The 144,179-nt window shown below is 42.9% G+C and overlaps 1 protein-coding gene and 1 pseudogene across 1 annotated transcript; both read right to left on the reverse strand.

The window, feature by feature from the left end:
* Window positions 1-10,970: 10,970 nt before the first annotated feature.
* LOC126260173 (dipeptidyl peptidase 1-like) lies at window positions 10,971-96,835 on the reverse strand. Its single transcript, XM_049957439.1, has 10 exons — window positions 96,781-96,835; window positions 85,116-85,295; window positions 78,542-78,693; window positions 78,308-78,460; window positions 55,988-56,130; window positions 52,391-52,516; window positions 44,590-44,776; window positions 35,151-35,262; window positions 27,773-27,927; window positions 10,971-11,331 (listed from the first exon to the last, which is right to left on the reverse strand). Exons 2-10 carry the CDS (start codon window positions 85,279-85,281, stop codon window positions 11,149-11,151), a joined length of 1,377 nt encoding a protein of 458 aa, XP_049813396.1. The 5' UTR covers window positions 85,282-85,295; window positions 96,781-96,835; the 3' UTR covers window positions 10,971-11,148.
* Window positions 77,407-77,524, reverse strand: LOC126210062 (5S ribosomal RNA; annotated as a pseudogene).
* Window positions 96,836-144,179: the final 47,344 nt, after the last annotated feature.

Below are 144,179 nucleotides of genomic sequence, written 5' to 3' on the forward strand. Positions count from 1 at the left end.
TACGTCGAATTATTCTGCCAGTGTCACAGGTCTGGGGCAACGGGGAGATTGTCGTTTCGTCAAAGGTAAAGGCTGCCTGCGGGATTCTGCAGCAGTACAAGATGTGACACTATGCTCCTGGAACTTTCACCACTGAGAGGTGATGCAGGAAATATCAATGACTCTATTTTATGCTAAGTGAACATCCCCTACGCATAGAATTCCACCAAATGGTTCAAATGGCTCTAAGTATTATGGTACTTAACATCTGAGGTCATCAGTCCCCTAAACTTAGAACTACTTAAATCTAACTAACCTAATGACAGCACACACATCCCTGCCCGAGGCAGGATTCGGACCTGCGACCGTAGCAGCAGCTCGGTTCCGGACTGAAGCTCCTAGAACCGCACGGTCGCAACGGCCGGTTGAATTCCACCATCTGCCTAAAACGTGTCCTGTAGGCAAATAGAGTACACTATCTCAAGCGCATTTCGGTATTTTTATCCCTCCCATCGACATGTGCCGACATGTGCTGTGACTACCAGGCAGTCGTTATCCGTAATTTGAGCGTACAGTGACGACGTTCAGAGGTTATGTTAATTTCTGAGCTCTGTGACATGCTATGAGCAGATGTAGAGTTACAGAAATTAAGTAGGTCCATGTAGAAATGCATTGTCATCCTGAATGCAGGGTGAGTTCATCCCTTTGTGCCAAAAGGGTGGCACTCTCTTTTAGCTGTCACTTGCTGAGTTGTGCGCTTAGTCGTTTAGAAATATATGATTATAAGTTTATGAGAAACTGCAGCTGTTGAACAATCCGCCCCTACTGATCGTAGCCGGTTGCATAAGAAACCCTACCTCAATCGCTTGTCCCCTTTCCTATCAAGTCATGTACCGTTTGGATGGGCCACCTTATTTCACGCGCACTCTACACCTGGTTTTTCTTTTCACGTATCGTGGTCGTATCTGTGAGTCGTATGTTTACTCACTAGAATCGAGCAGAGGAAGATTATAAGGGGTGATCAAAAAGTTTCCGTTTGACGGCGTTGGTGCAGCGTATACGCAACGTAGCGCGAGTCCGATACAGTTATATAAGCACTGACATGTAGGCAGACGTGTCTTCCCGACGGGCATGCGGTAAATGCGGAAACGTGAATTCTGGCGACGTTACAGCCAAATGTATCACAACATTGAACTGGCGATCGGTTTGTTGCAATGTATACTGTCTGCTCGCTGTTATTACTCGCGATACTACACAATCTACATCTACATCTACATCGATACTCTGCAATCACATTTAAGTGCCTGGCAGAGGGTTCATCAAACCGCCTTCAGAATTTATTGTTCCAATCTCGTATAGCGCGCGGAAAGAACGAACACCTATATCTTTTCGTGCGAGGTCTGATTTCGCTTATTTTATCGTGGTGACCGTTTCCCTATGTATGTCGGTGTCAACAAAATATTTTCGCATTCGGAGGAGATAGTTGGAGATTGGAATTTCGTGAGAAGATTCCGACCCAATGAAAAACGCCTTTCTTTTAATGATGTCCAGCCCAAATCCTGTATCATTTCAGTGACACTCTCTCCCATATTTCGCGATGATACAAAACGTGCTGTCTTTCTTTGAACTTTTTCGGTGTAGTCCGTCAGTCCTATCTGGTAAGGATCCCACATAGCGCAGCAGCATTCTGAAAAAGGACGGACAAGCGTAGTGTAGGCAGTCTCCTTAGTAGGTATGTTTCATTTTGTAAGTATCCTGCCAATAAAACACAGTCTTTGGTTAGCCTTGCCCATAACATTTTCTGTGTGTTCCTTCGAATTTAAGTTATTCGTATTTGTAATTCCTATGTATTTAGTTGAATTTACAGCCTTTAGATTTGACTCATTTATCATGTGACCAAAGTTTAAAGAATTCCTTTTAGCACTCATGTGGATGAACTCACACTTTTCGTTATTTGGGGTCAATTGCCAATTTTCGCACCATTCAGATATCTTTTCATAATCTTTTCCAATTTGTTTTGATCTTCTGATGACTTTAGTGGTCGATAAATGACAGCGTCATCTACAAAAAACCTAAGATGGCTGATCAGATTGTCTCCCAAATCGTTTTTACTCGATGACTTTCCGTCAACTACTACGAGCTGTGACTTCTGACAAGAAATCACAAATCCAGTCACATAACTGACACGATATTCCATAAGCACGCAGTTTCATTACAAACTGCTTGTGTGGTACAGTGTCAAAAGCCTTGCGGAAATCGATAAATATGGAATCGATCTGAAATCCCTTGTCAATAGTACTCAACACTTCATGCGAATAAAGAGCTAGTTATGTTTCACAAGAATGATATTTTCTAAACCCACGTTGACTGTGTGTCAATAGACTGTTTTCTTCGAGGTAATTCATAATGTTCGAACACAATGTATGTTCCAAAATCCTGCTGCATATCGACGTTAATGATATGGGCTTATAATTAAATGAATTACTCCTACTACATTTCTTGAATATTGGTGTGACCTGTGCAACTTTCCGGTCTTTGGGTACGGGTCTTTAGTCGAGCGAACGGTTGTATATGATTGTTAAGTATGGGGCTAATGCATCAGCATACTCTGGAAGGAATCCCCGTAATCACCCCGTTGTTACTAGAGCCAGTTAGCTACGGCAGTGGCAGTTTTCCTCAAATCGTGATATGCATGCCACACTCTTGATACAGTGGCATGTGATAACGTCAGTGCGTTATGACCTCAGAGATGTAGTATACCATGCATTAAGCATCCACAATGTGGCTACCATAAACTATTCGGTTATTATCCTCGTTACGCTTCCCCAGATCTACAAGAACGCCAATAGCCAACCCCGTGAAGAGGCACATTATCATACGCTGAGATGACGGCCTTCACTTAACGACCGCAGCGGCGTTTGCGTAGAGTTCTCAGTGCCAACCTTCTAGCAACACTGGGTTGAATAACCGCATAAATCAATGTGGGACGTACAGCGAACATATCTGTTAGAACAGTGCGGCAAAATTTGGCGTTAATTGGCTATGGCAGCAGAAGACCAACGCGAGTGCTTTTGCTTACAGCACGACATTGCCTGCATCTCCTCTCCTGGACTCGTGACCATATCAGTTGGACCCTAGGTGACCGGATAACCGTGGCCTGGTCGGAAGAGTCCACGTTTCGGTTGATAAGAGCTGATGGTATGGTTAGATTGTAGCGCTGACCCCACAAGTCCAAGGACTAAGGTTGTCAACAAGGCACTGTGCATTCTGGTGGTATCTCCATAATGACGTGGGCGGTGTTTACATAGAATGTACTGGGTCCTCTGGCCCAACTGAACCGATCGTTGACTAGAAATGGTTATGTTCAGCTACCTGAAGATCATTTACAGCCATTGATAGACTTCAAGTTCCCAAACAATGATGGAATTTTTATGGACGACAATGCGCCATGTCACTGGGCCATAGTTGTTCACAATTAGTTTGAAGAAAAAAAAAAAAGGTCCAAATGGCTCTGAGCACTATGGGACTTAACATCTGTGGTCATCAGTCCCCTAGAACTTAGAACTACTTAAACCTAACTAACCTAAGGACGCCACACACATCCATGCCCCAGGCAGGATTCGAACCTGCGACCGTAGCGGTCACGCGCTTCCAGACTGAAGCGCCTAGAACCGCACGGCCATTCCGGCCGGCAGTTTGAAGAACATTCTGGGCAGTTCGAGCGAATGGTATGGCCACTCTGTAACAAATGTTACTTGACTGTATCAAGACAATCGTAATACTGTCAAGTAATATTTTTACATTGACTTGATGTAAAAACGAATGTTTTATGTACAGTGAAATATTAGAAATGCAGGTATGTCATAAAAGATTCATTCCACTGTTGTAATCTGTACACACAAAATGTTTGAAAATGTTGCCTTTCGCGTTTTGTTAATAACATTGTTTCTTCTAATGTAGGTAATGGTTTGAGAGTGTACGTAAATATTCGAAACTAGTCGATAATAAAAGTACACCCAACAGCCAAAAAACTGATACACTTGTCTAATATTGTTCAAGGCCCCCGTGAGAACGCACAAGTGCCGCAACATGACGTGGCATACTCAACTAATGTCCAAAGAAGTGCTAGAGGCAACTGACACTATGAATCCCGCAGGGTTGTCCATGAATGCGTAAGAGTATGAAAGAGTGGAGATCTCTTCTGAACAGCACGTTGCAAGGCATCCCAGTTATGCTGAATAATGTTCAAGTCTGTGGAGTTTGGTGGCCAGCGGGAGGGTTTAAACTCAGAAGAGCGCTCCTAGAGCCACTCTGTAACAATTCTGGAAGTGTGGGGTATCGTATTGTCCTGCTGGAATTGCCCAAGTTCGTCAGAATGCACAGTGGACATGAATGGAAGCAGGTGGCAGTACAGAATACTTACGTGTGTGTCACCTGTCAGAGTCGTGTACAGATGTGTCAGGGGTCCCACATGACTCCATCTGCACACGCCCCACTCCATTACAGAGCCTCAACCAGCTTGAACAGTCCACTGCTGACATACAACGTCCATGAGTTCATGAAGTTGTCTCCATATCAATCCGCTCGATACAATTTGAAACGAGACTCGTCCGACCAGGCAACATGTTTCCAGTCATCAACAGCCTAATGTCGGTATTGATGGTCCCCGGCCAGGCATAAAGCTTTGTGTCGTGCAGTCATCAAGGGTACATGAGTGGGCCTTCGGCTCCGAAAGCATATATCAATGATGTTTCGTTGAACAGTTCGAACGCTGAAACTTGTTGATGGCATAGCATTGAAATTTGCAGAAATTTGCGGTAGGCTTGCACTTTTGTCACGTTAAGTTGTAGTTGTTCCCGTTCTTGCAGGATCCTTCCTGGCTGCAGCGAAGTCGAAGATTTGATGTCTTGTCGTATTTGTGGTATTCACAGTACACTCGTGAAATCGCCGTACGGGAAAATCGCCACTTCATCGCTACCTCGGAGATGCAGTGTCCCATCACTCGTGGGCCGAACATAACACCACGTTCAAACTCACTTAAATCTGGTTTGATTAGATTAGATTTCCTTTCATTCCAATTGATCTGTAGTGAGGAGGTCTTCCAGGATGTAGAACATGTCAAAAAAACAATAATACATGACAAATATTTACAACTTAAACAAATAAGCTAATGTACCTTCCACCGGACCCAAGTGGATTGGTCGTCATTTTTTAGATGAACACTATATGAAAGGATCATTTTACAACACTCATTTACTAAGATCGCATTAATGCACTGAATTAAAAAAAAATGTTATTTTTAATTTGTAAGGCAATGAACATATAAAACAACTACTACAATACTTACTTACAATGAACACATTACTGCACTGAAATGGTGCAGAAGTTAGATTGTACTTTATATACACACATACAAAAAAGTTTGGCATCACCTCAGTTCCGAGAGTTCCGGTCCCTGTACAGAAAATTGGAATAGGGGTCAACAAAAACATCATTTCCGCCCTTTTTATTGCTCATGAAAACCACACATTCCATGTTGTACCAACACACAGCGAGACTTTCAGAGGTGGTGGTCCAGATTGCTGTACACACCCATAGCTCTAATATCCAGTAGCACACCCTCTTTCACTGATGCATGCCTGTATTCGTCGTGGCATACTATTCACATGTTAATCAAGGCACTGTTGGTCCAGATTGTCCCACTCCTCAACAGCGATTCGGCGTAGATCCCTCATAGTGGTTGGTGAGTCACGTCGTCCATAAACAGCCCTTTTCAATCTACCCCAGGCATGTTCGATAGGGTTCATGTCTGGAGAACATGCTGGCCACTCTAGTCAAGCAATGTCGTTATCCTGAAGGAAGTCATTCACAAGATGTGCACGATGGGGGCGCGAATCGTCGCCCATGAAGACGAATGCCTCGTCAATATGCTGCCAATATGGTTGCACTATCAGTCGGAGGATGGCATTGACGTATCGTACAGCCGTTACGGCGCCTTCCATGACCACCAGCGGCGTACGTCGGCCCCACATAATGCCACCCCAAAACAGCAGGGAACCCCCAACTTGTTGCAGTCGCTGGGCAGTGTGTCTAAGGCCGTGTCCTACATGAGCGACAGAAGCGAGCGACGGCTTCAGGCGACAAAACACAACCACAGGTGTAGTTACGGAGGTGTCCTACGTGAGCGACATCTGTGTCGCTGCCTGTCTCCCGCTGCAACTGGCGACGTTTGAATTCAAACGTGTTTGAATCTTGTCGCTGCAGCACGCGCGACACAGAGCGACAGCCACGTGTCTTCTTGGCAAAGCAGTGGAGCGGACGTGACGGTAGCTATGAATTACTTAACATTCGATTTTAAGAAAACTATTCGGTGAAAAAATTTGATTCTTCCGCAACCTATAGTTTTATATACTTACATGATAAAGGGCAGAATTTATTTTAGTTTTTCGTCATAGTTACTGTGCTGCACGAAATTGAGTACATGGCTGCACGAAACTTTTAAAAATTTGCACTGGGTACACTTTCCGTATAATTCTTTTAAGGCCATACATTATTGTGTATGAAATGTAACCAACATATCTAAATTGTAAAAAAATGGTTCAAATGGCTCTGAGCACTATGGGACTCAACAGCTGTGGTCATAAGTCCCCTAGAACTTAGAACTACTTAAACCTAACTAACCTAAGGACATCACACACATCCATGCCCGAGGCAGGATTCGAACCTGCGACCGTAGCAGTCGCGCGGTTCCTGATTGAGCGCCTAGAACCGCTAGACCACCGCGGCCGGCTCTAAATTGTATTTAAAGTTGAGATGGGAATGATATCTGTTTTCATTCTTGAGGTGTTGGTTGTTATATCCATGGACGGGTCGCTCGCGGCGTGTCTGAATCTTTACTGCGCTGCATGAATCAAATGGTCGTAAAAATCGTATCTCATAAAAGGTTCAAGATATCGAAACGACGAATTTTGAAAATGGCAGCATGCAGACACGCAGCAAGGACTATTTTTTCATATGATTAACAGTCGATAAGTTTTTGTAAACGCGTGAGCATAGCGAAAACAAGACTCCCTATAACTTACACCATGAGGTTTTGTCCAAATTTTCATCGCCAAACAAAGGGAGAGAAAGAGATAAACGAGGTATCAAAGTGACCAGCATGAGGTCTAGTTTGGCATGAAAATATTCAACTGTTTGAAAGTAATCAGGGTAACGAACGAAAACTTAATAAATAAGCTGAGGAAAAATTGAAATATTTCATGAAAAGCTGCTGTAAATGAAGTGTCAAAAATGTCATCTGTTCAATACCTAGCTATTTTGCACATAAAAAATACATTGGTGTGGTATTTAAATGTCAAAAAAGCTTCCTTCAAATCAAGTACGTTTGGAAGGCAAATGAGGAGTCAGTAAGATCATGCTTTCTGAATAAAACTTGAAATTCAAAAATGGAAGAAATCAGTGAAATATTTTATAAAATGATTTTTGTAAAAGAAATAAGTAGATCAGAGAAACGTTCTACTTGCCTTTGAATGATGCTCGAAATCATGAACAGGAAATGTGGTGCATCAAACGTTTCCCTAATATTTTTTATTTCATACTTTTAAACAAATCATTACACAAAACGTTTGGCTTTCTTTTCAAAAATTTTGTAATCTTTACTTTTACAGACTATTTAGAGTCATCAAAACGGTTGGCTTTAACACTGACTGCTGATGAATTACGTTCGCAACATCAAATATCTGTAAATTTCATGGTTAGTTGTAATTCATTAGGAATTAAATGTGTGTGATATACTGGGATAGGTGTGAAGATCAAGTTCTTTGGCAAGACCTTAAAAATATACTTAGCGATGCAGTGCAAACAGTATACATAAAACTTAGTATACAGAATCGTAACTGAGTCAGTAATAATATATGAACTGTCGGGAACTTTTCTTCAGGCAAAATTATAAACCGATTCGCTACCTCTGTACCACACGTAGCTCTTAATCATTCATAACAAATTGTGTACTTATATTTGTATTTAGCATAGTTAGTCGTGTAATAGTCATTCTTTCGCATTTATTGGCTGTTATAAGTTCTTGATTATGTAAAAAAAACATTCGTATTTAATTTATTGATGAGATAGTCGAATGCTCCTCCGATCATTCACGTGTATTCGAAGAATTTGTCTGGTAAGCTTCGTAGTTGACGATACTTATGAAATTCTCCATGGAGAAAAATAAATTTCATGCACAGCATTCCTTTTCGCTTTATTTTCTTAAGTAAACCTAATTCTGTTGCCTTACTCTCCAGCTACAGTATTCTACAGGTTAAAGACGCCGTTTTAGAAACAGCTGGTTGGCTCTAAGCAGCCATCTTGTAGCGCGACATGGTCGCTCGCACGCAGGACACCCAAGGTTGTCGCCCGATGCTGCTGCTTGTCCCTGGAGTGTCGCATATCCAGATGTCGCTCGCTGTTGCTCGCTTCTGTCGCTCACGTACGACACGGCCTAAGGCGTTCAGCCTGACCAGGTTTTGTATATGAATGAGTGGTGACGTGTCCAAAGGAAAAAAAACATCACGCATTCATGTATAGTTGATTCACCTCGATGGCCAATGGATCCACAACCTTGAGTGCGGGTGCACATTTACATTCGGCCTCTAAAATTAGCGAGCGTGGGGAACTAATTAGGGACTGCAGATAGATGGGCCTGAGTCAGCCGGGGAATGGGTTGAGAGAGTCTGCGCATTTGCGATAAACACTGCGTCAGGGTGGCGCAGTCATTAACGCAGCTGCCCAGTTGGCACGAGATCCCGGGTTTGAGTCCAGGTTAGCAACACACATTCACTCGTTGCCGTTGATTCCACCTGAAGTACCTTTACTTTCCTTTCTTCCCCCTGAAACTTAAATGTTTATTTTTATTGACGCCAGCGCTGCTTTTGCCCTTAGGTATTTCTCCCACCCAAATATGCATTTGTGTGGCACGTCACACACCATCAATCGTCGCTTCATAATGCCCGAACCCACTCTTCCACAAAAAAAGGACGCCGTTATTTGTGCCATTGTAAACGACGATACTCATTCGTTACTGTGGGCACTGGTCTTTCGGCGACAGCGCGGCTGTGAATGATGATGATGATGATGATGATGATGATTGGTTTGTGGTGCGCTCAACAGCGCGGTTATCAGCGCCCGTACAAATTCCGAACCTTTGCTCAGCCCCGTCTCGCGACTTTCATGATGATGATGAAATGATGAGGACAACACAAACACCCAGTCATCTCGAGGCAGGTGAAAATCCCTGACCCCGCCGGGAATTAAACCCGGGCCCCCGTGCTTGGGAAGCGAGAACGCGACCGCGAGACCACGAGCAGCGGATGGCTGTGAATGATTCTGTCGGTCGTGATGCATCGTTTCGTCACTGCGAGTTGCAGCTGACGTTCAAGAAATACAAGGACGTAAGGTGTTGGTTTTGCACATCTCTTTCAGAGTTATAGGGTTCCCGTCAGTTAATTTCTATGATCTACCAGAATGATGATTTTTGCTTAAGGCTTTCTTACCGAATCCACTTAGACTAAGTGCAGGAATAATGGAAACGGCAACATGTATACCTGTGGAATATTTCGCCAGAATGCCTAAGCTTGTGGACCCCTCAAGACACGTATTGTCCATCACTCCATTTTCACCGTCTAGTCATACCGATAGAAACATCTATCTGATGTAGAATGTGGGATGGCCCATAGCTGCATAGTGTATGGTGATTCCATTGGTCCATAGTTTCTCTGCAAATATCTTAAGAGAGAAAATAGCCTATGATTGACACAAAAAACGAACGAAGGTTACAAAATTGGAATATAATAAGAACACATATATATTTGAATAAATGATGGAAATTGTTAATATATTTTTCACAGTTCTAATTTCAGATTTCTTTGTTTTTATGATGATTATGAAATAATTATTGATGGAGCAGTCTACATGTGTAGACAATCATTCATGAACTCCTTTAAGGAACCAGTTCCGCGTCTTCTTAGATATTGTGAGAAAATCACTGAAACCGTTATTCTGAGAGCATGATTTGTTACTCCGAAAGATTGATTGTCACGTTCTGCGTTTGATTATGATGCCGCTTTGTAGACTGAGTTCAATCTGGTGTATTACACTCCTGGCCACTAAAGTTACAATACCCTGAAGGCAGCATGCAACAAGCATCAAATTGGGGTGAACTGTAGTACATTATTTAGTGTGCAAATAGTTAGTATTACAGCGCAGCCGCACGAAATATGTAGTAACAACGCCATCTGCATTCTATATTGAAGGAAAGAAAAGAAAACGCAGGGGGTTTCTCATTCAAAAATCTCATTTGAATGTTTGTTTGTGAGATTATCGTGTTTTCTCGCATGAGGGAGAACAGTATCCGGCAGCGGATGTCGGACAATAGTAGAGGAATAGCCCATCGTAACAGCGGTTTATCGTTGCACAGTATTGGTGCTCCTGTTGATCATAGTACCACGACTAAAAATATGGGATTGATGGGTTCAGGATGTTCGTGCTCAACGCCATGCAGGATTTCATCGCAGTTCCTCCATCCAAGTACCTGCGACTAGCGCCTGAGAGGACAGACACAACGTTTGCTGTGCTGTGCAGGATTGTTTAGCTCCGTCAGTGTCTTTAGTCAGGAAATGGGCCTCAGCTCACCAGTCACTGAGACTGATAGCCTGCGGTGCAATAATAAGTAGCAAGGAAGTAAATAAGCAGCAAGCTCAGTGCCCAGCCATTGTTTCTACTAGGGCTGCAGCTATTTGCACGTTTCGCACACTGTATATTCCCAAATCAGCTACAAATTTTGTCATGTGACCATCCTGCTGATATGTACACACACGATAAGTAAAATTACTACATTTTATCCTTACTGGTGCTGCTGTTTAATAGATAGAAGTACAGATTATAGGTCGGACTTGTAAATGTTTTTGACCACAGTTAGCGGTTACGAAAGTTAGACTAAGCAAGATGGTGGAACCAAATTTATTTCAGTTTTAGATTTGACAGATACACCAACACGTCATAGGAGACAGCGTTCACGGTACGGACAGTATTAGGTACGGCGCAGTCGTCACCGTACGCCCCTGGAGGTATGCTGCCCGCGCCGCACTGCTCCGCTAGCGCTAACTGATGTCCGGGGCACTTCTAGGGGATGGGCGTGGCCTCGACGGTGTTGCTCTCGATGCCACACTCGTTGACGCCGCGCAGCATCAGGAAGTAGCCGCTGTCGCCCCACTCGGCGCCCCAGCTGTTCTTCACGATCCAGTACTTCTCGCCAGAGGCGTCGTCTACTCCGTAGCCCACAATCAGAACAGCGTGGCTGGTTGGCTGGAGAACAGGAGTTAGACGTTATACACCAGCCCTCTAAGAATTATTTATATATCAAAGATATTACTACCATATTTCAATTCCTGCAATCTTTATTATTCAATACTGAGAGTTTCCGGTCCTCGAAGTAAAAAATAACTAAATTAATTAATGACTAAAGGTCACACACCTGATTAGGGGAACGTTGGATTTGAATCGGACAAGAGCTGTTTATAAACAGCGGTAGTAGATGCACCCAAAGTGTCACTGTATTGTAAACTATGGAGGAGCAAAGCTACTCAGTCGTTTTTGAATCTAAACAAGTGTGCGCTTCAGAACGTCGGCAAGTTGACTGTTTCTAGAGAGTTTTTTGGTCCACGAACTGAACATTGTAGTGTTGTGTTTTCTTTGTAAGTAAATAATAATACATTTTTATATGATACAACTGCTACTATTCTCTATATTGTAGGCTGTGTCAAAGTTTACGGAGTAATAAAATAGGGGATGTAAACTAATACAGAAGTTTCAGATTGTAGAGGAGAAAACAGGCACTATAAAACTCAAATTTCCACATTTTTTTGGTTTAACAGCCAAATATGGGGAAGTCACGACTTAACTGGAAGGAAGATGAGAATTTAACGTCCTGTCGACATCGAGATCTTTAAAGAAGGAGCACAAGGTCGGAATTTTGCAAAGAAGGAGGAAACCGGCCGTATCCTTTCAAAGGAACCATCCTAGCATTCGTCTGGAGCGATTAAGGGAAGTCACGGGAAATTGAAATCTGGATGGCTGGATGCGGGTTTGAACCGTCTTCTTCCATAATGCGAGCTCATTGTGTTTACCACTGCGTCATCCCTCTTGGTATGATAGAAATGAGATTTAAAAAAAATAAAAGAAAAAGTATGAATCCATAGAAAAAAAACTAGTGAGATAAATTCATTTGCAAGAACAACATTTGGTGATAGAATTAAAACTTTATGGGGAAAGTACGGTGTTTCCACGGAAACCGCTTTAGGAAATCACTTGCTTTTCCATAACGTTTAGTGATGAATAAGGAACGGTATTGTTCAAATGGTTAAAATAGTTCTGAACACTATTGGACTTAACTTCTGAGGTCATCAGTCTCCTAGAACTTAGAACTACTTAAACATAACTAACCTAAGGACATCACACACACCCATGCCCGAGGCAGGATTCGAACCTGCGACCGTAGCGGTCGGGCGGTTCCAGACCGTAGTGCCTAGAACCGCTCGGCCACTCCTGCCGGCAATGGTGTTGTAAGGTAAATGAATTCTTTGAAGAAGACTGGATTGAACACTACGTTTGTGAGCGTTGAACTCATATTAACTGTACCTGCATGAATCTGAACAGACATAATACGTATTATAAACGTTTCAGTAACATTAAACGCGCGGTCTTTTCACGGTCCGCGCGGTTGCTCCCGTCGCGCATGGGTGTTTGTGTCGTCCTTAGCGTAAGTTAGTTTAAGTTAGATTACATAGCGTGCAAGCTTAGGGACCGATGACCTCATCAGTTTGGTCATCCTTTTCTTCTCAAAACTTAATAACTTTATTACGTGTTTTGCTTGTTTGAATCAACTTCTGGTAACTTAGTACAAAGATGTATAACTTCTACTTATTATAGTTTAATGGTTATAATCATCTAATTAAAACTTATTTCCACCAAAATTACTTTTTGTGCATTGCAATTTCATGTCCTTTACTCAAGTTTAAACAAAGAAAATGGATAGGATGGGAAAAAATACAAAACATCGACGGACGTATGTTCTTTTGACATTCAGTTTTATAAATATATTAAGTAGCGTATTACAGTATTGTTTAGTGTAAACAATGTACAGTCTTAGACATAAAAACTGACCGCCGGCCGGCCGCCACAGAGAATAAGTCCGAGTCGTTCACTTAAGGTGGCCAATAAAACTGACCGCCCCTGAAAATTCTAAGTCCGGCCACCTGCACAATCTGGTAACACTGTAAGATGGGGAAGTGTTACGAGGAAGTGTTGTCTACTTCCGAGTTGATATGGCTCGAGTGAGCCCGTGGTCTTCCGGTAATCGTCGTGCATTCTAAACTTAGAGTCGCATGTTCGCGTCCTACTGTTCTTTTTTTTAACCACATTTCGGTCTAAAGTTATGAGTCTGATTGAACATCGAAGACAATTCGCTTAACATTCTACCCACCCGCAATAACAAGTATTCAAGAAACAATTCCGCAGGACAGCTCGTGGCTACGTCGCGATCAGAACAGCTTACGCTCGAGCGTTTCCTCGCGCTGCAGCGGCTACCGGCCACCGGCCAGATGCCACCCTCCGCCTGAAATCCGGCGCCGCCCATGTGAAGGCGGCGCCACGCTGTCAGTGTACGTATCAATGCCATTTTCGCATTTGAAGTTCTAGTTATCATCTTGCAGCTAAGCATTGGATTTTGGAAAAATACATAACAAACATTCATTCAGAAATATATTCACAATTTAAGTTATTTTGCACTGGATGCATATGAGGTCTGTAAGGAAGCCATATATTTTCCCACAAATGAAAAAAATTTCGGAGCCGGAGGGGTCTTGCCAAATTATAACAGTTCTGATTTTAGAACCAACGTAAAAGAATATTCCAGGATTAAAAAAAAAAATGTGAAAGGACAGTATTCTGCTTCTAATCAAAAAAACTGTTCACCTCTTCGTAGTCCACATAAAGCAATAGATTAAAAAAATTGAAACCATTCCTTATATTTGTTATTCTTCTTCGGCGTAAAATGTTCTTCTGCAATATAAAACATGTACTCTTCTAAGTTCTGTTTGTTACGACGTAAAACACAAATTGTCCCAAAAGCTACGAGTAACTGTTATTCTTTGCTGACGGGTAACATTTCCAGTCGGGTTGTAAAGCTTCAGTTATCGGTATATGACTTTCTGCGGTTCTGTTGATAGTGCTAATGTCTTCCTAGTCCAGTTCCAAATTCTGATTCTATTTTCACATAAGAAAATGTGCGCTACAGTTTCTACAAGCCGACATATGTCGCAGTATGGAGATGGTCTCAATTTGATTTTCCATAATCGTTCCGCTGAGGGTATGGTTTCGTTTACAACGTCGCACCATACGGCACTGACTCTAGTTGGTAGAATTTTATTGTTGATATTTTTCCAGACGTTCCTCCAGTTTTTTTGTAGGTTCGTTTACCGGAATTGGTTTGTGAAGACGACATGTGGTAATATAATCATAGACGGTTCTAGTGTTGGTTTATGCTGGTGGAAGTCTTATACAGCTCCAATCGCCATTGTGCTTTCGGACGTAATCTAGGCTGGCATGCTACATTAACTCGAGCGTTCCTATCCCCAGGATCTAACCAGAGGAACAGAAGTTTCGTGATGCCTCTCTTAGTGGCATGTATTAGTTTAAAAGCACGTCTTTAATTCCAAGTCCTCCATTTTGCCTCTGCAAAGTTGCCGTGTGGAGGGATACTTTGAAGATATTTTGTTTCCACACATACCAAGAGGCTACAGCTAATATTTTATGTGCAGTGACCTGCAGTATCGGTAAGACTGCTGCGACATGATATATTTTGCTAAGTATGTATGTATTTATAAAGTGAACTTTCTGCAGTCGGTCTAACAATCGCATGTCATGGTCCTTCAACAAGGTTCCGATGACATTAAGTTTTCGCTCCCAATTGTTCGTGGCCATGAGCTTGGGATTCGCCCTTAACCTCAAGCCGAGTTGGAGTCTCTCTTCAGTTACATCCAACCAGTGCACACCCGTTGCACTATTGTAAGAACCGAGACGCAGGTTCATTTGGCTACAAGAATGCGTATGTTCCTCCGGCATGACGGGGCTCCTGCACATTCTAGTAGTCAGGTGACACATTATCCAAACCTAACATTTCCCGGAAGGTGGATCATTAGATATGGGCACTTTTCTTGCCCTTCAAGGTCCTCGGACCTTATCTCTTTGGATTTTTGCCTGCGGGGATGGTTAAAGGCGAAGTCTACAAATAAAAAGTAAACCGAAGAGCCGATTTGATCGTTCGGGTTATGAATAGTGCAGTCCTCATAAAAGAACGCAAAGACGACCTCAGTAAGGCTACACGTGGTGTTATCAAGAGAAGTCAAATGTGCATTGAAGTTGGTTGGTGAATTTTTGAAAATCAACTTCGAATGTCCTCATTTGCCTTTGCTTTGAGTCCGTTAGCGTTACGTACTAACAGCTGTATCTCTGTACTCAATAAAAAATGGACGCATTTATATGGAATTTTTTTCGTCTGTACTACCACCTGCTAAAATATGTACTATTTCTCCTGAAACACCCTGTATATGGATATATGTGTGGTGTCTGTTCTTTCGGACATGTTCGAAAGAAAATGCTTCATGGCATTCTGCAACGGCCTTCGATCTAGTTGCAGGGGCTGATACAGATTTCAGAGCTGCTTGGCTGTCTGAATAAAAGTAGATTCTACGATTTTTGTTGGGTCTATTCTAATTTTCCTCCGTGCACATGCTGACAGAAAAAAAAGTGCATTACTGTGGCCATCTTCCCTAAAGAGATTCTAGGCAGTACCCCAGACCTGGTACTCTCATCTGTTTTCGACCTGTCAGTAAACCACTATATTATGTCTCCTGCACGGTGTTGTGGTTCGTTTTTCCACTGTTCCCTGCTTCCAACTGTTACATGGCTAAGTTTATTGAAACAGCTTGAAGTTATTGTGTAGTTAGTCGGCATTTCCCCAGCCATCGCCTTACTGATTTGGGATTCCGTATATTCTAACTATATCCAGTTATTTCCAATTTTTAGCCTTTATGTCCCTGCCGCTGCCTCCATTTTAAGTGACAGGTGTAAGGCGGGCATGTCTAGCATAATATCCATTCCAAGAGTGGATGTCCTGCTAATTCCTTCTGCTTGTGAAAGCAGGCAAGTCTCCGCACTTTGCCAGACTCCCTAGCAGCCACCTTCTGTTCGACTTTGTTCATATTATAGGTCAATAAATTATCATTGGTCTTTTTGCGGGGATGTATATCCAGTACGTACTGGGTTTAGATGCCAGTTTACCGTACAGCAGCTTCTAGTGCTTATAAGATTATCTTTCGCAATGGAACATATTCTTTATGTGAGGTGTTCATAATAGTTTTCCATCTGGGGCTACCTCTAGATACACTACAACCCTCTCTAAAGCTTCATCAAGAAACATAATTTTTCAGTATGTGTGCTGGACATGCTTCCCCATAAATAATACTACACCAATTTTCGTGGGGCTCGTCTTTAAACACTTTTTCACAATGTTCAGTGCACATAGGTTTAACAGTACTAGCAAATTTTCTAAGTCTTACTGTGAATAGATCGTCTACTTATTCTTTTCAAGAGTAGTCTCCCGCATTCAGCTCATCAATGAGTTCATTCACCACTGGGTTCTTCATCTCTAACCATTTACTCGAAGGTCGTATTACTCGACATCCAGGAAGAGACAGAGCATCCAGAAAGGGTAGTGCTTTTTCCACCTTCCCAACAAGTTGTTGAAGTGTTACTTCACATGATTTGCTTCGCAAGTATTATGAAAATGTGGCAGTTCATAGATAAAATTATGTATTCACAACAACAAAAAATATGTCGGCAGAAAACAAAAACGTGGCATTATGAATTCAGCAGTACTTCAAGGTTTTCGCTTTAACACTAAGGTTTATTAAAAGAAGCAAGACGAATTTTGCTAGAGCGTTGTCTTACGATTCCCTCATTGAATTTGTATCTGCCTGCTTGTAGCTCTGCTACAAAACAATTAAAAATCTAGCTTTCGGCGAGGCCTGAAAGGCGAACAGAGGCAGCATGCACCTGACAGGCAAGCATGTTCCCTACGAGCTAGCGAATAGCCGCGGTGTCTGCCACTTACTTATTGACCCAGTAAGCGCTATGGGAGATAAACCGCAACATAAGAGGCGACAGTAGTTGTATTTCTCATGTGGAACGACTTTCGTGGACTCAAAAGGATTAACTGATATCCTTATGTCACGTCTCAAGCGAAAATCACTCTGTATTAAATTGAAATGACACGATAATATCAAGTGAATTTAGCAGGAGAGTTCTGTGCCATCAAGGAAGTAACTCGTCGGTCACAGAGTTGCCAAACATATTCTGCGCTGTTGCCAAGTTTCAGTTATACTGCCAGGAAGGATACCAGCTGATGTGTTCTGTGAGTGACCTCGGAAGTGACTATAGCTTCGTTTCAAAGTTGCGTGTGGCAAGATCCTCATTATATGTCAATGAGTCTTATTCGCATTTCTGTAACTAGGTTTAGGGGCTAGAGTGCAATTACTTGTAATACATCGATGCACTGAATGCAAACTAAATGTCATAAATTAATAACTGCGGAAATTATTTGTGTTTTACTGACTTAATCGGACAGAAACCTTGAAAGCGTATTCACCAGACGCGATTCACAGTTTTGGAACTTCTCCAGTGGTTGAGTTGGCAATGTATATTTGCTGTACAATATTGTTATTGAGATCACTGTCATTGGCACGTCCACCAGAAGACAGGCATGGCCTGGCTTATTGTTGTCAGCTTTCCTGACGGATATTCTGTCTTTGCTCGAAACGTGAAGACTTAGGGTGAATTCGAACATTCCATATGGCAAAAATTTAATGTTTCTATTCTTCCAGCTCTAACATTCAAATAACAGTTACAATAAGCGGCAGAAAAGCGCCTGTGAATCAACAGTTAATAATGCAATCATAATTAGCGGAATCTGACAAATTCCATCTGTCATCTGATAATTGTGAAAAACTACTTTTTTCATCTTCACAGCACCACAGTATGAACTCAAGGGTTTCATAGGATACCTATACTTAATTTCGTTGTGATCGTTTTCAATGACAGTACGGCAGGAGCAAAAAAAAAAATGGTTCAAATGGCCCTGAGCACTATGGGACTCAACTGCTGAGGTCATTAGTCCCCTAGAACTTAGAACTAGTTAAACCTAACTAACCTAAGGACATCACAAACATCCATGCCCGAGGCAGGATTCGAACCTGCGACCGTAGCGGTCTTGCGGTTCCAGACTGCAGCGCCTTTAACCGCACGGCCACTTCGGCCGGCGGGGAGGAGCAAAACCATCTGACTTGAAACATACTTTTCCAGCGGGATATGAATCTTTGGCTACAGTTGCAGTAGCACGTCCAATGAGGTATCAAGAATGTGAGCAATCACTCATTGCTATAGTATAGGCTAGGGCAGAGAGAAGCAGGTTTCCTGCAAAGTAAACGATGAGAGACACTGTCGCTGTCACTTATTAAACAGGAATTGTTCAGAAAATTACAACTATATCTTGTGAAATGAGTAGGTTGATGCAGCTCCAGTCCGGCACTATCACTCAGTTGCCAAACATTTTCCGAATAGCACTTAAGATAAAAATGTGTGTGTGTGTGTGTGTGTGTGTGTGTGTGTGTGTGTGTGTGTGTGTGTTCTTTCGGACATTTCCGAAAGAACAGACACTACGAATCGAAATAGACAGCCTTGTTAATCAATTAAAGATTGAAGGACAGATGTCCAGGCTGTCATGCGCATTAAAATAGAACAACGGCGTCAGATGAAAATTTGTGCCTGACCAGGTTCGAACCCGGATTCGTAGTGTCTTTCCTTTCGGACATTCCCGAAAGAACCGCGCATGTGGTATGCGGCAAAGATGGGAATTCGCGTCTGGTGAGGAGCGTGTGTAGATGAGTGCTGAAAAGAGGTTGGCTGCTGCGTCCCGACAGTGCCCACCGTCGGAGGTTCGAGTCCTCCCTCCAGCATGGATGTGTGTGCTGTCCATAGCGTAAGTTAGTTTAAGTTAGATTAAGTAGTGTGTAAGCTTGGGGACCGATGACCTAAGCAGCTTGGTCTCATAAGTTCTGACAATGAATTTACAAAATTTTTAATCCAAAATACTGCATCTCGGTTCTTACAATAGTGCAATAGATGCGCACAGGTTAGCTGTAACTGAAGAGAGCTCCAACTCGGATTGTGGTTAAGAGCATAATAACTTAAATTGTGAATATATTTCTGAATGAATGTTTGTTATGTATTTTTCCGTCACCCTTTTCACTGTTATAAGTTATGTTCTACAAGGAACGCACGCCATTGGAGGCGGCAATCTGTAATTTATTTTACCTTAATTACTACTTCAATTTTTTTCCACAATTTAAAGGTATATATGGGTGCAAACATGGAATACATGGGAATAATGCAGCTGCTCAGTTACAGGTACGGGGGAGCCATTGAGGCCAGGCTTCGGATCTTCGACCTCTGACCTCTTTGCCTTCGCCTACCTGGTGCTGAAAGACTTCTCAAACTTTAAAAAAAAAATGGTGCTGTGATCAGCATGTCTGTCTAGTAAGCAGGAGGTCCAGGTTGGAAGCCCAGTCGGTCACAAATATTCATCTGCCGTCTTAGCTGTATTTCAACGCGCTGTGACAGTGTGGACGTCGGTCCTTTGATATTTAAGATGCAATTGTTTTTTCAGGCAATAGAGGTGATTTGCGAACATTTGTCTTACCATCAGTGTAACGGGACTTCAACGGCATCCAACCCTTAGTCATTGCTTTGAGCCGGCCATGTCATATACACTCCTGGAAATGGAAAAAAGAACACATTGACACCGGTGTGTCAGACCCACCATACTTGCTCCGGACACTGCGAGAGGGCTGTACAAGCAATGATCACACGCACGGCACAGCGGACACACCAGGAACCGCGGTGTTGGCCGTCGAATGGCACTAGCTGCGCAGCATTTGTGCACCGCCGCCGTCAGTGTCAGCCAGTTTGCCGTGGCATACGGAGCTCCATCGCAGTCTTTAACACTGGTAGCATGCCGCGACAGCGTGGACGTGAACCGTATGTGCACTTGACGGACTTTGAGCGAGGGCGTATAGTGGGCATGCAGGAGGCCGGGTGGACGTACCGCCGAATTGCTCAACACGTGGGGCATGAGGTCTCCACAGTACATCGATGTTGTCGCCAGTGGTCGGCGGAAGGTGCACGTGCCCGTCGACCTGGGACCGGACCGCAGCGACGCACGGATGCACGCCAAGACCGTAGGATCCTACGCAGTGCCGTAGGGGACCGCACCGCCACTTCCCAGCAAATTAGGGACACTGTTGCTCCTGGGGTATCGGCGAGGACCATTCGCAACCGTCTCCATGAAGCTGGGCTACGGTCCCGCACACCGTTAGGCCGTCTTCCGCTCACGCCCCAACATCGTGCAGCCCGCCTCCAGAGGTGTCGCGACAGGCGTGAATGGAGGGACGAATGGAGACGTGTCGTCTTCAGCGATGAGAGTCGCTTCTGCCTTGGTGCCAATGATGGTCGTATGCGTGTTTGGCGCCGTGCAGGTGAGCGCCACAATCAGGACTGCATACGACCGAGGCACACAGGGCCAACACCCGGCATCATGGTGTGGGGAGCGATCTCCTACACTGGCCGTACACCACTGGTGATCGTCGAGGGGACACTGAATAGTGCACGGTACATCCAAACCGTCATCGAACCCATCGTTCTACCATTCCTAGACCGGCAAGGGAACTTGCTGTTCCAACAGGACAATGCACGTCCGCATGTATCCCGTGCCACCCAACGTGCTCTAGAAGGTGTAAGTCAACTACCCTGGCCAGCAAGATCTCCGGATCTGTCCCCCATTGAGCATGTTTGGGACTGGATGAAGCGTCGTCTCACGCGGTCTGCATGTCCAGCACGAACGCTGGTCCAACTGAGGCGCCAGGTGGAAATGGCATGGCAAGCCGTTCCACAGGACTACATCCAGCATCTCTACGATCGTCTCCATGGGAGAATAGCAGCCTGCATTGCTGCAAAAGGTGGATATACACTGTACTAGTGCCGACATTGTGCATGCTCTGTTGCCTGTGTCTATGTGCCTGTGGTTCTGTCAGTGTGATCATGTGATGTATCTGACCGTAGGAATGTGTCAATAAAGTTTCCCCTTCCTGGGACAATGAATTCACGGTGTTCTTATTTCAATTTCCAGGAGTGTATATGCGAATCAGATTGTAGTTCATATTTAGTCAAATAACGAATGGTCAGTATACAAGTATGCCGGCTGGGGTGACCGAGCTGTTCTAGTATGAAGTGCACGCACAGTTGTGTTGCCTGCCGCATGGATTCTGTGAAGTGTTGTGGCAGCTGGCAGTTATTGCTGAATACAGACATTTGCAAATAACTCCACTGCTTTAGGGGAAATCGTCTTTGTTGCATTTTTTCCATACCGTAATTATCAAAATAACATAAGGCTTGTTCTGCTGAAGATCTTGATGCCCACAAGTCCTTAAATAAGAATCTCCTAGCGGGAGTAATGCATGAAAGGAGACAGACTGTTGGACTAAAGAATGGACAGTTCCCTGCTTTTTGCGTTTCCGATAGCGCCTACGATAAGAATCTGGTGTCATACATAGACCTACTAAGGTGTCATATTATGCTTCACAACTTTAAACTGTTTATTTTTTTACTTCATACTAAAACAAAAGTTATGATATGAGAAGAGGAAATGACTGATATGCTTCTCAAGAACTTTAGTTTTTCGTGTTTTTTTCTCACTTCATACTAAAACAAGGGTGTTACTATGAGAAGAGGAAATGAAATATACGCTTCCAAAAGATAATATTTCCTTGTGTGCTACTACTGCATACATGAAAGCCCTGCAGTTAATTTTTGTATGTTGGATAAATTTTGATATCACCTCACATTCCTTTGTGAGAAGGTTCCTATTTTCTTGGGATTCAAATAGAGTGAACATTTCATCACTGGTTAATATTCTGATGACTAATGACATGATACCCGTTGCAATTGCTCCATGGCACCTGTGAGTAGAGTCTCACGTTGGTTACTACAAGAACACGCAGGTAGTGATATCCGCTCACTGCAGTCAGAGCCAAGGTGATTTCTTTCTGTTTATGGCGAAGCGTCTGCTGCAGTGTCCACGGTCAGCCAACATAAACAAATCGCGGAGGCATTGGGCACTGCTAATCGCTGCACTTGTCGCAAGCCTCGACAACAAGAGCGCACTGTCTCTGCTAACGATACTATGGAGTTAATACATCTTATTTAACGTAACGTAATATGCAGGTCGTGGGTTGGGTAAAAATTCAGTTTGTAACTTCCCATCGCATTAAAATACTTTACAGTCATATTTGATGCAATATTTATTGTTGGTTGTCTCTCTAATGTTAATAGTATTGATTCAGATGGTGCGTGAACACGAAAACACACACAAAAAAAAAAAATGGTTCAAATGGCTCTGAGCACTATGGGACTCAACTGCTGAGGTCATTAGTCCCCTAGAACTTAGAACTAGTTAAACCTAACCTAAGGACATCACAAACATCCATGCCTGAGGCAGGATTCGAACCTGCGACCGTAGCGGTCTTCACACACACACACACACACACACACACACACACACAGAGTCACTGATTCCAGTGAGGGTGACAGCTACTGTGTGTTGAACAACACATGCACCAGTCAATTCCTCAGTTGGCGTCGAGTGGATGAGATTTTTCAGTTACCTTGCATTGCAAGAATTGCAAGGAGGAGACTGAAAGTAAATGGACTTGTATCTAAACAGCTGCGACAAAGCAAAGCTTGACCGACTATCAGATAATTGTCCACATGGGTTTTGTGGACGAGTATACTTTTAGTAACCAACCCACCCACGATCGTTACGTAATATTTCTCGAAGGCGGAGGGGCATTGATTTCATTCGTCGACAGTGTAGCGTGATGGTTTACTTCCCACCATACATTTTCTATATTCGTCCAAAGTTCGCTTGCATTTGTAGGTCCACATGGCAATGACCTTGTTACCTCTGCCCACATATTCTCTGTCTGGTTGATGTACGGTGATCGTGGAACAAACGGCAACAGCTTTATCCTCTCTTGGCCCTGAAACCAATCTCGCACTGCTCTGCTATGATGGATGGGGTTCTGCTCCTGTAAATAAACTGTTATCTCGTTCGTTCATAAATTTATATTTAAATAACATATTAGTAATAAGCACATTGTATTATTATTTTCCACAGTGTTTAAGAATTCAGGCCCTGTCATAAATAAGTGATCTAGATTCAACCGTCCGATTAAGAATGTGGTTTACCCAGTCTATCAAATGATTGAGAGTCGTATTCGGATATCCACATTAAGCCTGACTGGCTGAATCCGATTAGAACGATATGGTATCGAAATGAAATTACAGAAACCGGGTAATTTGATCGTCTGTATTGCAACAATGCTGCGCACATAAATTCCTATGATGGAGTAACAGGTAGCAACTGCCCAAGAAAAAGTGAGAAATATGTCTACTAGCAGCAATGTAACGTAATTATAACCCATATTTATGTGATGGAAATACTGAGTCGAACAATGCACATCTATTTAAATGGTGGGAAGATGCACCATATCGGATTTGCTGATGACATAATAACATAATCCCGTGGGGCCGATAGGGGAAACCCTCCCCCATATGGGTGGCACCGAGGAAATCAAATACTTGGGGTGAACCAAATACCAACACAATCCTCAACGACTACTCAATCCGTTGAACTCAAAATCGACGCACGCCTGAGTGAAAGCCACCGCTACTCTGGTCACCGTCTGTTAGCTCAATGAGCTTGGCTGAAAATATTTGCTTCCAAAGGCTTCAACACCCTCTGGTCCTGTCCGGTCCTGGAATCACCCAGGCCAAACCAATGAAACACAATCAAACATGAACTGTGCAAACTGTCGACAGGCGGCATTTGGAATTTCGGATTCTGGGGAGGCCAGGTTATCACGGCAGAGAATATTGAAGACCTCTTGTAAATTTCCCTACAAGCAGGAACCATGCATTTGAAAACTACGCGCCTTAGGATAATTTAGGTTAAGTAGTGTATAAGCTTAGGGACTGATGACCTTAGCAGTTAAGACCGATAAGATTTCACACACATAAGAATTTTTTTAATACCAAAACATCTATACATCGATCCAAATACGAAAACTAAATAATCTCACATAATAAATCGACCGAAAAAAAATTCTCATCATTGCTCTTCAAGAATCACGACTAACTGACAATGAAACCTCGCATTACGGAAACCATTCCATCTTCAAGAGCAAAATGCAACAAAAGGTCGCGAAAGGCATACCAATCTTGGCCATGGCATTTCTCGAACACAGATCTATCATCAATTCTGTCAAAGAACTCACACCCGTCAACAATCGACTTATGACTATGCTCATCAGAGCCCCAGTAAAAAATAAACACTCATCAATGCACATGTCCCCACCAACATCGAAAATAAGAAAAACACCAAAAATGTCGAAAAATTCTGGAACACACTCGAAAATACTATGAGCAAAATTCACCAAGATCACGGGAAAATACTAAAGGGAGACTTCAACTATCTATTTGGGACAGAAAAAACCTGTAGAAAAATCATTGCCAGAAATTCATCACATCGAAACGCTTAGACCAACGGCACACGTCTGACTGATATTTGCCAACAATTCAACCACAAAAGGATGTCTTCCCACTATAGGAAAATACCATTTCTCAGGTAACATGTTTGGCTACCAGGTGCAAGCTGCTGTCGTTCGCCTTTCTAGACTCGCTGAAAACCAGATTTTTTATTCTTTTGTAGTAGAGCAACAAGCAGGCAGATACAAACTCAATAAGGGAATCGTAAGACAGCGCTCGAGCAAAATTCGTCTTGGTACTTTCAGTAACCCTTTCTGTAAGAGCGAAAACCTTACGGTACTGCCAATTTCATAATGCCACTTTTGTTTTCTGCCGACATATTTTTTGTTGTTGTGAATACATAATTTTTGTCTATGAATGCTTCGCTACAGTCTGGAACCACGCGACCACTACGGTTGCAGGTTCGAATCCTGCCTTGGGCATGGATGTGTGTGATGTCTTTAGGTTAGTTAGGTTTAACTAGTTCTAAGTTCTAGGGGACTGATGACCTCAGAAGTTAAGTCCCATAGTGCTCAGAGACCTTTGAACCATTTTGGAACTTAATGCTTTATTAAGATAGACTGCCGTCGTGATGTTTCTGTAGTAAGCTGAATTTAATTTTTATTAGTAAAGTGAATATTTTGTTTGCATTTTCCATTAGTTTACTAAACGCAACAGTAATCATCAAAGAGAAATTAATCAGCAGCTGAATTTTCTTTCACGATATCTACAACAATCTGACAATGCAACAGTTGTTTACAAATTCAACGCCCGTAGAAACCTACTTATTTTAACGATAGTAATTTAAAGAGTATTTTCGTCTAGAAATGAATTGCATTGACGGTTGAACGATCAAGAGCGCTAAAGGTAATATTTTACGAATATATGACGAGAGGGATAAGTGCTTGAGAGAGGACTTCCCTATCAATACAAGTGTCCGAGAGACGACTTTCCTATCAATCTCCTGGATAGTTTTGTTTCTCAGATCAACAGAGTGCGTTATCATGCAGTAGCACAGATGATGGAAGTTTTGTTGCTCGACTTTCTTACTCTGCGACCGAAAGGTGTCTCAGTTGTTGACAACAAATTCCAGCTGTGTTGCACACACCCCTTGGGTCAGAATTCGTAGTCCAAAACACACTTATGGATCTATCAAATGTAAAATATGATGTTCACACTACTCTTTGCTCTAGTCTACGTCTTTTGGTGCGGCTCAGCCTATCATTTCTTCTTAGGAAGTTAACGATAAAGGCATCATAACACGTCACCAACAACAGTACTGCGAAGGAATGCTCAATGAGCGACCTGATGACGTTCAATAATAGTCACTCCGTTGATTTTTGTTGTTTCGAATTAGAGCATGCAGTACTCCTACACCAGACTTCTGAACTTTGTCTGTTGAATGCAAATGTCGCATGATGGTAAAATGTCACATATATCAGTAGTCGAGACTTCCTTAATGTGGAAAATCATTCATGCCAGAACGATCTTTGTTGAAATAAGAATATCTTTTTCTGGCGTATTTATCCCAAAAGCACTCGCTCCACGCTCAGTTCAAATCTTTCTAGCTGCCTCCTCTACATTCACCCCTCTGTTATACCAAAAGTAAACGTTGTGTTGCAGATGTTACACCTTTTTCCACTTGCGACTCAATTTTACAATGCTTATCTGTAGTTCATGATTTTCAAGTATGCAAAATCCAATGCTTAGCTGCAAGATGATAACTAGAACTTCAAATGCGAAAATGGCATTGATACGTACACTGACAGCGTGGCGCCGCCTTCACATGGGCGGCGCCGGATTTCAGGCGGAGGGTGGCATCTGGCCGGTGGCCGGTAGCCGCTGCAGCGCGAGGAAACGCTCGAGCGTAAGCTGTTCTGATCGCGACGCAGCCACGAGCTGTCCTGCGGAATTGTTTCTGGAATACTTGTTATTGCGGGTGTGTAGAATGTTAAGCGAATTGTCTTCGATGTTCAATCAGACTCATAACTTTAGACCGAAATGTGGTTAAAAAAAAGAACAGTAGGACGCGAACATGCGACTCTAAGTTTAGAATGCACGACGATTACCGCAAGACCACGGGCTCACTCGAGCCATATCAACTCGGAAGTAGACAACAATTCCTCATAACACTTCCGCATCTTACAGTGTTACCATATTGTGCAGGTGGCCGGACTTAGAATTTTCAGGGGCGGTCAGTTTTATTGGCCACCTTAAGTGAACGACTCGGACTTAGTCTCTGTGGCGGCCGGCCGGCGGTCAGTTTTTATGTCTAAGACTGTACCTATACAACCCTGAGGAAAAATTATAATTTCAACCACTCCGTACTTTTTGTCAACAAGCATGTATCTTAACCATAGTTTACAACTGATGCCCAGCCTGACCTGAGACTCATTACTTGCCTGACTGGTGTGCCGTTTTCTGGCGCTGCATTTATTTACTGTCAGCTCCAGCTGGTGGACGAGTTACATCTGATTCCAAAGTCTGTTGTGAGCTTCGTTTTTAATAACGTCATGTTTATGTGAATGGTACACCATCATCCGTTTTTGAACAGGCCTTGAGGAAAGTTAGTGGACTACTGAATAAAATCTATAGGGAAAAGACGGACTGATGTTCATACCCTTGAAACGAACAGCTACAAGATAAGGCAAGATGAGTGAGTCAATTTGTATATAATGAGGTGACGCAGCGGGTAAGACGCTGGGCTCACATGGAGAGGAATAGCGTTCGCGTCTGTCTCCATCATGCGATACTGGTTTCCCGTGGTAATGCCGGGACGGGTCCTGTGGAAAGGACATCGCCAATTTCCTTCCGTTTCCTCGTCCTATCCCAGCGTATGCTTAACGCATGATGACCTTGTAGTCGACGGTACGACGACTCTTAATCTTGCTTCGTTATTGTAACATCATGTTGTTGACGCAGTGGATCAATGTAGGAAGACGCGGCGCCTGTCAAAAGAGAGAACTCACGCAGTGTACAGCGGGCTACGTACCACGCGGGGGTTGAAGTCGACCCTGGTCTCGACGTGCTTGTACACGCCACCCGCGTACTGCCGGAAGTCGTCGTACACCATGAAGCCGGCCGCCACGGGCCCGTTCTGCACCAGCGCCTCCTGGATCAGCACCTCGTTGCCGCCGCCGTAGTAACCTGTGAAACACAATAAATCGTATACCACAACAACTCTCGAACTCTCGAACCTGTTACCGTCAGTTGGCAGTGGCTTCTGTGTGTACCAGGTTGATGCGTAAGTTCGTAACGTTTTCGTTTTGCGTGTTGGTGTTCCGGGTGCTATGGATTTAGTTGTCGAGTGCCATTTTTTATTTGTAGTTCACTGGTGCTGTTTGAGTTTACATATTGTCATTAAGTCATTTGGAGATAGAGAGTGGTGCTGAGGACGCCAGAAAATGAAGTGCCAAGTGGAAAAATCGGAACATTCCCGACATATTCTTCTGTTTGATTTCAATAGAGGGGTGACAACAAAGAATGCAGCCTTAAATATTTCCACCGTGTATGGAGGTAATGCCATTAGACAGAGCACGACAAGAAAATGGTTCTCTCGTTTTAAGGAAGATTGTTTTGACATCAGTATGAGTGAGTCTCCTCCTTCAGGGAGACCTAAGGGGTTTGATGGAGATCGGTTAAACGCATTAATCCCACATCTGCGTACTTGAGAACTGAGAAATGTGATGAACTGTGATCAGTCCACCATCGTGAATTCTTGCATGCAATGGGAAAGGTTCGAGAATCGGCAGTGTGGGCACTCCATGCTCTAAGCCAAAACCACAAAAACGCGTGGGTGGCCATAGATGCATATCTGTTTGCTGGTCATCAATTGGCTCGTGAATAACACCTACCGGACCTATCCCGCATCGTTGCTGGTGATGAGAAATGGTGTCTTTATGCTGACATAAGGAAACAAAAGGAATGCTTCAGCCCAAACAAAGCAGCAACTCCACGTACAAAGACCTGAGCGCGTCCACATAAGATAATGTTATGGATCTGGTGGAACAGCGACGGTGTGGTGTACTAAGAATTGCTTGCTCGAGGAGTAACCATCACTGCTGTCGTTTGTCGTCAACAATTGAGACGTCTTGCAGACGCAGTCCAAGAACAACGACCAGAAATACTGCATGAAGAAGTTATTCCGCACACACCGAATTCACCTGGTCTTGTGCTCTTAGATTTTCACATTTTCCTCGCTCTCTCGAACAATCTTAAAGAAACTTCCTTTCCAGATGAATACGCACTCCGAACATGGCTCGAGGAGTTCTTCGCCTCAAAGCCACTTGATTTCTAATTTCGCGGAATGGAAAAGTTGCCGCAGCATTGGCGGCAGACTGTTGTGAAGGAGAACATTTTTTTGATAACTAAGGTTCTGTTATGTATACTTGGTGTGTTTATTAAACCTATGGGAAAACGCTACGAATTTATACACCAACCCAAAATATACATAATACATTCAATCTTTTAAAAATTGGTAGACAACCTGGAAATTGCGGACAAAATCGGAAAAGTATAAGATTAGATATAATAGAAGAAATGGATATATTCGTGCATAACGCAAAAAATGAAGATAATATTCTAAATAAGATTCTTTTTTTGGGGGTGACAGTGGGAGGAGGGGGGGGACATACCATCAGTCTTCTGAGTGGTTTGATGCGGCATCCCGCGAATTTCTCTCCACTGTTAAACTCTTCATGTCATAGTGGCACTTACATCCAACGTCCTCATTTATTTGTCTGCCATATTCCAATGTCTGTCTTCGCCTACAGTTTTTACCCTCCACAAAACCCTCCGATATCACTGAATGTATTCCTTGTTATCATCACTCATTTGCATCTACAAGACTACAATTCACACTCAAGGGACCACCGACTTCAAATTAGTCCTCCAACGTACCAGTCGCGAACAGCGTGCGGCAGAAACGCACTCTTAAATCTTTCCGTGCGAACTCTGTTTTTTTTCTATTTACGATGATGTAGGTGAGAGTCAACCAAATATTTTTGTATTCAGAGAAAAAATTGCTGATTGAAATTTCCTGTTTCAATGATTGCCATCCAGATTCGCATATCATATCCGTGACACCCTCTCTCCGACCCCGCGGTAATACAAAACGAGCTGCCTTCTTTGAACTTTTTCGACGTTCCCGTCAGTCCTATCTGATAAAGATCCCATACCACGAAGCAGTACTCGAGAGGAGGACAGATATGGGTAATATAAGCAGTCTTATTATTAAACTTGTTGCATCTTCAGTCTCCTATCATCCTGTCCCTTTCTCTTTTTTCCCCATATGTTTCTCTGCTCGCCAATACTGCAGAGAACCTCCTCATTTATTACCTTATCTGTTCACCTATTTGTCAACCCCTCTTCCGTAGCACCACATCTCAAACGCTTCGATTCTCTTCTTTTCCGGTTCTCCCCTAGTGTATGCTTCACATCCATACGATTCTGTGCTCCGAAAGCATATACTCGGAAATTTCTTTCTCAAATTATGTCCTCTTTATGACAGTAGCTGACTTCTTTCGCTCAGGAAGCCCTCATTGCCTGTTCGAGTCTGCGTCTTACATCCTCGTTGCTTCATCCGCCTTGCATATTTTGCTTCCAACGTAGCAGAATCAATCCACTTAATCTGTTTCGTGGGCCCCAATTTTGATATTAAGTTTCTCGATAGTCTCTTTTCATCTACTTCTCACTAATTTCGTCCTGTTTCAGTTTAATCTCGGTCCTGAGTATGTGCTCATATGGCTGCTCATTCCGTTCCACAGCAACTCTTCCTCAGTTTCACTAAGAATAGCAATATCATCTGTGGACCTTATCATCGATACCCTTTCACCAGAAATTTTAATCCCAGTGCTGAACTCTTCTTTTGCATCCATCAGTGTTTCTTCGAAATAGACGTGGAACAAGAGGAGCGAAATATCACATGCCTGTGTCACCCTTTTTCATTGGGGTACTTCGTTCTTTATCTTCCTTTCTTACTTTTCCCTCTTTGCTCTTGCACATGTTGCATACTATGCCTCTTTCCTTATGGCTTCCACCTATTTCCCTGAAAATTCCCAACATTTTGCATCATTTTACATCGCCGAATGGTTTTTATAGGTTAACAAACCCTGTGAAAGCATTTTAATTTTTTTTTGAATCTTACTTCCGTCATCAACGTCGAAACATCCTCACTATTGTCTTAAGCTTACTTAAAGTGAAACTAATCTTCTAACGAATTCCGAATTTTGTTGATGAGATGACTGACTTTAAAAGAACCTGTGACTCTTAACTATGCTAATGCATTACTTAGAACGCGCTAGTGCGAAACTAATGACTGCCTAACTGTTAGTACCGCAAAAAAAGAACGCATTGCGCAGTGAAATGCATCCAATGCAAGTGTCAGTACCGTAGCGTAACGTTACTCAGTAGTACTGCTAATATACCAGAAGGAAATACAATCCGAATAAAGCTCTGCAACACCAAAATCATAGGTGAACAGCTGGCGTGTTAGTGCATCACACCAATCTTGCACCATAGTAAGTGAAGCAAAACTGTCTGAATGCATATCAAACAGACTGTTGTTCCTAGCTCAACAGTAGAGAGATATCTTGCTTGCTGAGCCTCACACAGCAAAATAATAAAAACAGATACCACTGAACGTCGACTTCTGCCACTCCCCCCCCCCCTCCGACCCCCCACCCACTCCCCTCTCGCAACCCCGACTCACGGGATGTCTTAAGACAATGTTTAAAATGCGAATGCATCAAAATGAGCGATAGCATTTTGATGGCAACTACGGTATGAACTATAGTTAAGTCATTTTGTTAAGAATGTATAGATCGCTGAATGAGAGCTATATATCTAATTTCCCTTAGCAGCCAGTTATAACCACATCAAGTTACATACAATCTATAAGGGTAGTCAAATGAAAACCGAACACTCTCCACGATGGGATCATGGAATGTTTTCATTCAAAAGTAATTACAATGTGCGTTAAGACATTTATCCCCCTGGGAAACAAGACAATCAGTTCCTGTTTCTTAGAACGCGGTCAGCCGCTGACGCATCCACAAGCTCACCCACTCTTGCACTCTCTCGTCCGCCTGAAACCAACGTCCACGCAGGTCTCCAAAGATGTGAAAACACACAGTGGAAGATCCGGGCTGTACGGAGGGTGCTGCATGTTACCCAACCAAATCGCCGAAGCGTAGCGTCTGTACTATTGGCAATGTGGTGGCGGGCGTCATCGTGCAATAGAATCATTCCGTCCCACAGCATTAATGGGCGCTTTAACTTAATGGCCCGTAGCAGTTTCTATAAAGTGTCTTCATAATGCTGTCCACTGATGGTAGTTCCACGCTCGGGTACCTCAACGAGCAGAGGGCCCCTGCAGTCGAAGAAGGAGGCTATCCTGAAGTTATCGGAACTTGTGTGAACAGCTTTCGATTTCTCTGGCAGGGGGGGAACTGGAATGTTTTCTGTTGGCTTTTTCTTTTGCCCTCGGATGGAATCATCCTGTAAATCGATAACGCACCCCCCCCCCCCCCCCCCCCACACACACACACACACTGCCAATCGAACGAAGGCTACGCTGCAGTTATTTCGTTGGGAAACACCATAGCACATGCGTGGACTATCAGTTTCAGTCGGACGAAGTGCTCTTGTTTAGATCTTCTTTACTTCCTCTGTCCATCGTATCTGGTACGGATCCCAGACTAACGAGCAACATACAAGTTCTGGCCGAACGAGAAATTTGTTTGGTCTTTGTTTTGTAGATGGACTACACTTCTTGAGGATCCCTCCAATGAATCTGAGTTTCGCATCAATTTTACCTGCTATTAGTTTCATATGGTTGTTCCTATTTAAATCGCCTAACGCGCAAACTCCTAGATATTTAATAGATGTGAGAGCTTCCAGTGACTGTTTTGTAATCGTGTAATCACGCAATGCCGGGCCTAGCTGCTAGTTATGCGAAATTGCGAAATACGTTCCATTTGTTTATACTGAGTGTTAACTGCCAATCCCTGCACCAAGCGTATCCAATGCGACGGAAATCGGCAGATGTGATGGACACAGAGAATTATCCAATGCGACGGAAATCGGCAGATGTGATGGACACGTAGAAGTATACAAATGATTACAAATTTAGAGAAATTGGATGATTTACTCAGCAGTAAAATTCACAAATTGGCCGTTATGCACGCAGTTATTCGGCCTGACATTGATTGACAGAGCTGTCAGATGTCATCCTGAGTGATTCAAATGGTTCAAATGGCTCCGAGCACTATGCGACTTAACTTCTGAGGTCAGCAGTCGCCTAGAACTTAGAACTAATTAAACCTAACTAACCTAAGGACATCACACACATCCATGCCCGAGGCAGGATTCGAACCTGCGACCGTAGCGGTCACGCGGTTCCAGACTGAAGCGCCAAGAACCGCACGGCCACACCGGCCGGCCATCCTGAGTGATGTTGGAGAGATCTGGCGAACTTGCTGCCCAGGGTAGGGTTTGTCAATCACGAAGACAAGCAGTAGAAAATCTCGCCGTGTGCGGGCGGGCACAGTCTTATTGGATTGTAAGTCCAAGATGGTTTTCCATGAAGGGCAATAAAAGTACAGAGGACGACACTCAGGTTGTATCCCACCGCCGAGAGGGGCGTCTCCAGACACTTCTTCGCTTGTCGTCGCGGATCAGTTCGAAGTGAGTCTCATGGCTGAGGACGATTCTACTCCAGTCATTGAGATTTCAGGCCAATTTGTTAACCTCTTTCTCTTGAATAAATCATCTAATTTTCCTCAAATTTTAATCATTTGTTCGACTGGGCATGTACATCACAGCACATTCTATTCCATTCGAATAATTGCTTTGTGGTGCGTAGTCTGCGTTGTTTTTTTTTTTTTGCGTTTAGTTACGCATTTTGGAGTCTCAAACAGGAAGGTCGCGCTTTTAGAAAATTCTTATTCTAAACATTGTAATTTGTCAGTAACTGCCACTCAGATTCTGAAGAGTGAAGCGCCATTGAAATAATCTCTTTCAGAACTACGATACTAGCAGTATACTGTTACATTTCCATTTGAAAAAGTAAAGCTGGTACTGAAATATTTTCAAAGACTGCAGTAGATAAGTGGAGATGCTTTCACAGTTCATTGTGGTGAAAACAGAATTTTAATATCTTAAACGGTTCAGGAAATATGCGAGCTGAACAGCTTAGGTGAATTATACTGTATATTGTAAACAGCAACGCCCCTGTAATATTTAACCGATCCAGATGCTCACGAAATACCCTCAGCAGAATGCCACGTGCGTAGCGCAGTGCATGCACGACCTCGGTTAGTCGGACAATCTGGCCGATACGAACAGCGCCGGTATCGCGCACTTCTTACGCATTCTGAGCTGTACTACCGTGCCTACGTCCAGTACAGCGGTTGGCGAATCCCAGCCACAAGAGACACGTTACTGATCCATTCACTCTGTCGGTTCAGCGCTCTGCCTCCAACACAGCACTCTTATGACAACTTGAGGTCCGCTGGGGACACTTTTAGCGAGGTATCTGAATGACTGTGGAAGAATAGCTGCCCATTCTTTCCCAAGAACAAAAACTAGAGAAGGTACTTTTGTTAGTCGCTGGAGCGAAGGCGTCGTTCTAACTCATATCAAAGGTGTCTCACTGGGTTTGGGTCGAGCTCTGGGCAGGCAAGTCCATTCAAAAATATTATTGTCAACAAACCATTCTGTCACAGGAGCTGTTTTATGACAGAGTAAAGAAACAATTGTCTTCTCTGACTGTCGCTTAGCATTCAGTATGGAAATGTGTGCCTCATGAGGAGACACTCGACAATTGCACCCCATTCTTTTTAACTCCCTATGGGCAGTCATTGTGCCAGCTGGACTGCTGCTAGCACTTTGGAACACAGGAGTGATTCCTTCCGCCGATTTCATGCAGTTTCTTACAACCACCCACCGCAATGCTCAATGGTTCCTGTCCGCCAGTACATGAGGTCTGCTTGGGCCTGGTTTAGCTGTGGTTGTTTCTTCGGGTTTCCACTTCACAGTCACATCATCAACAGTCGACTTGAACAGATTTTGAAGGGATTGAAATGTCCCTGCTGGATTTCTTTGCCCAATGACTAGTGTTAGTCCACATTCGAAATCACTGAGCTCTCCTTATCGGTCCATTCTTCTGTTACTGCACCTCTACTGACAACGTATTTCGTATTGGCTGGTCAGCCCTTGTGACATCTAGCGGTCAATTCCGCATTACGTAGGGATGCTCGGATACTTTTGATCAGATAATGTAGAAATGAATGATGAAGCTCGTCAGAATGGAGAGCTCAAGACATGTGACAGAGTTGATAGCATCGTCGGCAGTCAGAACTGAGACTCACCGCCCACGTAGCTGTAGTCAGACACGAAGTACCGCTTGCAGGTCTGGTTGGTGGTGCACGCCCCGTCCACGCCCAGGTACGGGTTGCATTCCTCCTCCACGAAGCCGTAGTCCTGCAACAAGAATACAACAATCATGTCGAGAACAAGCCTTCTTTTTATGTGATATGAAAGCAATAGTATATCAGAGTTCTGCGATATGATATGTTTTAGAACGACTAGCTACTGAAGAATATTTCTGTATAACAGACACACATCATTTATCTTTGTCGATGGCACAAGTGATATTGTGAAAGGCAGGCAACGTGATATAAGTAATGTAGCCGATAGCGTAGTCAGTAACATCAGCACGTGACTTCCAGAGAACAGATTAACATTTGACAGCAACAAAACGGGGTGCAATCTATTTCTAACACGGAACACTTGTAAAAGTGTAATGTTATTGTTCCAAGGTGACCAGCCAGTGAAGCAGATAATTTTTAAAACTTTTAGGACTGAGGAAAGTTGGAAGGTTTACTTGGAAGTATCGAGTACAAGATCATAAGAATAACCTGCATTGTCTGTGACACTGAAAACAGAAGGCTTGTTTACTTTGTTTACTTTGATTACTTCCCCTCTATCAACTCGTACGGTGTTATATTTTCAGGCAATTCTGTGAACTCATCAAGAAAATTGTTAGTTCAGAAAAGAACTGTCAGACTGATCTGTGGTGCGAACAGGCCGTTGTTCAAGTGCATCGGTATTCTAATTCTGCCGTCACTGTACACATACTCTGTAGAGGGAGTTATTGTTGAAACTTGTGGCGCAGGTTGTTGAGTGGGGTTCGGGCTGGGGATTGCACAGGCGTGGGCTCATTGCAACAATTATTTATTCGGCATAAAACCTTCTTAATAACTGACCAATAATACAATAAGAGTGAAACCGGACTTACTCTGCATCGTGGTATAGTTTTTGAAAGCACGACTCAAACGAGAGAAAATACCTTCAGCACGACAAACAAAATTTAGAAAAATCCTTTGGCCTAGCACACAGCATTGGGCATCAACAATAACAATTAAAATATAACCCTTGACAGGAAATACAATAAATATAACTCCTGGAGTGAACCGTAAGACACTAATACAAACCTCAAACTTAAATTATGTAATCTACGCGGCACATCCTGAATATTGATCTACTAGTATCCAACATGATCACCCGCACATGGCTTATAATGAGGTGACATTCTTTGTACAAATGGGATTAACAAATCAGTCACGCTTACAGTGTAGTACAAATAACAACTTTCTGTATAATACAATCCAATCACATTCATGACGCGTAAATTAGCAAAGCTAAATTGGCTCTCTCTTTCGGAGAACAGCCGCCCCAGCCCCCGCCCCCGCCCCCCCCCCCCCCCCCACACACACACATACCCACAGAGAGAGAGAGAGAGAGAGAGAGAGAGAGAGAGAGAGGGAGAGAGGGAGAGAGAGGCCGTGCCTTCAAGCAACCACGACTTCTCACTCGATAACGACAGTCTTCCATGTATAATATTTTTTGCTAACCAGTACACTTTAGGCACCGCTTCTACTCGGCACCGCAAGCTGTATTGAATCACTCAGCCACCAGAATGCAACCGTCAGTTACTAAAGCACACAGGTAGTGTTCCTCTTGACATGCACAAGCTCATTTCTTCCCCTCCATTAGAAACACTATCCACACGCCCGGTAAAAGACACCAACCGCTCCAACAGGTGTCGTTTTCACAAAGCGGCCATGCTGTTAGGGCTGGGAAACATGTGAGCTTTTTCCCTCACACAGTTTGCAACTCTCAGGTAGTGTTTGCAGAACTGTTTACACTAGGGCCGAGTTTCCGCTGTTAGTTACTGTCTGACAGGCCCTTGCGAGCGATTCCAGTCTGAAAGTTTTGCGAGATTATTTCTCGGAATCGTTTACACACTGCAGGATGACAGTGTATGTGAGAGCTGAGAGACGACTTTCGGCGAGATTTTTCAGTCGTAGTTGTGTAGTGAAGGAATGGGGTTGCGATGGAAGAGCGTGGGACTTCAGATGCACTTTTAATACTGTTAGTGGTAGAGAAAAAAATATAAACGAATGTGTTCATGTTGCAGGCAAGCATCTCACTGTAGAGCTTGTGGTGGAAAATCCACAACAATACCGAAATTTTACGTGGATGACAGCAATGGAAATGGGAGAAGTACTGTTTATAAGGGACCCAAAATGTCTAGTCTAGATACTATTGTACGTAAATTCAATAGTGTTAAAGACAGACCGTTTGTGCATGTAACGCCTCAGCTGTTGTTATTCTCTTTAGTATTTGGTAAAGTAACAATAACGATGAGGTAACATTACGCCAGTTGCATCTTGATAACGATAGATGTTCAAAAGCCAAATAAGGTGGATACCTGATAGTTGGAGCATTTCCGGGCATACTTTTATTTAAACTTGTTTTATTACTTATATTGACTTCAGGAACTACTCGTAAATTCCATAAGGTCTGTTCTTCAACACCCGATATGATAATATAATCGATGCATACCACGTAAAATTATAGATGCAGCTATAATACTTGACGTTATGTGGCAATTTTCCGAGTTCTGAAACAATTACTTTTAAACATGACTTCACTTGTTTCTCTGTGTTGATTAATCTAAGTTATAAAATTACTTTGCCTGATTCCTTGAATTTTGGATATTCTGGTAAATTTCTTCTGTGGAAGAGTTGAAAATTTGTGCCATTTCAGGCAGCAAACTTTGCTTCTTATCTCAGTTCCTGGAGTCCAGTAACTACACATCCTATAACGTTGGTCTCTCCTCGTACAAACTAGCTAAATGGGCAAATTCGTCCTGAGTCCACTTCCTGGAAGTTTCCATCATTAGTTATTTTTCCGAAACATTGCTGACGTTCACTATCAGTGCGTATCCATCGCGACAGTAGTCTCAGCTTTCCCGATAACGTCAGCAAATGTTCAGAGGAGAACGTGTTGCGTCGTTGATGTGGCATAGTGTACGGTGCGCTGGATTACTAGTCTTGTTTTCCATGTCAACATCGGATAGAGTCCCTCCAGTCCCAATATATTTTATTTTCATTTGTTAATTCTATACACTTCCCCCCATTAACCATGGACCTTGCCGTTGGTGGGGAGGCTAGCGTGCCTCCCGATACAGATGGCCGTACCGTATGTGCAACCACAACGGAGGGGTATCTGTTGAGAGGCCAGACAAACGTGTGGTTCCTGAAGAGGGGCAGCAGCCTTTTCAGTAGTTGCAGGGGCAACAGTCTGGATGATTGACTGATCTGGCCTTGTAACACTAACCAAAACGGCCTTGCTGTTCTGGTACTGCGAACGGCTGAAAGCAAGGGGAAACTACAGCCGTAATTTTTCCCGAGGGCATGCAGCTTTACTGTGTGGTTAAATGATGATGGCGTCCTCTTGGGTAAAATATTCCTGAGGTAAAATAGTCCTCCATTCGGATCTCCTGGCGGAGACTACTCAAGAGGACGTCGTTATCAAGAGAAAGAAAACTGACGTTCTACGGATCAGAGCGTGGAATGTCAGGAGGAACAAGACTTTTGGTCAGGTGAATACAGGGTTATAAATACAAAATCAAATAGGGGTAATGAAGGAGTAGGTTTAATAATGAATTAAAGAAATAGGAATGTGGGTAAGCTACTACAAACAGCATAGTGAACGCATTATTGTGGTCAAGATAGACAGGAAGCCCACGCCTACTACAGTAGTACAAATTTATATGCCAACTATCTCTGCAGATGACGAAGAAATTTAAGAAATGTATGATGAGATAAAAAAAATTATTCAGGTAGTGAAGGGAGACGAAAATTTAATAGTCATGGGTGACTCCTATTCGATAGTAGGAAAAGGAAGAGAAGGAAACGTAGTAGGTGAATATGGATTGGGGGGAAGGAATGAAAGAGGAAGCCGCCTGGTAGAATTTTGCACAGAGCATAACTTAATCATAGCTAACACTTGATTCAAGAATCATAAAAGAAGGTTGTATACATGGAAGAAGCCTGGAGATACTAAAAGGTATCAGATAGATTATATAATGGTAAGACAGGGATTTAGGAACCAGGTTTTAAATTGTAAGACATTTCCAGGGGCAGATGTGGACTCTGACCACAATCTATTGGTTATGAACTGTAGATTAAAACTAAAGAAACTGTAAAAAGGTGGAAATTTAAGGAGATGGGACCTGGATAAACTGAAATAATCAGAGGTTGTACAGAATTTCAGGGAGAGTATAAGGGAACAATTGACAAGAATGGGGGAAAGAAATACAGTAGAAGAAGTATGGGTAGCTCTGAGGGATGAAGTAGTGAAGGCAGCAGAGGATCATGTAGGTAAAAAGACGAGGGCTAGTACAAATCCTTGGGTAACAGAAGAAATATTGAATTTAATTGATGAAAGGAGAAAATATAAAAACGCAGTAAATGAAGCAGGCAAAAATGAATACAAACGTTTCAAAAATGAGATCGACAGGAAGTGCAAAATGGCTAAGCAGGGATGGCTAGAGGACAAATGTAATGATGTAGAGGCTTATCTCACTAGGGGTAAGATAGATACTGCCTACAGGAAAATTAAAGAGATATTTGGAGAAAAGAGAGCTACTTGTATGAATATCAAGAGCTCAGGTGGAAACCCAGTTCTAAGCAAAGAAGGGAAAGCAGAAAGGTGGAAGGAGTATATAGAGGGTCTATACAAGGGCGATGTACTTGAGGACAATATTATGGAAATGGAAGAGGATGTAGATGAAGATGAAACGGGAGATACGATACTGCGTGAAGAGTTTGACAGAGCACTGAAAGACCTGAGTCGAAACAAGGCCCCGGGAGTAGACAACATTCCATTGGAACTACTGACGGCCTTGGGAGAGCCAGTCCTGACAAAACTCTACCATCTGGTGAGCAAGATGTATGAGACAGGCGAAATACACTCAGACTTCAAGAAGAATATAATAATTCCAATCCCAAAAAAAGCAGGTGTTGACAGATGTGAAAATTACCGAACAATCAGTTTAATAGGTCACAGCTGCAAAATACTAACGCGTATTCTTTACAGATGAATGGAAAGACTGGTAGAAGCCGACCTCGAGGAAGATCAGTTTGGATTCCGTAGAAATGTTGGATCACGTGAGGCAATAATGACCCTACGACTTATCTTAGAAAATAGATTAAGGAAAGGCAAACCTACGTTTCTAGCATTTGTAGACTTAGAGACAATGTTGACTGGAATACTTCCTTTCAAATTCTAAAGGTGGCAGGGATAAAATAGAGGGAGCGAAAGGCTATTTACAGTTTGTACAGAAAGCAGATGGCAGTTACAAGAGTCGAGGGGCATGAAAGGGAAGCAGCGGTTTGGAAGGGAGTGAGATGGGGTTGTAGCCTCTCTCCGATGTTATTCAATCTGTATATTGAGCAAGCAACAAAGGAAACAAAAGAAAAATTCGGAGTAGGTATTAAAATCCATGGAGAAGAAATAAAAATTTTGAGGTTGGCCGATGACATTGTAAGTCTGTCAGCAAAGACTTGGAAGAGCAATTGAACGGAATGGACAGTGTCGTGAAAGGAGGATATAAGATTAACATCAACAAAAGCAAAACGAGGATAATGGAAAGTAGTCGAATTAAGTCGGATGATGCTGAGGGAATTAGATTAGGAAATGAGACACTTAAAGTAATAAAGGAGTTTTGCTATTTGGGGAGAAAAATAACTGATGGTCGAAGAAGAGAGGATATAAAATGTAGACTGGCAATGGCAAGGAAAGCGTTTCTGAAGAAGAGAAATTTGTAAACATCGAGTGTAGATTTGTCAGGAAGTCGTTTCTGAAAGTATTTGTATGGAGTGTAGCCATGTATGGAAGTGAAACATGGACGATAAATAGTTTGGAGAAGATGAGAATAGAAGCTTTCGAAATGTGGTGCTACAGAAGAATGATGAAAATTAGATGGGTAGATCACGTAACTAATGAGGAGGTATTGAATAGAATTGGGGAGAAGAGGAGTTTGTGGCACAACTTGACAAGAAGAAGGGACCAGTTGGTAGGACATATTCTGAGGCATCAAGGCATCACAAATTTAGCATTGGACAGCAGCGTGGAGGGTAAAAATCGTAGAGGGAGACCAAGAGATGAATACACTAAACAGATTCAGAAGGATGTAGGTTGCGGTAAGTACTGGGAGATGAAGAAGCTTGCACAGGATAGAGTAGCATGGAGAGCTGCACCAAACCAGTCTCAAGACTGAAGACCACAACAACAACAACAACAATTCTATACAATATGTCCGTGATGTTTTATATGGTATTGCTGCGTAACGTTAAGTCTGGAAATTTCGAAATTGACTAACTGCTCGTGCTGTTCGTTTATGTGGTAAAACGGGTGATTTCTTACCACGGCCAAATATTATGGCTTAAAGCAAGCCATTTCGTGGGTAGTTCTATTTAATTTGTTCATGAGTAGGGTAAAATATATTAGCAAGATGTGGTCGTGTGCAATATGTGAAATACAGCGTTAATCTGGGACACACTATGGCCGCTCGCTACTCTCCGACAATGCCGGTATAGTTTTCCTTGACTGAGAGCTATGGCGAGCAGCTCTCCGCAGATGGAGATTGCAGTCTACTCGGCGTGCGCGACTATCTGAGATCTTTCCCCACTCTGGGACACTGCCGTCGGGCTGACTCTCGGCACTGTTTACAGGACACGTATTACCGGCAAAAGCTCTCTGAGTGTGAAAAACGCTCACGTCTATACCTCACTTTGGTGGTGTCCCGCCGACAGCTGTGCAGCGTACAGCTCGAAGAGGATCTTGTTCCTGGCGATCCAGCAACTGACGACCACGCCGTCCACAACTGTTCCTGTGGCTCCCTTTCTGACCAGCCTAAGACTCCCACGCAAGTACCCACCTCCGAGCGCAGCCTGAGCTGCCAGCCTCGATTGCCACTTCGAACTCTTCACACGCCTGGCTGACTGTTGACGCCACGCCACTGGCGATCCGACCGCGCACACGGTGCTGTGTGCCGGAACGTGTACCGCGTTCCAAGCGGAGCAGGTGACTGCTGCGTCCTCGTCTCACGCTGTTCCACCACGGCTTGTAGTGGCGCCACTGACTGTGCCTCTGTCTCAGCGCAGTCACGATATTGGCGCTAACGTGCGCGGCTGTATGGGGCAGGAGGCTACACGTGTCGCGAATTACAAATCATGGTACACAACACTGACTCATCTATCATTCGTTCCGAACATGACGTGGAGAGAGATATGCTCTTGGAGAAGACTTCCTTAAAGGTTCTACAGAAAAGTGTGCAGTATTCCGCAGGTCTCATTTGCAGCAGGCTTTCAGTAGCACTGAGAAAACGAATGATATATCCCAGCGCTTACAGCGCTGTACGACAGCTGGCGTTCTCGTAGCGTATTCAAAAGGCTCGTCAATCTTTGAATCTCGATTTGTCAACAACTGTTGAGAAGTGTATCGCTGTGGAGCACCATTTGTTAATTTTGAAGTGGTGAGCAGTTGAGTTAATGCTTCCCTTGACACAGTGCCAATGTCAGTCCTCAGATAACGTGATGGACACCAGTTTGAGCCAATGGTATGGATGTAGCAGATGAAGAAAATTATTATAGAAATCTTCAGTTAAACGCTTCTGGGTATATGATCACATCGTCATGTTGTTTCATAGACCAGCGTCTCGACCGCTCCTCCAAATGCTCTTCTCTGGGTTCTGTATTCACTTGGTCGTCTACTAGCAAGTCAGCCACTTACCATGAAGAGGAATATACGGGCAGGTGGTTGAAATTATTCCGAAGCAGTCTGCCGACTTGAATCGCTATGATGGATATAGGTTCCCATCATGTCGGGTATCTTGCTATACACCACACATTCCTTCTCTTCCACGTTTCTCTCTACAGCCTCTTGAATCTTACGGTCGTGTGGTGCGACATGTGGAAACGTCAAGTAAATCCGCAGGACAGCCAAGCCACAGCCGTGCAGATATTCGTGTGGCCTGAGGCGTCTTGTAACGGTTCGCGCGGCTCCCACCCTCGGAGGTTCGATTCCTCCCTCGGGCATGGGTGTGTGTTGTCCTTAGCGTAAGTTAGTTTAGGTTAGATTAAGTAGTGCGTAAGTCTAGGGAGCGATGACCTCAGCTACGGTCGCAGGTTCGAATCCTGCCTCGGGCATGGATGTGTGTCATGTCCTTAGGTTAGTTAGGTTTAAGTAGTTCTAAGTTCTAGGGGACTTATGACCACAGATGTTGAGTCCCATAGTGCTCAGAGCCATTTGAACCATTTTTCGATGACCTTAGCAGTTTGGTCCCATAGTCCTTACCACAAATTTCCAAATTTACAAGCCACTACACGTCGCTGTACTGCTCATCATTTCTGTCATCTACAACCAACCCATCCTTCTCAGTAACACAGTAATGTATTTAGTCTAACCCTAGGCAGCAAACTAACATGGAATGCAAATCTCTCTATACAGCACTAGGCCCAAAATCGACTAAAATTTCTAGCAGGCCGCACACGGTTCATTCCAGGAGATATATTTATTGTATTTCCTGTCTGTATTCGAGGGTCGTATTGTAATTGTTATTGTTGATGCCCAATGCTGTGTGCTAGGCCAAAGGCTTTTTCTCAATTTTGCTTGTCGTGCTGAAAGTATTTTCTCTCGTTTGAGTCGTACTTACAAAATCTATAACGCGATGCACAGTAGATTCTGTTTCACTCTTATTGTATTGTTGGTTCGTTATTAAGAAGGTTTTTATGCTTCGCCGTAGATGGTAAAGCTTGGTTTAATCCTGCGTGCGGGTGGGGATTTCTCTTCGTTTCACACCCTCTAGGATGGACCCAGGTCCATTTAGCCTGACATCAAATATTTCGTGGCGGTAACAGCCGGCCAGGGCCCGCCATCCTCACCTCGCTTTTGCCGCGACAAAGAAAGGCTGCACTCTACTTGCAGTAAGGCCAATAGAGCGGTCGCTGGCTTTGGCCACGGGCTTTTCCATCTTTGCAGTATTTATTAAACGCATAAAACCTGTGGCTGAAGAGTGGTTTTATCCGCTGGGGAACTGAATTTACGCAATAAATAAATAAATAAATACTGTTACAATCAAGAAAAGTTTTACTGAAGTTATTAATGGCCGCACAGGTCTGTGTTCGTTTATTACAGTAATGTATTTACTTGTAATTTTTATCATCGTCAGCAGACTAATGTTCAAATTGTACTTTTCTGAGTTCTTGGTTACACCACCAGGGTTCCTGGTAAGAAATTCGTAGATTTGCTCTTTCCCCACAGTTCCTGAAGGTCTGTAACGGCTATGCGGAAATAATCAGTTGACGAAATGAAATGTGTGTTTCACACATGAGGCCACTACTTGTTCAAAGGCAAGAATCCAGGGCTGAGTGGCGGTGCCAGGTGGCACGTTACCTTTCCGTAGCGGCCTCCAGCGAGGTAGGCGAAGCCCCCGGAGCAGCCCTGGTCGAGCACGCTGCAGCCCATCAGGTCCTGCACCGACAGCACCGGCTGCAGCGTGTTGTTGGTCTTGATGCGCAGCCGAGATTCCAACATGGCGGCTGACGCGAACGCGAAGCAGCTCCCGCAGTTCGCCTGATCCCTGGACACACAGTACACCATCCGTACAAAGTGCGTTATTTAGCTTTAATACGTTAACAGATTGAAACCACTAGTACACATGAAAAGCTACACGTGTCAAGCGCCAGCTCTTTGCTGCCACCACTTGAAATGACGGTCTGTACTTGCCTCTTTACAAGGCAAGAACAAAAAGATATTAAAAATATTATTATATTGTCATTTAGAGGAATGAAAGGTTATTGCGTGATAGTGGGAATGCTATGTGTGTTCTGGACCACTTTTCGTGAATTTTGCATCTGAATCTTGAGGATCCAGTGATATCATCGTCCTTATAATTGATGTCATCGTTCTTACCATTAATGTATCATCCTTATCAGTGACGTCATCAGTGGCATCATCATCCTTATCAGTGGGAAGCTATGCCCCCTCCCCTTCCCCATATCTCTAGCCAGTTACAGTGCAGTATTAACACGAAGCAACCAATGAACCATGCAAGACGGTAAGTTAACAAGTACCACTGAGTCATGTGCCAACTTCACAGTTATAAGTTGTGAAACCGAATTAATGTTAATGGTGTTATTGTGCCGATTCTGTTGACTAGTTTCACACATGTTGGAGATTCAGAAGTCCCACGCAAGCGCAGAAGCACGTAAACGCATGTGGATAACGTGATACCAATACATAATACCCACGTGTCATCTGGCAGCCTAGCCTAAACATCCCATTTTCTATTATAAAATTTTGTGGTGCGGATCCCTTGGCTCCAACTTGCTGCCAGCAGATGTGGCTCAGGTTGGTAACGCCTCATACGCGGTCAAATTTGTCTGACAGATTCGCTCTTTGCTATCTGAGGTTCGTCAAACAAGTCCATTTACATGCCAACAGAGTTTGTCAATAAAACCTAACTTTTGAAGCAGACGCTGTTCGTGTCGTGAAGTACTTTGATATTAGTTGGAATGGCTACCAATGAAGACAAATCATTTCTTGCGTTGATTTTAGCACTGTGTGTAGAGAAGAAAAAGTGGCTAGTAAAGGAAATGGTTGAAAGAGAAATACACCCACGGAAATCTGTTGAAAGAAATGTTACACTCAGAACCTAGTGATTACATAAACTGCAAATGGACAATCACACTTTTAGTAACCGAGTTACTTCGTCTTTACATTGAAAAAGAAGATACAAACATGTGAATAATTATTCTATCCCACTTGATCCTCTAATCAAAGTTCATTAAGATACCTGCCATGGGAACATATACCTCGTACATCATCGTGGAAGAACCGGAGAGCTTCGATTTTTTTTAATTGCTCTCCCGCTGGCAAGTTACGCTTAGAATATTGTTATCCTCTCAAGTTCTCCCTGCGTAACATATGGCTGGGAAAGACACAACGTACCAATTTGGTACTTGCCAGCACTGCTTTGTATTTATCCTCGATTAGTTTCCATTCTTGTGGAAAGTCAAAATATATTGAGATGAATTGTAGTAAAACTCATTTTCGTTTAACATACATGGCGAAACGTGAACACGAACAACGTCTGCCATTTTATCAAATTTACCCATAGTCAAAATTTCTCTCAGACGCGTCAAACACACAGCATAGCAAACAAGCAAAGCAGTGTAGTACAGCGTCAAATATGTGACAAACATAGTAAAATTTGGCAGATTGTTTGATCGTGTACGAGGCCTCTCGGTGTGTGAATACTGAGTCTGCGGACAGTTTGGCACCTAGGACACAGTAAGGTACCTGCAGCACAGGACGTCCGCTCCTTTTTGCACTGTGTGGGGCGCTTACCCCCGGTTTGTGTTACGGCTGCTTTAAACGACTAAATTTGTTTGTCAAATTCGCTGTTTGCTGCCCACGGCTTAGTCACACAAGAGGTACCAATGTAATTTGCCAAATTTAGCAACACTTTTGAAACAACCGTCATAAAGTATTTTGACACTGGTGGGAATGGCTGTTGCATTGACTTTGGCACTGTGAACAAAAAAGGAAAAGGAGACAAGACTCTGGTCCAGAGAATGATTGAAACGGAGAGATAAATGTGCCCACGCCAGTCTAAGTTCCTTAAAATACCATAACATGGGAAAATATACATCGTCTGTGGAGGAACCAGAGAGCTTCGATTTTTATTTTTTTGAACTTCCAATTGTATGTTGTACGTAGAATATTGATTTTCTTCGCAACGTATTCCTGTTTAATGTATGGCTGAGGAAGACAAAACACTGCTACCATTTCGGTAACTGCCAGTGCCAGTTTCTACAACTGTGGCAACATAAGATATAATGAGAAAAACTCTTTCTCGCTAAACATGCACTGCGAAATATCAACAAAAACATCGTCCGCCAGCTTGTCAAGTCGGCTGTCAATCAAAACACGTCGAACAGGCGCTATGTTTGACAAAAACACTTAATTCAGCCACATACATCAAATACTCATACCAATAGTTTATATACACTCCTGGAAATTGAAATAAGAACACCGTGAATTCATTGTCCCAGGAAGGGGAAACTTTATTGACACATTCCTGGGGTCAGATACATCACATGATCACACTGACAGAACCACAGGCACATAGACACAGGCAACAGAGCATGCACAATGTCGGCACTAGTACAGTGTATATCCACCTTTCGCAGCAATGCAGGCTGCTATTCTCCCATGGAGACGATCGTAGAGATGCTGGATGTAGTCCTGTGGAACGGCTTGCCATGCCATTTCCACCTGGCGCCTCAGTTGGACCAGCGTTCGTGCTGGACGTGCAGACCGCGTGAGACGACGCTTCATCCAGTCCCAAACATGCTCAATGGGGGACAGATCCGGAGATCTTGCTGGCCAGGGTAGTTGACTTACACCTTCTAGAGCACGTTGGGTGGCACGGGATACATGCGGACGTGCATTGTCCTGTTGGAACAGCAAGTTCCCTTGCCGGTCTAGGAATGGTAGAACGATGGGTTCGATGACGGTTTGGATGTACCGTGCACTATTCAGTGTCCCCTCGACGATCACCAGTGGTGTACGGCCAGTGTAGGAGATCGCTCCCCACACCATGATGCCGGGTGTTGGCCCTGTGTGCCTCGGTCGTATGCAGTCCTGATTGTGGCGCTCACCTGCACGGCGCCAAACACGCATACGACCATCATTGGCACCAAGGCAGAAGCGACTCTCATCGCTGAAGACGACACGTCTCCATTCGTCCCTCCATTCACGCCTGTCGCGACACCACTGGAGGCGGGCTGCACGATGTTGGGGCGTGAGCGGAAGACGGCCTAATGGTGTGCGGGACTGTAGCCCAGCTTCATGGAGACGGTTGCGAATGGTCCTCGCCGATACCCCAGGAGCAACAGTGTCCCTAATTTGCTGGGAAGTGGCGGTGCGGTCCCCTACGGCACTGCGTAGGATCCTACGGTCTTGGCGTGCATCCGTGCGTCGCTGCGGTCCGGTCCCAGGTCGACGGGCACGTGCACCTTCCGCCGACCACTGGCGACAACATCGATGTACTGTGGAGACCTCACGCCCCACGTGTTGAGCAATTCGGCGGTACGTCCACCCGGCCTCCCGCATGCCCACTATACGCCCTCGCTCAAAGTCCGTCAACTGCACATACGGTTCACGTCCACGCTGTCGCGGCATGCTACCAGTGTTAAAGACTGCGATGGAGCTCCGTATGCCACGGCAAACTGGCTGACACTGACGGCGGCGGTGCACAAATGCTGCGCAGCTAGCGCCATTCGACGGCCAACACCGCGGTTCCTGGTGTGTCCGCTGTGCCGTGCGTGTGATCATTGCTTGTGCAGCCCTCTCGCAGTGTCCGAAGCAAGTATGGTGGGTCTGACACACCGGTGTCAATGTGTTCTTTTTTCCATTTCCAGGAGTGTAGTATATGAAATGAAATGATCGTGTGGCATTGTTGGCCAGGAGGCTGCATCCGGGAAAGTTCGGCCGCCGCGTGCAAGTCTTATTTCAGTCGACGCCACATTGGGCGACTTGGGTGCCGGTGATAAGGATGAAATGATATTTAGGATAACACAACACTCAGTCCATGAGCGGAGAAAATCTCCAGCCCGGCCGTGAACCGAACCCGGGCCCACTGCATGGAAGGCAAGCACGTTACTACTCAGCTAAGCAGGTGGAATATATAGTATATGGATAGGAGTCATTGAAGTGTAGAATTCTCCAAAGCCGCATACTGCCAACTTCACTGACTAGTGAAGTTCGACACATTGTTTGATCATTTACAGGAGTGTTAAGGTGACCAACTGAGGTTGGGACCCTCCCCCTCCTCCCTCCCCACCTGAGCTGCTGGCCAGAGCCAGTTGGTGGGAGGCCTGTTCAGCGGAGGATTTGGAACTCCGAAACGTCTCCTTGTCCGAGTAGCAGTTGATTGGTCGCTCAGTCTCTACCTAGGTCACAAGGTCGCTACAAGGCCGTCGAAAGCCGTGCCAAAATGTGAGCTGTTTTTTCACATGAGATGAGTCCACCTCATCGTTCCTGTCCTTGTCTCAGTTCCCGTTAGGTCATTGATGGATAACTCTGTTGGTGACTACCTTTTTAAAGACAGTTCTTTTTCTGTATATTCCTTAAAATGTATGTGTGTACGTGTTCCCACGCACTGTTTTGTCTAAATTTAATACACCCTTTTCCCATGACTTACTGCAATTGTTAATCTATATTACACAGTTTTGGCCAGCCCAAAGATTTGAGCTCTCGCTACTAAATGTGGCAATAAATTCCGTTCTTCTTATAAATACTTCTGCTTTACGTCGCGGCCACTGACAGCCATCGCCATCAGTGCTACACGATACGCCTGTCTGAAGCAGATAACGCCATTTTGTCAAGACAAATTACTCGCGTCGCTTGTAAATTAATTTCATACTCATAAAAAACTATTAATTCCAAAAGGTTCAAATGGCTCTAAGCTCTCAAATGGCTCTTAACATCTGAGGTCATCAGTCAGTATTGTACCCCGGACCACTTTTTTAAAATTAAACTTACTGAGATTTTAGAACGTCATTCCGATTTTATTACTGTTTACACGGATGGGTCTAAACAGGGGGATTTTATGGGCTGCTCTGCTGTGTTTCCCGATACTGTCCATCGGTTAGGGCTTCCAGAGCAGTTCTCAGTTTACTATGCAGAACTGTTTGCCATTCTGCAAGCATTAGAGCATATGCGCCGACATCGTGGCACGAAATTCATCATCTGCTCCGATTCCCAAAGTGCTCTACGCGCTCTTGAACAGATGTACCCAGCAGATCGGATGGTGCTAGAGGTGCAGGACGCACTCCTGCTCTTGCAACAGCAGGGTAAGGATGTACTTTTCTGCTGGGTTCCAGGGCACATAGGGATTCCTGGAAATGAGCTTGCAGATGCGGCTGCCAAGGAGGCTTGCTCCATCCCACCTCCTGCTCGCTGTTCCGTCCTCCTGCAGGCCATTACGTCTTTCGTGACTCGGAAGGTCATGCGTTGGTGGGAGGCTCAGTGGCTGGACGTGAGGGATAATAAGTTGCGAGCGGTGAAGGATTCTGTCCGACCGTGGCTCACCTCCTTCCGACAACGACGCGCTGAGGAAGTAGCCCTTACACGGCTTAGAATAGGACATTGTCCCTTTGACACATGGTTTTCTGTTACGTCGTGAGGAGCCACCAACATGTCAGACATGTGGGACACAGCTGTCGATACGACATATTTTAACTGAGTGTGTTTCATATGCGGGTTTGAGGGAAGATTTCAGTTTCCCACCAGACCTACCCTCTCTTTTAACTAATAATGAGGCGAGTGTCGCTAGAGTTTTACGTTTTTGTGTGATGTCTGGCCTTCTTCCCAAAATATTGGGATTGAAGTCTTAATGTGCTGTCCAGTGGTTTGGTCACCCATTATTTGTAAGTGGTCACTCAGCCACCGTTAATTATTTTTACCTGTTTGTACTGCTATTTTATTTTTAGTTTTATCTCCCTGTTTTGATGTGCTGTGTCCAATCTTGCAATTTGAACAATACCCATTCTCTCACAATTCGGCTCTGAATTGAACTTTTGGGAACGGGCGCTGATAACCTCGCTGTTGTGCGCCCTAAAACACTATAAATCATCATCTTGTAGGTACTGCTCTGACATTTAAAATGCATCTTCCCAATGAAATTCATCATAAATGATCCATCGCAATTTGAGAAAAATAATGATGTGCATACCTACAACACTAGAACAAAAGTTAAACAGGATTACTAATTTTAAAGTTGTCAGTGGCTGAGAAAGGAGTTCAGTATGCATCAACAAAAATTTTGATCATTCCTCCAAGAACACGAAATATGGGACAGGTAATGTAGGAAGTTTTTAATACTCGTACAACCTAAACTCATTTCTTCAGCGCAATTCCTTCTACTCAACAGACGGATTTTTATTTAAAAACTTGTAGTCTATAAAAAAGAAGTACTTTCAAATGTAGTTACAATGTTATATACAAGCCAGTGTGCTATTTAGGAACTTGCTAAAGGCCAATATGTACACATCCACTGAAAGTAATCATGTATTATTACCTCAAAACTGACACTTTCCACAAGATTTCGATGAAAGGTCATTAAAATAATCTGTGGAATATGTAACTAATACCTTCCAGGATCCGCCCTCTGTTTCTCCGCATTGCCGCACTCTGAGAAGAAGCGTCAAAGGAGCGAATGCCATATCTCGACGTCCCTTCGACGGAACAAGAAAAGAATGATGAAGTCGAATGAAAAACATATTAATTGTCATTTACAACGAAAAGGGTGTGGTTCACAAGGAATTCATGACCGAAGAACAGTTATTCAACTCTTATAAACTATGTGCACATGCTTTAGAGACGAAAAACAGAGTCAGCTTCATCTCCTTTCGCGTCTGGGAGCCGTTAGACAATCATAACTTGGGAATGCCATTCGAAACCATCTGCAGTCAAACTGTGGTTCCGGTAGACCTTCTTCATCTCGAGAATCAAGACCTGCGTGGCAGAAGACCGTTTCGGGAGCACCGAAACTATCTAAAACGACGTGACAGATAAACAGTCTAATCGCGGTCCCTGTCAACATCTTCCTGGATATATGCATGGCAGAGCTGCTGAAAAAAAAATACATACATAGATACCATGGGGACTTCTATGAAGAATTTAAACGTTTGTAACAACATTGTGAATGGAAATATGTTTACTGATGTAACTGGATCACTGGCCGCCTCCGGGGCTGAGAGATCTGACTACCATTTGTCTGGATTCATTTCCCGGTACTGTTAGAAGTGTTTCGTTAGTGGGATAACTGGACGCACTCATCCTCGTGATGTCAACTGAACAGCTGCCTGAGTGAGAAGTAGGTCTAGCAAGCCGACAACGGGAAAACTGCAAGGAGAGCAGTACGCTGACCGCACACCCTTCACGTCACATCCGAGTGAGCCAATGTCAGAGGATGACACGGCTGCCGGTCGACACCGAGTGGCCCGTGAGGACTGAAGCGCGGAGCTGGTGCTCACGCGAGTGCGGTACTTCCTTGACACATCTTGAACTTCGGGCTACTGTAACTAAACGATTCTAGAGAAGATGGTGACAGTGGCATTTATTATGGGATTTAGGTACCATGCGTGCGATAGTGTAGAGTGCTGCTAGTTGCAACTTAAGTTACCTCACGGGAGACACGTAGTTGACGCCGTCGACGTTCCTCCAGTCCCACTGCTTGGGCAGGTAGGAGGCTCGCTGCTTCAGTTCCATCGTCACTGGAGCGGCTTGTGGCCTCTCCGTCACTACCGATCTGCAAGCAAGAAAGCCATCATTCATTAAACTGTGGAAATACAAAGAAAAATACAGCGGTAATATGGGAAAATGTAAAGCAACTGACATTGAAGTTACGTTTGTTGTAATTATAGCTGTGTTGCACAAAACCACACTCCAGTTCACTTACTTTGGTTGCACATGACGATATGGGAAAGGACAAAGGACAGGTGGTGTTGATACCAACCAATCTGTTTGTTTCCTCTATATCGTAAACCAAGTGTCATTTTTCCGCTCATCGGCCATTATTAAATATATTTTCTCAAACTTATTTCATATATGGATGTTATTGAGTGAAACCGTAATTTGGCGGAGTCGTGAAAATTTCCTCTTTCACCTACAATTAACAGAATGGTCCCATCCTGTGCTGATGCTGTTTATGTAGCTAACATAAATACTGACGATTAAGGTGGCGAAGCTGTTGCAGGTAGACTATCAATGTTGCGGAAGATGAGAGGACAAAAGGTATCTACAAATAAGTGCGACATGGAGGTCTGGATAGAGAGGTGTGAGAATATGGGGCATAGATTAAGTTAAAATCGATGGTTATGAATAGGAAGTGTAGGTTTCGAAGTATAATGTCTGTTGGACAGTATAGGTGGGGAAAATGCTGTTTCTAGATGATTGTAAGAATTTCGCTGGCAGAATAGATACTGAAATGTGCTTAGAACAGTATAAGGGGCGTGTGAGAGGAAAAAGAAAATGTTCTCAACAGTACAGAAAAGGAAAAGCGTTAAAAATGTTTGCATGTGTATGTGTATGAAACATCCACCGCGCCTTCATAAGAATTTTCTTTAGCAGGCATTTTTCCCACAGATACAACCACTCGGAAGATTTGTTGTTCCTGCTTGCAGGCTACGTAGATGCCGCATACTAAAGTTCATAACGTCTGCGTACCCTCAGATTAATTTATACTTCAGTGGAATAACGAAATCGCAAAAGGAAAGATGTGTCTAAACTTTAAATAGACTTATTTTCAGTCTGTCGTTCGCTGAATTTTTAGGTTAAAACTGAAGAGTTTTGGACAGTGTCATCCTTCTTCAGATTACCTCTCAATGTTGGAGAGTAACCAGTCTTAGTTCCACTGTCACTGAAATTGATAGTTCCTTAAGAACGGCTACCCTGTAACAAGTGATCTGAAGATGGATAGGCACTGTCCGAAACCGATCAGTTTGAAACATAAAAACAGCGACTGACCAACTTAAAAAGTTTTTATTTTTACATAAAAATAAGTATCGCGAATAACTCCCTGCCGAGAAGTATGTCCAGTCGTGATATCTAATCTTCGTTTAATGAGGACAACAGAATTTAGAGTAATGCGTGACTATCATTTTCTAACCACAAAAATGAAAATAAAGCGTGTCTACTTAGTACCCTATACTTTCAAATACTACCTCTTATTAAATGGTGCAGCTCAAACCATAGTGCGGGGAAGATGTGGTTTAGGCGGTAGATGGTTCTGTGATGTATTGCAGATGGTTTTCGTGTCGATTTCAGCCCACCCACTCACGTTAAGAACCAGTGTGTTTACTTCAACATTTTTGTGACCGAGTATTGTTCTTCTTTCCACATCTTCATGGTGACTGTACTGTGGAGAGTTCCGTTTTCCAAGATGAAAACAGCTCCGCATTCACAGATTACACGCGTACTGTCCTAATTTGGCGAACATCCAGGCAACAAATCGATCCTAGTCCGCTAAAACATCCAGTAGTAATCGTACAGAAAATGTCAGGTGGTATATGTAACAGCGAGCGAAAAGCAGGAATCAATATCATCACAGTTTACTACCTCTGAGGAATCTAATCAACGATAGGTTGAATGTGGCATATCTGAAGAAACTTTTGAAGTCTCTTCAACACCATATCATGGCTAGTAGTGGTGTTACACGGTATTAGCTTGATGTCCGATGCTCTTATTGCGGTAACGGCAACAACTACACTCCTGGAAATGGAAAAAAGAACACATTGACACCGGTGTGTCAGACCCACCATACTTGCTCCGGACACTGCGAGAGGGCTGTACAAGCAATGATCACACGCACGGCACAGCGGACAGACCAGGAACCGCGGTGTTGGCCGTCGAATGGCGCTAGCTGCGCAGCATTTGTGCACCGCCGCCGTCAGTGTCAGCCAGTTTGCCGTGGCATACGGAGCTCCATCGCAGTCTTTAACACCGGTAACATGCCGCGACAGCGTGGACGTGAACCGTATGTGCAGTTGACGGACTTTGAGCGAGGGCGTATAGTGGGCATGCGGGAGGCCGGGTGGACGTACCGCCGAATTGCTCAACACGTGGGGCGTGAGGTCTCCACAGTACATCGATGTTGTCGCCAGTGGTCGGCGGAAGGTGCACGTGCCCGTCGACCTGGGACCGGACCGCAGCGACGCACGCCAAGACCGTAGGATCCTACGCAGTGCCGTAGGGGACCGCACCGCCACTTCCCAGCAAATTAGGGACACTGTTGCTCCTGGGGTATCGGCGAGGACCATTCGCAACCGTCTTCATGAAGCTGGGCTACGGTCCCGCACACCGTTAGGCCGTCTTCCGCTCACGCCCCAACATCGTGCAGCCCGCCTCCAGTGGTGTCGCGACAGGCGTGAATGGAGGGACGAATGGAGACGTGTCGTCTTCAGCGATGAGAGTCGCTTCTGCCTTGGTGCCAATGATGGTCGTATACGTGTTTGGCGCCGTGCAGGTGAGCGCCACAATCAGGACTGCATACGACCGAGGCACACAGGGCCAACACCCGGCATCATGGTGTGGGGAGCGATCTCCTACACTGGCCGTACACCACTGGTGATCGTCGAGGGGACACTGAATAGTGCACGGTACATCCAAACCGTCATCGAACCCATCGTTCTACCATTCCTAGACCGGCAAGGGAACTTGCTGTTCCAACAGGACAATGCACGTCCGCATGTATCCCGTGCCACCCAACGTGCTCTAGAAGGTGTAAGTCAACTACCCTGGCCAGCAAGATCTCCGGATCTGTCCCCCATTGAGCATGTTTGGGACTGGATGAAGCGTCGTCTCACGCGGTCTGCACGTCCAGCACGAACGCTGGTCCAACTGAGGCGCCAGGTGGAAATGGCATGGCAAGCCGTTCCACAGGACTACATCCAGCATCTCTACGATCGTCTCCATGGGAGAATAGCAGCCTGCATTGCTGCGAAAGGTGGATATACACTGTACTAGTGCCGACATTGTGCATGCTCTGTTGCCTGTGTCTATGTGCCTGTGGTTCTGTCAGTGTGATCATGTGATGTATCTGACCCCAGGAATGTGTCAATAAAGTTTCCCCTTCCTGGGACAATGAATTCACGGTGTTCTTATTTCAATTTCCAGGAGTGTAAGATGTGTGTTCCAACGTCTAACTTTCATACTTGAGAACTGTTTAACGAATCCGGCCATCAGGAAGGAGTGATGATATTAAACAAGACGATCGTCTTACCTCTTTCCGCCAGCCATACTCAAAAGTTCGTCGTATGTTTTCCCTTCGAACTGCTTATACGCCTTTGCTCTCCACAGTTTTTGCTTCTGATTTATTTCGGTGACCATCGCCTCCTGTACATCGGCGGTGAATGTCTCCGCCAGCTGTAAGAGAGTGTTAATACAGAACACTTTCAAATGTACTGTTTCATCTTGATAACCAGTTGAATTGGAGATAGTTGCTGCATTGTGGGGGAAAGACCCACGAGGTCTCATTGCAGAAACCTCAAACATAAAAGCTCGGACATTGAAAATTTAAAGAGAAAACGTAAATTATCATTGATATACATTGAGACCGGGACCGCAGCTGCTGTGAATTGTCTAAATGATTTCGTTCCGGCTATCATTTCTCTTTTATTGGTTGTACGATTGTACAATTTCTCTCTAGGACCATTATCAAGTATTTTACAAAAGAATCCTGAACCTGTATAATTTTGTATCGTGTACGCATGTGTAGACACTTCTGTGATATAATGTGTTATCGACATTCTTTTTTTTTGTAAAATACTTGATTATGGTCTAAGACCGAAAATGCACAATCGTACAACCAATGAAGTAAATACGACCAGCTGTAATCTATATTTGTTCGGTTTTCATTATTCAGGTACTTCATGTTCGGCTGGTATACCACCGTCCTCGATGGATTATCAGAGCCATAACGAATAGTAGTCCATTAAACGCATAACATATCTATCGTGTCTGTATTTTCGCAGTGAACAGTGTAGTCTTTTGGTTAAGTAATAACACAAAGAGGCCACTTGAATCTGTTTCACAGAAAACAATCCTGGGATTCTCGAAGAGTCAATGTCAAATTTTCAAATGGTTCAAATGGCTCTGAGCACTATGGGACTCAACTGCTGAGGTCATTAGTCCCCTAGAACTTAGAACTAGTTAAACCTAACTAACCTAAGGACATCACAAACATCCATGCCCGAGGCAGGATTCGAACCTGCGACCATAGCGGTCTTGCGGTTCCAGACTGCAGCGCCTTTAACCGCACGACCACTTCGGCCGGCTCAAATTTTCAGAGACGATTAAGTGACACATTAAAAGTTCTATGTTGGTCATCACGAATCTGACCCAGATTAACGTCTTCACAGCACGCCAAAAATACAGTGTAAATGCACGAAGAAATCCGATGACACTGCGACTCAATTCTTCACGTATTTTATGGTATAGGCAACCAATGAATGCTGTCACATTTAAACAAAATGCAGAAAGTTGTTTCTTATATTCACCCAATTTAAGCTGGGTAGATTTTTCTGACAAGGGGAGAAATTACTTACGAGGTTCCTCAAGCTTCAGTCTTAGGTCCGCTTTTGTTTCTTACATGCATAAACGACTTTCCTCCTAACATACAACAAGCAGAATTAGTTCCTTTTGCAGGTGAATCAAGTACTGTAGTCACTCCAAAAATACATGCAGCAACAGCAGAAATGGTTTTCTGCAAATGGTGTCGCTATCAGTTTCAAAACGACAGAACATATACAGTTCTGTACGTTTAAAGGTACTTCATCAGTGATATCTGTAACACATGGCGAGTAAATAGTTGCTAGGGTGGAATCTTGAAAATTTTAGACACCAATATTGACGAGGGTCATAAAAACCACTGTGTTCAGTAACATTTGCACATCGAATCACTACAAATATTGGGGAGACACAAATCATTTAACAAATATGTTTTGCTTATTTCCATTCAATGATGTTCTAGGCAGTTATGTTCTTGGGAAACTCATCATTCAGAAAGAAAGTTTTCGTTTCCCAAAAACGTACTGTAAGAAAATTCTGTGGTGCTCAGCCACGATCATCTTATTGATATCTGTTTCAGGGATTAGCCAACTTAAACTGATACTTCAAAATACATTTATTTCCTTATGAAGTTTGTTATAAATAACAAGGAGCAGTTCAAAATGAGTAATGATGAATATAATTACAATACCAGAAGACAAAATCACAATCATTCGGCAGTGCAGACACAGGACATAGTAGCGACAGCAGATTCGAAATTGGATCAAATAAGAATGGAGGCATATCCTCCTTTGTATCAGTTTTCGGGTTGTATCTCACGGCGCAACCATTTGAAGGAAAAAGATATCTGGTACGATCACGAGAATATAGTGGAAAGAAACCAAATTGGTTGTTGTGGAACTCTGCGTCACGTTGGATAGCTTCACATCTTTTGAGGAAGAAGGGGTACAGTGCCTGTTTATTTTATTTTTAATTATTTATTGTTTCGTCGGACCAAATTAAGGAGAAGAAAGAAAGTAACGAGTCAATACATGAAATTATAACATGATAGTAAAAGGAGATAAAATGAAATACAAGAAACTTATTCAGGCGACAATTCGTAAGTTTAAATAAAGAAAATTAACAATGTAACACTGGATTTTGCTTAATTTTTCAGCTCTTCCAGGAGCTCCTCGACAGAATAAAAGGAGTGAGTCATGAGGAAACCCTTCAGTTTAGCCATAAAAGCGTTTGGGCTGAAAGGCGTATGTACTCGTTGGCAGCGATGATGAGGCATTGTAGAATCTCTGACCAGAGCAGTTGCGCTCGAAGCGCAGTGCAGTACAGTAGTCTGTTGGAAGTAGTAGCCGAGTGAGGTAGCGAGCGGGAGTCTGTCAGTAGTGGTAGCGCAGAGCAGTCGGCGGGCGTCGGCACCGCAATGGTCGAGATTCAGGACAAGGTATATTATTAAGCAGCATCGCGCTCAGCTAGTAATGTAAATTAAATGTAATGAACTTTAAAGAATCGCCCCAATAATAATTTTGATTTAAAAGCAATTTTTTAACAAAGAATCATTCGATTTCCTTCCATTTCCTTTAAACAAAAAAATTCAATTAACTTCAAAAAATTTAGTTATTGGGATACATCTGCTGCAAGCTGTGCCGCAGAATAAGAGCAGAATTTTGACATGCAGTTATATTAAGGTAAGAAATTAATTCTGATTTTTGCACAGGGCCAAAGACCGACATTTCGGTTAAGCTGAGTTTTGATTGTCACTGTAGTTCCATTGTCATGGGATCATGTTTCATTATTTTATGCGAACTTATACTTGCGTCAGATTGCTAATTTTTGTTTAATTGTCATTGTCATTAATATTTTTGCGGGAAGGTTACACTTGGCTCCATTTCCATTAAGTATTGTCTTTTCAAAATTTCTGTGGGGAGGTTACACTTGGCGACACCCAGTCCAGGATCGTATTTCGTGAGAATCTTTTGAAAAACAGTCAGATATCTGCTCTTATTTGCTTAAATATAATTATAATTTGGCGCAACGCTTTTACTAATTTGTGACTTTCTTTCCTCAGATCATCGGCGATTCGTTGCTCTGTTGTATTTGTGTGTTGCTTTTGTATTGTGCTTATTTCTTTTGTGAATATTTGTGTCTATTGTGAAAATGCCGCGAAAGACAGTGAATAGTGTATCGCGAGGCATTATGAACGAAATTACCGAGTTAAACAACGTGACCAATAGTACTAGTGACACGCAGTGTAATGATGACAATGCTGTGTTCACTAACAGTCAGTGCGTTCCAATCGCGAATGACGACTTTTACCCTAATGATGAACAAGAGAACTCAATTGTCTCCTCTGTTAATTTGACGACAATCGATGACGAGGGACGCTCTGTTGTAATGAGCGCTGCCCAGGTTAACACACCCGGTTTGGAAAATTCAAGTAACGAACAGACAAATTTGTCTAATGAAAATGGGCAGTGTACATAAAGTACGCCGGATTTATTTAATTCCGAAATAATGTCTGACAGTACACATCCGACTGACAAACCTTTTTGTGAATCTCAGAATAACCAAATGGTTACACAAAATGAGACAATTCCAGATCCAGCATTGATTAACACAGAGAGCAGAAATGCTAATTTTTTATCGGATCCAATTATGGCATTTTTGCAACAAAATTTCAGACAACTTAGTGAACAGAACAAACAGTTTAATGAAAAACAAGACAAACTTAGTGAACAGGTCAGACAACAGAGTGAAAAACAAGACAAACTTAGTGAACAGGTCAGACAACAGAGTGAAAAACAAGACAATCTTAATGAAAAATTAGACGAAAATTCCAGACAGCTTAGTGAACAAATTAGAGCCGTTGCCGCGCAGTGTCATGACACTAAGGAACAGTTACGCGAGGAAATCGAGGCTTGTTCAAAAAAAAGTAGCGAAGAAATTAAGTCTGTTGCTCAGGAATTAAGGGAATTGCAAACAGCTGCAACAGAAACACTTAGAGCGGAAATCAGTACAGTCGCTAAACAATGCTCTGAAAAAGCTACACAATTACGCGACGAATTTAAAGCAGTGACAGCAGAACTTTCGCGCACAATGGATGAAAAGATTGACGCGAAATTCGACCAACAGAACACACAAATTAACGAACGTCTTAGTCTCCATATACAAAACAGTGATACGCGTTTCCGCAAATTTATTGATGATCAAAATAAAGTAAAACGTCAAGTAATGGAAACAATCACTGTTCAGAGACAGGAAGACAAACGTAAAATGTTTGCGAAGGCAAAAACATACGTAGACAATAATATTGCCACAGTTTCGGACAAAATTAATACTATTGAACAGTCAAACACAGAATTACGTGACGAAATTTCTGATCTTAAATCAAAAACAGACACATACACAACCGATTTTCAAACAGTGACCGATAGACTCGAACAATTAGAACTAACACAGGATTCCGATGTCGTCAAAGCTGACGTTAGAAAACTGAACGAAACTACACGTAAATTGCAAAACCAGATTAATGCCACTGACACTAAAACCGATGATCAGGTAAAAATACTGACTGAAAAATGTGATGAATTGGCCAGTCGTATTGATGTGATCGAAAGTACTAATGATAATAAATCAGACGATACTTCACCGGTTTCATTTAATCAAACACCTGAATTTCAAAATTTACAGCAGACAATTAATGAGATCGATTCGTCTAATAACACCTTGCGTAGAAAATTGTCAAGTTTACAGCAGGAGGTAACACAGATGAAAAACATTTCAGTTAATAACACATCACAGCAGACGCCACTTTTCGAACATTTGCCAGACTCACGCAGCGCGTGTAATTTGGGTAATCTACAGAGAGTACGGGACTTAGATTCCGAACAACCACAGTTCAATAGATTCTCTTACAATCCTGAACCTGTTCCATCACATAGAGACGATAATTTCGATTACAAACATTTTCTGTCAGTGAGAAAGTTTAAAGTGTTTAAAAACGACAGAACACAGATTCACCCGCTAGATTGGATACAACAATTTAGCTTTGCTTTTCCACCGACTTGGCCTGTAACGCATAAACTTGAATTTATTTGCAGCTTTTTGGAAGGCGAACCGGTAACTCGTATGAGGCCGATCGCGAGGCAATGTTATTCAGTGGAAGAGTTTCAGAATGCGTTTCTATCTGCGTATTGGTCAAAGACGACACAGCGTGGAATTAAAGATCAGTTAATTAGTTTACCGAATTATGAGAACTCAAATTTTCCGAGTGTGACGCAATTTTTTGAGCAAATGGTGCAACAGAACCAGTACCTAAGTGAACCCTACAGTGAATCTGCACTTATTCAATTATGTATCTCTAAATTGCCACGATCATTAAGAGTGTCACTTCTAACAGGTCAACAAAAGGAAAACATTTCGGCATTCAGGGATCTATTGCAGCTTTTAGAAGTGCAGCAATCTGATTATTCCTTTGTAAACAAAAATTTTTCATATAACAACCAGGGTCAGCAGGCTTACAGTAATTATGATCAGACATGTAATTTCAATAGGAAAAGTAACAGACGCTTTAGGAATGACAACCACCAAAACTTTAATAACAGGCAAAATTCTCATTATCAATATAGTCAAAATTATGAGCAACAGGAACCACATTTTGGTAACAATAGACGTTTTCCGCCACAACAACATGAAAGTCAACCGGTTAGCATACCTAACCAACAATGGAATGCACAAGGTCAACCAGGCTTTAATGTTTCGCCGCGTGCACGTGTAGTCCCTGATACAACAAATAGTAACGCACGGCAGCAAGGAAATAACTACGTACAGAGAAGACAGTATTTCAATTCCTATCGCAATGCACCGTATAGGAATGAGTATCACGACAGACGTAAAAATGATGAGCACAATTATCAGCGTACGTTTAATAACAGTCGGTCATACCAACAGCAAAATTGTCCACAAGAACCTATTCTCATGAATGAACCCGACAGTAGGTATCATCCAGAGCGTAATGCGTCTGGAAGAAGTAATAGAACTGTTCAAATTGTACAAATGCCACAACATCCTCCTGATAATAATAACACGTCAGATAGAATCTGACTAGATACTGTACAGGACGCATCTTCCAATAACACAAGCACTACTTCTGATACGCAAAATGTTGTTCACGAAAATGTTATTACTTTCGACGACATTCGAGACACTCTTTTACAGGAAAGACCAGTTGTTCAGAAAACCATTTCACATCCTGTCATCGAAATTAAAATTGGTTCATCGAAATTTTCAGCAGTAATCGATTCCGGATCACCTATGTCAGTAATAAATGAGGAAACTTTTAATGAGTGCAACAAAGAGAATACCTATCCCACATTACCTTTAGGCAAAACCAAAGTGAAAGGAGCAGTATCAAGTAAAGGTGTAGACGTTAAATTACAGACACATTTGTCATTTTGTATTGGAGGTCATACTTTTCATTCAAATTTTTGGATTGTTCCCTTGTTGACAACAGACGTTATTTTAGGCATGAACTTTCTGGTACAACACGACGCAGTGGTTGATTTTCAAAATTCCTATTTAATGTTGAAGGACGAAAATGTGCAATTGGCTTTAGAATTTCAGCATTCACTATCAGCAGAAGAACAAACAATTAACCGCACAGAGGTCATTTCCGCAGCACGTAACATAGACTGTAAGCGCGCATTGTTCACAGACACGTACGTACATAACTATAATACTCCAGACGAAGCTGACTACGACGTAATGCAGATGATTTCCGATAAGGCTAAACAAAGCAGTGCAAATACAGACGACGAACGAACGCAATTACATAAAATTCTTTTACAGCAAGCTCCAGTTTTCGACAACATTCCTGGTACTATGTCCGGTTTTATGTATGAATTTCAAGTCAAACAGCACGACACATTTAAAGCAAAGCATTATCCTATTCCGTATATTCATAGAGAACAAGTTAAAAAAGAATTGCAGGATATGCTCGATCAAGGAATTATTGAACCAGCAGTTAGTCCGTACATAAACCCGCTACATATTGTTAAGAAAAAAGATGGCTCACTTCGCCTTGTACTTGATTCACGTCACATTAATGACATTATTATTAATGAAACAGATCGACCACAGACATTAGAAGAACTACTACAGAAATTTCACGGTACTGCTATTTATTCCACATTAGATCTGAAATCGGGATTTTGGCAAATTCAACTTCATCCAAATTGCAGAAAATATAGAGCTTTTCTCTGTTTTGGTGACTGTTATCAATTTTGCAAATTACCATTCGGCTTAACTATTTCTTCTGCAGCTTTTATTCGCGGTTTGAACACAATACTTCCGACAGAACTTAAAGACAGAATCACGACGTACATAGATGACATTCTTATCGCAGAAGCTAACTGGACTGAACACAATCTGATTTTAGAACAACTGTTGCAAACCTTTCATGCACAAGGACTTACAATTAATCTCAGTAAATCGCATTTTGGCAAAACTTCTATAAAATTTCTTGGACACGTAATTTCAGCAGAAGGCATCGCGCCTGATCCAGAAAAACTTCAAGCTTTACGTGACATTACTGTTCCTACAACGAAGAAACAATTACGCAGTTTTTTGGGCTTAATTAACTTTTTTCGCAAATTTATTCATCACTCTGCTTTAGACACGCCTAGATTATGCCAATTAACAGGTAAAAATACTATTTGGTCTTGGGATAAGCAAGCACATTCTGAATTCGTGAACCTGAAACATGCTTTGTTGAATGCTCCACTTTTATCGCACCCAGATCTTACTCGAAATTTTTCTATTGCCACCGACAGTTCTAACACAGCTTTAGGCGTACATATTTTCCAGGAAATTGAAGAAGATGGCTCAACAGTAATTAAAAACATCGCATTTGCAAGCCGCATTTTGTCACCTGCTGAACGAAATTATTCCGTTACTGAACTAGAAACATTATGTGTTGTATGGGCTTTTACGAGATTTCGGCACTTTCTTTATGGCAGACACACGACCGTTTACACAGATCACAGAGCTATTCAATTCTTACTTTCGGCTAAATTCACTCACGACAGGTTAAGTAGATGGAAACTTTATTTGCAGGAATTTAATTTTACGATTGTTCACATTCCCGGCACACAAAATGTTATAGCAGACGCATTATCCCGTTCTCTCAGCAACAATCAGAAAGACGTAGCAACCAACTTCTGCAAAGCAAATTTCAGCGTTATGTACATTCAGCAAGTAGCATTTGAAAATTTTATTTCGTCGTCATTACAGGACATAGCAAAAGAGCAAAGTAAAGACAATGTGTGGAAAGAAATTAAACACCTTTGGCACGATAAGAATAATGTTACAATTAGGAACCACTACACTGTACGCAATGACATTCTGTTTCGCCGCTCTCATCCAGACAGCAACAATTGGTTATGATGCATTCCTGACGAACTTGTTAACAAATTAATCTGGTACACTCATTTAAGTTATGCACATTACGGAGCGAGAAAATGTTTTCTTATACTGAGACCGAACTGTTATTTTACAAATATGGAAAAACGTATACGCCGAGTTTTAGCGTCATGTAAAATTTGCCAGATAGCTAAATCAGACACCACTTCACACATTCCTCCATTATATCCCATTATACCTGTTAAATTAAGACATATGGCTGCAGTAGACATTTTTGGTCCAATTCCGAGAACTAATAGAGGTTTTTGCTACATCTTTGTCGCTGTTGAACTCACTTCAAAATTTGTTACTTTCACTCCGTTACGTAAAGCTACTGCCAAAACTGTTTCGAAAGCATTTGTAAAACATTTTCTATTTCATGTAGGGCATGTGATGAAAGTAATTTCTGACAATGGATCACAATTTCGTTCTGCTATATGGACACGCATGTTACGAGCTAGAAACATTTCTCCGATTTATATATCCAAGTACCACGCTTCTTCGAACCCTTGTGAACGATTAATGAAAGAAATTGGTAAACTGTGTAGAATATACTGCCACAAAAGACATGTTAATTGGGACACACACATACACTCATTCCAAGATGTAATTAATTCCATTCCAAATGAATCAACTATGCTATCTCCGTCTGTAATACTGAAAAATGTTGAACCACTAAACAAAATTAAAGAATTAGTAACATTTCCTACATCTCGTCGATTACGACACCACGAAATAATTGACATTGCGCTGAACAACATCAAACGTGCCGCAGAGCGCCGGAGAAGACAGCAAAAACAGGTTTGTAGACGCCGAGACTTTCACGTTGGACAGAAGATATTAGTACGTACACACTATTTATCCAGCAAATTAAAAGGTAAGTGCAGTAAATTTGAACTTCTGTACGCAGGTCCATATCGGATTCGCAGTATTCCTCACCCCAATGTTGTACACGTCGAAACTTTGAGAACCAGAAAATCGAAAGGCAATCACAATATTTCCAATGTTAAACCGTTTATTGAATGAACATACTTTATGATTTATAACACTGTAATACATTTTCCAGATATTTATGTGAACAATTATTGATGATTATCGTATTTTTTCTTGGCAAGTGCCCGGCAAGGTAAGGTTAGCAGGTCGCTCTTCTTGTCGTTACACATCAGACCGTGCATATTTTCCAGATGAACTTACACTTTTTTATGACCACTTATGCAATTATAATTATATGACTAATTACTGATGATGATTATCGTATTTTTTCTTGGCAAGTGCCCGGCAAGGTAAGGTTAACAGGTCGCTTTTCTTGTCGTTACACATCAGACTGTGGACATTTTTCATTTTTTTTGTGTATAATTGTTTTCAAGTTTTGTTTGTATGCACTGTGAACGAGTAAAGGTATAACACACACCAGTTGACTTTGACATTTTGCCCTATGATATCTCAACATCGTGACTGTTTTACATTTTTCTTTTTTTTGCTGCTGCATTATGATATTCTCTGTACACTTTTTGCCTTTGAACACTGTCTATGCTTTTGACATATTACGTTTTTCTGTCATGTTATGCTGTATGCTTAATTGTGTCACCATTAACCAGCCATTATCTAATGAGTATATGATTTAAATACAAGACATTAATCTTTGTTCATCAATTTCAGAAAGAAATGATGCGTAAAGGAAATAAATTAAACAGAAATGGGAATTTCACCTACGGAATAAACGAAAGAAGATGCAATAACTTTATGAAGAAGAGTAAATGGATCAGAATTAACAAGCATTAACAAGAATATACTATACTCATCGTAGAATAGCAGTCTTAACTAATTTTTCTTTCAGAATACAAGGCGATTGATGCAAGCTGTCAGACGGAACTACACATCTTAGTTTTAAGTGATGAAATATGCTAGAGATAAGGAATAGTTGTGTAATGAATAATGAAGTGATTTTTGCAGATGATAAAGAATGCTGATGAAGAGTAATGATGAAGAATATGCTACTATGAATAATGAAGTTTTTTCTTTACAGGTGATGATGACAATGAAGTTATGATAATATGGATAATGAAGTTTTTCTTTACAGATGAGGATAATGTTGAAGTTATGAATTTATGCTATGTAGTTATTTAAGTATTTGTTGCAGTTTGCTTGACAGCAGGTGTTATATTGCATAGTAGGATGACTGAAGGTTTTGGAAAGGACAGCTATGGAACACATTTTTATACACATTTCACTACCTGTTAATTCGAAGTTCACTACTTTTCAGCATAGTCTGCGTTTCTTCTTTCAGCTCTATAATCCATTTTGTATTTTTTCCAGGAGAAGCTTTTCATGATACTTACTAAACTTGTTACTTATTATACCTGTTCTAGTACTTGCATTTTATTTTTTTACCCATTTGTGTCTATCATTTATAAAGTGATAACCTTGGTACAGCTGACTCATGACGAATGACGTTACACATTTTTCATTTATAGGAACAACCTAAAAGCAATTTTTCTCTTATTTCTTCTTGCTTTCCCTTATAATTACCCAAAGCAATGCATTGCTAGCACAAAAAAAAATTTATTACCAGTCTCATATAATGTCACTAGTTTATGACAATTCTGAATAATACTGATCAGCTCTGAATAGTATGTCACTTTAATAATGACTTCTTAATTATCTGAATAATAATACTTTGTAACCGGTTAATAACTGCCACTGTTTATTGTAATGAGACTACTTATAATGCCCATGATTATTAATGCTCTGATTGTAATTTTGTAACTGGCTAATAACTGCCACTGTTTATTGTAATGAGATTACTTATAATGCCCATGATTATTAATGCTATGATTGTAATTGTGTAACTGGCTAAAAATTGCCACTGTCTATTGTAATGAGACTACTTATTATGCCCATGATTATTAATGCTATGATTGTAATTGTGTAACTGAACAAAGATTGCCGCTGTTTATTGTAATACGACTACCCATGATGGCAATAATTTAATTTTATGAACATTATTCTGTAATACTAAAATACTTGGTACAGAAATGTTCAATAACTAGAGTATGGATGCCGCAAACTACTTATGTAATCACTAATCAAGACTTGTGTGTTAGTTAATGTCTTTCACCTTCTGACCTAACTACCTGAAATTATTGTAACATCCATTTGTCTTGTCCATCCTCATTATCATGGAGCACTATATTTGGTTTTTGCACTAATTCTACGTTGGTGTGCCGCCTCTTAAGAGCGTGGTGTTGACACGACATGCTGTCCAACACCGTAAGCGATGAAGACGTTATTATGGTCCCACTGTTTGGTGTACCTGGCATACTGCAAAATGATAGCATGGAATATTACTACGACGTTTCAGTGTCTTGATACGCTGATAAATACTTCTGGGAACGGAACTGCAGATTGTATCACTTAGTGTTGTGATTCTGTGGAAAGATATGGACTTTCAGTGCAGCTGTGTCCAAACTAAAGTGCTACAACCATGATGCAATCCTTTCCTTTCCTATCCTAATAGTGAAAATCATTTTAACTAACATCATTTATGTTAATGGCCTATACATTTTTCTCGATTTGTTGAACTCCAGTGCGAGTACACTTGTGTCACTTGTCGACATGATTTTCTGCCATTGTTTATTTATTGTGAAAATACTAAAGACATTTTTCGATTTGTTCTGAAGTGCAGTATGTGTGCACTCTTGTCATCTATATTGTATATACTTTTTGTGATTTGCTGATTATTTACCCTTGCGTTTATTTGTTATGAAAATGTTCAAAAGTTTTCAGTACATGTGCTCTTATATGTTTTCTACTGAACTTTAGTGCCTGTGCACTTTTCTCATTTTTCAATATGATTTGTGCCTTTTCTGTATACCTTTTATGATTTCGTGATATGTTTTATGTCATTTGTTACTCATTGTATATACATTTCGTCTTTTGCTGATATGTTCTCCACTGCAGTGCATGTGCACTCATGTCCCTTGTCAACATGATTTTGTTCAAAAAAAAAAAAAAATGCTACAGAATCTTACAGTGCGTGTGCACTTTGCTATTTGTCAAATAATTTGTATATACATTTTTCTGATTTGCTGATACGCTCTCTACTCATTGTACTTATATTTTGTCTTGTCTGTAATGTTTTGTAATCGGTGCATGCGCACAACATTTAATTCATGTATTACATCCAAATATTTTGTAAATGTTAATTAATTAAAAGAAAAATTTCTTGCGATGGCAAGTCCAAATGACTCACCATCGCTGCCAAATTTTTTGCCCCCCAGTGGAGGGTTATGAAAGGCGTATGTACTCGTTGGCAGTGATGATGAGGCATTGTAGAATCTCTGACCAGAGCAGTTGCGCTCGAAGCGCAGTGCAGTACAGTAGTCTGTTGGAAGTAGTAGCCGAGTGAGGTAGCGAGCGGGAGTCTGTCAGTAGTGGTAGCGCAGAGCAGTCGGCGGGCGTCGGCACCGCAATGGTCGAGATTCAGGACAAGGTATATTATTAAGCAGCATCGCGCTCAGCTAGTAATGTAAATTAAATGTAATGAACTTTAAAGAATCGCCCCAATAATAATTTTGATTTAAAAGCAATTTTTTAACAAAGAATCATTCGATTTCCTTCCATTTCCTTTAAACAAAAAAATTCAATTAACTTCAAAAAATTTAGTTATTGGGATACATCCGCTGCAAGCTGTGCCGCAGAATAAGAGCAGAATTTTGACATGCAGTTATATTAAGGTAAGAAATTAATTCTGATTTTTGCACAGGGCCAAAGACCGACATTTCGGTTAAGCTGAGTTTTGATTGTCACTGTAGTTCCATTGTTATGGGATCATGTTTCATTATTTTATGCGAACTTATACTTGCGTCAGATTGCTAATTTTTGTTTAATTGTCATTGTCATTAATATTTTTGCGGGAAGGTTACACTTGGCTCCATTTCTATTAAGTATTGTCATTTCAAAATTTCTGTAGGGAGGTTACAGGGCTACTGCTAAGATTTTTGAGTTCTTGTGGTAACTTATTGAAAATGGATGCAGCAGAATAGTGCACTCCTTTCTACACAAGAGTCAAGGAAGTGCATTCCACATGCAGATTTGATTTCTGCCTAGTATTAACTGAGTGAAAGTTGCTAACTCTAGGGAATAAGCTAATATTGCTAACAACAAACGACATTAAAGAAAATATATACTGTGAGGACAATGTCAGAATTCCCAGACTATTGAATACGGGTCGACAAGAGGCTCTCGAACTTACACCACATATAGCTCGAACAGCCCGTTTTTGAGCCAAAAATACCCTTTTTGAATCAGACGAATTACCCCAAAAAATAATACCATATGACATAAGCGTATGAAAATATGCGAAGTGGACTACTTTTCGTGTTGAACTCACTTATTTCAGATACTGTTCTAATGGTAAATAAAGCAGCATTTAGTTTGTGAACAAGATCCTGAACATGGGCTTTCCACAACAGCTTACTATCTATTGAACTGTTCCGTCTCGCTTATAATATACCCATTCTGTCTGATCAAAATATCAGTTCTTGTTGAATTGTGAGTTAGAAACTGTAAAAACAAAGTCTTACTGTGATTTACCATCAAATTATTTTCCATAAGCCACGAACTTATTTCATGAACTACATCATTTGATAATGTTTCAACATTACACATAAGATCCTACACTACCAAGCTGGTGTCATCAGCTAGAAGGCATATCATTTACATATATAAGAAACAGCAATGGCCCCAGCACCGACCCTTGGGAAACGCGCCACTTAACAGTGCCCCATTGGGACTGAACATCACTACCACTCTCAATATTGCGGGAATTACCTTCTGCTTTCTGTTCTTAAGGTAAGAGACGAACCAATTGTAAGCTACACCCCTTACTCCATAATTGTCCAACTTCTGCAGTAATATTTTGTGGTCAACACAGTCAAAAGCCTTCGTTAAATCAAAGAAAACACCTAGCGTTCGCAACCTTTTATTTAATCCGTCCAAAACCTCACAGAGAAAAGAGAATACAGCATTTTCAGTTGTTAAACCATTTCTAAAACCAAACTGTACATTTGACAACAAATTATGTGAATTTAAATGCTCCAGTAACCTTGTATATACAACCTTCTCGATAACTTTAGCAAACACCGATGGCATAGAAATAGGTCTATAATTGACAACATTATCCCTGTCTCCCTTTTTATAAAGTGGCTTCACTACCGAGTACTTTAATCGGTCAGAAAACCGACCACTCCTAAAGGAAAATTTACAGATATGGCTAAGTACTGGACTAACATACATAGAACAATACTTCAATATTCTGCTAGATACCCCGTCATATCCATGAGAGTTCTTGGTCGTTATTGATATAATTATTAACTCAATCTCCCTCTTGTCAGTATCATGGAGGAGCATTTCAGGTAACAGTCTCGGAACACTTTTTTCTACGAGCGCTATATGATTCCCTGTTGGAACTAGGTTTCTATTTAATTCACCTGCTATATTCAGAAAGTGATTATTAAATACTGTACATATATGCGACTTATCAGTAACACGGACATTCCCACTACGCACTGATTATATATCCACGACCTGTCTCTGCAGAACAGCCACTTCCTTTACGACTGACCATATGGTTTTAATTTTATCCTGAGAGTTAGCTATTCTATCTGCATACCACATACTTTTTGCCTTCCCAATAACTTTTTTAAGCACTTTACAATACTGTTTGTAATGGGCTGCTGCATTTAGATTTTGACTGTTTCTAACGTTTTGATATAATTGCCACTTTGTTCTACAGGATATTCTTATCCCTCTAGTCAGCCACCCAGGCTGCCTGTTCGTGCTAGTACCCTGTTTTGAACGTTCTAACGGAAAGCAACTTTCAAAGAGCACGATAAAAGTCTTGAGGAAAGCATTATATTTATCGTCTACTGTACCAGCACTATAAACATCTTGCCACTCTTGTTCCTTGATAAGGTTTAAAAAGGTCTCTACAGCAACTGGATCAGCTTTCCTAAAAAAATGATAACTGTATTTAACATGTGTTGCAGCACAAAAATCTTTTAGAGTTAAAACTTGTGCTTGATCTGAAAGGCCATTCACTTTTTTGCTAACAGAATGCCCTTCTAGTAATGAGGAATGAACAAAAATGTTGTCTATGGTTGTTCTACTGTTCCCATGGAAAGAATACGGTTTGCATAAGATTATATGAATTAAGGACGTCTACCAGCATCCTTTTCCTTGCACAATCACGTGTACAATTAATATTGAAGTCACCACATATAACTAACTTTTTGTATTTCCTATAAAGTGAACCAAGAACCTCCTCTAGCTTTAGAAAAAATGTTGTGAAATCGGAGTCTGGGGATCTATAAATAACTACAGTTAGAAGGTTAACTCCAGTAAATTTAACCACAACTGCACAACATTCAAACACCTTTTCAGTGCAGTACTTTGAAACATCAATTGACTCAAATGGGATACCGTTTTTCACATACATAGCTACTCCCCCACACCGCAAAGAGCTCCTAGAAAAGCTGCCAGCCAACCTGTATCCTGGTAAAGGAAGCCTTTGAATTATCTCCTTATTTAAGACGTGTTCAGATATATCAATAATTTCAGAGTCAACATCTATAAGCAGTTCACTAACTTTCTCTAATACCTTGTATATTTTGATAAAATATACTAATTCCCTCATTACTCGGATACTTAAGCTTTGTCGAAAGTGGTTTCTTTGTTAGAGAGACTTCCCTTAAGCAGGAATACCTGTCAGCTGACTTCAGTCTAAAAAAGGTGCAGCTCTAACACCCACTAGTACAGGAATTTTCCCATGAGTGATCCCACCACCCCCACCTATGCTGTCACATATAAGCTTTGCCAACCTCCCCTTTCCATACCTGTTGAGATGCAGGCCATGTCTAGTGAAACCTGTCCTCCTGATAGACTCCACCGACACCACTGAAATGTGACTCATGCCTTCTGTCATTAGCGCACCCCCAAGTCTCATGTAATTACGCTTGACAGCTGTATTAAGATGAGGCCGATCGTGACGCTGAAACAGTTGCACGAAATGCACATTCGTGTTGCCAGTCTGAGTGGCTATCTTTTCCAGGTCACCATCTATGTCATACTCCCCATCCCTATCAATACTATTACCAGCCCCACCCACAATCACTACCTGATCTTTAAAATCCCTACATAACCCCCCTATGTTAACAGTCACCTGAGCCAATCCTGCATTAGGCTTCACAATGCTGGTGACCTGGTACTCACTCCCCAACACTTCCTGTAACTGCTGGCCTACACCTCTACCGTGAGAACTACCTAACAGCAGAACCTTCTTCTTTCTCTTAGACTTTGCAACTGTCCTAGCCACCGTAACTGCTTAGGTCTGCTGCATATTTCCTACATCTACAGCAACTAGAGATTACTCTCCACTAGACTCCGACAGTTGGTCATATCTATTGCAATCACCAATAGTAAAACTATCTGAAAATCTCCTTCTCCTAGCAGATGTCTTGCCAACAACCAGCTCCCATTCCCCAGCCCCTTTCTCCCTCCTCATCCTATCTAGCTCCTCCTGTGCGTTTTTCAACTGCACCTGAAGGGCACAGATCTTACGCTCCTGCTCCTCTATCAACTTACTCTTGCTACATAACCTGCAGTTCCAGGAGAGGATCTCACCAGAATGCCCACTGGCTTCCCCACTGCACTGAGTTCTATCTGCAAGAAAATTTGCAATTTAAGAACTTTCAGCATTGCAGCGCGACAGCAATCGTAAGTATCGAAATAACTATGAAAAATCCGCCTCGATTGCACAAACTACCTGGTGTTTACCTAGGTTTCAGTGTGGGTAACCACGCCTTCTTCAGAACAAATATAAAACAGCTTGCCTAAATAGGCATAGTCAAAGGCTAAAATCAACACCTAGCCTTTGACTATGCCTATTTAGGCAAGCTGTTTTATATTTTTTCTGAAGAAGGCGTGGTTACCCACGCTGAAACCTAGGTAAACACCAGGTAGTTTGTGCAATCGAGGCGGATTTTTCATAATTATTTTGCAATTTAATCATATATCTGTCCTATTATTCCTTATGTATGTAATTTGTTCCGTAGGCGCCGGTAAGGACGTGTCGGCTTTCTGAAAGCCATGAAACAAGGCATGCAGCTGTCAACCTGAACTCCACTATCTACCACCTAGTGGATCTCATGAACGAATGAAGCAAGTCTTGTTTCACAAAATCGGTATTTACAGAAAGTCTTGCAGATGATCGATTTTCAGAAAATTTATGATACGGAAGCGTAAACTATATTCCAAGCTTTTATAGAGACGTCAGTGATACAGGCCTATAGTTGTGAACATTGACTTTACGACCTGCTCCTTGTTCCAGCTACGTGGCGCAATTCTTAGCCCTTTGGGGCTTCGGTAGACTGGTGCTAGCAGGGAGGCTTCCGATATAATACAATCTGTCGCAATACCTGGTCTAGGGACTTTTCGACTAGAGCCGATTTTGAACAGCGTACAAAATTTTTTCCTACATCTGTCAATTTTACGTCTTTGCGATATTAGAATGTTAATTGTGCTGTGATCCGTAAGAATGAGAAATTTCGGAAAACAAAATTCAGTACTTCAAATTTTATATTAACATCTTCCATTTCGGTGCCATCAAGTACCCGGGTGGGCCAAAAATCCTGAAGAAGTTATAACAACTTTCTAAGTTTTATGACAATTCATCGGGTAATCCTTGATTTAGAATTCACAGAGCGCTTCTAGCTCACTTAACCCCCTAAGCTTGTTTTGGCTTGTTTGTCACCAGGTGCCCTAACATGTTTTGATCTGCCATTACCTTTATATCCTTCCGTAGTTTCTCATATTGTTATGGAACCTCACACTATCTTTCATGCATAGTGCTGCGCAGCCCATCACGCATAACACTTTAAATTTGAACCCGAGGTCTTCCACTTCTTCTATCCTCAGCAGAATACACGCAACTGACTGCCCAATTAGTTTTTAATCATTTCCTTGTCGTACCCGTTAAGAAGAAATAACTTTCCACCTTTCTTCTTACATTTTTGTCTAACGCCGGTGATCTAAGATTATCGATTATACGTTGGGTAAAACATAGCTGGCCCGGAAAATATTTCGTGCACCATCCATCTTACAGCATCCACTGCGGGTGCAGGTGGTCATTAAATATTTTCCGGGCTAATTTTATTTCGCTAATTCTGTATAATGACTGGAATCTAAAACTTTTGGCATGTGTGTTGCTAGAAGATCCAATGCGTTTCCTCTGAGAGTGGGTAGTGTCACAAACAGCTACAAATTCAGTATAATATCGGCAGATCTTTAACGCTGTCTTCTGTTACAAGTGTGTGAGTCCAACCAATCAGATCACCCGATCCGAATGCTAGGCAGAGAGTTTGGGGTGAATCGCTGTGACGTGGTACAGTCTCTTAACCGCCACAAACACTCTTCTGACAACAGTATGACTCCTTTGCAGTAACCGGAGAGTAAAACAGCTCTGGAATCACTTCAAATAGAGAACGCCACGTTACTGGTAAGCACACGTGGTCCCATGCGTTAAATGTATCATCTACTAACATTTTTGCTACGTTATTTTAAGAGTGTCGTTCAGTAAGTAATGCTTTAACTTGATCTGGTGTTAGAAGGATTAGCCGGTGAAATTTTTCACCGTTTCCAGGGTACGCCCGATTGTGCCTGTCTTCAGTCTTTAGGCTCACAATCTTCTAGGAGGCTCCTTCTTTGTACACCAAGGCTAAAGTCTGCTCCACGAATAACATCATCCGCAGGCTGACAAACTATGAATGGGGAGCTCAACCATCAGTACTGAGAACATCAGCACTTGCTCTGTGTGTTTCTGCAGCAGACTATGCAGCGCTAGTATGGGAAGCATCTGCACATGCTAAACAGGTTGATGTAAGTGTAAATGAGACAATGCGAATTGTTACAGGCTGCCTCAGACCCACACCAACGGGTAATTTGTACCTACTTGCTGGAATTGCCCCACCCAAGATCAGAAGGCAGGTGGCAGCAGACGCTGAGAGAACAAAGAAAGAAACAGATTCTCGACACCCACTGAATGGGCACGTCACTCAGGCTCGAAGGCTTAAGTCTAGAAATAGCTTTATTGCAAGAACCAAGATCCTTGACGGTTCACAGGAAGATAATAGAGTCCGTAAGTGGGAAAATGAACAAACCGCACTGCAGATAATACCAAAAGAGCAAATGGCACCTGGAAACAAACTTCCTTACACAGTGTGGAGAACACTAAATAGGCTGAGGGCTGGTGTACCCAGATGCAAAACTAATCTGTGCAAGTGGGGACTGCTGACTAACGATGACGACGTTCTTTGCGGATGCCGAGATGTACAAGACGAGGCACATCTGTTCATGTGCCGACTACTGCCGGAGCCCTGCAGTTTTAGTGACCTGCTACAAGCCAACGACAAAGCCGTAGCGGTGGCTAACTATTGGAAAAATAAAATTTGATCTGGACACGGAAAAGAAAGTAAGTAATGCCCCACATTTTCTAAAAAAGTCATTAATATACATAGACACACGTAATTGTTGGTGCTTCACATTTGATGTTTGTGCTGTGCGCAGGTGAAGTTTTGAACCATTGTGGCAGATGGCAGAGCCGTAGCACAGCGTCAGAGCGGCGTCTACATACGACTCACGTTACAAGCTGCTTGCAGTTTCTGAACTCTTGTGTTCAGAAAAAGAAACCGTGATGAGCATCCTTAAACGTTTGTGTGCAGTGTATGGTGACGCTGTAGTTGATAGGAGCCCAGTTGGGTGATGGGTAAAGAAAGTTACAGCCTCAGGAGGTGCAGAAAAGAGCTCAGTGACCAGCCACGCTCGGGACGTCCTGTCACAGCCACTGCTCCAGACGCGCTGAATCGTGCGGATGCCGTTATTCGTGCCGACCGGCGCATCACAACTCAACAATTGGCTCTACAATTGTCTGTCAGCATTGGAAGTGCGTCTGCAATGATCGAGACTCTCGGACGTTCAAAGAGATGCCCACGCTGGGTTCCACGAATGCTCACAGCGGACCACAAGATTCAAAGAAAGGCCATTTCATCTGAATTGTTGGAGTTCAAAGATTATCTACGGGGAACACTCTTTCAAGGCGAGAGTGTCAGTCATGCAGTGAAAACATGTCTACGCCTACAGGACAAGAGCTTTTACTAGCAGTGAATACATGCTCTTCCACAACGTTGGCGTACTGCCATAGAAGGTGATGGAGACTACGTACAAATATAGGACATGGACGAGACATGTTGATGTTTATTGTCACCAAATTAGGATTCTTCACAATAAATATGTTCTGAGAAAACGACCCTCGTATATGCATACATTAACATCTGTTTCAACACTCCTGTAACTGCAGATTTTGAACAGTGTTGTTTCCAAACATCTTGTGGCTGAGCTTTACTTAGTTCTGTAACTCTCTCCTCCCGCACAGGCCATGAAGGCCCAAAGGTACCGACTGGCCGCCGTGTCATCCTAAGTCCACAGGCGTCACAGGATGCGGATATGGAGGGGCATGTGGTCAGCACACCGCTCTTCCGGCCGTATGGCAGTTTCCGAGATCGGAGTCGCTACTTTTTAATCAAGTAGCTCCTTAGTTTGCCTCACAAGGGCTGAGTGCACCCCGCTAGCCAACAGCGCTCGGCAGACCGGATGGTCACCTATCCAAGTGCTAGCCGAGCCCGACAGCGCTTAACTTCGGTGATCTGACGGGAACCGGTGTTACCACTGCGGCAAGGCCGTTGGCACTTAGTTCTGTACCGTATCTGAAACCATGTTCAGGAAATAAGTTCTCATTTTCTGCTCATGCCTAACTTTGGGACTATTGCACAACAGGAACCACGTACAGAGCGATTCAGCTGCGCCTAACACTGGACTTTATGCCCCGCCCGCAACGCCTACAAATACCAAGTGCAAGATTTTCATATTCTCTCACTCGTTATGTTCAAACTATAAGCGCTACAGAAAAAAATAAACAGGACCTTTTTGTAGAAAATGCAATGTAGTTAAATTTTAAACTGGCATTCTTTTTTGCTGGAGGCCACTGTTTTAGAGTTATTCAGGGAAAGATGCATTTGTGGTACATTTTTGTACGTTTTACTCGTATAATTAGAATACGAAAACTATGGCCTCTGGCAAAGACGCATCTCAGTACAAAATCTGACTACATTCAATTTCCTACAAAAGATCAAGTAAATTTTTTCCGTAGGACTAATAACTTGCGCGTAGCGAGCGAGAGAATTTGAAAATCTTGCATGTGGTGTTTGAAGGTGTTGCACGATGCATAAAACCCAGCGGTATGACCAGCTGAATCGCAGTGTATGAAATCTCTCTACGATGTTGTGCAGTCGTCTTCTGCATCCATGGGAGTTTTCTCACTAGAAAACTGGGATCTCAATCATGGCACGTCAAAGATATACGAGTTTAGTTCTAAAAGTTAAAAAGAAGCCTTAAAACTCTGCTCTTCACAAGCACAGAATAATAAAGAACAGATATGCACGGTACAAAAGGGTAAAGGAATAGTGCTTACCTTGTGTGAGGGAAGCGCGTGTTTTGCAGATGAGAGCCGCCTCCTGGTGGAGCCGTCTTTGATGCCATAATAACACGACCAGTGTCGCACGGTGACGTCGTGTGACCACCCGGGCAGTGTCTGGTCACACAGGCTGTAGGTATCGTTACCCACCTGAAAGAAAATATCACAGCGCTAAGTTATCAGCGACTTCGCAACGTCGAAAGGAAAGTAAAAACATTGATGGTCACCTACCGTTTCGTAGGCAGAGAATGCAAAGTATGTTCTGCCGTTTACGGTCACTTCGAAGCCCTGGTTTGATATCAGCGTCCAGGTGCCGACGTTGTCGTATTGGTCCACCGCAACGTTGGGGTAGGACAACGTGACCCGCACTTGCTGAACGACATCTGCCGGCAACAAACGAACGGGGCTCCTATTAAATATCACGCTGCTGTTTCCAACATTCTGGAAGAGGCTTCACAACACACGACTGACTTCAGCCTTCACAGCTCAAGGAATTAGATATAAACTGAATAGCAAACATCGCTTTATTACTTCAGATTTGTAAGAAAAGTGTAGTGAATAGTATTTCAATGCTGTAATGTACCTGTTATTAGAAAATGTAAGTTGTTTTTTGCTATTTTGCCTTAACGGATCTTAATTTAAACATGCCGATCCGGTTTTACTAAAGCTGTAATTTCTTGTTACAACTGTTTATTTCGTTCAAAACAGATAATTACATACTATAACACATCTTTTGATAAAACTGCAAAGTAATATTCCTAATTAAGGACTCCTACGTAAGCATACCCGATATTATTTCCGATAACTGCAAAAATATGGCTAATGCGTTGAGTGGACAGTGAAGAACTATTTCTTTTGTATTATGGAAATACAAAGTGTTCTGGAAAATTAACATCTGTAAACCACTTACATGATATTAATCTTTATTCTGCGAAATGGTAATTACTTTATCTATGAGAAAAGCGACATTAGATGGTTTCTTTCTACCCTTTCTGCCAATGGCACGTACAGATGCAAGTTCACATTTGTGGTGTCTGTTCTTCTGGACATGTCAGAAAGAGCAGACACCACACTCACGCGTCTTGACGGCGAATTATTGATACTTTCAGTGCTGATGCTCTCTCCGTTTGATCTCTTGCGTGAATCAGGTAAGGCTGCGAACAATGAACATAAAGGACAGGGACATGCGACATGCGCGAATTTGGTTCAGACGGAAAGCTTGCTCAGATGGGCGAACTATTTAAGACGACCGCTCTCTGTAAGCGGAAAATTCGGCCTCGAGCCCCTTTACCGCACAGATTTTCGCTTCTCGCCAATGGCTTTATTTCTATGTCCGATTGCAGCTGATGTCGGAATTTCTCTTTCGCCACAGATGAAATTGTAATCATCACGAAGTTTGACCAATAATAATAGAACCATTATTTTATAACTTTATTTTATTTTGTAAAATGAAAAACGTCGCAGTTTTCCTGTTTTAACTGTATAAGGCAACTAATTTCTGGACGTTTTCATTAGGTTGAAGCGACTTGCTTGGTGATGCAACGAGCGTGCGCCATAAGCGCTCCATAGTTAGTTTTTTTACGTTTGAAAGTCGAACCTGCATCGTAATTCGAAGTCGGCTTTTTTATACAACATAATCTCTTTTGTATGACGGTCAACAATGTACACGGTTACTCCTCACCAAGAGCGCCATTAACCAACAATGATCATTTTGGTCCGAATTTAATATTCATTCAAGCTACTAGAGACAAAGAACTTGATTTTATTCAGACTGAAAATAATAAAAAAAATGTTAAAATGTGTTTGAAATCTTATGGGACTTAACTGCTAAGGTCATCAGTCCCTAAGCTTACACACTACTTAACCTAAATTATCCTAAGGACAAACACACACACCCATGCCCGAGGGAGGACTCGAACCTCCGCCGGGACCAACCGCACAGTTGAAAATAATCAGTATTTAAAACAATTTCAACTGAAAATGAGAATAATAATACCTTCAGACCTTCCACTTATCTACCGCCTTTGAAGATGATCCTATTGCTTGCTCCCTGCTCCCTGCCGCCGTTGGATAAGCAGCTGCAGCAGCAAGTCGTATACCCCTAGCTTACTTATTTGTTCCATAGTTTAATTCTTAATTTCTTTGCGTGTTTTTGGGTACTTGCATTGTTTAATTCATAAATTTCGGGCGTATTATAGTATTTGAGAGTTGTAGCATCGCGCTTTAGTGTTTACTTCGTAGATTCTTACTTAAGTTGCGTGTGAGTTTCGTATAGGAGGTGTAATTTCGAGTTTTAGTTACTGTAATCGTAAATTCAGGCAGATTGTAGCGCAGTCGTTAGGCATTTGTACAGGTTAGTTAATACATTCTTTGCGTGTTTCCCTTGCGATATCTAGGCACTGACTCGTGTTTCAGTAACTGTTGTTTAACATCGATTAGAATGGACAGGGACTGTGATTGCTGTGTTCGGATGAGGGCTGAGTTGGCATCCCTTCGCTCACAGCTGCAAGCGGCGCTGACTTCGGTCGCGCAGCTTGAGGCTGTTGCCAATGGGCACCACTGTGGGGAGCCGGACTTGGGTATCACGGGGATATCAACCTCGTCCCGTCTGTCCCCAGATCGGTCTGCCGCTGTGGTTGCCCCGGTTGCTGCCCGCAGTGGGGCTCAGCCCTCGCCTGTGGTTGAATGCGAGGTCGTCCCAAGGCGCGGCAGGCAGCGAAAGACGTCCCCGGAGGCTGATCAGAAAGCCTCCCCGGTGCGTCTGACAAACAGGTTTCAGGCACTGTCTCTGGCTGAGCCAGATGCAGCTGCCTGCCCTGTTTCAGAGGATGATTCTCAGTCTTCAAGGTCCGGGCAATCACAGAGGGTGGGCTTATTGGTAGTTGGGAGCTCCAATGTTAGGCGTGTACTGGGCCCCTTAGGGATATGGTGGCTAAGGAGGGGAAGAAATCCAGTGTGCACTCCGTGTGCATTCCGGGTGGAGTCATTCCTGACGTGGAAAGCGTCCTTCCGGATGCCATGAAGAGCACAGGGTGCAGCCAGCTGCAGGTGGCGGCACATGTCGGCACTAATGACGTGTGTCGCTTTGGATCAGAGGAAATTCTCTCTGGATTCCAGCGGCTATCTGATTTGGTGAAGGCTGCCGGTCTTGCTTACGAGATGAAGGCAGAGCTCACCATCTGCAGCATCGTTGACAGAACCGACTGCGGACCTTTGGTTCAGAGCCGGGTGGAGGGTCTGAATCAGAGGCTCAGACGGTTTTGCGACCGTGTTGGCTGCAGATTCCTTGACTTGCGCCATAGGGTGGTGGGGTTTCTGGTTCCGCTGAATAGGTCAGGAGTTCACTACACTCAGCTGGCGGCTTCACGTGTAGCGGAGGCTGTGTGGCGTGGACTGCAATCTCAAAGGGTGCATGGCAAATACAGGACGTGCTTGGATCAAGGAACAGTCGGAATTGTAGTTGTAAATTGTTGTAGTTGTGCTGGGAAAGCCCTGAGCTTCAAGCGCTAATAGAAAGCACAGAAGCTGAAATCGTTATAGGTACAGAAAGCTGGCTAAAGCCTGAAATAAGTTATGCAGAAATTTTTACGAAGTCTCAGACGGTGTTCAGGAAAGATAGATTAGGCAGAATTGGTGGTGGAGTGTTTGTGTCTGTCAGTAGTGGTTTATCTTGTAGTGAAGTCGAAGTAGATACTCCGTGCGAATTGGTATGGGTGGAGGTTATACATAACAGCCGAACTAAGTTAATAATTGGCTCCTTCTACCGACCCCCAGACTCCGATGATATAGTTGCGGAACAGTTCAGAGAAAATTTGAGTCTCGTAACAAATAAATACCCCACTCATACGGTTATAGTTGGTGGGGACTTCAACCTTCCCTCGATATGTTGGCAAAAATACTTGTTCAAAACCGGTGGTAGGCAGAAAACATCTTCCGAGATTGTCCTAAATGCTTTCTCCGAAAATTATTTCGAGCAGTTAGTCCACGAACCCACGTGAATTGTAAATGTTTGCGAAAACACACTTGACCTCTTAGCCACAAACAATCCAGAGCTGATAGAGAGCATCATGACTGATACAGGTATTAGTGATCACAAGGTCGTTGTAGCTAGGCTCAATACCGTTTCTTCCAAATCCACCAGAAACAAACGCAAAATAATTTTATTTAAAAAAGCGGATAAAGTGTCACTAGAAGCCTTCCTAAGAGACAATCTCCATTCCTTCCGAACTGACTATGCAAATGTAGACGAGATGTGGCTCAAATTCAAAGATATAGTAGCAACAGCAATTGAGAGATTCATACTTCATAAATTGGTAAGAGATGGAACTGACCCCCCGTGGTACACAAAACAGGCCCGAACTCTCTTGCAGAGGCAACGGAAAAAGCATGCGAAGTTCAGAAGAACGCGAAATCCCGAAGATTGGCTAAACCTTACAGACGCGCGAAATTTGACACGGACTTCAATGCGAGATGCCTTTAATAGGTTCCACAACGAAACATTGTCTCGTAATTTGGTAGAAAATTCGAAGAAATTCTGGTCGTATGTAAAGTACACAAGGGGCAAGACGCAGTCAATACCTTCGCTGCGCAGTGCCGATGGTACTGTTACCGACGACTGTGCCTATAAAGCGGAGTTATTGAACGCAGTTTTCCGAAATTCCTTCACCAGGGAAGATGAATGGAATATTCCAGAATTTGAAACACGAACAGCTGCTAGCATGAGTTTCTTAGAAGTAGATACCTTAGGGGTTGCGAAGCAACTCAAATCGCTTGATTCAGGTCCAAATTGTATACCGATTAGGTTCCTTTCAGATTACGCTGATACAATAGCTCCCTACTTAGCACTCATATACAACCGCTCGCTCACCGATAGATCTGTACCTACAGATTGGAAAATTGCGCAGGTCGCACCAGTGTTTAAGAAGGGTAGTAGGAGTAATCCATCTAACTACAGACCTATATCATTGACGTCGGATTGCAGTAGGGTTTTGGAGCATATACTGTATTCAGACATTATGAATCACCTCGAAGGGAACGATCTATTGATACGTAATCAGCATGGTTTCAGAAAACATCGTTCTTGTGCAACGCAGCTAGCTCTTTGTTCGCACGAAGTAATGGCCGCTATCGACAGGGGATCTCAAGTTGATTCCGTATTTCTAGATTTCCGGAAAGCTTTTGACACCGTTCCTCACAAGCGACTTCTAATCAAGCTGCGGGCCTATGGGGTATCGTCTCAGTTGTGCGACTGGATTCATGATTTCCTGTCAGGAAGGTCGCTGTTCGTAGTAATAGACGGCAAATCATCGAGTAAAACAAGTGATATCAGGTGTTCCCCAGGGAAGCGTCCTGGGACCTCTGCTGTTCCTGATCTATATAAATGACCTGGGTGACAATCTGAGCAGTTCTCTTAGGTTGTTCGAAGATGATGCTGTAATTTACCATCTAGTAGGGTCATCCGAAGACCAGTATCAGTTGCAAAGCGATTTAGAAAAGATTGCTGTATGGTGTGGCAGGTGGCAGTTGACGCTAAATAACGAAAAGTGTGAGGTGATCCACATGAGTTCCAAAAGAAATCCGTTGGAATTCGATTACTCGATAAATAGTACAATTCTCAAGGCTGTCAATTCAACTAAGTACCTGGGTGTTAAAATTACGAACAACTTCAGTTCGAAAGACCACATAGATAATATTGTGGGGAAGGCGAGCCAAAGCTTGCGTTTCATTGGCAGGACACTTAGAAGATGCAACAAGTCCACTAAAGAGACAGCTTACACTACACTCGTTCGTCCTCTGTTAGAATATTGCTGCGCGGTGTGGGATCCTTACCAGGTGGGATTGACGGAGGACATCGAAAGGGTTCAAAAAAGGGCAGCTCGTTTTGTATTATCACGTAGTAGGGGAGAGAGTGTGGCAGATATGATACGCGAATTGGGATGGAAGTCATTACAGCAAAGACGTTTTTCGTCGCGGCGAGATCTATTTACGAAATTTCAGTCAACCACTTTCTCTTCCGAATGCGAAAATATTTTGTTGAGCCCAACCTACATAGGTAGGAATGATCATAAAAATAAAATAAGAGAAATCAGAGCTCGAACAGAAAGGTTTAGGTGTTCGTTTTTCCCGCGCGCTGTTCGGGAGTGGAATGGTAGAGAGATAGTTTGATTGTGGTTCGATGAACCCTCTGCCAAGCACTTAAATGTGAATTGCAGAGTAGTCATGTAGATGTAGATGTAGATGTAGATGTAGACTTTATGACGTACACTAAATGAATCACTTCAACTCTTTCCAGTAATGAAGTTTCTCTTTTTCATTTATGTTGGATAGTTGTTGATGTTCGCAGCAGTACGAACGTGTATGGCACATTTTGTGTGGGGTCTGATTCAAAATACCGAAAATAGTAGCTGAATTAATGTTAAGTTACCAAATTACTTTGAATCAACATCAAACGCAGAACTTTGAGCCGTTTTTCCATAAGGGGGAAACTGCACGATCTTCTGGTAATGGATCAGCTCTTTTACTGACACACACGGAGGATGTCTTATTAAAAAGACAAAACTCGTCTGGGTGTGTGAATATGAATTAATGTGCAGCGTTTTCTTGCCAACTACCACAGTTTACCTAACAAGACTTTCGTCAGTTGCAGAAGACCTAACTAACACATTTCTCTTACTTTCAGACAAATGCAGTAAGGAGACGCAACTAAGATGTAGCAGACTGCAGAGAGGAAAGCGATTCAGCAGTGCAAAACGAAAAGAAATAGAAAATAAATGATTACTCGATTCGTCGAGGGTAGATTCCTTACCAAAATCTTCGCAGAGGGCGGAGCTGTCGAGGTTCCGCGGTCCCTCGTGGAAGGTCCAGGAGCCCTCTATGTCGCTGTACAGGCAGCTGGCGGGCGTGTCCGCTGACACCGCAGCCAGCAGCAGCGCCGAAGCTGCCGCAATCAACGCACTCGCTCCGGCGGTCATCGCGACAGACGTCTCTGAAAACAGAAAAGCGCACTGACTGAGTCAGTGAATAAGCACTGTCTGATAATCAGGTGTAGCTATTACAGGCTTCAAACTATTACCATTCTCACAAATGGAAATCTGCAGCTGGAAAGAGCGTACTACATAGCTGCTGAAACGCTTAATCTTGTTCACAATGCGTATGTTTTTAGATGTAAGTTGTAGTGTCCCGTTACAGGGCGCGACAGGCGAACTAAATTAAATTCTTCAACTGATTGGTAATCGGCGAAAGAGGGAGCGAAGACCAGAGGCGTGTTAGCTGTGGTCAGTCTGACGCGATAGCCAGGTACGAGGGGCGTTCCATAACTAATGCAACGCGGTTCTTTTTTGATCAGTTGCGGATGCAAAAGAGCGGAATTTGTTCTTGAATATCATGGAATTTTCCGTCTTTAGCTGGTATAGTTTCAAGAAGTTTCGACAGGTGATGGCCCTATACGTAGCCTTCAACGTGGCGTCCGTAACGGAGATGCGTTCCAAGGAGAGCTCTACAGCTGTCATTGAGTTGCTTTTGGCGAAAAACTAGAGCATCGCAGATATTCATAGGCGCTTGCAGAATGTCTACGGGGACCAGGCAGTGAACGAAAGTTCGCTGAGTCGATGAGCGACGCGTCTGTCATCATGACAATAAGATTGCGCAAACCTGTCCAGTATCCCGCGCCCCCCGACCGAACGCAGCTGTGAGTCTTGCAATGTTGGAACGTGTGGACACTCTCATTCGAACTGATTGACGGATCACAATCAAACACTTCATTGCACTTAGTGATTTGACCCACAAATTGTAGTTGGTAAAGAAGTAATTATTGCTTCAAAATGATTTATTTTGACAGTAAACGATCATAAACATTAAACTAAATTAAGTGTAAGTTACATATGCTAGTACTAGGTTTCCACGTTGGGAGAAAGTTGACTCAAATAAGCAAACATTAATGATAACTTAAAGTTTTGAATAGATTAGACCCCGATCAATATATTAGTTTAACCTTCAATAAGTCACCGTCGCAAAATACTAACACGAATTCTTTACAGAGGAACTGAAAAACTGGTAGAAGTCGACCTCGGGGAAGATCAGTTTGGATTCCGTAGCAATGTAGGAACACGTGAGGCAATACTGACCCTACGAATTATCTTAGAAGATAGATTAAGGAAAGGCAAACCTACGTTTCTAGTTTTTGTAGACTTAGAGAAAGGTTTTGACAATATTGACTAGAATACTCTCTTTCACATTCTGAAGGTCGCAGGGGACAAACACAGGGAGCGAAAGGCTATTTACAATTTGTACAGAAACCAGATGGCAGTTATAAGAGTCGAGGGGCATGAAAGTGAAGCAGTGGTTGGTAAGGGAGCGAAGCAGCGTTGTAGCCTATCCCCAACAATTATTTGACAAAAGCTATTATCAGGAGCCCGCATCTCGTGGTCGTGCGGTAGCGTTCTCGCTTCCCACGCCCCGGTTCCCGGGTTCGATTCCCGGCGGGGTCAGGGATTTTCTCTGCCTCGTGATGGCTGGGTGTTGTGTGATGTCCTTAGGTTAGTTAGGTTTAAGTAGTTCTAAGTTCTAGGGGACTGATGACCATAGCTGTTAAGTCCCATAGTGCTCAGAGCCATTTGAACCTATTATCAGGAATTGTGTTATCGTAGTTATAATATCAGAGTGACAGACAGGGATCTTCACAATTTTTATAACTTCAACCGAATGCCTGATAGGACCTTCACAGTTCAAACATTCATAAAGAAGTGCTTTCACGCGATTTTTAACACAACAGATGCGGCTACCGCTTACAACTTGTGCACTGAATCCATTCCTCATCTGGATTGTCGTGAGAATGTGGTTAAGACATCTAAGCCGTTCAGCATCCTCACCTCAATCTTCTTCATCTTGAAGAACCTTCTCAGACATTTCTTTTCTCTTTCTGTCTATTATGTAAGAAAATTTAGCTAGACCAGAGCGCTTTTTGTATTTTTATTGTTAAAAAAAGGTTTTTACACACCACCCGTATTCCTCTTTAAATTGTGTTTTCTCCGTGTGGAGGATTGAATTCTATGACTGATAGTCTCTTAGTTGCTTCAGAAACATCGCCTCTCTCAGTTTTTGTTTTATATTTTCGATTCATCCTAAAAACAAAATAGTAGAACGACGATGAGTAAAAGCATGATTACATTCGAGAGGTTTAAAGTTCAGTTGACAAGAGGTATTTAGAGGAATATATTCGAAGGAACAGGCAGATTTGATACTTGAAAAAATATATCCTTCAGTGTCCAGTACGTAGTAAGTTCAAATGTATATTACAGTCATTTTACTTGAACACCTGAATAGAAGTTATAGGTTTTGAAAGAAAAGAAGAAAATAATATCAAACATCACATAAATATTACCGGTTTAAAATCAGTGCAAGACCCAATTTTCTCGCGTGATAATTACATTGGATTTGACGTAGTCTTCGATTACTTTGTACCTATTAAAGTTAATAAAATTATTTACTTACAGAAAGCAGAGAGATAGGTTGACCATTTGGGCCGACATGCCCTTATTTAAATGGGCCACTGTGCCCCATCGCTGTATTGGAATTATGTTAGTTCGTTAGCGAAAACGTTTCAAACATCTATCCCCGTCTACAGTATCAAAATAATACTTAATCTATGGACTTTAACCACTGTACTCACTTGTGTAGTAAGAGTGTTGTCTTGAAGTAGACAACAAAACACCTTAAGAAAGCAAATTTTACTTTCAACAACAAAAAAAGATAAAAATGCATGCCGTTCCTCGCTCGACAATCTAAATGCACTGGCAAGTTTGTGGAAAGACAACGACACTGTTGCCATCGATCTCCATGGTAGGTGGCGTATTTTAACGGCAGTTTAAGAAAATGACACCAATTGACCATTGTGCCCTTATGGCTAATGTGCCTCGATCTCCTCAGGTCAAATGCCATTGATCCAAAAAGATGCTCATCACAGGGAAAATTGTTTGGAGAATACTGCAGGTAAGGTAGGTCTTTTCGTTTCAACGATTCCCAGTATGTTTTGACGGGTGTCGCGACATGGAATCGACCACTGTCATGCTGTAAAATCATTAGCGCTGTATTGTGGCCGTTTGTCTTTCAGTGCTCGGCTCAAACGCATCATTGCTTTCGATTATGATCTCCTGCGATTATTTCCGTTGGTTTCAGTAGCTTCGAAGATCTTCCCTCTTCCACCACAATGTCAGTTCTCAGCATCAGAATCACCGTTCTTGAAGTGTTGAAATCATTCTATTCATTGTTTCACTAAAAGGTACTCCACCGTAGCTCTTACCCAGCGTTTTATGATATTTCTTCATGTTAAAGCATAAAATTAAAGTCCGCAGCTCGTGGTCGTGCGGTAGCGTTCTCGCTTCCCGCGCCCGGGTTCCCGGGTTCGATTCCCGGGGGGTCAGGGATTTTCTCTGCCTCGTGATGACTGGGTGTTGTGTGATGTCCTTAGGTTAGTTAGGTTTAAGTAGTTCTAAGTTCTAGGGGACTGATGACCATAGATGTTAAGTCCCATAGTGCTCAGAGCCATTTTTTTTTCTTTCCACTACCCCTCAATACTTTCGTCTTTCTTCGGTATACCCTCAATCCATATTCAGCTCTGACTAGAGCATTCCATTCACCAAGTCCTGTAATTCTTCTTCATTTTCCCTGAGGCTACCAACGTCATCAGGGAATCATATTATTGATATCATTTCACACCGTGATTTAATCCCACTCCTGATCCTTCTTAAGACGCCGAAGTGGAAATATGTACCATCGCTACACAGCCATGAACGATTAAAAACATTTCCCCGAAATTAAAGTCTCATTTTACGTGGACCGTTTTAAAAATGGAGGAGGACTCCTTCCTTTTCACTGTATTGTAAACGGCAGCCATCATTATCCCCAAGGATGACGCCAGGTGAAACGAGCTTCAAATATCTGTGGTTTCAGTTGGACTCTCTGAGAGGACGGCCTGACGGAGATGACTTTTGCTACAAATCTAGCACTGTGCTCCCACTCTGATGGCTTTTCATCTATTCTATTCCTTTAACAAATTAATATCTTGTGCTGATTCATGTTCTCAAAAAGTTTAGTGTGTTACTTCCTTTTAGAAATAAATTAGGTCTTATCTGTTAGCAATAAACAATAGTTTAAATGATTAGCATAAAAAGATTTGATTTTTGAATTTGACTCCCAGCGTTTTCACCAACGGCTTGTTTCGCGTCTGGTCAAGGTCACCACGCGGCCATGGCGTACGTCCTACCAGTCCTGCCCTCTATTTTGCAAGACGACGCAACGACTGTGGTTAAGGTCTTACGGTTTTGTGTCCTGTCCAATTTGTTGCCTCGGATTTTAGGTAGAGGATTTTAATGTGCTGCTGGGTGACTGGCTCACCCAGGTTTTAGGTAAGAGGTCCGCCAGTCACGATTACCTACTTGTCTGACTTCTATTTCTGTTCTCTTTTCCTTGGGTTTCCTTTCCTTTTTTAGTGCGTTTCTTCTCCTCTTGTTTTGCCTCTGTATGTGAGTGTTTGGAACTGCGTCAGGTCTGTGTTTGTTAGCTGTTCTCCTTGTTCGCTGTCTGTCTTCGTCCCTTCACCGCGTGTGTTCCTGTTTCTATGCGTTTGGGCGCTGATGACCACGCTGTTTAGAGCCCGAAAACCTCAAACCACAAACACACACACACACACACACACACACACACACACACACACACACACACTGTTTCATCTTGGTTTGAGCGAAGCGCATCCCCCCATTACTGCTTGTTATGCATAAAAGACACAAATATTTGTGTCTTTTTAGCGGCCCCAATAGTTGAATGAATATTGAAACAAACACCGTCCGAACACGCCTAGAAGTTCCAACGTTCCGACCAACCGTCGTGCCATCCTCAGCCCCAAGGCGTCACCGGATGCGGATACGGAGGGGCACGTGGTCAGCACACCGCTCTGCCGGCCTATGTCAGTTTTCGTGACCAGTGCAGCTACTTGCTCCTCAATTGGCCTCACAAGAGCTGAGTGCATCCCGCTTGCCAACAGCGCTCAGCAATCCGGACAGTGACCCATCAAGCCCAACAGCGCTTAACTTCGGTGATCTGAAGTTAACCGGTGTTAACAGTGAGGCAAGGCTGCTGGCAGTCGATGGACATTACTGCTCAATATTTACTGTTCTGCGGTAATATTGAACTCATACAGAGAGTCATAGCCCACAAGTAATTAAAAAAAAATCATTAAGGAGAAACACATAGTCAACCATTTGTAGGCAACCATTTCCAGTAATATATTAAGTGTTGGACTGTCAACTACAAAAAAGTTCTGATATACATTTAGTTCAGTCTCAGTTTTCTCAACATGTTATCGGGAGTTATAATTATTGATTCTCTTTATATCACCTTATTTTTCTGCTCAAGGGAAAGTAGAACAATTACACCGTCTTGATCGTTCAGACTTTCGAACCAAACTAAATATTGCACAATTTTATTAGGCATTCAAGGAATAAATTTAATAATATTGCACAATATTGTTGTGCAATAACACTGACCGCCTAGAAGCTGTTTCAGCGATATCCTACAATAGAAATAACGTTACATTTTCTCTAGGAAAAAACTGACGATTTACTTCCCAGTCCGAGTTTATGCTCTGTCTCTGATGATTTAGGTGTCGAAAGGACGTTGAACCGTAATCTACCAGTTTTGTACGCATGTTAGGAGCACCGTGGTCAGCCTTGTATCTTATGTTGATGGCCAACGTAGTGGGCAGCCGCCAGATATGATATTCTATGGGCACAACTAGATACAGCAGGCGATCTCGACATCTCCATATTGAGGGTAATCTAAGAAGCAACCGTTACACCAGTGAGGTTTAAATGCCCGAGACATTGCTCCTCTTTTCAGCACGACAGAGGTACCACTGCTACAGTAACCTGAGCTCGCCCATTCAATGTGTGGGATATGGTTGTTCGGCTACATATTTCTCGCGGTTCTCCATGAGCATCAATCGATGATTCCTGGAATCTCTGTGTGGCGTATATTATCCATGAACATACTCATCCTCGCTTTGATCTATTGCCGCTATATTTAGGGTCACCGATAGTGACTCGTGGGAGTTCCACTTCATGCTAAATTTCGAAAGTCAAAGAGTGTACAGAATTCTGTAATCTAATCTACTTCACTCACATGTATCCTTCTGTGTGCTGCAATTTTCACAAGCGTTACCGTAATATGATGTGCACGAAATTTGAGCTACTGAGGCTCAGAGAAAGGAAGATACACTTTTAGATACACCGTAAATGAGCACTTTCGCTACACAATTTTCCACTGCAATTTTTACAGGCAAGAAGTAGCTAGAGCAGGAAATCTACTGAATAATGATGTGAACAACTAAACGACTACGAGTTACTGCCTCCGACAGAGGCACGTATGATAACGGCTGCAGCGACGAAAGTGGCTGTTGCAAAATAGGTAACACTTAACCTCATTGTAATCTCGTAGATAACTGCGTGGTGTTCTTATTAAAGAGCGGAAAATTACTCTTGTCTGAACTATACAGGAAAGTACTCTGTACTATGCATTATATAACGGTATACCTTGATATCAAAATGTTCTGATACCATAAGATGACATACTTTGAGATACAGAACAAGACACTGAAATGTATTGATGATAGCGTTATTTGTTACTTATTTGTAAGAATTTACGAATACAGTTTTTTTACCAGTGACGTACACTTCAAAAACAGGGAAACTACTGGGCCAGCCGCTGTGGCCAGGAGGTTCTAGGCGCTTCAGTCTGGAACCGCGCGACCGCTACGGTCGCAGATTCGAATCCTGCCTCGGGCATGGATGTGTGTGATGTCTTTAGGTTAGTTAGGTTTAAGTAGTTCTAAGTTCTAGGGGACTGATGACCTCTGATGTTAAGTCCCATAGTGCTCAGAGCCATTTGAACCATTTTTGGAAACTACTACCATTACTGTTCCCTAAAATTTCTGGTTACCTTGTGGATCATAGTTTCGGTAGAATACTCTATAAGTTCCTTATGGCAATTTTATATTTCTAAATGAAGAGAATCTCTATTTCTGGACGACAGTAAGAGATCCTGGCTAGCTGCAGTATGTTTTTGGAGTGAATCGCGTACAGACATAATGTGATATACTGACGATTTTGTTGTTACTTTTGTAAGCAACTGAACATATGCAGTTTTGCAGTTTATGCTTTGCCACAATTTATGAAAAAGCCTCTTCGATGGCCTAAAATATACACGTATTTTCAAGTTGCACGTTTCGTTTACAGATTGTCTCATTGTAGTTTTGTGTCAAACAGTTCTAGCTCACTATGGCTTAATAGATGTTTTACTACTAATAAAATATGTCGATTTTTCACTCCATGTGCACTTCCTATACTGCTGGTCAATCAGATCTTGTTATTTCTCACTAGCTTGGTCTCTTTTGTGGGTTTCTTGAGTACGGTAGATCTCTATCATTAGGATAAGATGTTTGGTGTGATTGGCGATTTTCATATCTTGCTTTATATTTGTGTGGTGATGGTTATAATGTTTTCACTTTATAGTGCAAGATAAACATACTTAATAGGTAATAAAATATATATTGAGCTATAATACGCCGGAGTTGTTTCTAATCTGCACTGAAGTGCCAAAGAAACTGTTATAGGCGTGCCTATTCAAATACAGAAATTTATAAACAGGCAGAATACGGTGCTGCAATCGGCAACGCCAATATAAAACAACAATTGTCTACCGCAGTTGTTACAATGGCAGGTTATCAAGAATTAAGAAGGCAGTTTGAACGGCGCACGAGAGATGGGACACAGCATCTCCGAGGTAGCGATGAAGGGGGGATTTTTTCGTGCCACCATTTCACGAGTGTAAAATGAATATCGGGAATCCAGTAACACATCAAATCTTTGACGGCGCTGCGGTCGGGAAAAGATCCTGCAAGAACGGGACTAATCACAACTGAAGGGAATCATTCAACGTGAAAGAAGTGCAACCCTCCCGCAAATTGCTGAAGATTTTAATGCCGGGCCATCAACAAGTGTCAGCGTGCGAATCATTCATCGAAAAATCATCGATACGGGCTTTTGCAGCTGAAGGCCCACTTTTGTGCCCTTGATGACTGCACGAAACAAAGCTTTACGCCTCACCTGGGCCAGTCAACATTGAAATTGGACTGTTGATGACTGCAAACATGTGCCTGGTCAGACGAGTCTCGATGGATGTGTACGGGTACGGACACAACCTCACGAATCCATGGACCCTGCATGTCAGCAGGAGACTGTTCAAGCTGATGGAGACTCTGTAATGGTGGGGAGCATGTACAGTTGGAGTGATGTGGGACCCATGATACGTCTAGATGTGACTCCGACAGATGAGATGTACGTTAAGCATCCTGTCTGATCACGTGGATAGATTCATGTGTATTGTGCGTTCCGACGGACGTGGGCAATTCCAGCAGGACAATGAGGCATCCTACACGTCCAGAATTGCTACACAGTGGCTCCAGGAACGTTCTCCTGAGTGTAAACACTTCCGCTGGCCACTAAATTCCCCAGACATGGACATTATTGAGCATAGCTTGGATGCCATGCAACGTACTGTTCAGTAGAGATCTCCACCCATCTTACTCTTACGGATTTGTGGTAAGCTCTGCATGATTCATGGTATCAATTCTCTTCACTATTACTTCAGACATTAGTCGAATCCATGCCACGTCGTGTTGCGGCACTTCTGCGTGCTTGCGGGGGTGGTACCAGTTTCAATGTAAATATAAAGTGTCAAATTCTGCAAATGAAATGTGAAGCAAGCAGTACGTTTCTTAATAAATTAAAGTAAGGGAAAAATGCATTTATTCAGTCACACATAGATGCAAGCTCAATATCGTGACTATAGCATTACAAGTCAGCGCTCGTGGTCTCGCGGTAGCGTTCTCGCTTCCCGAGCACGGGGTCAGGGATTTTCACCTGCCCAGAGATGACTGGGCGTTGTTGTGTTGTCTTCGTCATCATCTTTCATGCCCATTACAGTCGGAGAAAGGCAACGGCAAACCACCTCCATTAGGACCTTGCCTAGTACGGCGGTGCGGGTCTCCCGCATCGTTCCCCTACGCTCTGTAAAGAAGCATGGGACTTCATTTCCACTCCATATCATTACAAACAATTAAGACTAGATAGGTAGGCAACGTTAAACGTGTGCAATACAAATGGCAAAGTAACATTTACCACAGCATTCGAAGAAAGAGAGAAGAACAAAATTGCACTTGAAAGTAAATGTTTGTAGCCTCAAGATACTTAACAGTTTTAGTCTGGTTAGCGTAAACTACATTTCAGTGTGCCCATTTCCTTTTCAGAAGACGTGCCGGAACCTCTGAAGCCCATACTATTCTCACTTTGACAGATGTAGCTCGTTGTCTGAGCTGTTTTATCCGCATAACGTGACCTACTGTTTAGAAGGTGGTGCTCAATCTAGACAGAGCCTAGCGTTCCTAAGCTCTGATCGTTTACGTATCAATTGCTGCCTAGAACGTTCGATAAATTAAAAATCATTTACATGTTCATCCACGACGTTGCATGGAGGTATCAAAAGTACTATAATAAACTTACATGAAGCACAAAACACTAGACCGTATGTTTAGTCACTGGAATGGATACAAAGAAATATGAAAAAACAGTAAGGGACAGTGACTGATCATGCTTATAGCACATTCTTCATCTCCAGTATAATCGTTTCGGTGTATAAGCCTTGACACTTCGAACTCACGTGGTTTGTGAACAGAAAAGATTTCAATGAAGCATGTCGTCGTGAAAGATTCCGAGAACACACATTCTGCGTGTGCTTTGCAGTTCGCTTGACACTTTAATGTGTGCGGTGCAATGTGTATAGAGTGCCAACATATCGATATGACATTCTATACCGCAGCAAAGCGTCGTACGGAACAATCGTTGCGTGTACCTCTCTACATGAGCTCAAAAATCTGCAAATTTATCGTAGTAGCAGTTACAGATTTTCTGTGTGAGTAGTGCTGATATGTTGGACTTCTGTGAAAGACGATCTCCCTGAATGTTTCTTAGACACCAATCGTGTTATTCATAACGTCACTGGTTTTGCAAAACCGTCGAATATAACTGTATATATGAAAGACAAGGTACATTCACTTTGTATAGCGGGCAGCCCCTTTGTAATTCCCCACAACTTTTGCAAATGGACTGGAAATGGGAAAATGGTAACTGTACTGGACTTGGATTCACAGTACCGTTCAGTATTTGGAACGACAGCATTAATGCTATTAAATTAGTTCCGCTCACAAAGTGTTAGGAATGATGATTCAGGCGAACTTCCCGGACAACGAAATTAATTTTCTTAGGTATGATCCGTATTTATCAAACAGAATCATTGACGAAGCTGATAATATGAATGACGGAGAAAGCTATCAAACAGCGCGCGCTCTCACACACACTCACACAAACACAAAATATATGGAGGAGATAATTTAATTCCTTGCTTCGTACTCCTACAATTCGTAGCTGGTCAGATTTCACTGATCACGATCTGTATCTCTGAATAAATCTTTTTCTTTTAAATGTTCTATTTCTCTATTGTTCGTCGTATTTCCATGTAATCCCACAATTACAGTACTCAAGAGAGGAATCGACGAGAGAACTGTAATTATTCTCCTGGGAAGGCAAGTTATATATCGTAGGAATCCTTCTTAAAGGCTGATAAGACATTAGTTCACAGAGACTTACGTTCAAATTCGACTAGAATATGGGATCTCTAATGGATTTAAACTTTTTACGACGATGTTTATATGTGATTACTGCGGATGTTAATGCCTAAAACTAATCTGTTATAATTCATATTACTTAAAGTGGATTTACGCGCCATATTTGTCTCACATGGAATATTAGGAACGCTATCCTCTTTTTGCTAAACAAATGTGAACAAAGAAAGTCCATGTGAATTAATTTCTTATCAGCTTTTAAGAAGGACTGATCTATGTTTACAGGCGATTTTTATTCATCTTAATAAAATTACCAAAAAAATAGGTAAATTGAAACTTTTTATAAATTTGAATTAGTTGTTTAGTAAAAGAAAGTAAATAAATCAACGAACTGAAGAAGATGTAACTCGAGGTGTTTTTCTTCCAACCAAAACGGAGTCAATTTCCTCCCAAAATAGTAAAGTGGCTGCGGCTGCGCCTCAGAAAGTCATAACTTAATGTGAAGCATATCACATTCATTTGTTGATGTTATAACGAGTTTCTAATTTCTTTCGTACTATTAGCCAACAGACAGTATGTCAACAGGTGCTGTTGTTTGCCATTCCGTTTCTAAAGGCGTGCTTTACAGAACGATTGTCAAATGCACTGAATTATGGCGCACAAGAAAGCAGCTTAACGGGTTACGAATCTGTACTTTCAACTTCAAATTATGCAGTTAAGGTAGCTGCGCCTGACCACTCACCTGTTAACTGTTGAACCCTGAATTTCCCACAGACGTAACCAGACTCTGTTTTATATCTGAGAATTAGAGCGATTAAATACTCAAGCTTGATTATCTACGTAGCTTGCGATATCAGATAAGCAACAGTTCATTAGAATTTATCGTTTCTCAACGGTGACCAATACGATCAAATGAAATGCTTGATTGATTTCCAGGTAGCTTCTGCTGTTGCCCCACACTTGTGCTATTCGATAAAGGATAATATTTGGACAACGACACGTCATTTTCCATCAGTGGCTGCAATTACGAACTACTTTTCTAGTGACACTAATTGGGCGTAATCCTAGAAAATATTCGAGGCAAGCCACCAAAGACTCGATACAAAAATTTACTTCCGTAAATAGAAAGTTAAAGGAAAAAAGAAGAAGAAAGAAACTAAGGTGCGATTTTCCCTTATAGTACTTGAGTGTTTAATTTTCTAATTTTCAGGTCCTGAGTGCGCCATAACTTCTCCTGTCGAACGAGAAATATTACAACGGGAGTGGTAAACAGAAGAATAAATCGGTCGAAAGAAACACGCTGTGATCTTTGTGAACAGTTATATCACATAAAAAGGAAGTATCACTCGCGATTCCTTCTGTGGGCATATTGCCGTATCAGTATGGACATAAAGACGTTTCCTTGAATTCTAGTGTGACACAAGAATTTAATGCCAGCCACCAACACTCAAAACGGACATACACTTACGTAAAGGCAAAGTTAAGAGGAAAATAAATAAACCAACAAATACCTTGGGTCTACGCGAATATCATCATCCACTTCTTATTTCAACATAATACATGATGTCTGTCAGGGTCCTAATTACTTATTTTGTGGTTATTTGTATTAGTTTATTTAACAGACCATCTTCAGATCTTCGACTACAACACTACAAGATACAGTTGAACTAGCAGACCTATTTCCGTTACAGTCGATCTGGGCATCGAATTTTCTCAAGGCATAACAAGTGAAATGTTTTCGTGACATTTCCTGGGTGATCTCGTCGTTCTTGACGGTACAATGGATCAACACAAGTATTCATCTATCGTTGGGGACCATTTCCACCCCTACGTGCATTTTGTTCTTCCTCGGAGCAACGGTATCTACCAGCAGAACAATGCAACGTGCCACACAGCTCGCTGCGTACGTGTGTAGTTCGAAGTGCACCAGGATGATTTTACTGTAATTCCCTGTCCACCAAACACCCCGGATTTAAACCCAATGGAAAATCTTTGGGAACACCCTGATCGGACTGTTCGCGCCATGGATCATCAACCGAGAAACTTAGGACTGTTGGCCACGACACTGGAGTCGGCATGGCTCCACATCTCTGTCGATACCTTCCAGAATCTCACTGACTGTCTTCCTGCACGTTCACGCTGCAAATGGTATCTTTTCAGGCTTTTGACTGGTGGTTACGTTAATGAGACTGCACCGTGTACATTACATATACTTGGGATTGTGGACGTCTAACGCAGAATCAAAAGTGCCGCATCGAATTATACACACCAAGGAGCCCAGAAACTGTGCTACACTTTCAGCTCATTGCCCCAACCGTCGATGTTTATTTCTGCGCGAAGGTTATACGGGGTGTTCAAAAAGTCTCTCCGCAGTGTCGTATGATTGTTAGCCGCTCGTGCCGTATGTCGCAGTGAATATACCGAAATGAAACTCAGTGAAATACAAGTTATTGATTTATTTAATATTCATTTTTACTTACAAATTTTCACATTAAATGTTGAAAGTGTCCCCCCTGTTGTTGAATACACAGTTCAGTTCGTCTAATCATGTTTCCAAACACAAGATGTAACTTTTCTTCTGTAATAGAAGCAGTGAAAGTGGATACTGCAGTTTTCAATTCATCGATGGATTTCGGACGGTTTTTATAGACAGTTGCTTTCGCTGCAGCCTAGAAGAAAAATTCAGGTGGTGTTAGGTCAGGCGATCGTGGAGGCCAAAGTCCCTGTGAAATTGTGCGATCACCAAAAACATCAGCAAGCAGTGACATTGAAACGCGATCTGTTGTGCGGTTGCACCATATTGTTGAAAATAACCGTTCAGTATTTCACTTAAGACAAGTTCTCCTATGAATGGCTACAGAATATCACTGCAGTATCGTTGTGCGTTTATTGTTTCGTTGAAAAAGATGGGACCCACAATCCAACGTCTAGAAATCTTCCTGAATTGTCTCTACGAAGCTTTTGGACGACAGTATTGTCGCTTCGTGTGTGGTGTGACTAACCTTTTCCGTGGCTTTTTTTTAAGCTGAACCGTTAGTTGCTTTTAGTCTGCGATCTTAAAACGTGTTTCTATTCGAACAAACACAACACGATGCTCTTTTAATACCAAGGGCGATTCAGTTAAGTTTTTCGCGTCAAGTATTTCCAAAACCGTTTAAGACATCGTAATTTTGTTTTCACCGAGATGAATAGTGGTAAATCCCGCACTAAACGACGTGCGGTCTCTTTTAATGACTATATTAATTAAAGTGCTAATTATTAAACACGGTTTTCCTAAATTCCTTCACCAAAGAAGACGAAGCAAATATTCCTGAATTCCAAACAAGAACAACTGCCAAGATGAAAAACATACACTATGTGATCAAAAGGATCCAGACACCCGCAAAAAACATACGTTTTTCATATTAGACGCATTTCGCTGCCACCTACTATCAGGTACTCCATATCAGCGACCTCAGTAGGCATTAGACATTGTGAGAGAGCAGAATGGGGCGCTCCGCGGAACTCACGGACTTCGAACGTGGTCAAGCGATTGAGTGACACTTGTGTCATACGTCTGTACGTGAGATTTCCACACCCCTAAACATCCCTAGGTCCACTGTTTCCGATGTGGCAGTGAAGTGGAAACGTAAAGGGACACTTACAGCACAAAAGCGTACCGGCCGACCTCGTCTGTTGACCGAAAGGGACCGCCGACAACTGAAGAGGGTCGTAACGTGTAATAGGCAGACATATATCCAGAACATCAGACAGGAATTCCAAACTGCATCAGGATCCACTGCAAGTACAATGACAGTTAGGCGGCAGGTGAGAAGACTTGGATTTCATGGTCGAGCGGCTGCTCATAAGCCACAAATCTCGCCGGTAAATGCCGAACGACGCCTCGCTTGCTGTAAGGAGCGTTAACATTGGGCGATTGAACAGTGGAAAAATGTTGTATGGAATGACCAATCACGGTACACAATGTGGCGAGCCGATGGCAGGGTGTGGGTTGGCGAATGCCCGGTGAATGTCACCTGCTAGCGTGTGTAGTGCCATCAGTAAAATTCGGAGGCAGTGGTGTTATGGTGTGGCCATGTTTTTCGTGGAGGGGCTTGCACCCCTTGTTGTTTTGCGTGGCACTATACTAAAAGACTGGAAAATTGCTCAGGTCATACCAATACCCAAAAAGGGAAGCAGGAGTAATCCTTGAATTACAGGCCCATATGAATAACTTCCTTTTGCAGTAGGGTTTTGGAACATGTACTGTGTTCGAACATTATGAATTACCTCGAAGAAAATGATTTATTGACACATAGTCAGCACGGATACAGGAAATAGCGTTCTTGTGAAACACAACTAGCTCTTCATACTCATAAACTAATGAGTGCTATCGACAGGGGACATCAAACTGATTATATATTTTTAGATTTCCAGAAGGCTTCCGACACCTTTCCTCACAAGCGTCTTCTAACCAAACTGCGTGGCTATGGAATATCGATTCAGTTGTGCGACTGGATTCGTGATTTGCTGTCAGAAAGGTCACAGCTCTTAGTAATAGACGGAAAGTAATCGAGTAAAACAGAAATAATATCCGGCATTCCCCAAGGAAGTGTTATATGCCCTCTATTGTTCCTGATCTGTATTAAAGACATAGGAGACAATCTCAGTAGCCGTCTGAGATTGTTTGCGGATGATGCTGCCATTTACCATTTTGTAAAGTCATCAGATGACCAAACCGAATTGCAAAATGTTTTAGATAAGATATCTCTATCGGCGCGAAAAGTGGCAATTGACCATGAATAAAGAAATGTGTGAAGTTATTCACATGAGTACTAAAAGGAATCCGCTAAATTTCGATTACACGATAAGTCACACAAATCTTAAGGCTGTAAATTCAACTAAATACTTAGGGATTACAATTACAAATAACCTACATTGGAACGATCACGTAGATTATGTTGTGGGTACAGCAAACCAAAGACTGCTATTCACTGGGAGAACACCTAAAAGGTGCAACAGGTCTACTAAAGTAACTACTAACACCACTCTTGTCCGCCCTATTCTGGAGTATTGGTGTGCGGTGTGGGATCCGCATCAGATGGGACTCACGGATGGCATCGAAAAAGTTCAAAGAAGGACAGCTAGTTCTGTATCATCGCGAAATAGGGGAGATAGTGCCACAGACATGATACGTGAGTTGGAGTGGCAACCATTAAAACAAAGGCGTTTTTCGTTGCGGTGGGATCTTCTCATGAAATTTCAATCACTGGTTTTCTTGTCCAATTACGAAATCATTCTGTTGGCACCCACCTACATAGGGAGAAATGAACATCATGAGAAAATAAGAGAAATCGGGGCTCGCACAGAAAAATTTAAGTGCTCGTTTTCCTGGGGCCGTTCGAGAGTGGAACGGTACAGGGACAACTTGAAGGTGGTTCATTGAACCCTCTGCCAGGCACTTTATTGTGAATAACAGAGTAATCACATAGATGTAGATGTGAATTGGTATTAACTTCGCTTTTTCGAATGGAACTATAGTAATTTCTGCTGCCAGTGTTGCAGCTCTAAACGAGAAGAATTTAACTGCTTTCTCTTTCCAAAATACTGTTAATATTTTCGGAGAACTTAGGGTATTTAGAACTTACGATTTATCAGTTTTGGACGTGAAATCGGTTGCGGTCTTATACGGAAGTGTGCGTTTTTATACTAAATCTGGCTGAGTACCCGTCGTAGCCCATGTATGTATTTATTCTAATCTTCTATAAGTCTATCTCCTCCTCGCGCCTCTCTCTGTCCATCTCAAGCAACCTCGCTCTCTGTCCACTTCCTCCACCCCTACACTGCCCATCCATCTCCTCCTGCCCGTCTCTCTTTACAACTGCTCCAGTCTCTCTCTATTTCAGTATCTTCGTCCCCTCCCTGTCTTTCTGCTCCTTCTCTCTCTGTCCATCTCCTCCACCTCTAATTCCATCTCCGCCACCCGCCCTTTTTGTCTCCTCCTGCCACTCTCTATCCATCTCTTCCTCCCCCTCTCTCTCTGTCCATTTCCTCCTCTCCCCTCTCCCTATTCATCTGCTCCCTTTTCCTTTCTGTGACATCCTCTCCCCTCTCTCTGTCTATCTCCTCTTCTGCCCTTTCTCTGTGCATTTCCTCCTCCCCTCTTTATGTTCATCTCCTCGTACCCCATCTCTCTATCTAGCTCTTCCTCCCACTGCCTCTGTCCATCTCCTCTTTACTTTCTCTGTCCATCTCTTTCTCTTTACTTTCTCTATGCATTTGTTATTCTGCATTCTCTCTATTTATCTCTTCCCTACCTCTGCAAATCTCCTCCTTCCTCCTATCTGTGCCAATCTCCTTCTTCCTCCTTGTTGTCTGTCCATCTCGTCGTCCTTCCTTCCCTCTCCATGTTTTCACATTCACCTCATAGAAGGCTGGTCGTTATTATTCTTACAGTGTTTCTCTCCAGACTGTAACGCAAATGTGTTGCAAACTTGAGTAAAATCGTTCCAGGCGTTTAGAATGAATTTTTTACCTGTGGTTTTACCCACATGGGCACATGTTATATATATTTTACACATATTGAACTTATTTAACGCTTCACAAATTTCATCTGTATGTCCAGCAAATTTCGCTGTACAGTTTTATTTTCATGCAACTCAAAGTTTATGACGTGGGACCTCTGAATTATCTACTATCCAATGATATCATTTTGCAGGTACATTCACTGTTATATGTCCTTACTGTCTGCGAAATGTGTTGTGAATAGACTTAGTAGTAAATAAGTAATGAATTTAAACGTCATGCATGATGCGGCAGTTTCTCACGGATTTCAGTGTTTATGATGTCATATCTCCTGAACTAAGTGTCGTACAGCGACATATTTTTTGTAAGTACGTTGAGCGGCATATGCTGATACTGTCAACGAAACGTGTTTCGAATAGATAGAAGCAACGAAGTAATAAATTTAAACGTCTTGCATGTTAGGATAGTTTTTCACGCATTCAGTGTTTATTACGTCATACCTTCCAAACTAAGTGTCGTACAACGATGTAATTTTTGTGGTATATTCGCTGGTGTATGTGGATACCGTCTGCAAAGCGTGCCATGAATGCAGTTAGTAGTAAAGAAGTAATAAATTAAAACGTTGTGCTCCATATAGCAGTTTTACTGCATGAACATCGAAAATGCAAGTGATAAACTTTTATTCCTTGCACCATTCTCTGGGAGTCGTCAACGAGAAAAAGTTTCGGAGCCGCGCGGGGTAGCCGCCCGGTCCTAGGCGTCTTGTCACGGTCCGCGCGGCTCCCTCCGTCAGAGTTTCGAGTCCTCCCTCGGGCATTGGTGTGTGCGTGTGTGTGTTGTCCTTAGTGTTGGTTAGTTTAAGTTAGATTAAGTAGTGTCTAAGCTTAGGGACCGATGACCTCAGCAGTCATCAGTTGGTCCCATAAGATCTTCCCACAGAAAAAGAAGTCTCGCAAAGGTCTGAAATCATGTGCAAAGTTGTGGAAAGTCTCTAAGTGCTCTCATTCTCAAATACTGGATGACCGAAGTGTGGATATTCTTGCGTGGTGAGGGGTACACTGATTTTCAACCCCTCCTTCACACCTGTATGGTAGGTGGGTGGTTCTTAACCTCACAGTAATTCTTTCCAGACAGTAAATGATATGTGTACCAAGTTTGGTTGAAATAGGTCTAGTGGTTTAGGAGGAGATGTGGAACATATATACGTACATTCATTTATACTTACAGTATGTCCTACATCATTTATAATTTGTATAGATAAGAAAATAGCCTACGTTACATTGGATGATAAGGAAACAGAGTGCTTTACTTCCACGATACCACTATAAAAGGGGCACAGAGGAAATGCAGCTTTCATTCTGTCTACGTCGTTTACGTGCGTCAACTGCTGACTAGCTTGAAAAAAATAAATGTCTTTAACGAGAACACAGAAGGGACACGTATAGAGAAGTTGAGTTGTACACACGAACGTATCCTGGCAGGTGGTGACGAATATGAATGAAAATTCAGCGTTGTGCAAAACGTTGTCGTTGGAAGGGCACTGGAATACTATGCAGAGAGTAAGGAGCGCTTGCAACGATGGTTGCGGATGTTCTGGCAGCCGTTTCTCGTAATTCACGTGTTAGCCCCAGAGAAACGCGAGTGAGTCTAAAGCAAATCAGCACAGCATTGTTCACATTTTGTGCGCTAGCAGCTTCCAGCTGTATCGCCGGCAGAGTAACCAGAGGGCTGGTAGAAAACGAACGAAATCTGTCGCTCGATTCTGATGCAACATCAGGGCAGTAGGTTCTTTCTCCGAAGAAAATTCTCTTTACCGATGAAGCTATTTTAAAAATCATTGACACCTAAATGTAAGAATTATGCATTATTGGGTCGCTGAGAATCCGATTTGGCTGAGGCAGGTTGAGGCAATGGATTGTCAACATTTGTGCCGGATACTGTAAACTATTTAATTGGTCTTCACTTATTTTAAGAAGCCTCAACGGGTTAAAGATACGGGCAGTTTCCTACCGAAGTGCTACCGGCTCTCCTAGATGAAGAACCTCTATGCGGTACCCCAGCAAGACGGGTGCCCGGCTCACTGCTCACCTGTAGCTAGGGAATCGCTCACCTAGCTGTTTCCTCATTACTGGATGCGAAGTGAAGGCGTCATCAGTTGGACTCCGCGTTTGTCTGATTTGACAACATTGGACTTTTTCTCCGGGGTAAACTCAAGTTCCGACGACCCGAGGGAATTTAAATCATCGTAGCGTGCAATGATATCGAAGGAATCTTTTTGTCTGTCCAGAAGTCCTTACACTAATGACAGCAAACGTGCAGTGCAGTAGATGGTGGGCATTTTGAACACTTGATTACATAAATGGCATTTTAAGACAGTATTTATGACCACATTCTTTTGTTATATTAGAACAAATAAGCCCTCGGTCACAAATATTAAGTCAAAATTGACCAGGTTTCGATGCAACTATGAGCGTCGTCTTCAGAATTAAACTAACTGTTCTAAAACATATTAGGTATATAATACATTAATAAAATAAAAGTCTGTACTGACTGGAAAGAGATGCAGTACTTACAAGTTACATTTTAAAAAATCTAAGCCGGAAAGACGACGTCATGAATAATTGTAAACAAGATGCACAATTTCATATGTCTAATTTTGAATGTACAGTAGCCTAGTTGTTTCTGCGGCTACTAGATGGCGCTCGTAGAAACACCATGTTTACTTGCCCACACTTTCTAACGTGGGCACCTCAGTCTTGTTGCAACCTCTGTTCACTCAAGTACGAGCAGCTCTTAGCGGCTCGCCATCTTATTTACAACTATTCATGACGTCGCCTTTCCGGCTTAGATTTTTTAAAATGTGACTTGTAAGTACTGCATCTCTTTCCAGTCAGTACAAACTTTGATTTTTTAAATGTATTATATACCTAATATGTTTTAGAACAGTTAGTTTAATTCTGAAGACGACGCTCATAGTAGCGTCGAAACCTGGTCAATTTTGACTAAATATTTGTGACCGTGGGCTTATTTGTTCTAATATAATTCTGACACGGTCACTGAACCTTAGCAGCTATGTTCAAAGTTTTACATTCTTTTGTGATTTCCTTTTTGTTGCAGCTGCTGACGTGATTCTGCAATGTAAGTGGTTGTCTTGAAATTAAACTCATAACGCGAAGTCATTATTTAACAGTTTTTCTATCTCAGTTTCATGTTTTACAAATCAATTTAATTTTCGACGTGCAATTTGCTTTCAGGGATCCGGCAGACGCAAGAGAGGAAGAAGTACTATAGTTAACTGGTGAATCATCCTCAGATTCCATCTCCTTTGCCTTCAAACTGGTATCGAACGAACCAAGTGTAGCCAGGTGTGATTAGTATCAATTTTCATTTACGCTTTTCTCCACTATTCCGCTTTTGTAGGTAGACTTGGGAGCGTCAGTCTGAAACGCCCTGTCAACCTGACACCACAGTTTCATACAGCAACACGAACTACGGCATGAAACAGAAATCGGTTTCGTCATTCCTCTCCAGATGACCCTACTACCGCCTGGATGGGTTTATATCGATAGTAGGTCGGTGGTCACAATGTTCTGGATGATCAGTGTATTTAACTGATTAACATTGCACAGGTTAATGTAAGCGCGAGATAAGCGATTGCAAATGTACGTTAATAACCGGTGTAACCGCCAGAATGTTGCATGCAAGCATATAAACATGTATGCATGTTTATGGAATGAAGTACCAAGACTGTTGCACTTGGTCGGCCAGTACAGATAATATTAATGCTGCTTGTGAATTACCAATATGTGCTCGATTGCAGACAGACCTGATGATAGAGCACCTCGAGACAACATGTCGGGACTCTGTAGGGCATGTTGGGTTACAATAGCGGTTTGTAGGCAAGTGCTATGCCGTTGGAAAAACCCCTGGATGCTGTTCAGAAATCAGATGTTTGACGTGGTTATCGATTATACAAACTTATGCTGTTGTTGTGCTCGTATAAGGCAGTGTATGCTGAGATGTCTACTACTACAAAGCAGTGCTGGACTGAGGACCTGCATCTAGATTGTGTATATTACTTTACCAAAATACATGTCTTAGGTCTACTTAAAATAATATCAAATTATCCGTACATTATGACGACCCACTATACTACAGTAACATTATCAGGTTCTTACATACGTTCATTTTTACAGACACTGGTACTTATAATAGAGTAATAAATATACTCCATAAAGTATGCGTTTTTGGTGTGTAAAGAGGCATTATGTATACAAACAAAACACACGAATATTCCTTGTCAGTAGTGGACCAACACCCCAATCAATGGCCCTGGGGAATCCATAATGCATAAAATGGTTTAGTTGTCTTCCAAGTCCACTCACATTTAAAAGGTTTCAGCAGAAGATCACGTGACTGGAAATGTTGTTGTCATGACCCTAACCCAAAAATTTTTGCTACTGATATGAACAACCATCATCAGTAAAAAGCATTTGTTTTTGGTGGTATTTCTGATCACATTTCCATGATAAAAGAGTTCCAGTATTTGTCCTAAGCACTTACGAATACTAGGACACACAGACGTTGCATCTACACCAGCATCATAGGCAGAATTAAAGTAATCACTGTTGACTTGTTTGGAAGTACAGACATTCCAGATAATCATAAGTGATAATGGGCTACGCAAACTTTCAAACAGGGATACTGACGGTTGGAATGTGGAATTCTATGTTGCTGTGCTGGATAATTCTCTATTTACCGTAAGTAAATTGCATCTCTAAATCAGTATGGGATGATTGTGCTTTATAGGGATGCAGTTTTGACAAAGCATTTGCTAACTGCGGAAGGATGTGGCTGACAGTTCGTCTGATCAATTGGTGAACCACGTTACTGGAGGGGGGGAATAGTTCCTATAAAACTGAGACTGGGAAACACGCTTTTATTATTTACCGTTACTATCCTTGTCGAAACCGTAACCATTCCAAATGAGTTTACGATGCTCCGTTGCTTATCGAGCCTCTGCCCGTATTCTCTGGTGGCCAGCTTCCGCTGGCTGCATTCATTATCCACCATATTCATCGGTGAGTAAGTGTGATAACAATATTCAGCGCCTCACTTGCACTATCATCACTGCATCTGTCTTTTGGTTTTTGACAGCTAAGCGGGGGAGGTGTACGGAGACAACTATAATTGAATTTATTTATATAACTAAATAAAATGTGTTTCTCTCTGTACCACTTGTGTGGAAATTGTATACAGTGTTTACAGCGTACTTCCTAGCAGACCTGGGTATATTTTTGCTCGGTATAGCTGTCTGAAATACGTAACAAAATGTACTTCATACTGGCAGCGACGTGTCACCCGATGTTTACTCTCCTCGGTCCATGTAATCTATAATTCTTTATCATTTGGATAGCACGTTTTGAGCACTGATTCGGACTTTTAGGAAATTTGGACAAGAATGGACAACAAGTAACCATTTAACAATCATAAACGTAATTATTCTCACGAGGGAATGTAAAGGGGACATCCAAGATTACGGACTAATGCATGCAGCTATATCCCAAGAATTACAAACTGCCATGTAAGTATTAAAAGTTAATCACGACGTCACTTTCACTCACGTGTTCATAAAATAAGAAAATCATATGTGGTTAGCTGATTCGTGATGTCTTCGATTTTTGTGTTACGTGCTTCCGTAACGCTATAACAGATAGTATTTGGACCTGTGTAACTGCTCCATACCGTCATGCTAAAGTCAATATTCTGTCATTAAGGATTCATAGTTATCTATTATGATCAATTTAATCTATAATTATTCATCATTTACGTACCACATTTTGAGCAATTACTCGAAGCTGTTTTCGAGGTACGTAAAAAAAGAAAAGAAGAAGAAAGAAAAGCAGGTTATGTAATTTGCTCGTAATATGACCCATACCAGTCTGTATTGATAGACATAGTATTCAACTCTCTTAAAAGTATGTTACCTGAACAAGTCACCCAAAAAAGTGCTAGCTGAAGGAGGAAATAATCACATGCAAGGATAAAGAGCATTTTCCAACGAGATTGTAGCATTTATCACCTTAGAAGAGGACGAAAAAAAGGTTTAGTAATATCCTACGTACAGGCTTTGCCTCTCAGTTGCATGAAGTCCTGAATTTGACTCCGATATTAGCCAACTTTTACTTCCTCTTCAATGACAGTGTCATAGCAGGACATTGTCGGAGCTCGAATGGTATGTGAGAAACAGGAGAGAGGAAGATTCGTGAAAAATGTTTTTACACCTGTTGATTTTATAGTACTGAGTACACGTCGGCAAGTATATGTTAATAAATAATGTGTTTTGTTTAATACAAGTTATCGTCATACATTTGTTAATAAGAGTGTGTGGGGAAATTCAGAAGCTGGTAGACATGCTCAGCGACATATATGAGCCAGGTAATAAAAATAATTTTTGAACGTTTTTAAGATCATCATGCAACATTTGCTGACATCCAGTGAGCACGCAAATGTCTCCAACTCCGTTCATGGTGTGCTCTAACAAACGGTCGTGTTAAGAGGCAGTGTGATTTATCTGGCCAAGGCAGACTCATGCTTCACATCGTCGAAATGATGTCTAGGACACACAGATCCAGTGATTTCCCATTTTGTGAGTTTTGCATGGAACTATTTCACGACAGCTACTGACTGTCAATGATCATGTGTTTGAGGCCTCTCTGGGTCATCCTCCCTAACTAGATGGTTAGCATATACGCAGAGTATGGAGCAGTGGTTCCAAACCTGAGGATAGTTACCCCCTGAGGTGTAAAATGAAATTTTCTGAGGGGTAGAAACGAAGCGATTCGATTCTGTTTCAGTCACTAAACTACATTTTTTTCTAATGATCTTTACTATTATCATAATTCTGTAAGACTCTCATACTTATTATATAAGTTACCAATAATTACTTTTTCTCAGTTAGCAGCATTAATGCGGTGGAGAGTACAGGTTCCTCACATAGTCCACCCATTACACACATGTCTTGTGCTGGAACCGCGCTACCGTTACGGTCGCAGGTTCGAATCCTGCCTCGAGCATGGATGTGTGTGATGTCCTTATGTTAGTTAGGTTTAAGTAGTTCTAAGTTCTAGGGGACTGATGACCTCAGATGTTAAGTCCCATAGTGCTCCGAGCCATTTGAACCATTTGAACAGCTAAATAAATTAATTGCCAGCATGACACAGCAGTAATTACAAAGGGCTACTGTAGTGCTGTACACTGTCATTATTATTATTATTATTGGAGTGGATAAACACAATGAATTAACAGGTTGAAGTCGTCCAGTACCTGCCACTGCGAAAGTAAGGAATGGAGCAATCAGGTAATTTACTAACAGTAAGTATAGGGCACACAACTGAACGAGTCTGATTTTCAACGGGGTTGTAGTGTGCAGATCAAGCGAGTGTCGCAAAAGAGAGGAATAATGCAGGGGAAGTATGTTTTTCAACAAGTGTCTACCCTCACATTGGATAGTTAGGTTTCTTATCTTCTGAGGAGGAGTTGTGGGTAGCACTTGTGATGCACCACGAATTCCTTCATCATTCACTTTATACACACACACACACACACACACACACACACACACCACACACACACACATATATATATATATATATATATATATATATATATATATATATATATATGCCTTTTACCATATTAAAAATAAAAGTGTTTCAAGAAAAGTCTTTCATTCTACAGATTTGTTAGTTGCTAAAGCTGGTGATAATGTGAGGGAGTGTGGGGGAGGGTGGAGGGACAACAGCTGGCACGGGGGTGGAGGGCAGGGGGGTACTGACTAATGTCTGATTGCACTCATGGGTAATGGTCCAAGAAAGGTTGGAAACCACTGGTATAGACACTTGACATCTCAGACAGTTGTCACTGTGGCAGGGAGTGCAAGGCAGCAGTTGCTCAGGCTGGCATAGGGCCTCTGTAGGTGGCATTTGTTTTGTTTATTGCCGTGTGTGTGACTTATTAAACCAGGTATTTACATGAGTCTTCTTGTGAAAGTGGGAGATAGTAAAAAAAACGTAAACGGCGAAAGATATTTGTACATTAAATTATTTTTAACGCTACAACATTACGTATTAACTGTGCTGTGATAATGTAGACTTGGTACTCAGCAAGTGGGTATTTGTTGTTAGGTAAGGAATTGTGTAATTCATTAAGCATTCAAATGTCTCCTATGTGATTGGGATCATACTCTGTAGTGCATACATAAAAAGTCATGACATCCTTGAATTATAGTACTGCCGTTTTTTAACACGCACTATGACGTCACATGTTAATAAAAAAAACACTGGAGTGAGCTAGTGAGAGTTTATGTATCGCATTGTGGCGGGTTACCTGTAATTATGTGCTTCTTTTCTATTCTGCCTGGGAGCTCTAGCTGATCCCTGCTGTTTCTGGCATTTCATGATGATCCATTCCCTATGGTAAACAGAAGAAGAAGGATACCATCCGCGCATGAGCTCCAGTATTAAATATGGGACTGTTGGTCCAGGGAGAAAGGGGAAGAGGAAGGGTGTGCTTGGATTTTAAACTGTTAGCGACGCTTATGTGCAAAGTTGCCTCATATTTCTGCTGGCGACCATGTAAGCGTAGTCGAGTTACAACTAGTTTCGTGTGGTATCTTACCCTCTCCTTGAATGCTTGATTTCGTAGCAGTATCTTTTGTGACAGTCACCAGGTCGATTGCATCGGAGGTAATTACCTTTGTGTCATCCCGTTGTCACTGTAGGCTTGTACTATTGAAAGCAAGGAGAGGTTGTTGTTCGGTGGCCGGTATCCTCTTTCTATAACACAATTGCAGGCATGAATTAACAAGGTTCTTTAGTAACTTAAACAGAAAGCTTCTTAAGAACGTCCAGGTGTAGTGGTACAAGGTCTTCCGTAACAGTCCACGTTAGCCTCACTGCTTGTGGAGTACAAGTGCCGCTGTGTGCACTACTCTGGTCGCTACATACTCACTGACTCTGAGCTAGAGGATGAGCTGACTGCGACTGCGACTCCTACTGGGCTGCGACTGGTGACTCGACTTGTTGACTCACTGGATGACTGGCTGGGCTCTCTGGTCCGCGGCGGCGATCTAAATACTGGTGGTCGAGAGGGCGTTGGCAGAGTGTTGCCTGCGAGTATGTTTTTGGCCTCTCTTTTGATAGGTGCGTTGCTTGTGCCTACTATCGATCTTTTTGCCGCTTGGTGTGCTGGCGACAGCTTACGCCAGCACTATTACACACACATATTGTTTGAATAAGGCAAATTTCTCTACCATTCCTTGGGAGGTGGTCTGGCACAGTGTTGACTGCTCGGATGGTGTTCTCGTTCAGGGATCCGGTGGTGGGCGTGGACACTTGAGCAGCTGCGTTCCCTGTAGGCATCCCCCATGGTGCGGTCAACCCATGTTACACTCCTGGAAATTGAAATAAGAACACCGTGGATTCATTGTCCCAGGAAGGGGAAACTTTATTGACACATTCCTGGGGTCAGATACATCACATGATCACACTGACAGAACCACAGGCACATAGACACAGGCAACAGAGAATGCACAATGTCGGCACTAGTACAGTGTATATCCACCTTTCGCAGCAATGCAGGCTGCTATTCTCCCATGGAGACGATCGTACAGATGCTGGATGTAGTCCTGTGGAACGGCTTGCCATGCCATTTCCACCTGGCGCCTCAGTTGGACCAGCGTTCGTGCTGGACGTGCAGACCGCGTGAGACGACGCTTCATCCAGTCCCAAACATGCTCAATGGGGGACAGATCCGGAGATCTTGCTGGCCAGGGTAGTTGACTTACACCTTCTAGAGCACGTTGGGTGGCACGGGATACATGCGGACGTGCATTGTCCTGTTGGAACAGTAAGTTCCCTTGCCGGTCTAGGAATGGTAGAACGATGGGTTCGATGACGGTTTGGATGTACCGTGCACTATTCAGTGTCCCCTCGACGATCACCAGTGGTGTACGGCCAGTGTAGGAGATCGCTCCCAACACCATGATGCCGGGTGTTGGCCCTGTGTGCCTCGGTCATATGCAGTCCTGATTGTGGCGCTCACCTGCACGGCGCCAAACACGCATACGACCATCATTGGCACCAAGGCAGAAGCGACTCTCATCGCTGAAGACGACACGTCTCCATTCGTCCCTCCATTCACGCCTGTCGCGACACCACTGGAGGCGGGCTGCACGATGTTGGGGCGTGAGCGGAAGACGGCCTAACGGTGTGCGGGACCGTAGCCCAGCTTCATGGAGACGGTTGCGAATGGTCCTCGCCGATACCCCAGGAGCAACAGTGTCCCTAATTTGCTGGGAAGTGGCGGTGCGGTCCCCTACGGCACTGCGTAGGATCCTACGGTCTTGGCGTGCATCCGTGCGTCGCTGCGGTCCGGTCCCAGGTCGACGGGCACGTGCACCTTCCGCCGACCACTGGCGACAACATCGATGTACTGTGGAGACCTCACGCCCCACGTGTTGAGCAATTCGGCGGTACGCCCACCCGGCCTCCCGCATGCCCACTATACGCCCTCGCTCAAAGTCCGTCAACTGCACATACGGTTCACGTCCACGCTGTCGCGGCATGCTACCAGTGTTAAAGACTGCGATGGAGCTCCGTATGCCACGGCAAACTGGCTGACACTGACGGCGGCGGTGCACAAATGCTGCGCAGCTAGCGCCATTCGACGGCCAACACCGCGGTTCCTGGTGTGTCCGCTGTGCCGTGCGTGTGATCATTGCTTGTACAGCCCTCTCGCAGTGTCCGGAGCAAGTATGGTGGGTCTGACACACCGGTGTCAATGTGTTCTTTTTTCCATTTCCAGGAGTGTATTTGGCGAATGCAGGAGCGAGTTTCCCGTAACCTAGGTGTGTATTTGTAGCAGTGTCCTAATTGTTATACATTCTGTATTTATGCACATCTTTGGTGAACAGTACGAAGACAGTGATGATCATAATATTGTGACAATTGACACAAACGACATTCAAAATGCTAGAAAAATAGCGACGGAAAATTAAAAAAAAAACAAGATAAAAGAATGAAAGCTTCCTCTGACAAATCCCACCCACTAGCTGACATTGGAGACAACGTAACCATACCTATTAAAAATGCATATAAAGGCAGAGGTGACCTTCGAAACATAGAGTAATACTCCAAAAGACTGATGAGGGCCTGTACTAAGCTGGCACCAAACATGGCGTACTTTAAAAACATTATTGTAGGTATAATTTTATTAAAATTTTCCATTATTTTTTGTAATAAAATATTAAAAAATATTTGGAAAAATGGTAATGTCACTTATTCTAAATATTGTGGTTTTCTCTCTCAGTACATGTGAGTTGCAAGTCATATGCATTACAGATGTTCGATACTTGAAAAGATTTCTGGAATCATGTGGTATCATTTCATTAAAACGTCTACACCTGACCTTCAGGCAGGATCTACCATTTCGTTTGATGCTGAAGTGCTATTCCAATACAGTTGTGGGCCTCTGCAATGCTGTTCCAGTTTAGAGAGAATACCAATTGGGCTGAGACGTGAGTGGAAGTTTTGACTGAGGAGAGAGGCGTGCTAGGGTAGTCCATGCAGTTGTGCAGAGCCACTGTGCCAGAGTAATGTATTTAGTTGTTAGTATCATGAGAAATTTACTGCTTTCGACAATTATACAACTGAGTGTTTTCGAGGAGAGTAAACGCATGTTGCACAGACAGTCGAAGACACAGCCAATGCAGATATTGCCCACATCTCATCGTCACTATGTGGAAGGTTATGCCCGGTACTGCTGATTCACCAGGGTCGTTTGATAGCTCCAGCTGCCAGCCTGCGACCTCCTGTCACCATATTGTAGTTCCAATTTTTTACATTTTACTGTGATACAGTATTATTTTTCATAATAATCGGTTGCACTCATTCTGTACGTGGACCTGGGTTACTTTAAAGTTAACTTCCACCATTAGTATGTGTTTTGGGTAACAATGGACACAGAAGAGAATCACACCACCATACCCCAGGCCCTGGAGTACCCATGTTGCAACGCACGCACACACACACACACACACACACACACACACACACACACACACACAAAATAGTGTATAATTACATTTACACTCAAGAAGTTATGACCGAAAGTGCTGCCGTCTTAAGTCCTTACTCTTAGGTTTTGTCACCGATATTAAACTGTGTTTAACATGTGGATGCCAAAAATATTATCAATCTGTCTATAATTTTAATTATTTAACGTGGATACCGATTAAGCTGTTGTTGTGCTCGTATAAAATAGTGTATCTTGAGATGTTTAATACTAGAGATCATAAGCGCTGGACTGAGAACATCAGTTTAGATTCTTCGTATTATTATATCAAAATACAAGTCTTAGTTTTATTTACAACGATTTCAAAGTCACCCATATATAATGCCAACTCTCCATTCTATGGTAACATTATCATGTTCTTCCATACTGCCGCCTGGGCATGACATATTGTATTTCTTTAGACATTGGGACTTATACTTTAGCAACAGATATATTCTACTAAGTATGCGTTTTTGGCGTGCAGAGCAGCATTTTGCAACAAAGGAAACACAAGCAGGTTGCTTGTCGCAGCTGGACCAACACCCCGCCCCCTCCTAGGACGGTTCAGAGGGGCAGTGGGAAGGTGGAAAAGAAAGAGTGAAAGGAGGAGGTGAACAGAGAGATAGCGTGGAGGATATTGGCAGAGGGAGGGGAGACGAAGATACCGTCAGAGAGTGGGGGTGGAAAATATGGACAGAGAGAGGAGGAGAAGGAGGATGAGAAGGAAGTGCAGAGATAGAAAGGATGGAGAGGAGGAATTCTGAGGATGAGTTGGACAGAAAAACGGTAGGAGGACGACGTGCAGAAAGAGAAGGGAGGGGGGGGGGGTGGGGGGAAGGAAGAGATGTGTCCAACATATGTGCTGAAATGTGTTTGGGAGTGAAGCATGAGATGGAAGATATGTGTGCCTTAAGCACCAAGGCCCTTGCCATTGTTGTGGAGGCTTGCGTGTCTCGGTGATGCAGTTAGCCATACTGTAGGTCCAACCACAATGGAAGGGTATCTGTTGAGAAGCCAGACAAACGTGCGGTTCATAAATAGGGGCAGCAGCATTTTCAGTAGTTGCAGGGCCAACAGTCTGGATGTATGACTGATTTGACCTTGTAACAACGACCAAAACTGCTTTACTATGCAGGAACTGCAAACGACTGAAAGCAAGGGGAAACTGCAGCCATAATTTTTCCCAAGGGCATTTAGGTCTATTTTATGGTTAAATGATTATGATGGCACTCTCTTGGGTAAAATATTTCGCAGATAAAACAGTCCCCATTCGGATCTCTGGGCAGGGACAACTCAAGAGGATGTCATAATCAGGAGAGAGAAAACTGACTTTCTACAGATCTCTTAATCGGGCAAGTAGGTTAGAAAATGTGAAAAGGGGACTGAATATTTTAAAGTTAGATATAGTGGGAATTAATAAAGTTTGGTGGCAGTAGGAACAGGAACTCTGTATTCAGGTGAATACAGAGTTACAAATAGAAAATCAAACAGAGGTAATACAGGAGTAGGTTTAATAATGATTAAGAAAATAGGAACGCGGATAAGCTACTACAAACTACACATTGAACCCATTATTGTAGCCAAGACAGGCATTAAGCCCCCACCCAACTCAATAGCACAAGTTTATGTGCCAACTAGCTCCGCAGATGAGGAGATTGAGGAATGTATGATGAGATAAAAGAAATTATTCAGATAGTTAAGGGAGACGAAAATTTAATAGTCATGAGGGACTGGCATTCGATAGTAGCAAAAAGGAAGAGAAGGAAAAATAGTAGGTGAGTATGGAATGGCGGAAAGGAACGAAAGAGAAAGCTGCCTGGTAGAATTTTGCACAGAGTATAATCACTGCTAGCACTTGGTTTAAGAATCATGAAAGAGGACTGTATGCGTGGAAGAGACCTGGAGACACCGGCAAGTTCCATATTAATTATATAATGGTAAGACAGAGATTTCGGAACGAGATTTTAAAGTGTCAGACATTTCCAGGAGCAGATTTGTACTCTGACCACAATTTGTTGGGATTGAGCTGGAGATTGTAGCTGAATAGATTCCAAAATAGTAGGAAATTAAGGATATGAGACCTGGATAACCTGAAAGAACCAAAGGCTATTAAGAGTTTCAGAGGTATCATTTGGACAAGATTGATAAGAACAGAGGGAAGGAATACAGTAGAAGAAGAATTGATAGCTCTCAGTGATGAAATAGTGAAGGCAGGAGAGGATTAAGTAGATAAAAAGACGAGGGCTAGTAGAAATCCTTGGTTAACACAAGAAATACTGTATTCAATTTATGAAAATTTAAAAATGCGGTGAGTGAAGCAGGTGAAAGCGAATACAAATGTCTAAAAAGAGAGACTGACAGAAAGTGAAAAATGGCTAGGTAGAGGCGGCTAGAGCAAAACTATAAGATTTAGAAGCATATATCACTAGGGGAAAATAGATGCTGTCTACAAGAAAGTTAGAGACATTTGGACAGAAGAGAATCCATCTGTATGAATATCAAGAGCTAAGATGGAAAACCAGTCCTAAGTAAAGAAGGTAACGCTGAAAGGTGGAAGGTGCATGTAGAGGGAAATGTACTTGAGGGCAATATTATAGAAATGGAAGAGAACGTAGAAGAAGATGAGACGGGAAATACGATACTGCGAGAAGAATTTGACAGAGACCTGACAGACTTAAGTCGAAACAAGGCCCCGGGAGTAGACTACATTCCATTAGAACTACTGGTAGCCTTGGGAGAGCCAGCCGTGACAAAACTCTTCCATCAGGTGAGCAAGATGTGCGAGACAGGCGAAGTACTCTCAGACTGAAAGAAGAATGTAATAATTCCAATTCAAGAGAAAGCAGGGGCTGAGAGCTGTGAATGTTACTGAACTATCACTTTAACAAGTCACGGTTGCAAAATACTAGCACGAATTCCTTACAGACGAGTAGAAAAAGTGGTAGTTGGCGATTCAGGGAAAATCAGTTTGGATTCAGGACAAATGCAGGAACACACGAGGGAATTTTCACGCTACGACTTCTCTTAGCAGATAGGTTGAGAAAAGGGAAACCTACGATTATAGCATTTGTGGAATTAGAGAAAGCTTTTAACAATGTTGAGTGGAATACTCTCTTTGAAATTTTGATGGTAGCAGGGGTAAAATACAGGGAGCGAAAGGCTATTTGCAACTTGTACAGATGGCATTTATAAGGGTTGAAGGGCATGAAAGGGAACCAGTGTTTGAAAATGGAGTTAGACAGGAATGTAGTCTATCCCCGATGTTATTTAGTCTTTACATTGAGCAAGCAGTAAAGGAAACAAAACGAAAATTTGAAGTACGAATTGAAGTCCAAGGAGAAGAAACAAAGACTTTAAGGTTTGACGATGATATTGCAATTCTGTCAGAGACAGCGAAGGATCTAGAAGAGCAATTGAATGGAATGGACAGTGTCTTGAAAGGAGGATATAAGATGAACATCACCAAAAGCAGAAGAAAGGTAATGGAATGAAATCGAATTAAATCAGGTGATGCCGAGGGAGTTAGATTAGGAGATGAGACACTTAAAGTAGCAAATGAGTTATGATATTTGGGCAACAAAGTAACTGTGATGGCCCAAGTAGAAAGGATATAAAATATAGAACGGCAATGGCAAGTAAAGCGTTTCTGAAGAAGAGAACTTTTAACATCAAGTACAAATTTAGCAGTAAGGAAGTCTTTTCTGATAGTATTTGTATGGAGCGTAGCAACGTATGCGAGTGAAATATGGACGATAAAGAGTTTAGACAAGAAGATTATAAAGCTTATGAACTGTGAAACTACAGAAGAATGCTAAAGATTCGATGGGTAGATCACGTAACTAACGAGAATTTACTGAATAGAAATGGGGAGACAATAAATTTGTTGCACAACTTGACCAAAAGAAGAAAAAAAAAGTGTGTGAAATCTTATGGGACTTAACTGCTAAGGTCATCAGTCCCTAAGTTTACACACTACTTAACCTAAATTATCCTAAGGACAAACACACACACCCATGCCCAGGGAGGCCTCGAACCTCCGCCGGAACCAGCCGCACAGTCCATGAGACCAAGAGAAGGGATCAGTCTTCGGACTGAATGCCATTACAACAACAACAACAACAATAACACAAGCATATGCAGAAGAAGATACGGACAATTGACTATGTATTTCCAGAATGAAACAAAATGTGAAAAATGCAATTGGCTAGGGCTGCACTTGTGTCATGGGCTGCCGCAATGGACGAGCATGCATAATCAATAAATGTCAACGAACGCCACTTTCAACACCATGTTCGATTTTTGTAAATGGAAAATGTATGTTGTTCTATAGAAATGAAAACTAGAGCTGTAATCAGTGATTACAGATTTGGTTTCACTTTTATAAACCACATACATTCTGAAAAGTCAGACTATAAAGCATGCCAACAGCGCCGCTGATTGTCCTGTAATGCGCAGAGAAAGGATATCCTGTACATTCTGTACCCTTCTTCCAAGAGCTCACACAATGGGCAGGAATGAACAATCCATTAAAGATAAACAAGCATCACTTTCAACACGAAGTTACGTTTATTTGAATGGTGCATATAGGTTTTTTCTACAGAAATGAAAACTAGTGGTACAACGTAGTGATAGTGTCTTAACACAATTATTAGTGGCCTGTAATCCACACAAACTTCTAGTTTCTGCTTGACCTCCAGCATGGAAAACACGCTCACAAGTGACCAGTGACGTCACGTCAGATGAATCTGCGTCACCTCAACAGATATTTGAAGTGCCCACTATTAGCATCAGTATACATATGGAGAAAGTAAGCGTTGCACAGATTGCAGTGTTTCCACAGATATTGCCTGACACACAGCGGTAATTCATTGTTGCATATCCTCTGGTGTCGTTAGAGGTTTGTGGTACACACACACTTTGACTGCGCCCCAGAAAAAGAAGTACAACGACGTTACGTCAGGGACCGTGTGGCCAGCTTACTGGACCCGCCCATATTATCGACCTATTTGGAAACACAGCATCCACAGCTTTCCTGGAAACACATGCGTAGTGTTCAGGGCACCCATTATGCTGGAACCACACTGATAGACGCATTTCCAGTCCAACATTCTCCAGTAGAAGGGGTAGAGTGTCTTGCAGAAATAAAGCATATCGCCGTACGGTTACTGTTCCCTGCTAAAAATAGGGACCTTCAATATAGGTACCAATGATACCGCACCAAACTGTCATTGTTGGGCAACTGTACGAAGACAATGGGGATTTTGCATCGACCAGTAATGCATGTCCCGCAGATTCACGTTAACATGGTTTTAGAACGAGGCTTCATCTAGAAACAATGTATCACGTAAGAAATCAGGATGGGCTTACGACACCTGAACATCAAAAGGGCAGAATTCAATGTGGGGTTCAAAGCCAGTCCCGTAAAAGTCTTGGTGGAGTGAGATATACTACGGATGAAACGTATACCAACGCAAAATTGTCTCCACGCCGCACTACGTGCACTCTGTCGTACACTCACCTCAGGATCGTGCGCTGCAGCTGCCAGAACAGCAATATCGTTGTCACTGGCAGCTGCTGTGTTTGTTTGTTGATGCTTCCCAGGTGCCCAGCTCTGTTCTTTCATGAGATTTGTGCAGATGTTGCAAATAGTACGACGTGAAAAACGCTATCGATCTGGGTAGCATTCAGCGTACATTGCTAAGCTGTGGTACCATTTCTGTGACATACGACGTAAATTAACATGATATTTAGTTTTTTTTTTAATTACTGAAGGCCGGCATACTGACGAGACGACCGCAAACGTCACAAGCTACACCAAAATAGAGAAAGCCCCGTATGAAACGTATGTGAAACGCGTCACACTGAATTTTCCTGTTTGACACAGACAGAAGTACAGCACGCCTACCGAGCGAGGTGGCGCAGTTGTTAGACACTGGACTCGCATTCGGGAGGACGACGGTTCAATCCCGCGTCCGGCCATCCTGATTTAGGTTTTCCGTGATTTCCCTAAATCACTTCAGGCAAATGCCGGGATGGTTCCTCTGAAAGGGCACGGCCGACTTCCTTCCCCATCCTTCCCTAATCCGATGAGACCAATGACCACGCTGTCTGGTCTCCTTCCCCAAAAACAACCAACCAACAACCAACAGCACGCCTGGGCAAGAAACAGTAGTAGACTGAACGGAGTAGGTAGAATGTACATACTTTTAATTGTGCCTGCCTGCAACTTAACGTGTCGTCTTTGCGGTAAGTAGCAATCTATCTTTTCGTATATTGCTGACAGTCTCACATATACACAAGGAAAGGGGTCAACGGGCACGGAGAAAGAAAATCCTTTCCGATAGGCGGCTGAATCCCCCCTGGGATATCCCCAGCCGATAACGCCATACGACATTTTACATTTACATCTGAACAAAGCCACTAATTGTCGGCAGCGACGATCCGTTGCCAGGCAGCGACCGGCGAGGGGTGCCAGCGGGCGCAGCGGGGGTCAGCAGATGGACGACGTGTACGTCTTGTTGCACGAGAACTTCCTCCCGACAGAGGAGGCCGAGGAGTCGGAGCCGTGGTGGGCATCATGGTGGCGGCAGCAGCAGCTGGTGTGGCTGTGGCTGGGCGTGCTGCTGGTCACCTGCTCGCTGCTGGCGCTCGCCAGCTGGCTGGGGGTGAGCCTGCGGCCCCGGCGCTGCCGGCTCTCGCTCCGGCGGGCCAAGAGGCTGCGCGCTCCGGCAGCCGGTGCCGAGCGTCCTGCGGCTGCGCCGATCTGGCTCCCACCCAAGCCCGCCACAGCGCCTGCGACGCCAGCACTGCCACTAGCCCCCGCCACCATCAGCAACGTCAACAGCCTGTTGAGTGACAGGTAAGCGCTTACCGAGAGCAGTCGCACAGCGACACTCTACTCGACTGAACTTTGCGGCTAGAGTGCACTTACAGTGTCTTCGGCTTTTTCCGTTGCGCGCTACAGTCGGTAGTCCCTTATCGTTGATCGTAACCGTATATGAATCTGGTAATTTCCAAGTCGCTGGGTCCAAACGATATACATCGAACGTGCGATCGGAAATCGATCATGCGACCCCGTTGGCGGGCGTTGTGATCAGTTACTTGTGGTAGTCATTTTTATCTTTTTTCCGTCGTTCCCTCACTTGCTCTAATGCTCTAAATTACATACCTCCGCGAATTATTTGTGAATTGCTAGGGAAACCCAGACGATTTATGTCGTTAGTGAGTGGGATGTCTGGTGTTGTTGACGTTTCTTCGGCGGCTTCTCGGTAATTTCCAAGAATGATTGCCTATCGAAGTCGCGGAGACCAAACGATACATATCGAACGTGCGATCGTAAATCGATCATGCGAGTCTCGTGGCTGGCGTTATGAGTATGTTGAAGGTGGTCACTACAGCAACGACAAAGAAAAGTGTTACAAAAATACTTGTAATTTGAAAGGAGACGACTTACCTTCCTCGTCGTCGGTGTTATCGTCATGTGAAAGTCCATGTGATGTATATGCTACAGGGACAATGCCCTTTTTCCGATAGCCAGGGTAAACTCTACCAAAATGGTTCAAATGGCTCTGAGCACTATGCGACTTAACTTCTGAGGTCATCAGTCGCCTAGAACTTAGAACTAATTAAACCTAACTAACCTAAGGACATCACACACATCCATGCCCGAGGCAGGATTTGAACCTGCGACCGTAGCGGTCGCGCGGCTCCAGACTGTAGTGCCTAGAACCGCACGGCCACTCCGGCCGGCTAAACTCTACCAGTTTCATGCAAGAATATTGGCACAGTGTCGCATGCGTTAACTTTTCCCTGCAACGCAAGTTGTAGAAGTAGAGGTACTGAAACAAGTACAGTTCGTCTCTTTGTCCTGGACGCCCTTCTCTTTTTATGGAAGACTTCACAGATTTCCACAGCCGCTCAATATTCTGCGTGCGGACACTGGAGTCATCCGAAGGCACGAACTCCACAGAATCGTTCACGAATTCGTGGTCGAACCCTTCAGCTTTCAGAGTCTTGTACGATTGAAACCCGTCTGTAATGACTTTAGTATCAGGCAGTATGAAGTGTTTTATGAGACCCACTAAAGTCATCTTGTCTTGGGACAATACTCTCACAACGAAACTCTTCCGGGACTCTTTTTCTATTCCACGGAATACCCAAATAAGATCTACTTAACTTTTTGAAGGTTGTCCTCTCTGGTTCTTCCGTCTAGCTATATGAGATTCGTCTACTTCTACTTCCTTATTCGCTCCACCAATTGGAATACTATCATTTGTCACTACCACGTAAGAGACTTGTCGGCAAAACTCGAAATAGTCACACACGGTATTTGCAGATAACTCAGTTTGTGATGGTGTTACTTGCAACGTGTAGTCTCCAATCCAACACGATAGAAGAATTACATTCATCTGAATGGATAACTTGGAAGAGTCCGAACACATATTTTTCCTGATACTCTTACGTTTTCCCCACTGTCCACAATGAAATTGCAACGGTATTTCAGCATTGACATTCCTCTTACGAAGTTTTACAGACTTTGCACCACCACAGTAAACACAGTTCCTCCTTTCCTCGTCCGGTAGAACTCCATATTTGCGGCAAAAAGTCAAACAATTCTCTACGCTGGATATGCATGGAATTAGAGTTTTGCATGTCAGAGAATTCGCCGAAGAAACGTCAGGAACACCAGACATCACACTCGCTGTCGACAGGAACCGTCTGGGTTTCCCAATCAAGCCACAAATAATTCGTGCGGGAATGTAACGTAGAGGAACTAAAGCAACGACGGAAAACAGATAAAAAAGACGATCACAAATAATTGATCATAGCGCCCACCACGAGACTCACATAATCGATTTACTATCGCACATTCGATATGTATCGTTTGGACCCCGCGACTTCGATACGCAATCATTCTTGGAAATTACCGGCTTCTCTCACATGGAAGAATCTAATTCCATATATATTCAGCGTAGAAAATTGTCCGACTTTGGAGTACTACCGGACGAGGAAAGAAGGGACTGTGTAGACTGTGGTGGTGCGAAGTGTTTAAAATTTCGTAAGAACAGTTTCGATGCTGAAATACCGTTGCAATTTCATTGTGGACAGTGCGGAAAACGAACGATGATCAGGAAGAATACATGGTTCGACTCTTCTAAATTATCCATCCAGACAACCGTAATGGACTTTCATATGACAACACCTACGACGAGTAAGGTAAGTCGCCTCTTTTGCAAATACAATTATTTTTGTAACGCTCTTCTTTTGTCGTTGCTGTAGTGACCAACGTAAACATACACATAGGCAACCATTGTAGGAAATTATCATGAATCTGATGACTTGTTTCGGCGGAAAATACGAATTGAATGCTTTTATTTGCGAAGTGGATACTGCGAGATTGACGGCTATTTATGTGACCTGCTGTGCTGCCGTTCATCATCAGCATCCCAGGGGGTGTTTTCCAACAGGATAACGCTCTGCCATATACCACTGTTTTAATCCAACATACTCAGCAGAGTGTCGACATGTTGCCTCGGCCGCTCGGTCAGCTGATCTGTCTCCAGTCGAGCATGTTTGGGATGTCATAGGACGACGACTCGAGCGTCACCCACAACCAGCATAACAGTCCCTGAATTGACTGACCAAATGCAACAGACAAGGAACTCCATCCCACAAACTGACATCCGGCACCTGTACAACACAATGCATACATGTCTGCATGCTTGCATTCGACATTAGTAGTAGTAGTAGTAGTAGTAGTAGTAGCTTTATTCATCCGTAGATCTCTTTTTACAAGGATATAGGACACGCCAGTTACACCGGTTATTAATATACCAACATTTCAGACTTAGTATAGCTTTTGTCGCGCTTACATTAACATACGAACTCTCAACGTTAATCACTTAACACGTTCACTGCCATCGGCGCACCAGCGCGTCCGGCCGATACTAGTGCATATGCCGTCGACGCGCCTGCGCGGCGAGACACTCAGCTGTTTCTCAGCGCCACAGTTTAGTCGGGCACAGCCATTCGGTGTGGTTCATTGCGCAGGCACTCTAAGAACGTATTGTTTTCAATTTTTGCGGGTGCGGTTCGTGTGTTTTCCCTACAGTTTTTCTCTGTTGTGGGACTGAAAATGGAAGACAATCGTGACACGGCGGGCCCTTCAGAACCTAAGAAACGTAAAACACAGGACACAAGAAACGTACAAAAACTAACGGATGCGGAATTATTACGAATATTAGAAGAAAGCGATTCGGAAACGGAACTGGCCAGTGAGGAGGACGGCGTGGAATCCAGTGAAGAGTCTGACGGAGCCGAGTTTGTTTTAGATGAGACTGTAGAAATGGCTGTGAATCCTAGCGACAGGGAAATGGCAGAAGGAGTGGTAACAAGAGATAACGCAGCTGATACAACTGTTGCGTGGGAAAGAGAGCCAGTTGGAATGATAAATTGCCCATTTATAAAAAATGAGGGACTGCTTATTCAACCGACGGAAAACACTCCCTTAGATTATTTTCGTCTTTTGCTGACGGACGAATTTCTATTGACAGTTGTAGAAGAAACAAATCGAAACGCGATTGAATTATTCCTTTCTGCGGGAACCAAAGGACAATCACGAATAAACTGTTGGAAAGATGTGACTGTTGGCGAATTGTTAGTGTTCTTGGGAGTTTTCCTGCACATGGGAAATGTAAAGATGAGGAATTTGCAGGACTATTGGAAAAAGGACGCTTTATTCAACGTGAAAGGAATTGCCGATAGTATTTCACGAAATCGTTTTCTGCTAATACTACGTGCATTACACTTTTCTGAAAATCCAAAACAGGGCAAACCAACACCATCCGACAGGTTGTATAAAATACGTCCCGTTATCAATTTTTTCAATGAAAGGATGTGCCAAGTTTACTACCCTGGACGGGAACTGTCTCTGGACGAATCAATGATCCTTTGGCGTGGACGATTACTTTTCCGCCAATACATCAAAAACAAAAAGCACAAATATGGCATAAAGCTATATATTTTGACAACTCCCACTGGAATGGTCCTAAAATTCGCGGTATACACTGGCATGCTGGACGATTTAGGAGGAAGAGGCCATGCGCAAAAAATTGTTCTTCATTTACTAGATGAAAAGTTGAATGCTGGTCACCATGTGTACATGGACAATTACTATAACAGCTTCGCATTGGCAAAGCTGCTCCTGGATAAGAAGACCCACTGCACGGGAACTCTGAGGGCGAATAGGAAGGATACACCCAAGGAAATACAGGAAGCAAAACTACGAAAAGGTGAAGCCGTTGCCAGATTTGCGGAAGGAGTTATGATAGGTAAGTGGCGTGATAAGAGGGAGGTTTGCTACATTTCTAATGCATTTACAAATGAAATGGTTGAGGTTGAAACCAAAAGAAAGGAGAAGAAATCTAAGCCCTTGGCCATTGTAAACTACAATAAATTTATGGCGGGAGTTGATCGGCACGATCAGATGTTATCATATTACCTCTCGGAACGCAAAACCATACGCTGGTACAAGAAACTTTTTATCCACGTTGTGGAAATGATACTGACAAACGCACATGCCCTACACAATAAATATTGTGGCACAAAAATGCCCCTCCAAGAATTTAGACTCAGTATTATAAGAGCACTATTGCCACGAAAGCAGGTAGAACGGCCAGTCAGAAATCCCCAACATGTTGTGGTAAAACGAGAATCAAATGGAAAATCAAAAACACCGCGAAAAAAGTGCAGATCATGCGCCAGCCGTGGACAACGAACAGACACGATTTACGAGTGCCTAGATTGCCCAAATAAAGCAGGATATTGTTTGAATTGTTGTGTTATTCACCACCTCTAAAGGCAGATAGCACTTTCGTTGCTCATTTATTTTTCGACAGTTATGTGTCGGTACTATTCTTAAACTTTGTATTTATTTTATTTGTTTGAGAGTAATGGATAAAGCTCTAGATTGTATTTTTCTTAGATTTGACATACATTTTATTTCAGAAGTTTCTTCGAGATCTTGTGTTTGTATTTGAATGTTTCTACTATATTTTTTGTCCAATAAATATGTCGTTTGTCAGTAGGATGTTTCGTTTCATTTATGAATATAAAATGAAATTGTAGTAACCTAAACTGTCACACTAACCAGGAACAATACACTAGACGCATTGGCGCGTCCACGGCCACCCGCTACAGAATATGGCCTGATATGCCACTGACGCCTTAGTGCGCCCCAAAACAACTTTGATTCACGAGAGTAAATTTGATTGTGTACTTATAAAATAAATACATGTTATATTACTTTTAGCAATATATTTTCAGATTCTATTAAGAAAAATATTGGTTACGTGGCAAAGCAAGGCCAATTACAGTGGCAGTGAACGTGTTAATTATGTTTCCTAGACAAATGTATTCCCAAAATTTCATTGCTCTACACTATTTATTTCTTGGTGCTGGGGTTTTCTTCCGTCAGTATATGTTTTTTCGGAATATGACTGGAGTCTTTGGGATACTGTTTCGTATTCCAATGTTACAGTTTGGTTGTGAGTTGGCGAAATCAAGAAATGTGACTAGAAGAAACTGGCTGCGGTGACGGGATGATCTGTAGCTTAGCTCAGTGAGCGTTTCGAAGACTTTGTGGATTATTCTCAACCACTATTGTCGACATCCGACTTATCATTCGTCGTGTTCCCTTCCTGTCACTCACCTCGCAAACAGTTAGCAAATGTAGTATGCAACGCAAAAGCCGCCGACACCGTTAAGTGCAATTTTACTCCAGATTATAGTAGCTGATTAAGTTTAGAATTTTGGCCGCCAAAGACATTTGGCTGCCACGACCTCCGAGATTGGGGTTAAGTATGGACTTAAGAGCTCAGTTTAAATTTCTGCGAGTCAAACGACAGGAAATGAAATTTATAAACTTGGTCGTCACAAAAATTTCACTGTATTTTTGGGTTATGTTATCGTTTCCGAGTTGATGGTTATAGTGGAATCTGAGAGGACAGCTTATCAAAGACGCTTACAATGATTTTCATTAGATACGTTTCGCTGTTTTTCCGTAACATAACGTGATTTCCGAGCCGTTGGTTACGGTGGCACCTAATAGTTCAGCATCAATTCAAATGGTTCAAATGGCTCTAAGCACTGTGGGACTTAACATATGAGGTCATCAGTCCCGTAGACTTAGAACTACTTAAACCTAAGTAACCTAAGGACATCACACACATCCATGCCCGAGGCAGGATTCGAACCTGCGCGCCGGTCGACCGTGCTGAACATGCTGAACGGAGCGTGCGGACAGTCTCGTTTGAGGCGATCGACGGATCACAATCAAACAGCTCGTTGGACAACTAGACTCCTCTGTTGGTAGTATGACATACTTGTCCACTAGTTGGAATACTCAAAGGAGTGTGTCCGTTGTATTCCTCTCCGCCCAACAGAAGACCACAAAGAGCATCGAAGGACAATTTGTGCGGAACTGCTTGCGCTTTACAAGGCTTATCGTGACAATTTTTTTTGTCGAATATCGTCACAGGCGAAACATGTGAAGTGCCGTGCGGCTAGGGCCTCCCGTCGGCTAGACCGGTCGCCTGGTGCAAGTCTTTTGAGTTGACGCCACGTCGGCGACTTGCGTGTCGATGGGGATGAGATGATGATGATGACGATTAGGACAACACAACACCCAGCCCCTGAGCCGGTAATCGAACCCGGGACCGTTGGTACGACATTCCGTCGCGCTGACCACTGAGCGGCCGGGGGCGGTCGTCACAGGCGATGAAACTAGGTTCACCGCTTCGAACCGCAAACAAAACGGCAAAAGGTCCAATCCCGTACTTCCAGCCGGTAAAGTCATGGCAACGTCCTCCTGGGACTCTGAAGGGGTTAGTCTGTTTGATGTCCTTCCTCGTGGTGTAACGATCAACTCTGAAGTGTACCGTGCTATCATCAGAAAATTGATGAAACGACTTCAGCCTGTTCGTCGCCATAAAATTGCGAAGGAACTTCTTTTATTTGACAGCGCAAGGCCTCACACAAGTCTGTGTACCCGAAAGGAGTTCACAAAACTTCATTGTACAGTTTTCCTCATCCACTGTACAGCCTGGATCTCGCACCTTTCGACTTCCATCTGTTCGGCCTAATGAAAGATGCACTCCGCGGGAAGCAGTACATAGTTGATGGGGAGATTATTCACGCATCAAGACGCTGGCTCCGACGTCGACCAGTAGAGTGGTACGCGGACATACAGACCCTCCCAGTAATATGGCGTCAGGCTTTCGCATTGAGAAATATTTTGTTGCCAGAAGAGTGGGGAATAGTATGATGTACTGGGCTCCTGAGTAAAACGAACCAGCTTAAAGAAAAAAAAAATATTTGTATTACGTATTAAACTCTCCTTGTACTTTACTCCAAAGATTTTGTAACTATTTGGCTGCCCGATTCTTTTCTATACGAAATCTGCCTGATGGAAATGGAAATGAACGTTTGGCGTCATTGTCCGGGATGCCCCTTGTGGGGAAAGTCCGGCCGCCTTGGTGCAGGTTTTATTACATTCGACGTCACATCGGGCGACCTGCGCCCCGGATGAGGATGAAATAATGATGAAGACAGCACAACATCCAGTCCCTGAGCGGAGAAAATCCCCGACCCGTCAAGGAATCGAACCCGGGCCCTTAGGAAGGCAGTCCGTCACGCTGACCACTCAGCTATCTGGGCGGACACCTGCCTGACGCCTATTGCCGAGTTGCTGTTACAATTCGGTGTAGCGCAGCATCTTCTTTCCAAGTTTTCAGCACCACAAATTTATTCTATAGCCATACGAAGATCCAAAACAGTTGCTATCGCAAAAGGTTCACTGGAGCTTAACCTTAGCTCTTCTACATAGTCCTTGCCGTTTACTGTTGGCAACTTTGCTTCCGCCTGGATTAATACGAAAACTGATGAGATTGCACTTCCAGTATCCGTGACTTTTTCATTGTTTGCAGCTCTGGTGACGGTTCCGGTGACGTGGGAAGTGCCACACAACGAATCATGATTTGGATGTGTATAGCCAGTCACACTGGTCGTTCGTAACTTCCTATGTTTGCAGGTGAAGTTACTAGGTATTCTGTTTCACCCACAGCAATTGAAGCTGAGCTAGCAGCTGTGGTCGAGCGGTTCTAGGCACTTCACTCTGGAACCGCGCTGCTGCTACGGTCGCAGGTTCGAATCGTAGCGGTCGCGCGGTTCCAGAGTGAAGTGCCTAGAACCGCTCGGCCACATCGGCCGGCTCTCTGCTTGGAAAGTCCCTCCGTTCCAGATGCCATTTTGAAGGCTTCGCACAAAACCGCCTCCAATCGAAGCTTCACGAAAGTGTAGGGACTGAAATGGGAATATCCTACAATGACCCACAATAAATTCCGAATTTTTTCAAACAAATGGACGAGAAGAAAATATGTTGCCTTAGTTATTGATCGCTCCTCTTAATTACAGCTACGATCTCGTGTATTTCTGTAGACTATAAATCTATATGTTTTATTTAAGCTTCACTTTGAGTATTCGCAGTTTAGGAAGCATAGAGCTATTGGAGCTAAACTGTTAAAATGGATAGCAGTGCAACAAAAATATATACCAGTATTTGGAAATTTCAGTGTGAACCTTTTCCTCTCCCGCATCATATGAATCACAAGTTTCGACTGAAATAGTTGAACCAAAATCAGGAATGAATGCAGTTTATTGATTATTAGGAACAGCTGTTGCCACTTTTTGGCTGAAAGTATATCGGCGAGTTGTACCCTTCATGCAAAGGAAAATACTTTGGTTATTGCATTAACGATATTCATTGTTCTGCTTTCCATAATAATTTTTACGTTGAGTTTAAATTTTGGTAGTTATACTTGCCTGCATTGGAGGCATTCACCCACAGAAGTATGCTTTAGAAAAAGTGTTGAGAGTGTTGTATCTAGAGAGCTATTGTGGCAAGTATGCCTCCATTGCTTGCATTTAATGTGCACATGTTTATAAAAAGGGATCGTTAAAGAATCCTGCGTTACTATCGATTTTGTAAATTTTTTGCATTACACACATCCCATTCGACTGTTAAATGCACACTGTTCATTACGAGGATTGTTGAGATACAAATCTCCTACACCTCTTAAATAATAAGATATTGCAGTGTCTGTGTTGTTCATAAGTACGATGCAATATCGTGTTTATCCGTCGACATCGAGCAAGCGTTTTTCAATTAAAATGTGTCTCTTGTATGAGAATCTACATACTGGATGTACGAGTACAGGTCGTACGCACATGGTCGACGACAAATGGAAGTTTGGCTCGAGCCGTGAGTCGTGCACGGATAGCTTAATGAGAAGGCGAAGTCTGGCTCTGGCCGTGAATCGTGCATGGATAGACAAATAATAAGCGACCACTCGCTATAAACGGGGAATCTGGGTTCGAGTCCAGTTCCGACACAAATTTTCATCTTCGTCATTCCATTACACAGCTGATGCTTGTCCGTATTATTCGCAACTGCGAATACGTTTCACTTATATCGTAAACAATACTCTTAAGTTTATTTTATATGAATTTCTCGAAAATGTAAATGTCCCCATTAAGAAACATGCAAATATTTATGAAAGCAAAAGTTGAATTAGTAATGTGTACCACACTTACAACCGTTATCTCGGTCTTCTACCAGCAGACGTGACGGCCTCAACACGATCTTGTGGACATTGTTGACCAATTTTTACGTGAAACCTGGATGTTTGCAGTTTTTCTCCAACTAAATTACGTGCCAAAATCGGCTTGGCATCATGTCCATGTTCTGTTTGTAAACACAACAATTTAATTTCCTACTGAACTACCCACAGAAGGATATATACTTCTGAAAGTAACTACATTCTCTGTGAACGAAGTTACACTGCGTCATCTGCTTTAGCCCCAATATGGCGGCTCCATAAGGAACACTGGTGTCCAGAGTTCTCTACACAGACCTTGATAAACAAGGACTGTGATAGCATCTCTCTGGGTAGACAACTAGTTTCGAATTGTCGAAGACGTAACGTCTTTTTTAAAAGTACGTAAACTAAATGGACTTTTTTGGGATATTATTTCGTAAGAAGAAGCAATAAATTTGATTTGCAGTGAGACTGTATTGCGTACTGGAAGTCGTATGTTCCTGTTTTCGGAATATTTTGCAATTTCCCAAGGTTGCAGTTAAGTTGTGACCTAAGACCACAGGTTAAGTTGCTGCGAAACAAAGTAGCAAGAATGATTTTTACGGTTGTCTCTCTCACACACATTTGACGCTTCTATCGAAATACGTCTCTATTTCCGACCTGGTGGTTAAATCGTGACCAGTTTCTGCGAATGAAACTGTCAGTAATGACTTTTACTATCGTTACTGTCCATATATTTGACATTATTTTCTGGAATATACCGCGATTTTCTAGGTGGTGACTGCATGAGACCCAAGAGCATAGCATATACTTATTTGAACGTTCCATTCGATGTCGTATACGTACTGGATTGGTGCATAAGTTCGTAACTTTATTCCGTAAGTATAATAAACACTACAAATACACATAACAGAGATTTTGGTTATCAGTAATATGCTCTCCTTCACTATTTACAACAGTCTTACAACGCTGGGGTAACTTTTCTATTCCACAACTGTAGAAATAATGGGATTTTAAGACGAAGAACTCGTCGAACCGTATTCAGGGAGTATTTACATCTGGAAATGAACTTCCTTGAAGGTTGTTCGATAGAGAACGGAGAAGGTGAAAATCTGAGGTCACAAGGTCAGGCGAATAAGGTGGATGTGGAATGATTTCTCAATCAAACTTCTTTACGGTGTTTTTCGTCAGTCCATCAGAATGCTGGTTGGTGTTATCGTGGCATGGCATCACTTCACGCAGTCTTCCTGGTAGCTGTTCTTGAACTGCGTCTGCAAGACGTTTCCGTTGTTGACAGTAAATTCAGCAGTGATGGTTACTCTTCGGGGAAGAAATTCATAGTACACCACACCGTATCAGTTCCACTAGGTGCAAAACGTTATCTTTTGTGCATGCGCGCAGGTCTTTGTTCATCGAGTTGCTTCTTTGTTTGGACTCAACCATTCCTTTCTTTTCTTTATGTTAGCATAAAGGCACCATTTCTCGTCACCAGTAACGATACAGGATAGGAATGGTCGGTGTTGATCACGAGCCAGTTGATAACGAGCAAGCAGACGTGCACATTACCGGCACCCGCTGGTTTTTGTGATTTTGGCATAGAGCATGCGGTACCCGATTTTTGAACCTTCCCCATTGCATGCAAATGTCGCATCACATTTACCAGTTCTCGACTACACTCACGTGGATCATTATGGATTGATGAATTTAAACAATCTTCTTCAAACCATGAATGTCTTCCGGAACGGGGAGAGTCATTAACGTCAAAGCTATGCCCCTTAAAACGATACAACCAATTTCTTGCCGTGCTGTGGGCAGTGGCATTGTCCCCACCCACGGCGCAAATGTTTCTGGCTGCCTCCGCTGCCGTCACCCCTCTTCTGAACTCCAACAGAAGAATACGTCGGAAATGTTCCAGTTTTTCCACTTGGCACTTCATTTTCTAGCGTCTACAACCCCACTTACCATTTCTAAATGACAAAATGACAACACATATACTCAAATAGCAACAGTGAACTACAAATTATAACAGGCAATCGACGAGCGGTCTGAGGCGCAGCAGTCATGGACTGTGCGGCTGATCCCGGCGGAGGTTCGAGTCCTTAGGATAATTTAGGTTAAGTAGTGTGTAAGCTTAGGGACTGATGACCTTAGCAGTTCAGTCCCATAAGATTTCACACACATTAACCATTAACAACATCCAGAAAAAAAAGCCACCAACTTATACACGAATCTAAAATTTGCACTGAGCAGCCAGAACATATGAACACCTACCTAATAGCCGGTATGTCCACCTTTGGCACGGATAGCAGCGGCGACGTGTCGTGGTATGGAAGCAGTGAGGCTTTCGTAGGTCGCCGGAGGGAGTTAGCGTCACATCTGCACATACAAGTCACTTACTTCCCGTAAATTCGGGGAGGGGCGATGATCTATGTCGCTACGTTCAATTACTTCCTAAATATCTGATTTGTAATGTTTGGTTTATGGGGCGCTTAACTGCGCGGTAATCAGAGCCTGCACATAAACCCAATTTTTACACAGTCCAATGCTTTACACAGTCCAATCTAGCCACTGTCACGAATGATGATGATGATGACGATGAAGTGATGAGGGCAACATAAACACCCAGTCTCCAGCAGAGAAAATCCCCAACCTAGCTGGAAATCGATCCCGGGACCCTGTGATCCAGAGGCAGCAACGTTAACCACTAGACTACAAGCTGCGGACTCATCCAACATGTTTTCGATCGGGTTCAGATATGGCGAGCTGGGGGTCAGCACACCAATTGGGACTTGTCACTGTGTTTCTCGAACCACTCCATCACACTTCTGGCCTTGTAACATTGCACATCATCTTGCTGAAACATGCCACTGCTGTCAGGAAACATGATCGTCATGAAGGGATGTACGTTAGCAGTGTACTACATTTCTTGGCCGTCATGGTGCCTTGCACGATCTCCCCTGGACCCATCTATGCTCACTTGAATGTTCTGTGAGACCATAATGGAGCCACCACCAGCTTTTTTCCATCCTACAGTACAAGTGTCGAGGGTCTATTCTCCTGGAAGACGACGGGTTTGCCCCCTCCCATCAGATAATGAAGAAGATATCGGGATTCAGCGCTCTGCCACTGCGCCAACGTCCGTTGTCGATGGTCATGTACCCATTTCAGTCGTTGTTGCTGATGTCGTGGTGCTAACATTGGCACATGCATGAGTCGTCGGCTGCGGGGGCCGTCGTTAGGAGTGTTCGGTTCACTGTGTGTTTGACACACTCGTACTCTGCCCAGCATTAAAGTTTAATGTGAGTTCGCCGCCTTTTCTGTTTTACCAGTACGCACAGCATAAGACGTCCAATCTGTAATGAGGGGTGGCCGCCCAACCTCAGGACTTCTGGATGTGGTTTCATCTTGGTTTCGCCACGTGTTGAAGATACTCACCACAGCACTCCTCGAAGACCCGACAAGTAGTGCAGTTTCCGAAATGCTCGTGTCGACTCTCCGAACCCTCACAATCTGCCCTCGGTCAAATTCAGACGGATCGTGCTTCTTCTCTATTCTACAAGCGGATAGCATGCTCACTTATACTACATGCACCATGCATGTGTCTGACTAGTAGTCATTCCCAACCAGGTGACGCTGCTATCGACTGGACGGGTTTATATCGATAGTAGGCAGGTGGCCATAGTGTTCTGGCTGATGAGTGTATATTTCATCTACAGTTAACGTCAGATAACGTTCATCAAATGGTATGCGTCGACGGGGGGACTTTACAGGATAGCAGAAAGGAATCATCGTGTTTGAGCCTCCATCTGACAACGTTATTGAAGTTGTCCTATTTCTTAGCGTAATAACGTGCCGTTGCCGATATCACTCCCAACCATGTAGCACGGCGTATGAACAGTGTACACATCATCCTCATCTCATCATCATCATAATCGTCGGTTTTCTGCCACAGGGTAGGTCTTCACATGGAGTTCTCCCTGCAATACTGTCATCTGCTATCCTTTTGTTTTCTCATGTTTGCTTTGTATCATTACACTATACATCAACGGGTATGTTCTACGTCCTCCTCTTCTTCATCCACTCACCGTTCCTTCTATAACCCCCATCATCAAGCAATATCTTCTCATTCGATGTCCAATCCAACCATGGTTATCCTCTCTCTTCCCCCACTCTTCTCAACACTTCCTCATTTCTCGGATTTGTCTACCAATTTTATGCCTTTCATCCTCCTCTAGATCCACATCAAAATGCTTCTATTCTTCTTTCTTCCTCTTTCCTCAGATGTCACAAAAGGACCCTAACCGTCAGAAACCTGGAGACAAGCACTACGCTGTCAGCGACAGTTTCTAACAATTTAAAACTCGACAATAATTCCTGCTGTCAGTGAATGCACATCGATATCAACGAATTTCCGAGCGAACATTGCACGAGTGACTGTATGTAACAGGCGTTTTGGAATCGGGTACACCGAAAAAGACCATTGCTCACAGTGGCACATGCATGTCTTCAATAGGCCAAACAACTCAGAAACTGGACAACAGCTGACTGGAAGCACGTAGTGCAGCCCGATTAGTGGAAATTTCACCTCATTTAAAACGGATAACGTGTCCAGTGCATCGGCAGCTCATTGGGGTCTTTAACTGACAGTGTGCAGGGCGCGTAAATCAGGCCAAAGGTGGTGACGTGACATTCTGGAGGTGCTTTTCTCACCATGTGTCGTGTCGTCCAGAGATCGCGTAGCCACTTCAAAGCCGGTAACACATATCCGTACCACAGACGTTAGTGAGGTCTCGCTGCAGACCGCAGCAACTTTTGAGAGTCGTTCCTGAAGACAACGCCTTCCCTCTCAGCACTGCAGCGCCCTCGCACTGGAACTCAATATAGAGCCTAGCACAGGCGTGCTGAAGAAATTTCTAATGAAATGTACTTTCGTAAATGTTGCATTTTGTACCGCAAGAGAACGGTTAGTTAATAAGTGCATCAAATGATATTTTGCTAGTCAATAAAAGTTGTGGCTCAAAATGGATCAAATGGCTCTGAGCACTATGGGACTTAACATCTGTGGTCATCAGTCCCCTAGAACTTAGTACTTAAACCTAACTAACCTAAGGACATTACACACATCCATGCCCGAGGCAGGATTCGAACCTGCGACCGTAGCGGTCACGCGGTTCCAGACTGAAGCGCCTAGAACCGCACGGCCACACTGGCCGGCAATAAAAGTTGTAAATTATACAATAAACCTGTGGCAAAGAGGTGCGCGAAAGGTGAGCAAACCTTTCATTAATTTATGTAATAAAGTGAACTAATATTTCATGTACTCTAATTCGATGAGCCTCTTTCCAGAACAATCAAAGAAATCACAGTTACGGCTGGACGAAAATATTAGTTGGTCCATAAGTTCGAGGAGTTTTTCGATAAATTTAATAAACACAGATGATACATAATAGAGACTTCAATAATCAACAACTTATTCTCCTTCACTATTTGCAACAGTCTGTCAACGGTGGGGTAACTTTTCGACGCAGCGACTGTAGAAATCACATGATTTTGAGGCGACGAACTCGTAGAGCTGTGCTCAGAGCGGATTTTCATCCGAAAGAAAAGTTCCTTGAAGGTTGTTCTATAGATAGCGGAAAAGGTGAAGATGTTAGGGCGCAAGATGAGGTGAATAAGGTGGTTGCGAAATGACTTCCCAACCTATTTCCTGTGTAGTGTTTCTTGTCACTCTAGCAGAATGCTGGTGGACGTTATCACTTTACGCAGTGATCCTGGGGGTTGTTCTTGGATTGCATCTGCAAGACATTCCAGTTGTTGACAATAAATTCAGCAGAGATGATTATACCTCAGGGGAGCAACTCATAGTACACTACACCGTCGCTGTTCCACTAGGTGGAAACGTTATCTTTGGTGGATGCGCGCAGGTCTTTGTGCAGGGAGTTGCTTCTTTGTTTGGGCTCGACCATTCCTTTCTTTTCCTTATGTTAACATAAAGACACCATTTCTTGTCACCAGTAACGATACAGGTTGGTTGATTTGGTGGGAGGGGACCAAACAGTGAGGTTATCGGTTCCGTCGACTTAGGGAACAATAGGGAAGGAGGTCGGCCGTGCCCTTTCAAAGGAACCATCCCGGGATTTGCCTGAAGCGATTAACGGAAACCACGGAAAACCTAAATCAGGATGGCCGGACGCGAGTTTGAACTGTCGTTCTCCCGAATGCGAGTCCAGTGTGCTGACCACTGCGCTACCTCACTCGGTGATACAGGATAGGAATGGTCGATGTTGTTCACGAGCCAATTGACGACTAGCAAGCAGAGGTGCACGTTATGGGCACTCGCTGATTTTTGTGATTTTGCCTTAGAGCATGCGGTACCCATACACCCAATTTTTCAACCCTTCCCATTGCATGCAAATGTCGTACGATTGTGTAATGACCACAGTTCATCACATCTGCCAGTTTTTCAGTACACTGACGTGGATCAGTGTGTATTAACGCGATTAAACAACGCCTATGGACTTCCTGAACGTAGAGAGTCGCTAATGTCAAAACGATGCTCCTTAAAACGAGGAAACCATTTTCTTGCCGTGCCCCGTCCAGTGACATTATTCCCATATACGGCGTAAATGTTTGTGGCAACCTCCGCTGATGTAGCCGTTCTGTTGATGGTTCAAATGGCTCTGAGCACTATGGGACTCAACTGCTGTGGTTATCAGTCCCCTAGAACTTAGAACTACTTAAACCTAACTAACCTAAGGACATCACACACATCCATGCCCGAGGCAGGATTCGAACCTGCGACCGTAGCAGTCCCACGGTTCCGGACTGCGCGCCTAGAACCGCGAGACCACCGCGGCCGGCGCGCTCTGTTGAACTCAGACAGAGGAATACGTTGGAAGTGTTCCGATATCTCCATTTGGCACTCAATTTTCTAGCGTCCAAAACTCCACTTACTATATCCAAATGACAAAATGACAATAGGTAAACTCAAATAGCAACAGCGAACTACAAATAAAAATGACAATCGATAAATAAACCTATAGAAACCGGAATTCCACGACGCAAAAAAAAAAAAAAAAAATGGTACGAACTTATGCACGAACCTAATAGTTTCGTCGGGTCTACCACCATGACTAGTGCCTATTTCTTCACGTTATCGTGAACATGATCCACGCTGTTTATTTCAACATTTCTGGCGACCAAGTGTTGCCCTTTCGTTCTACACCTTCCTCACGTGCAAGCTGTGGAAACTTCCATCTTCCAAGGTGATGACAGCTGTGATCACAGGTTTGCACATTTACGTTCCTGGTTTGTCGACCAGGCAGCCACCCTATCGTTCGTCGACTAGTCTGATTCGGGTGAAACGTAGCAGTATACGTTATTTGGTAGCTGTACGTGATCAATGAGGGCCTCAGTTGAAAAGGAGGTACATGGACAGACCTGCGGTCTCACATCCTCGCCGTTTTGGCAGCACTGTCGTGGCTGGGGGTGGCGTTACACGGCATTGGCGTGATGTCTCCTGGGGATAGTTAAATCTTAGTCCGCTGAACTTGATTTCTCCGCTTGCAAGGCTTACGGTCAGAAAACTGTATTTCCGTTATAGAAACACCAAAGGGTATCACTGAAAATGGTTGAAGTGTTAAGGATCACCAAAGTGTATGTCAAGTGGATGCATGAGTATTACATTATTTGTAAATGAAAGTGTTAGAAACCTGTAGGTTAAGGCCGACTTGCCCATAATTAGGATGGGTGTTGCCTTTTGGCGCCTTGCAGGCTGTGGCACGAGGCATCGCTGGAGCTGCTGCGGGTCGTCTCGGAGCCTGAGTCCAGTCTGGTGAAGAATGAGGAGCAGGCGAGGACTCTCCTCTCCTACCACCTCAAGATACTTCAGAAAAGGTCAGTCCCTATTTATTCTGCAGACTCACACTCACCTGCAATAGCTTTCGTGTAAGCAGAGTTTCTAGTAAAAAGTAACCCCATTTACAGTAGAGAAATTTATTTCTGTTTTAAGAGTTAGCAGATCTTTTGACATTAGTCTATAGTTATAACTCTCCACAGTAGATTCTAATGTTTGTTTATGCTCTCGTGCATATTTTGCCTAAATTCCAACCTCATTAATGCAACAGTCGGGTAATTTTCACTTCTTCGGAGGTCTCTTTGTTCTTCCCCTAGCGCTGCTCACTCCTTTATCACATATTTTTGAGATCCTATTGTATTTCTTTTTTTTTTTTTTTTTTTTTTTACTAAGTACGATATGGACAGGGACTATGCTTGTTTTGAGCGGACAGAAGGAGAAGTGGCTGCTGTACGTAAACAGATGGAAATTGCGCTGGCCAGAATCAACAGCTTTCTGCATCAGTGCACGGCTGACGAGACCTTCGACGCCCTTTATGGTGATGGAATCCCATGGTCACCAAATTGTCCCTGCGTCTTCTGATACGCAATATCTCGAGAGTGAGTGGGTTCACGTGTCACTGGGTGGAAGATGAAAGAGGGAAGGGGCGCACAATTGGCTCCTTACTCCTTAGCAACAGGTATGAGGTGCTACCCACTGGTGATAATACTTCTGAGTCAGCATAGGATGACGCCTCTCCTGTTGGGACAGCAGCTTATTTTTCTACTCAGTCCGGACAAATGCAGAGGGTGGGTTTCCTGTTCATTGGGAGGTACAACGTTAGGCGGCTAACGGAGCCCCACAGGGAAACAGCATGCAGGGGTGGAAAGCATGTCAGTGTACAATCAGTATATTTGCCGGAGGAGGGCTGTCTCATCCGTGACGTGGGACAGGCCCTGCCTTGGCTGTCGAACACACTGACTGCAACTGTTTGCAAATAGTGGCATATCTCGGAACGACTGACGGCTGCTGCTTGGGTCCTGAGGCCATCCTCAGTTCCTTTCGGGGTAGGCTTAATTAGTGAAGACAACTACAATCGCACATGGGGTGCAGGATAAGGTGAATATTTGTAGCATCATACACAGGGTCGCTCCCGGTCCTCTGGTTTGGAGGAGGATGGAAAGTTTAAATCAAATCAGACGACTCTGCGACGGTACCAGATTCGAATTTTTCGACCTCCGCTGTCGGGTGGAGAATTATAGGGTTACACTTAATAGATCAGGCGTGCACTAAAAACAGGAAGTAACTACAAATGTAGTGGAGTACGTATGGTGTGCATGTGTGGACTTTCTAGATAAGAGAAACGCCTCCTTGAGGTAAGAGATGAATTGTCTGCCAAAAACGAAGTTACATCAGCCACAATGTCCTCATAGAATGCTTGTACTCACATATCAGATAAAGAAACGGTTAAAATGAAATTAGTAAACTGCAGGAGCTCCCAAGGAAAGATCTTAAGAGTCAGTATCTCTTGTTGAAGGCTATAATGAGTATTACGAATAGCAAGTTGGTTGAAACCAGAAGAGAATAGCAACGAAATCCTAAGTTCAGATTAAATATTTAATCGCCAAAGATGCAGGCGTTTTCATTGGAGTAAATAATATCTAGCGAGGTTATCGCGGATTTCGAATGTGAATTAATCTGGGTTAAGTTAAGCATCAAAGATTGGTCAAAAATGGTAATCAAATGCTTTTATAGCCCGTCTGGGTCATGAGCTATTGTGCTAGAGCGCTTCAGAGACAACTTGCTGAACATCGTTAGTAATTTTTCTGATCATGCCGTTGTAAATGTGGATGACTTCAACTTTCCAGGTAGTGATTGGAGGAAACATGCCTTCAAAACGGATGCCACAGAGAGGGATTCGTGTGACATTATTCTGAATGTGTTGTCCGAACAGATAATTAAGGAACCAACCCGTGAAGGCAATGTCTTAGACCTCCTAGCAACAAACAGACCTGAACATACCGAATCAGTTAACGTAGATGATGGTATCAGTGATCATATGGCGGTGACAGGAGCAAGGACTGCAGGGTTTACAAGAAATTTTAAGAAAGGTAGGAAAATATTTTTGCTTTTCAAGTGTGGCAGGATACAATCTGCAGAGTGTCTGAGTATAGAGCGCGTCAAATATTCGTTGCTGAAGACCAACATGTGGAGTACAAATGGAAAAAAAATTCAAAAACATGCTTCAATATGCCTTAGACTAGTTTGTACCCAGCAGTGTCTTAAGGCATGGCAAAGACCCACTGTGGTTTTATAGCCTTGTTTGAAAATTGCTCCGTAAACAAAGAGACATCCACAACAGATTCAAAAGAAGTCAAAACCTAAGTGATAGGCAAAATCTGTACGATGTGAAAATGAGCGTAAGAAGAGGAATGAAAGCGGCATTCAGTGACTTTGAAAGTAAAAATTTTGTTTACTGCTCTGAGTAGAAACCCTACGAGGTTTTGGCTTATATGAAACCACTAAGCAGCTCTAAATCCTCTATTCAGTCACTCAAGTGATCACACTGGCACCGAAACGGAAGATAACACAAGGAAGAGCGAAATACTGAATTCGGTCTTCCGCAATTGTTGCACAGCGGAAGATTGTAAACGGTCCTTCCTTTCAATCATCGTGCGAACGCCGAAATGGAAGATACTAAGATAACCGATTGCGGAATAGAAAAGCAACTACAATCGCTTAATAGTGGAAAGGCATCAGGACCAGGTGAGATACCTGTAAGATACAACAAAGATTATATGAAAGTACTTATTCGCCTTCTAGAAACAGATTGCCGTAGATCGCTGGAGCAATGAATGGTTCCGTTTTCAAGAAGGATCGTAGGACAGACATACAGAGACTGTTACCGTCGACGTCAATCTGTTGTACAGTTATCAAATGCGTTTTATGCTCAAGAAAAATGACGCTTCGGAGAACTAAAAATTAAAAATCAACAGGATTCCACAAAGAGGATTTTTGTCAAACTCAGCTCGCTCTGTTCCATAGCACTGTAGACAACGGCGCTCAGGGTGATGCCGTGTTCCTTGATTTCTGGAAGGCACTTGACACCGTCCCGCACTGTCGTTTAGTGAAAAAAGTGCAAGCTTAACGAGCATCGGAACAGATTTGCTACTGGATTCAAAACTTCCTTGCAGGTAGAACTCAGCACGTCGCTGTTAACCGAACAACATCAACAAATGTAAAAGTAATTTGCAGAGTACCCCAAGAAAGTGTGATAGATTGTTTATAATGTATAAATAAATAATCTAGCAGAAAGCGTCGGAAGGTCTTTAAGGCTGATCGCATATGATGTGATTGCCCACAAGATGGTAGCAACGTCAGAAGGCAGAATCGATTTGCAGAATGACGTACAGAGGATTCATGAATGGTGCAGACTCTGGTAGTCGATCCTTAACGTACACTACGTGATCAAAAGTATCCGGACACCTGGCTGAAAATGACTTACAAGTTCGTGGCGCCCTCCATCGGTAATACTGGAATTCAATATGGTGTTCGCCCACGCTTAACCTTGATGACAGCTTCCACTCTCGCACGAATACGTTCAATCAAGTGCTGTAAGTTTTCTTGGGGAATGGCAGTCCATTCTTCACGGAGTATTGCACTGAGGAGAGGTATCGATGTCGCTCGGTGAGGCCTGGTACGAGGTCGGCGTTCCAAAACATCCCAAAGGTGTTCTATAGGATTCAGGTGAGGACTCTGTGCAGGCCAGTCCATTACAGGCATGTTACTGTCGTGTAACCACTCCGCCACAGGCAGTGCATTATGAACAGGTACTCGATCGTGTTGAAAGAGGCAATCGCCATCCCCGAATTGCTCTTCAACAGCGGGAAGCAAGGAAGTGCTTGAAACATCAATGTAGGCCTTTGCTGTGATAGTGCCATGCAAAACGAGAAGGGGAGCAAGCCTCCTCCATGAAAAAGACGACCACAACATAACACCAGCGCCTCCGAATTTTACTGTTGGCACTACACACGCTGGCAGATGACGTTCACTGGGCATTCGCCATACCCACACCCTGCCATCGGATCGCCACATTGTGTACCGTGATTCGTCACTCCACACGACGTTTTCCCACTGTTCAATCGTCCAATGCTCCTTACACGAAGCGAGGCGTCGTTTGGCATTTACCGGCGTGATATGTGGCTTATGAGCAGCCTCTCGACCATGAAATCCGGTTTTCTCACCTCCCTCATAACTGTCATAGTACTTGCAGTGGATTCTGATGCAGTTTGGAATTCCTGTCTGATGTTCTGGATAGATGTCTGCCAGTTACAAATTACGGCCCTCTTCAATTGTCGGCAGTCCCTGTTGGTCAACAAACGAGGTCGGCCTGTACGCTTTTGTGTTGTACGTATCACTTCACGTTTCCACTTCACTGCCACATCGGAGAGAGTGGACCTAGAGATGTTTAGGAGTGTGGAAATCTCACGTACAGACGTATGACACAAGTGACACGGAATCTCCTGACCACGTTCGAAGTTCGCGAGTTCGTTGGAGCGCCCCATTCTGCTCTCTCACGATGTCTAATGCCTATTGAGGTCGCTGATATGGAGTACCTGGCAGTAGGCGGCAGCACAATGCACCTAATATGAAAAACGTATGTTTTTGGGGGTGTTGGAATGGTTCAAATGGCCCTAAGCACTATGGGACTTAACATCGGAGGTCATCAGTCCCCTAGAACTTAGAACTACTTAAACCTAACTAACCTAAGGACAGCACACACATCCGTACCCGAGACAGGATTCGAACCTGCGACCGGAGCAGTCGCGCGGTTCCAGACTGAAGCGTGTAGAACCGCTCGGCCATTTTGGGGGTGTCCGGATACTTTTGATCACATAGTGTATATAAATGTAATATGTTGCCAATGCATAAGAAAAGAAACCCACTACTGTACATCTACAATGTTGATGAGAAGTTGCTGGAAACAGAATCTACTGTAAAATATCTAGGAGTAACTATACAGAGCGACATTAA

Source organism: Schistocerca nitens, chromosome 1, assembly GCF_023898315.1.
Source record: "Schistocerca nitens isolate TAMUIC-IGC-003100 chromosome 1, iqSchNite1.1, whole genome shotgun sequence".
Taxonomy (NCBI): domain Eukaryota; kingdom Metazoa; phylum Arthropoda; class Insecta; order Orthoptera; family Acrididae; genus Schistocerca; species Schistocerca nitens.

Coding starts and splice junctions, on each gene's coding strand:
- LOC126260173 (XM_049957439.1), bottom strand. CDS start 85,281: ATGACCGCCGGAGCGAGTGCGTTGATTGCGGCAGCTTCGGCGCTGCTG. Junction 52,517..55,987: donor AGTATGGCTGGCGGAAAGAG/GTAAGACGATCG, acceptor TCTTGCTTGCAG/ATCGGTAGTGACGGAGAGGC. Junction 11,332..27,772: donor TCGACTTCAACCCCCGCGTG/GTACGTAGCCCG, acceptor CCTGTTCTCCAG/CCAACCAGCCACGCTGTTCT.